Below are 144179 nucleotides of genomic sequence, written 5' to 3'. Positions count from 1 at the left end.
GGAAAGTACAAGATAAAGGCATATCTGACTATCCCCTTCTCTGCCACAATACAAGGGTGTATAGGGCCTTTTCTATTCTCCACTAACCACAGTACAGGGATTTGAGGAGTACCTAAAAATAAAGCACCTTCTCTGTGGGGTTCTTTGAAACCCACAACCATTGCATGAAATAGAATTGTGATAAGTTATAATCTTGTAATGGATCGGCAAGTCGGTGGAAATCTAGTACCCTCAACATTTTCACAGTGTCACACGTAAGATTGTGAAAGATGAATATTCTTTCTGACAGTTTCTGCTCTAAAGGAACGGAAAGGCACAAGGTGGTGATCTCTTAACATGTCACTGGCCTACTATTCATCTGCAAATTCACAGAGACAATAAATCTTCTATTCACAGCATGGGGGTTATGGCATAGCATCCTTTTGGAGTTTATAGGGTATGTGAATGTCACTGTACAGGATATATTCCCAGGAAGATATGATAGAGTAATCTACTGTTAGTAATAGCCCTGTAAATAATTTATAACTGACACTTGTTGACTAGCTAATTAACACCTTGAGTTAAAAAATAGGCATCTGTTCTCTAACCATATGTCATTAGTCTCACTGCTGTCATTGACAGAAATATTCTAAGTTTGTAAGAAACATATGTATAAATATTTAAAAGTGGAAAAACATGCACAGGAATATTTGCCTCTGATGAGATGGTGAATAAAATATCAGCCTCTTACGAGCCAAGATACAGTGCCCTTTTTGAGGAGGTGATTAGCACCCCACCCTGGCAGTAAATATGACTAAAATGGTTCTCAAAGTAGCTGTCACCATGTATTGAATGGATTTAACAAAACAATTAAGGATGGAGACCCTCACGTCACTTGAGCTGGGTGATACCTTTTCTGTTTTTTACATGTCATAGTTTGTCACTGGTTAGTGTATTTGAAACTGAACTTCATTTAACCATGAAATGGGTTGTCATATGTGTGGCTTGCTGGAAAAAAGCTTAAATATAAACACTTTTTTTTTGCCTTAAAAAATACTTGAATGCTAATGCTCTTTGCTCTAAAAAGTACGATGACAACTTCTTGCCTATAATTACAGTTTATATACATGCAAGACACAAAAATTTCTTCTTTAATACGTACCGACATCTAGACTAGGAAGTCAGCTATATTAGCCTCCCACAAATAATATTGATCAATGTTTTATCTTTAGGAATAGTTTATGTTTTGCTGTGTTGCTTTTTTTCCAGAAAGATGTAAAGATTATTTTTTTTTCTTCCATATATCACTGTCATTTAGATCAATGCAATGAATTACTTTAATTTCAGTAAGTGTATGTATTTGAATCTGTTGCAGAGTACCAGAACATGTAACTGTGTTATTTTTTAAAAGATCATCTGTACTATTGGATAATTTAAGTGCCTTACCCTACCAATTAGGAAAAACAATCTAAGAGTTCTCTTTGATTCTCTGTCTACAATACCCACACATGTATATATACAAAACTGTAGAAACAGGAATATTGAATTCCAATAAAGAGTTGGTTATTTATAATGTAGTCCTTTACTAGCAAATGTGAAATACCACATGCAGGACAGCTGAGTGATGGTTCTGTAGCCTCTTGGTAGCCTGCTGGGCTCCATTTAGACTATATAATGTTTCTGAAGCGTTTGCTGATTTAACTAATGAATGTTCATCAGCACTTATGTTATGGCACTGATTAATCTTCATCCACTTTTATATTTCACACAGGAAAGCAGCATCACCTGCTGACTTTAATGGTCTGACCATCCTGTCAGATATGAAAACCACATTAAAGTATTTTACATTGATTACCTGGTGCAGTTTCACTGCCCATAGCAGGTACAGAAACCCTATTCACAGTACACTGGGAGATCCAAAAGAAGGTTTTAAAGGAGGTTTAAAGACAAAGGAGTAAGAAAGAGGGAAGATAATGTTTACAGCAAAAGCAATTACAGGAATACTCTGGAATATTTAATCTACAGTGTGGTTTTACAGAACATAAAACCTGTATTCTTCCTTTCCCCATTTCTTTCTCCTGAGTGTTGCTGGTCGAGATATTATGCTTGTGAAGTAATTTCATTAGTAATTTCAGGTGGGATGGTGGTGGTTTTTTCCTTTTTTTTCCTTTTTCCCCTTCTTTTTCCTTCTTTCCTTTTTTTCCTTCTCCTTCCTATTTAGAAGATGAGGAGCATTGTAGCTGGCAGATGGCAGTTTAGGACTTAGATGTGTCAGACATTTGTGTTTTCCATTGTGCAGAACAAGTGCAATATGCTTTAAAAAGAGCAAATGCCAACCCAAGATTGTTTAGACACCAACTCTCCCTGCCTTCAACTCTGGTGAGGGTGCCTACTGCCTTTAATAGGGTAAGGCTTTCAGAAGTGATGATTAGTTTTCATTGACTATTGTATAGTGTTCATCTGAGTGTTCTGATAACTTCCATGGAACACAACTGATAGCTATTCCTGAGGAGCCTAATGGCTTAAATGAGTAGGAACTGACAAAATGATCTGTTCTTCAAACAGCTTTCTTGTAAATTCCTGACATTCAGCTGCAACTATTGTTTACTCATTTTAGGAAATTAAAGAGTATATTCTATGCTTCATTACATTATTGTTGCAGTTCTAATTTTCAAAGCACAGCAAATTAAGGTAGTAAATACCTGATATCACTGACTGAATACTACTGAAAGTTTTCTTAGAAAAAAATCAACTTTCTTAATGGAGTTAATAATCTTGAAAACAGAGTCTGTTAGAGACAGAGGCCTCTCTGCTGTCATGTCTTTCATATATTTTCATACATTTTGTAGACATCAGTTGCATCAAAATGACTTCTGGTGTTAGAGTGTCTTATTTTTTCTTGAATTTCTTAGGACTATATTCCCATTAAGATTATAGTTTTTATATTATTTTGCATAGCTTTTTTACTTTCTTTCCAAGGTATCATTATCTTCTGTAATTTCCTAAGGCTAATGGGAATCTGATGGAAACTTTGTGTAAATGAATTTTCTCAGGTGTGTCATGTTTGAGTTTAATAAACCCAAAGGGAAGTTTTTCTTCTGTGAGTTTGGCTAATCACTTTTTGAACCTAGATAAACTGTTGATACGTGCACCACTCTTGAGGCAGTTAACTCCAACATTTAACTACATTTAGTGTCATTAAGTTCTACCACTTCTTTATTTTAAACTTGTCATTTGAGATTTTCATTTATTTATTTCACATTGTTACCATCCCAGTTTTGGTTAAAACAGGACCAATTCTCTTTAATGAATTTTCCTTTCGGTTAAGTTTCTGCCCATTGTCCTGTCTGTGATCCTGATCTAAATTCCAGTTCCTGCATTCCTGAATCCAGTTCCCATCTACTGCTGAGTCCAGTCTGGGACTTTCTGGTGTCACTTGCAATTCCCTGCTCATCCTGTAATTCAGTATTGGTTTTGTGTGTTTTGAATTATTTCTCTTGTTATTAGTAAAGCTGGTTTAGTTTTCCAACTTGTAAGTCTTTCTTCCTTTTCCTCCTTTTGTGGTTCCCTGGTGGGGAGGATGGGGTTAACAGAGTTCATCTGTCACCCTTTTTGTTGTGTCCGGCTTTAAACAGTGATTGTTACTTGTGGAAACATCTATTGTATATCTCTGTAGTCATGTCAACTTCGTGCTAGAAAGTCCTATTCTATTCTCCCTCTCTACAGCTTTAATTGCAGGCATACTACAGGTCCATACAGAACTCTCATAAGGATTGTTTGTTTTCTGTTCCTTTCCTGCAGTGATGGTTTCATTGGGGTTTTGAGCACTACTGGGTATCTTTGGACTTACAAGTATTTCCTCTTTCCAGAGCTTATCACTGCCTATGTGCAGTTAGGACTCTCTTGCCCTTCCGTGCATTAGTTTTAATGTTTATCACCATTCAGGTCCACCTGCTATTTTCTCACCTGATTGCTCAGTAGTTTGAGGCCCTTTTGCAGTTTTCTTCAGTCAACCCTCATTTTCATGACTCTGAAAAGGCATAATCAGTGAAAGCAATTACACCTTTATTTACTTCTTTTTCTCCGTCTTTTGAGTTTGATGTTTTCTCTATTCTAAGTACAGCTTGGTTTAAATTGTTATAATTTTTAAATCTTAGGAAACAAATGTTAACACTCATGGAGATGCTGGAACAAAACCAGTCTGCTGAGGGCAAAACCCCTCCCTTTTTCAAGTACAGCCTGGTTAAATAGTGTTGGACAACCTTTCGGAAGGTTGTAACAAGTATTTAGGCTCATATTCTCAAGGCTTCCAGCTCTCAGTTCATTAACTGCACAATGAAGAAACGTGAAGCGTTTATAAATACACTACTAGTTGTTGCCAATTCTTAACTACTGCTGAGCATGGAGAATAGTTACAGATTGGTGAAAATGGGAACACTGAAGCCTGAGTGCTGGAAATTGCTTAGCTATGTACCTTCCATAAGGCTTTGCTGATTAGGTCTTATAGTTTATTCTTTCCTTCTGTATGTTACTGTGAAGCTAATGAATAACTTCAAAATTACTTGATTTCTCCTTGATACTGCAGGCAAATGTAGTTAAAGAGCTCCCAAATAAGTAGTGCTTACTTACATAAATAGAATATTTGAACTGCCATCACTGAGGGATTTTATTTCACTCTTCACTGACAAGCCTAGCAAATTTTATTTGGCACTTTTGAGAGTACGTAATGTGTAGGCAATGTGTGCTGTGTTTGTAAGACGCACTGCATCATATGAAATATTACCTGTCATTAGAGCTTCCATCAGTCACATCTGACTGGCATAAATCACATACAACCAATTCCCATTTTAGAACAGGAATTGTTTTGGCAAGTGTGCCATCACATAAACATAGTGTTGAACAAAAAAATCTAGAAGTACACCAAGCATTTGAAAGGACACCAATAAAACTGCTAATAAAACTGACAATAAATGTCAATATAACAAAGTTTATAGCCTATGTTCTTGCAGAATCCCTTAATATAAACTGATGTGATTATAGTGAAAAAATGTTACTGTTAATAACTAAGACTAGGAGAACACAAACGAAACCAATACCAAAACTTAGAGCCAATTTGTCGGCTGACATTAATATTTCTTATGCAATAGTACATGGTGCACAAGTATGAATCTTTTCTTCTTGGTACTGTGGTGATTCTCATGAGTAAGGCAAAACAGCTTTCTGTTTTCCAGGCTTTTCGGATGACACACTCTGGGTTTCGGCTTCACATATCAGACTGTGATATTATTTTGGGAAATACTATTTCAGTAGTGGTTCCAGCTAAGAAAGAATCACTATTGTTTATGTGAATTGGAAGAATATGTTGTGTTCTCAGAGAACTCTGTGACTGTTGAAGCTTGTATGCCATGTTATTTGAGCAAAAGCCTGTCAGCATCGATGAGATTTGAATGTCTGTATAACTGCAAATTTTACCTACTGATTTTTTTTTTAATTTTCCTTTTTTTTTTTAAGAGCACTGAATGGGAGACCTTACTTTTCATGGTCAACAAGTAATGGATTTTTTTCAGAGCAGAGGAGAACTGTGAGTTACTGGTATTTCTGTATTTTTTCAAAGGAGGTATCTCACTGTAGTATTTGATCAAAGAGCAAATGACGTTATTATTGAACTATTTTCAGCTGTGGCTAATTTTTTTTCCTCACAAACACTGAAGTTCACTTTCAATGATTTATGCAGAATGTAAACCATTCCAAACCACCTTAGTATCAGTACAAGTGTTTTTGTATAAAACTGCTTGGGGGAATGATTCTTTAATATAAACGGGTACAGCCATAACTGTAACCAGCCTGTGTGAAAAGTTCTTCTATAGAGCCACATCCATTTTGAGTATAGGGCTAGAGTTATGTTTACTGTAAATGTAAATAATATGGCAAGCATTTGCATGTTTATTGAACTATACATTAAAAAGTTGAAATGAAAATGTGGAAGCACTGACAGCTGACTCTTATTATTGCAATGCATTTATGCATATGGAAGTCAAAAAGTATTGTAATGGAAATTATATTTAATGGCATACGAAAGCACTTGTAGGAATAATTTTATAAAAGGAATATATGAACAGAAACTGTGCCTTGGTAACATTAAAACAAATGAGAAGCATTTAAAAATCAATGTTATTTTATACACCAACGTATTTATATTACCAACAAGACCAACTTTTTACTATCACAGTAGTGGTGCTAACTAGTGCGCACTTATTCATGAAAGACTGTTTTAAAAGACTTGTGAAATTCCAATACATCAAATCACAATAAAAGCCTAATTATATAAAACAAAACAGTGCCTTGCATACGATGTAATTGAGCCGTTAATTTCAAGATTGTAATAAAAGATTCAATGCATGGTAACTTGTGTAAGAATTACATTATAAACTGCATTGTTTTATAGTCTCTACTATGTAGAAAATAAAATATTAGTGTATATGTCAGCACCTTATTATGTCAATTTAGGATATGAGTCCAGAGTGTGACTAAATCTTCGGAAAGACCTATATTAATAGGAAAATCGAGTCTGGATTTTGAAAAGACTGCTCACTGACTAAAAACACTGAGGTTTTGGAGATTTTTAGGAAAAAAAAATATAGCAGTTTCCTTGTTGGGTTGTTGTTTTTGTTTTTTGTTCCTAAAATCTTCTATTTGTTAATGTGAGCAGGCAGCAAAATAAACTTGCAGGTCCACAATAACAGTGTTTGACTTGGATGTAATAGTGGTTTATGTGTTGATTTTTTTTTTGGAGCAAAGTTTTTTCCAGCTTAGTTCTTCTGATGCTGATATGGTCACAAGGTTAATAACTGAAAACCATTAACCCTAATAGTTGTAACAGTGGAAGAAAAAATCATTTGTGATCACAGCACACCCCTATATGGATTGACTGTCTAAAAAAGAAAAAGGATATCATTCAGAGGCAAAAGAAACATGTAGTACCTGGCGTCTATTACAAAATCAATTTACTAATCAGATAATTGAACCAAAAGATACAGAGAAGTAATAAGCTTTTAAAAAATTTGGCTTTCTTGTCAAAGTAGTGAAAGGACTTGGGGATATGCCCTTTCGGGGAGATAAATTTAGTTTGGCTTCAGGTAGATCTGTAGCTTCCTAAAATTATATAGTTCTCTTCTGGTGACTTACATGAGAGCTCTCTATTTTTGGTTGTAAAGCAGGATTGACTAGTTGGAACCCAACAGACAAATGTTTTGAAATGTTCTCTAATGCCTTGCCCTATACAAAGAGAGACGCAGGTGCACAGAAGAGCACAACATTCAGAGGAAACTTGTCAGGCCATTTAAAGTAGTTGTATCGCTAAAACATCTGTATTTTTTTATGCTGTAAGAGAATTAATTTGAAAGTGGTACCAAAGCTAGCAGGATATGTTGCTGGTTCCACAGGTTCTCTCATGCATTACTAGAAGGACAAGATGTGAAAGTGGGGGAAGATGTGAAGGAATAAATACAGAATCATTTATACGTGACATTGCAGAAAGTACCAGCACCTGTAACTGGGGTCAGAAGCAGAGAGTAATGACCTGGAATCTTTTAAGGAAATGGTTTGTTGCTACAGGTATTTTCTTTAAGTGATTTAACTAAGCACCTTGTTTAACCAGAATCACGACAAAACTGAGCTACAGAGACATTCATGATTCTTTGTATATGCAGCAAACACAAGAATCAACTCTAAGCTATTTCTTGCTATCTTTAAGGGGACTGCTGACAATGCAGGTGGGATTTACTGGTGTTTATAATCTCTTTTTAGAATCCCAATTGAAAGCTCATGTATTCTAATAAACAGAAGAAAAAAAAATTCTTAGGTCAGAGAGCAAAGTTGGAAAGAGCCAACCTGATAAATACCCCATGAAACTGCACTAGAAACATGTATCAGAGTGATAAAGAACAAGAATCAATAGTATGTTGAACACATCCATGCCCTGTATGAAGCACACATCCATCCTCTGAAGCTGAAGCTCCATGGGAACTTTTAGAGAAGGGTAGAATTTGGCTGAAAGCCTGAATCTAGATGATGCCACAAGTTCCATTCAATTTAATGAGTATTCTAATTTATTGAGCCCACCTGCACAATAAAGTAAAAGCACTATGTAATAAATTGAGTCTGAGTTCCCCTTTCACAGGGTTGAAATTAAATATGACAATACATTTTCCAGCATTTTCTTTGTGGTCAAAACAGGAAAAAACAAAGACTCAGCTATTTTAAATAGCCAACATAAGAAAAACACTCTACTTTTACATTTGTGGACTTTTTTTTTGTTTTTACATCTGTAAATTAATTTAACTGAATGAATTCTTCATGTGCAGCAGGTAGGTAATTAACTGACTCTATAATATAATACTTGCTAAAATATTCCATGCATATGTAATATCAGTGGCAGTTAAAAAAAAAAAGAGACTTATTTAAATCAATTTCAATATATTAGCATAAAATATTAAGAAGCTCGAGATTTTTTTCACAACTATTAATCTTGCTTTTGTTTCATTACCTGCCATAAATTGATGAATATGTTGAGAATTTAGCAGGATTTGGCTTCATAGCAGAGTTAAGGTTATTTTACAGTGTTGGATTTTCTGTCCTACATGACTAATAAAATTGCCTTAATGGATTTTTATGTCTTCAAGCAGCATATAGAGTGAGAACTCACTTCCCTTATAATGACAGTATAAAAGATTGCTGAAGTGGCTGCTTTTGATCTCGGACATGATCAGAGTAACTGATATTATACTATTATTATCATTTGCAGATTTTGCCAAGCTAAAGCATTTGCTATAAATCCAATGTGTTTCAACCCCATGAAATTAATATACAGAGCAGTCCTTCATGTCTGAATCCTACCTCTGGCCACATCTGATGCTTTGATTGTAAAAAAACAACCTTATCTATATCTGATAGCATTGCCTTTCATCCCAGTGTGGAATTGAGAAGCACATAGAAGTGGTCTGGTGGATTTGGCTGCTGAATGGCAGGACGAGGAAGTGGATACTCCGTAGGGTTCCGACTTTTTATGGCAAGTTAAAGCAGCAAAGCAGTTCAGAGTAAACTAAGGACATCTGTGCACTTCGGTATTCAGGAGACCTCTTGACTATGAGATGGAGAACAAACAGTTAATAGATAATACACAGCAGATCCACATTATTCAGCTCTGACAGCCAGAGAATAGGTGTGAGCTGATAGTGTGATAAGCATGATCACACAGACCTGCCCATCAGTCAACTGGAGCGCTCTGACTGGAACACAACACCCTGTTGCCACGTAGCAGGAAGCAAAGACTGCTGCCCAAATAGTGCTAGTTTTAGATCTCAGGTAGTTCTTATACATGTGCCAGGCTGATACAGCTGTAGGGTCAGATGAGGGTCAAGACCATCTAAAGAACTGTATCAGCCTAAAGTAAATTACTGTTTTGGAGTTTCCAGAACTGTAACAGATATCTGGACACATTCATTTATTTAACTAATAAATAACAGCACACAATCCCTCAGGTCTTTGGTCTGTATTAACTAAAAATAATTACAAACTATGTACATCTCAGAAATTTACTGTCTTGCTTCTAAAACAATTTAAAGATCAATGAATGTACACATGCCTCAAATGGAAATAAACAGACTCCTCAGTTCATGTTTTTTTTCTAGCGAATCTATATGCATTTGTTGTCATTTATGACAGACGAGGGTAAAGGGAATTCTGTGTCAGGTTCTTGTTAGAAGTGCTGGCAGTTCATTGATTGTTGTCATTGGGGAATCAGGGGCTGCGCCTCTTTGCTGACATCCTGTAGTCTGATTGTCAGGCCTCTGAGAAAGGATGTGCTACTTCATCTGATTTTATAACCTGAGATCCACACACACCAAAATAAGCAGAAAAAAATATTTTAATAAGGTAACGTTTGTCTCATTTTTACAAAGCTCAGGATCTATTTCCTATGCATTGTTTTCCTCTAGAATATTAATAACTTACATTCCAATTAAGGTAATCTGACAAAAATAAAAATTATCTACTTCTTCCCAGGGATTTAGGTAAGACAACACCAGACCTTTCTGGTTTTGATGTTTTTCTTACAAATGTCTGAAGCAGATGCAGCTGTGTTTCCTAGTCCATTACAATCCCCTGATTATGTCCACAATCCTGTTTTCTTCTTGCTAATGGTGCAGTTGGTTTGAGTCTGGCATATTGTCTACACTGTGCTGTTTTCATATTAAAGAGATGTGATGGTAACTCTTTTTTTTTTTTTTGCCTAGAACTGTTGTTGTTCTTGGTTAGGATTGTACCTTCCCATTAGCTCTCAAATGCAGCTTGAATTTTCTGTGTTTATTTGGCTAATGTTGACTGGCTGTCATTTGCCACACTGCTGCTTTTGTCATTTCTTGATGTTTTAACTTCTCTTCTTAAAACAGCCTCATTTCCCTAATAAATTCTCATTCACAGTGAGACATTTTCAGACTTGGTTGTGAGTTCTGTTTCCATGTACCTTTCCTAGGTGGTGAGTACAGTACACTGTAGTTGGGAATTCCAATGCAAGCAAACTTAGTGTTTCTGTAGGCACTATAATTTCACTGATTTGTTTGAAGAGATTAGGACAAATATCAGATTCTTCCATTCTTCCACTGGTACTTAACTTTAGGCACATGAATACTCCTGTTTGTCAATATAGGTAAAATACAGATTAAATGTTGTCTTTGGCATTTACTTCAAAAGCTTGTGAACATGGCAAATTTGTGAGAAGCGTGGATAAATAGGTCAAGTAGCCACAAATGCAATAAAGCAGATCACATAAAGCATATCTGTGGGGAGGACAGAATTAATTCTTCACATAATTACTCAGGAAGTCCTTAACATCTGCTCCATATTAAGATCCCAAAAGCCTTTAGGCAGCAATGAAGTTACTTATTATGGCAGATTGAGTCTGGTTTACACATTGTACTCCAGACATTAAAGTTATGTTTGAGCATCACATCTGCCTGTCTATTGACTGTTATTAAAAAGAAGGATCATGTTTAATTGCCTGAAATACTTCTGTTCTTTAATTGTAAATTCATATGGTAGAGAGAGGAAAGAAAAAAAAAATTATCTAAATATGAAATAGAGTGTAACTATATAAAGCTCTGGTCTTCAGAGATCTGGCTTTTGTTTCTGGCTCTGGGCTGTTGTCTGACTGTGGACAGCCACTTTGCCCTACTCAATCTTTCAATCAGTTAATGACCTCCTTTCTTTGCAATCCTGACTTTTGATGAGTCAGGAACCCTCTCACAAAGGAGGAGATCCAGGAACAGTTGTGTCCCAAGTCATGTTTTGAGATTTTTGCCATTAGTTTGCCTTGTAACCTCAAGAAAGTTCCCTCCTCTCTCAGTCTGGTTTTCTTTCCCAGCAGTTCATTTTCTCTAAAGAGGTCTTTGGGTAAAGGGAGGTCTTTGGCTCTAATGTTGTGCAGTAATGGGGGACAATTATATTAATGTCTTTAGCCACTATTATAAACTAAATAACATCTAGTGGAATTTTTTGAACCTTGAAATTCTGTTGAAAGGGTCCTTCAAATAGTTAATGTAAGTCTTGTGAATCTGTATCCTGCTGAGATTTTAGGCAACACTTAAACAGCAATATAGTTTTAGTTACAACATAATTATAATATACTTCTGTCTAGGAATCTCAGTCTAAACCCCTAGTTGCATAGTGAGCTCTGGATGTGCTAAGCAATCCATCCATCAAGTTTCTGTGTATATGCCATGAGGTGTTCTAAGAAACCAGTGCTAGCATGAAGGTACTTCTTCAGTTCTCTAGCAGATTTGTTATTTGCTATTCCAGTTTGCTTGTCTCTTCATTTCAAGTTTTCATTGTATTTCTATATTACCTTGTTAAAAATTAAGTAGCTTGTCTAACAAGAAAAATTAACCAACTGCTTTGAAATATAGAATGAAAGTTATATTGTCTCTTTTGCTTACAGTCCTCTGCCAGTTGCCATACTGTAGAGATTCCACTGCAAAGTATCACTGGGATATATTTTACGTAGCACAGCAGGGTCCAATCTGCTTGGTATGCCAAATACATCTTGCAGCAGTCAAGAGTTTTAAAGGATATACCCATGAGTGACTATTAAATGAATGCAACTGGAAAGTGAAGTACAGCAAAGAGCCTTTTTCTAAAGATGCAGTGTAAGCTTGAATAGGTGCTGACATTAAGACAAGCAAGGTATAGGCAGTTTTTTATAGAACAGACAATATAATGAAAAGGTGTAAGAAATGGTGTCCATCATCAACAGTGCTCAACAAGTAAAGTATTTCTTAAACTACAGGTATTCACTGACTTTGAAAAGGTTTCTGGAAAACTGGGGAAAAAAAACGAAAACAAAAACAAACAACATTAAAAAATCTGCAAAAAGTTCTGCTGGTTCTTTTAAAGAATTTTCAAAGAGATCTTTCAGCTTAATATTGGACAGAAAGGACCACAAAATGCATCTAAGTCTAGTCATTACCTGCAGAGAGAGTCACAGACGTTTGATCTGTGCAACACCTTATCTGGTTTTTAAGACTTGGCACAACACTGAACTTGGTAAATATCATTGCTGCTGTTTCCTCTGCTTTTCCTCTGTAGGTATTATCAAGATTTTCAGAGTCAGGTTAAAAAATGTCTCATGACAAGTAAATTTATGTGAGCATTCTTGTGCATGGCTTTACCACTCTATGAAAAGAAGGAAAGTTGTGTGTGTTTGCATAAAATGAAATAAAGGAGCTAATACCTGACATGAATGTCAGAGGGGAAACAGTTTGTGAAATTGTGGTGAAAATCTTTTAGAAGTTTGGGTTTTCTGGAACACAGCTTACAACATGCCTATCTATGACCAAGAAAATCACTCTTCATTGAGATGCAAAGTAGACACTGAATTAGCATTCAGTTAGGGAAATATAGTAGATATGCATGCAGTAGTTAAGAGGAAAGAGATTCTTAGACTTTTCCAGTATAGCAAGTGTTACACTTTTCTTTTTACAATTCAGTTTTCTCCTCTCCCATTAAGGATAGCTGTAGTCTACATTTTAAAAATAATCTCATTATATTTTTATTAGAAAAATCATCATAGTAAATTAGGGTGATTATTTCTAACTTGTCATACATTTATCTAAATTATGAAAGACTAAATTATGTTACCCATGTTTATTTTGTTCAAAAATGTTGTTTTTCATCAAATTTATCATACTTGTTATCTAACTACAGCATTGGTTTTAGTTGCTATCACATGGTCACAAGGAATTTTGAGTAAATGATGAAATTTATATGGTTTGTTTTCTGGAATTAAGGCAGATGGATTGCCTTGATGTATCTTATCAGCAATCTTTCTTGCACAATAGAATAAAAAAATACTACATATTTCTGGAAATTAGTTATGTGTCTAGTCATTAGATCCAAATTGAGATTACCATTCTCTAGCACACTCATTAATTGACTCCTGGGTTTCATAGGCTAAAATAAAGAGGTATTCACTCCAAAGCAATATTGCCTGCTAACCAATCAGACTCTTGTATGTCTGTACTAATTGTTTAAATCAATATTTAATATGATATAATGAGAAAATGAACAACATTACTTTAAAATTTCCAGAGTATTGAAATAATGCCTTTTTTGTCGCTTCTTGAATATAAAGAAAGAATATTGCAGTATAATGAAGTTCTTAAGTGAATTTCATGGTAAAATAAAGTAATACTTTTCTTTAAGGAAACTAACTACTGCTAATTTTCTGTGGTTCAGTTCTTTAGGGTACTTAGATATAGAAGTAACCTTCTGCTGATTTGAGCCCAAATTTGCTTAGAATTGTTATCGTCTTTTCATGTGGTGTGCAAAGTTAACCAAAGGAGGCAGCAAAACTGTTAACTAGTGCACAGCAAGAATATACAAAATCTAGATCAATCACAATAATTTAATGGTCAATTAAAAATAGCCCTTACTAGAGAGAGCTAAAACAAACCACTATATGAAAGGAGTAAAACGGTGTCATGGTAGAGCTGCCTGTTAGTAATTTGATTTTTATATTCTTTTAAGTTTGTAGTTGATGTTTTTGAAGGAAAGAAATGATCATAAGATAATTAAGTAAACATGGTTCATTGCAGAACAGCAAGAAGCCATCCTAATTTGCAGCAAACATTATTTTTTTTTTACATATTAGGAAATAATTTCCAACCAGATGAGTGAAGAACCATTGGAGCAGACCATTAGGGACCTTTTGGAAAATTTAAAGACAAATTAGACACATTTTGGGAATGGTTTAGTTATGCTTGACTCCTCCTCAGTGAAAGGAGTTAAATGTAACTGAATCTCAGGAAGTCTCAGTCTTGCATTTCTATGATTCTGCGACCAACTTCATTTTGAGTATATGTGCAGAATAGATTACAAATTTCTGTGACTAGCATGTGTTCACAGTTCTTTTACGAAGCATTAAACAATTCCAGAAAGGGTAGGAAGTCAAACACCTCATACTCCAAGGCATAAGCCAACCTCTGAAGCTAAAAAGAAGCTTTTCTTATTAGTGTTTTTTGTTTGGTTTGGTTTGGTTCTTTTTTTTGTGTTGTGCGTTTTTTTTCCATACTGATACTTTCACTCTCTAATTCCTTCTAAAGCTGATGGTAGTGCTTCTGTTGGAATGAGAAACTGGACTAGCAAATATTCTTTCCTTGTTATGTATGTTGTGTATTAGAAGCGGGGTGGTTAGTAGGTCCAGAGAGGTTCTCCTTCCTCTCTACTCTGCCCTGGTGAGACCACACCTGGAATATTGTGTCCAGTTCTGGACTCCTCAGTTCCAGAAGGACAGGGAACTGCTGGAAAGAGTCCAGCGTAGGGCAACCAAGATGATTAAGGGAGTGGAGCATCTCCCTTATGAGGAAAGACTGAGGGAGCTGGGGCTCTTTAGTTTGGAGGAGACTGAGGGGTGACCTTGTTAATGTTTACAAATATACAAAGGGTCAGTGTCACGAGGATGGAGCCAGGCTCTTGTTGGTGACAACCAATGGTAGGATAAGGGGTAGTGGGTTTAAGCTGGAACATAAGAGGTTCCACTTAAACTTGAGAAGAAACTTCTTCCCAGTGAGGGTGACAGAACACTGGACCAGGCTGCCCAGGGAGGCTGTGGAGTCTCCTACTCTGCAGACATTTAAAACCCGCCTGAACACGTTCCTGTGTAGCCTCATCTAGGTGTTCCTGCTCTGGCAGAGGGATTGGACTGGATGAGCTTTCGAGGTCCCTTCCAATCCCTAGCATTCTATGATTTTATGATGCTTCTGCATGTGTTTTCTTCAGTTAAATACAATTCAATAGGAAAAGTCTCGTGATTGACCTTACTATGGTTTGTTATAATCACGCTGCTCTATAATAAAAATTAAGATTGTGAACCAAATTATCATTCTCTCTTTTCTATTTATTACATCCTTCTTCCTCCTTTCTTTTAATGCTTCTATCTGCAACACTAGTAATACAACAGCATTTCAGTAGTGAGATGAGCTAGATATCATCTTATGTCCTCTGGGTTTCATTGCACATTTAAATCTGTTGCTTTGCAAAACAAATTTCTTGTACAAAACCAAGAGCTCTGAATCCTTAAATGACAAAATTGATGGGAAATATCACCAGGGCATCTTGTCATCGTTTTATTGCGTCCATCTCTACAAATAGCTTATATTCCTCTGGTATAAGTTCCTGTTTCTGAGGGGATGATTTCCATATGTAAGCTTTTTCTCATTTTTTCATGCTTGGCATTTACTTTTAAATTGTGGGTTCTTGGCTGACATTTTATTCTGGATAACAGAGAATTTCTTTGCATTATAATATGGATAATGCAGATGTTCTTATTAGTTTCTCAAAGACCTGCAGCTACCTCTCCAGTTCAGTTCTGTGGTTTCACTGCTTTTTGTACCCTGTTTTGGATTATAAACAGAGGATGCTAAGCTTTCTGACTAGATATTGAGGACACACAAGGGCAGCAAACCTCCCTGTTCTGTTTCTGAAGTAATTACAGAATTATTGTCTCCTCATTCCTGTGCTACTGGCTGCCAAGTTAAGGAATTTCCTCTTTTGTGAAATATAGAAGAGCAAAATTTCAAGCCAAGGAGAACCCGCCAATTCCTGAACTGATATCTTTGCATACTGAAGTCTCTAGTAGACAGAGGATGACCTAATTTGCACATCTATGTCATCTAAGTGGATTTGTAATTGGACAGGACCATTGGAGTCACTCTATCTATTGTAGATGGAATGATTCCTCTAAAATGCTGGTAGGAATAACAGTAGTTTAGATTACGAAAGATCCCTCTTGCACTGGTAAAGAATCTGTGTGCAACATACTTGCCCCTGCTGAGGTCTTTGGTCTCTGTAAGCAAAATGCTATAAATACAGGGGCAACCCTATCACCGCTTACTTTCCAAGCCAGATTCCCTGTAGAGAGTAAATATTCATTTGACATGCTGTTCTTGCCTATGAAGTATTAGTGGTTAAGATGCTGGAGATGATAACTATATAAACTTTTCTTCTGATTTCCCTTAAAATGCAGATAAGGAGTTAATTCACAAGATTACCCAAACCTTATCAAGACATACCTTAGGCAGGCTCTCCAACGATACAGTAGTCACTGTCACTTGAATATTTTTATAGTAAGCCTTACTCCAGCGGAGTATTCTCTGTTTCAAAAACTTGCTAAAGTAAATGGAAACATTCACAGTTATTTCAGTGGGAGCTGCATCATGTCCTTGCTGATCATCATGTGCAGGCCTGATGGTTTCTGACTGCTACTGAAAACTCTGTCTTGTAAATGAACCCCCCTTATGGGTGCGATGGCGCTTCAGCTCATGAATCGTATGTGTTAGCCTTTATTACTCTCTTCAATGTGGTGAAAGGTGGTAATTATGTAGCTGAGAGCACAGCTAAAAATTTTTAAAGCAATATTCAAGTCTTGTCCCTCAGCCCCTTAAAGTAAATAAGTAATGCAATGAAATGGGACTGTATGGCTTAAACACAGTGAAAAGCCTCTGCATTTCCTTCCAGAGAAATTCAGTTAATGCTCTTGGCATATCTGCAGTAACTCTGAGCTTTCTAAATGTTTAAATTCACCTTTGTTCTAATGTCAGGCAAAAGTACTGACCTGTCCTTTAGAAAATCAAGAGAAAAGACACTCCAGAAAGTGACTGAATCCAAACAAATATTTTAATTGCTTTTCAGATATGATTTTTTCTCTCCCTTGCTTAAATAAGGACAGAAGAAGATCTGTGCTCTATTTTAGGCACTGTAGTAGGTGCCAAACGTTAAGTACAATCAAACTGGACATAATTCTTCCAGGAGGAAATGGTAGAGCAACTCATCATGACCTTATGCTTCAGGCATCACAGAATACACTCATAGGAGATTTGCCTGAAAGCTTTAATTGAAATCCAAGCTACTTAAAAACCATCAACCATCCTTCTTACCCAAAGTTTATTAGGATTAATTGTTTGTTGCTGCTGTTGTGCATGCAATTCCACTGGGAACAGCACTAGATGGGAAAGTTTGTAACTGTATTAACCTTTTCTGTTGCTGAGTATTTCTTTCAAGTACTGAACTTTGTAAAGTATTGATTATCCTTCTGTTAGATCACTCCATGCCTTGAAAATTCTCAACTAGTTTAAAAAAATAAAAACCGTCAAACTTGAATTATAGATCATTTGTAAGAATAGTGAAATCTATGTCTTATTTTGTTATGTAAAATGTATTGGTTTTTGCCTTTGCGAGCTTTGATTTTTCAGTCATTCATGGTTCCTATGTTTTACATTCCTATGTTTTACATTCCTATGTTTTACATTTACATTTACATTACATGATTTTTTTAAACACTAGAATTCAAGGGACTAGTGAAAGAAACCAGCATTCTTTTGAATGGTTTCTTCTGTGTTCCAATTTTCTGCTTTTTCCAAAATCTGCACTTCAAGAAGTTTGCAAGGGAGGGGCATATTTGAGTTGGAAACTCTATAGTATTTCATTTCATGTCTTGAAAGTTTCATGCATTTTAGAAGACTAAGTTCCTTGCTGGGACTGTAAGTGTGGTTCATAAGATCATCTAGCCAACCATTAAACTAGACGTTATGAAGTTAATGTTTTCAGTCTTCGTTTAGATAAGTTAAAATCAATAAGAATGATGTGTTTACTCTAGTGGAATAGAAATGTTCACATCAATCTCTAAGGCACTGATGTATATCTGTGGAAATATCAAAGGTTCAACACATCTCTCGTTGCACAGGATAGATTTTCACAGAGCCTGGATAGATGCCCTAGATAAAGATGTCTGGAGTTAGATTTGCTTTTGGTCCAGGCTTTGGGAAACACTGTACTGTGTTACAAGTTACAAGGTGAGGAAACTTCTGCCTCTTTTGAAGAGGCTGTAAGATTAACATTGCTCTATGTATCAGGAGAGGGAAGAAAAAGGACAATATTCCCTTGTATTTTCCCATAGCACACCACAATGTGGTTTTAAGGAGACCTTTTATTTAAAGCTAATCTCTATTTAAAGATTTCTACACAAAAACTTGTTGATTCTGTGCTAATTCAGTAACATATTTACCACAAACGCTTTCTTTCTGTCTTTGATAAACACTTTGTCTCTTAAAATTGTAGAACCGTTTCATAAACCTTTTGGAAATAAAAAAGATACCTAGAAAGAGAAATTGAAAACAAATAGAATACTACAAACAAAGGAAAATAAAAAACACCTTAGTGACAGAAAATATTACACTTATATTTTCTTGACCTTTTTCTCCATTTCTCATGCAGTGCAACTTCTTATCAGTGCTCTTCCTGAACTTGAAGAGTTTATAATACATCTGTCCCATTTTGATTCACTGGTGTCCAATATAGACCAACGTATGCTGTACCATTTTCTTTAAGGGCGCACTAAGCTGGAGTTCATTGTTATACTCAGCTGTTTTAGTGATTTTTCTGGGAGTGCAAGGGGACAACTTTCTGTAATATAACATCTCTGAGACCTTTACCCTCTCTCAATTGGGTCTAATTGGGTCTAAATTGGTGGACAGATTTTCAAGTCATATGCATTAAATAGCGATACAATAAGCCGTTGCATTTTACACTGAAAAAGCCATACTGGTGTACGCATACAGATCACCAAAAGCAAATACATTATTGTTCCACAAACTCTGTCAAAAGTTCAGTCCTTTCTTCTAACCTGTAGATTTTGCTGTTATCAATCAAAAAAAGCAGCACTGGATCCCAGCCTTCATTCTCTTACTTACTCAACAGCAGGTCAGGACCTGTTCAAATATTTTTCTTAAATTGGGATTACAGAAAAAAACACAGAGTTATACTGGTTCTCAGAACAGGTGAACTGTGCTGCAGATGCTGGAGGGCAAGCCTGAGCTCTGCCTTGCTTTAATTAGCAGGCGCTTTGCAGTTAGCAGGAAATTGCAGCAAAATCAATCTGCTACATGCTAATCTGCATTATATTTCAGAGCAATACCTCATTAGTTATATTGCACTCTAAAGGACTCTAATACAAGCAAAGTAGTGCACCTTTCATTTGTATGTATTCTCCATAATTTCTCTATATTATGAAAAATGAAATTATGGGAATTATGTGAGTTCTATTAATTTAAATAGTATCTATCTAAATTGAAAGCTCAGATGACAAAGAAACTGCAGAATAATATAGAAAATGAGGAGGGGAGAGTAATAAAGCATCTTCTAACTAAGACCTGACCTGGTTTTTGATTTAGCTTATGAATGTTGCCATTTTGTTTGGAATTCTATACCTCATAGCTTGGTAGAAGACATTTGTAGCTCTTAATAATTTAAAATAAATGTGGCATTAGTTAATCACTCAAAACATATTAACCTTCCCAACACTGAATTCCAAAAATAATCTTTTTCTATATACTTAATTCCAAAATAACCTACAGCTTGCCTTTTTCATCTCCAAAGTCTGTATTCTAAATTTCTGGTTCTGATTATTAGTCTGATCTTGGGAAAAAAACAAACCTCTATACTAAATATGACCTTTTTTTCCTTGTATGCATTATGTGAATTCTTCAGACCTGACAGACGACCCTTTTGTGAATTTTATTTCTCAGGCTTAGTAGTCTGATATCACTTACTCTAATGTTGTAACAAACTTAAAGCTATGGAGATGGTAAAAATTACATTCAGATCACTTTCCTACTATCAAAGCAGTAGAAGGTGACATTAGTCTCTGTTTACACTAAATTGTTAGTCATGCCGTGTAGTAAATATGTAAGAACAAAATGCATTTGCTGCAATTACCCCAATGCACATCGAAGTAGACCAGTAATAATATACTAAGTCTTTGTGTTCTATACATTTTTTAATGCAGGCACCTGATATCAGTTATATTAATATAAATCTGTTTTACTCACTTGAAATTTCTAGTAACTAACACCTCTCTATCAGCAATTTCTTAAAATTGAAATCAATTCTCCACTCAAAAGAGAATCATTCTGTATATGAAAATTGTATTTTTAATACCGAACACTTCTGTCATACCTTTTAGTTATCTGGCCACTCTTGTTTTATTAAATGAACTAATCTTATTTCTCAGTTGATTTATCAAGCCACTGCAATCCCATGCATTCTGGCAAGAACTGGAAAGCATTCTGGTCTTTCAGGAAAAATACAGAAACCTAAGAAAGTCTGCGAGGAAAGATCTTGAAATAGCTGTTTTGACATGGTGTTTCTGGACCGGCATTTCACACTAATTCCCTGCTTTGGAAAAGCTATGCTGAGGTGCTTTTTGCCACAGTAAATGTTCTTGCATCACCAGCTAAGCCAAGTTTAATTGTTATGCTTCAAATTCATGTCATGCTCAGCTTCCTTGTGAAAACGAGGCCTAAGACTTGCCCCACACATCCCTGGCTTATAAGAAATCAAAGGAATTTGGGAAGGGGAGTACAGGTGTGCAGACTCCTAGGGATTACCATATCTCAGGTCTCTTTCTAGTGAATCCAACTCTGAAGCTTGCAGCCAGTTTGTTTTGTAAAAAGTTGCAGTGATTTTGAATCAAAAATTGGATAACCAAGCAAAAAAAGTATTTTCTACCCACTCTGTTTAAGGACCTGACTTGCACTAAAGGAAGGTGAAGCACTTCTTTTTGTTTTTGTAATAAATCTGAACAAATTGGGTCATCTTTATTGCCATGAACTGCATGCATCCAGGGCAAATCCTGTTACTTTGTTTTCTCACAAAGGATATTTTCTCGATGCTGCACTCTCTGAGAAGAGATTTGGGAATCAAGGTTTGTGCTGGTCACATAAGAAGTAATTGCAGATGCCTTTGCCTAGCATAACTGTGTCTCTTGGTAAAAGAAACACAGCCCTTCAGTGCTTTATTTTTATTTTATAGAGAATATCAGTTGCTTTAGGGTCACTTAGGTCCACAACTGTTGATTCCAGTCCTGCTTAAGACTTACACTATTTTCCCATTCCATTTGTATTCATGTGAGTATTGATCACTGATATTGGGGAGTTAGATATGGTACGTCTTGTCACTACTCACATGCAATACTTGCTTATAACTGTCCTTGGAAACCAGGGAGATTTTATCCCACTGTCCTGGTGAGCCACCAGGGTCCATTGAGCTTTTTCTCATTTCCTTATTGATTCCCAGTTGTCAGTTTTCTCAGCCACTAAAAATAGCTTTTGTCTCCTCTTCCTTCTAGCTTCTGATACTAGATAAATCATTAGTCATTTCCTCACTTAGAACAGGAAGAATAGGTTAATTGCTTAATGATCCAGAATTTTTTATTTAATAAAACTCTCATATGAGAGAAACACAGCATGGTTCACAGTTTCCCTTTAATTGTCAATTTCTCCTGTTAAACCTGTAGGTGCTTGCAAATACCACAGCATATGGATGCTCAGTTTCCATGGTACTTCATAGCAAACCTAAGTAACAGGAGAAAAAAAGAGATTTTTGAAAGGGGATTGCTTTTTACTCGCTGATGAAGAACAGATTTTACTGTCTAAATAGTCAATCTTTACTTATGGTAAACTGCATAAAATAATACTACTTAAAACTTGTAAGGAGGTCTGGATAAGACCTTCATTCTTACTCAGTATTGCGAATGTCCCAGAAAATTTTGGCACCAACTTAGGGAACACTTTTCCGATCAAGCTATTAAAACATATTTCAGAGGAGCGAGGGGGAGGGAGTGGAGGCAAAATATGAATAGTGACCATGATTGATGAAATGGCAAGCAACTAACTTAAGGTCAGATTCAGCTCTCAAGGCACCACTTTAACCCACTGTTGAATTTCTTGTGATATGTAGGTTATTGTCACAGTCCCACTCTGTGATTATGTGAAAACGTCAGCTTTTTCTTTAAAGGTCCTAGCCATGTGCTTCTTGGAAGAAAATTGAAGAAATTAATCTTTAGAGGGTCAAACAAAGAAATGAAAGTACCCTGTTCAATAGCATTTGTTAAAAATAAACCAACTCATCGTGAGGGGTGGTTTGATTCATGATTTTTTTTAATGCAGGTGTAACATTGGGGTTTACAATGGCGGATATTAACTTAGTAAGTTACTTTTCCCACAGAAGTGACGATACAATTTGTTTAATACTTTTCTTTTTTCTTTCACCAGAGTGGAAAGGCAATGGGCAGAGAAAAGAGCAAATCATTTCAGTTTCATTCCTGAATATTTAAGTTGCTGCAGAAGTAGACTTGTATTAATTTTCAAGGAACAGTAATTTACCCATAAATCTGGAAATGATCCATTTCTAGAAAGGAACATTCATCTTTATATATAAACGCATGGCTATTTGCAAGAAAGTAGTGATCAATTTTGCAGCAACATGCTGGAGCATATTTAATTACTTGATTTCAAGTTAGATGGAATTGCCATACAGGATAATACACCAGAATGTCCCTGAAATACTTGTAGTCATCTATACTGTGTTTTACAAAGGAAAACTGTTAAATCTGTTTATGTGGAACATAGAACCAAATTCTTCTTAGTGACATCTCTGTAAATTTGAACAGCTCTGTAAATACCAGTTAAGTTAGTCTGGATTTAAGTTGTTATAACTGGAAACAAGCTTTGTCCAAGAATCTTTTGAAAACTGCACAGGCTCCTAACTTTCACTGAAAATAATAGGCAGTATTGTCTGCCTGTTTCTTTAAGAGACAGATTTAGTGGGTCTGAGAGAAATGGAGAATGAATCATCAGGTAATTTTCTTACAGTGTTCAGTTCTCCTTTACTGATGTGTTTCATATTTATTTTTTGTATATACTTTTAAATATATCTTGATGAGAATCGGAAACTTTCTGTTTCTTTATAATTTTATGCTCTGAAGACCATATATTATTGGGCTTGCTGCTAGGGTAATGTGTGGGAGTTTTTTTAATGCCCCCTTGAGGTTCAAAGACTTTTCTGGAAGAACATATACTTGCATAAATCTTCTTTGAGATGCTATTTTTCTTCAAATGTATTTATCCACCGGAGGGTGGCGCGCAGTGTAGGAAGATATGTTAACCAAGTGTCAGGTCAGCATCTGAGCCTGGAATAACATGACCTTGATTGCCATTTACCTCTTGATTGCCATTTACCTCTCCTCTTTAGCACTTGGACAATTTTGATAGTAACGTAATGGAGTTGTGCATCTCTTTCTGTATAAAAATACATCACCTTTTATAATGCGGTCTGATTTCATTTGGGCTCTCCAGGTACTAATATAATTCAGATTGATAACATGAACAAACTTGAATTTCCAAAAAAAAAATCCCCTGTCCTGCAGTAAAAACTTTGCTTCAGGCTTTGACAAAAGGTTCATTGGTCCCAAAAGTGTAACAAATGTCAGTCATGAAATTTCCATATTTGGACCCAAATCTAGCATTTTTCTTTTCATAAGGATGTGTTGTAAAGAATCTGATCAACCTTGACTGACATGCTGCTGCTCACTTAGAATAATTTATATATCACTTGCAAGAATATTTATATATATTTTCACTTACTGTGAGAATTATGTTCTCCAGAAGTCCTTAATAAAACATAGTGTACTTCCTTTACAGTGAGATTGATCATATCTAGAATTAAAGTATACTATCACATACCTATAAATAAAAAGAACATCTTCTTGTGTTGCTGATGCACTGAACTTTGAGATATTCCTAGGTAATGGTGTAGAATATATAAAAAACTTTTGTTGAAATATAATATCTGAAAAGCAAATGCCCTGTCACTTGATGCTCCTGTAGACAAATAGTTTTCTTACAGGAGGCAGCAGATAAAACATATATTTGAATTTCTGTAATGACAGTTACATACTAATCATGCTTTGGTAATGCACTTTGAGAATCTGTGGCCATCTGAGCTCTGGATTTTTTATTTTAAATTGTGATAGGAAATTTTATTGGTGGAGTGTAGGTAAATTATAAAAGGACATGTATATGGGAAGTCAAATATGACTTGCAGTATCTCGCTATGCTTGCTTCCCTAAATTATCACACATCACCAGCAGTTCGTGCATGAAACAAAACATACTTTTGGAGTTCTGAAAAGTTAATGAAGATATACTTATCAGTTTCAGTGAATCACGATCATAAGTGGTTTTAACCTAGAACATTTGTTTTGCAAGTAGGTCATTTTCAGTCCCATTTGTCTTCAGGTTCAGGTCTCAATTAATCCAGTAAGTCTGGGCTACATCAGCACAGGTAGCAGTAGCAACTAATAATCTGAAAGTCTGAGAGGAGGAAAAAGAATTTTCAGAAAGTTCAAGAGGAAGAAGTTCAGTTTTACTTTCTCAGTGTTTGGAAACACTTCATATTGTTGCCAAAACATTTTTACAGTCCTGCATACAGGTACTAAAACCGAAGTGTTGCTACAAAACCAAACAAGAAAGTTATGTGCTGCTGCTCTCTGATGGAAATACTCCTCTTCCCAGCAGGGAACAGTATATTTACCTAAAGGTTGTTTTTGCTGTCTGGCAGCTGTTGAAGTTATTTTATACCACCAGAGAACCTGCCCCAGAGGGAAGAAATTAAGCCAGAGGTGTGACTGCTGAAAATCCAACCGTATTTTTGGTTGAAACTATTGGTTTTTAAGATGTAGGTTTTGTTGTTGTGGTGGTTGATTGGTTGGTTGAACTTGCTGTTTGGTTGGTTGGTTGGTTTTTAAGATCATTATGTTATTTTGGTAGCTTAGATAAGGTGTTTTTTTGGTGTGAAAACTACTTCTTCCTTTGACTGAACCTACTGAGAATTTAGTGCATCACTTCCTCTGCAGTGGTTTGGAGCTTTGTTTTTGAGGTAATGAATTGTAGCATTAACCATGGTTAGCTCCCTTGCTTTGGTTTAAGTGGGCGTGCACCTACAGATTTATCTATGGCTTTTGACCAGTGTACTAGTCTAACAAGAAGGCTGCATACTAGGGAACAAACACTTACACAAGTGAAAAGCAATGATGATGAGCATTGTGTTGTTTTCTGGCAAAATGTGAGATATTAATTTGCACATTACGTGCCAGCTTATGAAGTATTGGAATACTAATTAAAAAAAAAAAAAGGCAAAAGTGGAATTGATATCTTTCTGCAAGATAGCTTTAATTCTTAGGTATTATCATGTGAAATTGCAAAATAAGAAACATCATCAGTTAATGGGTGAATAACTTTTCCGCTCCCCAAAACATTCGCTATTATGTACCTATATGTGTCTCACTGCCCTCTAGGAATTCTGCAAGACTCTCATTTAGTTTGCTTTTACCCTTCAGAAAGGAGTGGTAAGGTTCCTTGATGCTACAGCACCTCAACAAGTTGTTCTTAAAGCCTCAGCTGTGAGACTGAGTTATCTGTTTGTAAACTCCTGTATCTGGCTCGCAAATAGGAACAGATTGATTCCAATCAGGGGCTCAGTAGCAATGGGCACAGGGTTGCACTGTGGCATTGTGAACCACTCTTTGGTTCCTTGGTCAGCCATGCCAGCAATGCAGGATCTGTAATGAGTCTATACAGAGAACAACCACTGCTGCAGGGCATAAATCTACTATTTGCCTAACATAATCTGCCCGATTTCTGCTAGTGTGTGTAGAAGGCCTTGTGGTGTCTGTGGCTGCTGTTTTGCTTTTTCATCAGCAACAGATGATTGATTGTATCAGGAGAGCCTGTAGGAGTTTCTTCACATACAGAGATTCCTTTGCTTTAGCTCTTTATAAACCTAGAGTTGATCCCTGCTCATCTGAATTTACAGTGGAGGTTTGTACTCCTCTGCACCATTGTATTGTGTACAATGTGCTCTGTAATACTAATTCTCTCACTTTATTGATTCTGTCCTTTCAAAACTAAAATTCACTTTTTTTTTTTTTTTTTTCCTTTCTGGTAGTTGATGTGAATGAACATCAACATCCATCACCGTTAGCAGTTATTTCTTCAATTAGATTTAAACATGATCTGCAGCATGGCTCAGCTCTTGGGATGGAAGCAGATATTATTGTTCCTAAAGTCTAATTTTTCATGTCTGTCTTCTTGATTTTCATGACATTGTTGGTGCAAGTACTGACACAATGCTTAAGAACAAATATAAATCTAGTAAAAAAAAGATACGTTTCTTTTTCTATTTTCCTAAGAAGGTGGCTTTTCCAATGGCCTGATACAAAGCATTTTGACATCTGTGACAACCTTTCAATTTATCTTAAGTAGCTTTTGGTTTGGGTCCCAAACCAAGAGAATGATGCATCTTGAGGAAGAACTACAGTGGTATAATTAGGAAAAGACCCTCAAAGCAGAGTATTTCCATAAGCTAGCATAAATAGATCCTGCTGATTTGAAGTGAAAGAATGGGCTATCATGAGGAATAAGGCCTAGATAATAAGACTCTGCTGTTGTATTTTATATCTTTTTACAGTTTACTTCATTTACTCATTTTGTTCTACTGTTATCTGAGTCCAGTATTCTGAGCACTCACTGAATCTAAGTGAGAAGAACTGTTTTCAGCAAGGATTAATTCTGCTCAGTAGCAGGAAGTTTGGCAGGCCAGCAAAAGGCTGCTTTACATGATTTTGCTCTGCCAGATTACCTATGGCAGAGCCAGTAACCTGTAATAAAGATACCAGTCCCTTGGGTCATGGTAATTACATACTGGAACTCTTCAAAAGAACTTTCGGAATACATACAATACAATATGCACCAGAAACTTTGCCATAAAGGATAAAACCAACAAAATAATTGCGCTAACTTTTTACTGGGTTATCTTGAATATTCTGATAAGTAATAAAATCCAGGTATGGTTTGAAGGAACAAAGGAGAGTATGGAAAAGCATATCTCTGTTTGCAGCTTTACTGTGGGGAAATCTAATTCATGTTTGTTTAGATTTACTGTAAGAAAAGACCTTGAAAATGTGATGATCTTTGTTCTAGTAGTCCTACTTAATCCATACATGACTGGATTGAGATAAGTCTTGTACCTTATTGATTTATAGACTTCCTCCTCTATCCCTGTTGCTTCTAAAGAGGAAAGACTTATCCTTTGTACAGAGAATATGTTGCTGGATAATAAGTGCAAACTTGAAAAGTCACACCAAAGTGTAGGGCCTCTCACATGTCACTGTCGGGAAGATTTTCAGTTTCATTTCATAAACTACATCCTATTTTCCACAGAGTTTGGGTAGGTGACATTCGCTGGGACATGGCACAGTCAAAATCCTTATACAAGGCAAGGATGTAATAAATGTTGATCACTATCTTGTTATAATTTATTTATATCAAGTAATATTTAGATTTTTACACCTCATTGCTCTGTATACAGCTTTCAAAAGCTGTGAGAAAAATATAAGCTAGCTTCAGTGATATCCTTTTAATTAGCTCCACTGGTCACCACTAGAATTGCAATAGACTGACTTCAAAGAAGATGCTAGGGATGGTTTTATTCCTGTTATTTTTCATTCCTAGCAGAAGTGGTTTTATACTTGGGGGAAAAGTGAGCAAGATCCCCAGAGCGCTGGGCTACGGCACGCCAAACCTCTCTTCATCTCTGCTGAGCACAGCAGGGGAACTATACCTACTATGAAGCCACCCTGTATAATGTGAAACTCCCTCAGTGGAGAATCAGGAGCAGAGACAGCAAGGTTAGTACAGCAGCCAGGATTTTTTTTCCTTCCTTTTTGTACCCTGGGCTTTCCTCATCAAGCACTTGCTTGAAAGCTGGACTTTATAAGACCTTCAATATAGCAACAAACCGTCCTGTTGGAAAGTGACTTTTGTGAGAACAAAATCTTCCAAAATCAGGAAAGCTTTACTGGGCCAGCTTTCACTAGGTCTGGTTTGGGAGACCCAACAGGTGTTTTTAAGAGAAGAATTAACAAATGCATGCTTCCTTCTAATTTTATAAAAGGGCAGAAGGACTATTATCACCTACTTTCTTTTAGGCATTAACATAAGGACAACCAAAAGAAATTGTCTCAGAAGCAAGCATGTATCTTGGTACCTAACCACATGGCACAAGGCAGGTGGAGAGCTGTATTTCTTCATTTTCATGTGTCTGTTATTGTAACTTAGCCAAAGTAAGGTGAAATCAGTAAATTGGGGTAGAAATCTTGACTTGGGTTGCTTAGCAAAATCAGTTCTGAAATAGAAAAAAGGAACAATGTCTTTCTAGTTCTGAGCCTGTGTATAGTCTTATGATAATTCTATCCACTGTTTCTGTTTATTGTAAGCTCATAATAGACTTTGAAACTGATTTAGGGAAGTTTGTTTTTTAACAGCAGTTATATTTATAGAATGAAACATTGTTGCTGAGTTCCAGTTGACCTTTGCATTTGCTCTGGTGATGCCTCTGTTTTCTCTGTTTCTTCTGCCCCCAGAATAGTCCTTTCTACTTCAGAAGTGACAACATTCAGAGATCCTTCTTTATCAGCTACATTCAGTGCCTGTGTGCTACATCCATGTGTATGAAATAGGAAACTATTAGTTGTTATTGTAGGAAATTCTTCATAATGAAGCCTTGGTTTAGTACGACAATTTTTATTACTAGGTAGCCAAAGCCTAAGGTTTTGTCAAGGAAGTCAGTGTCATGGATGTATTTTTTTAAAGTGAAGGGAATTTCATGCAGAGAATTAGAGAAACACATGAAGAAAACAACCTTCTCTTAACACTTTCCAAGCAGTAGCAGAGTAAGAATTAAGATATAGGTATCTTTATTCTCAGTTTCTCTTGAACTAGCCTCTATTTTTTTTCTACCTCAAACTTGAAATAAACTCACCTTTATATCTCTTATTTTTAAACCCTGATCTGTTTTTCCATGATGATTTTGAATGAAGTGAAAAATGTGCAGCTGCTTTGGTCTCTGTGGATACATCAAAGAATGTTCCATTGAAGTAAATTTTCTACCTGCCAGTGTCAGTAAAGAGAAAAAAATCTTATATTGTTTAGTGAGAAGGATAAAGTGATGTGTTTTATAATGCTGCATTTGTTTTAGTGTTCCAAGGTAATAGTCTGCAGCATTAGGTTATAAATGTAGACAGCAGTGAATACATTTTCTTGATTTTAAGCTTCAGTCTTAGGGGAAGGAAGCTGAGATTGTTTTCTTGTCCAACAAGAGCAACACAAATGAAATTCTGCCGTAGTATATGGTCCAGTAAACAAGAGAGGCATCAGAAAGATAGATTGTAAAAAGGAAAAGGTATCATTATCCCAAATGCAAATAACAGGTCAAATATGAGGTTTTCCTTTTCATAGAAGACTGAGACTTGAGAAGCTACTGCAGGTATATTACATCTATGTGCATAGTGAATTGTACAAGTGAGGAAGTGACCTTCATGGTGTCCAAAAGACCTTTCATGCTTTTTAGCATACTATGTATAGCAGAGTTATTGTCATGATGCTTAAGCAAGGGAGGAAACATAATTAATGGAAACAAGTTCATTTGTGACATGAACAGCAAATACTGAGCAGCTCTCCTCTAAAAGGATTAACCTGACTTTCCCCCTACACTTCATTTTGACTTAGAAATGCAAGTGGCAGTTCTGCAGTGATTTGTCATGCAGAATTTTTGACTGAATATTAGCAAGAAGAGAAAATTTATGAGGAGTTTGTATTCTCTACACCATAGGTAAGGTTAGGAACACATGTCTTTTAAAACTGGTTATCTTGATATTTTTAAAAAGGAAATGTTTAAAAACAATTGCATGTTATTTTTAAGCAAATAATATTTTATAAACTTTTAGATTATTATTTAGTTTCCTAGATTTAGAACTATGGTATTTTAAGGAGAGGAAGGAAAAAGGAGACAAGACGATAGAAGTTTTGGTTACAAACTAATTTTAGTGGAGTAATTTAGGGTATTTAAGGAAAGCAATTTAATCTCAAAATCAAATCTCATCAGTCAGAAAGACTGAGACTCCCACGATTAATGGAGATTTTTCTATCAGCAGAGCCATTGTTTACCTCCCTAAACAGATACAGGTTTTACCCTGACCTTTGCTAGAAGGTATCAAAGAAAACACTATTCCTGTCACATTGAAAAAATGAAGTCACTCAGAACACTCAGGTGTGACTAATACTATCAATAGTGACAGTAGTGCTGTGAACCCTTGAGAAGTAAAAACTTGGGGCAAGTTAACTGAATTTGATGCACTTATATCATGTAATACATCTGAATCTTATCTGAAGAATATTACAATCATCTTCTGGTTGGGAGGAAGTGTGACATTCTTCTCATTTTTCCACTTTTTCCTGTAGTCTGAAGTCTAAGAAACTACACTTTCCCTTTTTCCTGCACTCTAAATCTTGATCCTGGTTTCACTGAAATCAGTTGGGTTTAGACATTTATCAGAAGAAATGGTAATACCAATTGTCATGGTGAACGTGTGAACCTAAATTAAGTGCAGATGGAGGGAACTATACACCAGTGGCTTTTTCTACATGTGGTCAGATATTTCTGCTATTAAGAAATATGTTAAACATATAAGCATGTTAGTTGTATGAATGGCATTAGTTTATTTTCTGGAAGATCATGCCACTTTGTTCTTGTTTCACAACTAGCATCTCATTTAGTGAGATTGGGGAATAGTAAACAGAACCATTTACTAGAATTTGTCCTTGCAATCTCAGAATAGGCTTATAGAGCAATTTAAAAAATAGATTGCAATGCACAGAGTCAGATTATAACTTGGTAAATTAGCTAGTACTTACAGGAGTGCAGCCATGGCAACAAGGAGTTTAGATCCTTGAACTCCAGCAGGTTTTGTGTCCTGCATTGACTCTAATGCTGCCATAGCAACACTCCCATCTGCAGCAAAGATAGCTTGTTTAAAGCCAGCCCGGTATGTCTACATCAATTGTCATTATGACTTTATATTTCATAATAGACCCTCTTAAAGATAGTGGATGTCCAACAACCTTGAGAAGTGAGTATGGAGCCATCTCTTTCTGGTTTACTTCAACATTCAGTAGATATAACTGAGTTGACGGTCAGGATAAAGAAAGACAACTTTGCTGGCATAGGTGTGCACAGAGATAATTTTGTCCAGGCTAAACACACATTCTGTTTTTCTTCATGTATACTAGTTTTTACTTGGTGAAAAATGCTGCTTAGATTGGTTATTCTCCTTCAACAGATTGCATTGAATCTACAGACTCACTTGGCAGCATTGCCCTGTGATGATGAGGTGAATAGACCATGAATCCTCAAGCTACAGTTCTGCACTTGTGAACTCAGGTGTTCATATAGAGTTTGCAAATATCTAGGTTAAAAGGTGATTTTAGAAATGTAAAAAATTTGTCTCTCTAAGTAAAAGTGCCAAGGAGTAGCACTGGCTTAATAAATGTCCTGGAGTTTATGAAACACAATTTCATCTGAAACATGCTTGGATTTCCTAGTAACCAGTGTGCTGCTCAGAATCTTATAACCATTGCAAGAACAAATGGCGCAGTTGCCACAGATAATAGCTATAAATGGGAAGATTTAATCACATCTTTTGAGCTTGTAGGTTATAGAAATTGAAACCTGTAGTTTTCTTAGCTTCCGCTGGGATACTGAATTCACTCACAGGAGGTGGAGATGTAACAACCGCAGCCACCTCATTCCTCTTCTGAAGCCTGTGCTGTTGCATTGTGGTCTAGCTGAAAGTGATTCTCCTGGCCTCTCAGCAGTTACAGCTTGTTCAGGCTCAGAGAGTGTTATGATTTCCTTTTTCAGAGCCACTCATACATCACAGTAATGTGCTTTATCTTCCATTCTCTGCTAATGCATTCCCAGGGTCACTCCCAAGTATTTAACACTCTGAACACAACGCAAGCTGAGTCTATTTTGCCATGTTTATATTCCTCCACATCAGCTGAATTCTGAGTGTTTGAATGTTGTCATTCATCATGAGGATTCTGGGACAGAAAAGTTTTTATGATTACTACATTTCAAATCTTGACATTTGAAGAAGGAATGTTGGCTATTTTTCACTTCAAACATGGTGATATCTACTAAATTTGAAATCTGAGCGGCTTATCAGTCTGTGGCAAAGCGTATCCACAAAGAGAAAAGCTTCCATGCAAGGATCCAAACTCATACCTGGCACAGAGCAGTTGAAGTCTTGTCCTCTTTTATATGACTTTGTAATATAATACATGACATTGATTACATGACATTGAATCTAGCTGTGCTAGCTGATAACTGGCCTTTGGCACTCTAAAAGAAACTTGGTTCATACATACCATGGAAATTTGCATTTTCAATGTAAGTGAGGTCACTATATTCTTCCAGGGTAGGGACCAAAAGGAAATGAATAAAGAAAGACATGACTCTTCAGTGAGCCTATCCAGAGATTTTTGGAGAGGCAGAGAACAGTCTGTATGTGCAAATACTATTCTCTTTGGAGAGCTTTCTTTCTCTTTGCATTAGCAGGTAGTCATAGAAAGTATCTTCAGCATGAAACAAAATTTACATCAATATTTTCTGCAAGTGGAATTGAGTACAGTGATTGTAATTTTGAAAGACATTTTAGTTACTGAAGAAAATAGTAAAATAATAAAAGTTAGCAAAAATGTATCATACCTGACGGTTGTTCATTATTGAAGTATGAATGACCAGTTAGGAAAGTAAGTAGCATCTTAAGCATATTATATTCTGAGAAGTGAATGCATATGCTCTTGAATTTAATAATAATAAAAAAAAAAGTAATTTGAGACTGTGCGTTAAAAATTATTATGAATTTTAAAGTATCATGATCTTGGAGGCCTGAGGGGCAAAATGACAATTAAAAACTAAAAAAAAAAAAAAAAGACTAATTAGGGTTTTATTATGGCAAACTTATTTTATATGACAATTTCAAATTAGCATCTGCAACTCCATGCCAAGGATAGATGTTTGAACATGATCAAAACCAGGAGAGAGCTGGTTAAGAAAACTAGCTAGGGATATTAAAGGATTTTTCTGGCAGCTTTCCTTTCTACCGTAGGTAAACAATTTGTCTACATGATGGTTATACTGCACATCTTATCATCGCTATTAGCTCCAGCAGCGTCCTTGTGTTGCTTTTAATCCTGCTCTTCTGTACCGTGTAGTCTTTTCATTCATACCAAACAATTTTTTCATTTGTGTTCTTTTTGAAATGCTTTTAAAAGCTTTAAGTTTACACATCATGTATTTATTTTCAAGTGATGGCACTATGCTGTTAGCACATGTTTAAACTGAATACTGAATTTGCCTTAGGAAGTGCCCAAGAAACTTTTTAAAGCAGCTGGTTTGAAACAAGTAATTTGTCTGTTGAATTTTATATATTATTTTCTTTTGTAAATAGAATCTGTAATTTGGTGAAATTCTCAAATGATTTGTGCTTTTGAATGGTCCAGTGCTCCAACAGAAACTTTGACAAAAAAGGAGACAGGAACTTGCATTTTTGAGATGAATGAGATCACTGAATTCCGTCAGGATAGAAGACAAGAAGAAATGGGTTGAGATATCATTTTGGAGATAGTTTTTTCCAAAGTCTTTATTGACAACTAAACATTGTTACTTCTATCTGTGAAGCAGCAGTAAGTAATACAAATGAAACCAGAATATTTTACAAGCTTACAAGTCATGGATTTTTTCCAGATGATGATGTTTTGTTTCCAGGCTGTAGTGAGATGAAACACACAATTAGCACTGGAGGTTCGAATCTTAGAATTTCCACTTAAACACAAGATCAAATATTTATTTTTATAACTGCTTGTAATCTATCGATGCTTAACGCTTCCCCAGTATTTAACCACCTAAACCATAAGACAAAGTCCGTGTTCCTTTGCTGCAAACAACTGCAGAATAGCCTTATTTTTATTTGTAACAATCATGTTTTTCCTCATGAGCTTGCTACTCAGTCTTGCGACTAACATCAAAGATTAATAATGGGGTTGATAGATATCTCTAGTAATTATCACACTATTTTTCTTCTTTTCTTTTATTCTTCTCTTGTTACTTTTTAACGTGACTCTGCTCAAGTCAATTCAATTTCTCAGTAGACAAAATCCATGAAACAACACCGATTAACTTTAGATCTACTTAAAAACAAACTGGAAAACTCAATTTTCAAATCAGATTTTTCAGTCAGAATCACATGAGAAGAACAATAAATGAATTTTAAAATGCCTTTATTTACAAAGATATAAAATATACATCGAAAGGGAAAACTTTAAAGTACCAGTAATACATTTTTTCTTTAACCTGTGAGCAGGGTGGGTTTTATCTGTGCCCACAATGGTGCTAAAGAGACAGATCGAAATGCACATTGAGAAAATGAAAAATCTAAGGGGCAAATAGAGGGAAGCCACATGGAGCTCTCCTTGTCTTCTCTTGTAAATGAGAGTACATCCTTCATGACTGTCTCTGAATGCATCCTTTGAAAGATATGCTCCTTTTGTGCAGTGTTACCTGAAAACATTACTTTTACCCTGACTGCAAAATTATGAGAAGATTTGAGATAATACGGTGATTGTAGGGAGAGGAACAGTGTAAGCCTCTTCCTGCAGGCACTTCAACTTGTAGTCCATGACACTTGCAAACTATTTTGCCCTGGTAGAATGTCCTTCCCCACTCTGTGGGGTTCTCCCAAAGAGTGTGCTGAATTGGGAGGATTGCCATGAGACGTGCTGTTTGAACTGAAACCTTGTTTCTTACAGACCTGAAAGACCTATCAGCTCTGGTTCCTGGCAGCTTGTTCTCCCTTGGAGACTGTTGTCATGTTCCCTCTGGTAACAGTGCTTAGCTTCTGGTCCATGCTCACAGAGCCAAGATGTCCAAGCTGGGTGTTCCTATCTACACAGAGCAGTTTAAACTGAATGTGTCACTGAGCCTCAGCTTATTGACTAGAGAGCTTGTTGCCTCACACGTGCTTTTACTGAGTACATAGTCACTATGAACTGTACAGAAAGCAGGGGAGCAAGCTGAGGCCCTGAGATAATGTAAAAGCCAGAATCACTAATTGTCCACTTCCAATGAACTTCCAAGTCCCCAGGCTGTGGGAATTGCTGGATAAAGCAGAAGCTACCTGGAAGCATGGTTTGCAAGGAACAAGTTGTAAAATTTCCCCTGACGTTGTTTTTTTATTTTCTTTTTGAATTTTTGGGTAGTCACCTCATCTTCCTGGACTGAAATAAAGTATTTCTCTTTTGCTTTATCCCTTTTTGGGGGGATGAGGGACGGTGTTTTTCCAACTAGTAATTCTTGCGACTTGTCCAGATACTCTGTAATGAAAAAAATGAATATCTGCCAAGTGCAAGGCATGTAACACTCTCTGCTGAATTGGATTTGAGTATGTGCTCAACCTTTGCTAACCCTAGCAGCAGCCTCTAAACCTCTCCACATGCTATTTACTCAAGTCTTAAATTATACTATGGAGAAACCTAAGGAACACGAAAAACAGAGTAAAAAATCAAGTTTAGATTTATGCTTCATCAGTGCTTAATAAAGAAAAACTCCAGGGAGTGCGCTGTGCTGAGAGCTTGGGGTAGGGATTTTGCGTATGCATTCATTAATTTCACATCAAATGTTCATAGCAGTGCATTGTGGATCTTAACTACAGCATAAATTATGAGAATTGGAGCCTAATTATGCCAAATAAGAAAATATCAAACAAACTTCAGCTGCTGTTTATGTAATTTGAATGACTGGATCACGTTCTCTTTGCTTTTAAGGCCTCAACCAAAGCATATTAAATATAGTCCTGTGCCGCTCAGCTCTGCCAGCAAGCTAACTTGGTAGTTTCTGATGTGGTCTTATTGCTGAGGTCAAGCAGCCTTTAAGAAGTCATTGCTACTCCTCCCATTTACCAGAAAGAGTGGCTGCACAACCTTGCAAATTGAAAAAGATTCGTTCAGATTTCTGCAAAAGACCACAAGAGCAAAAAGAAGGCGCAAGAAAGTTTTATCACCTTAATAGCAATTAGATGAGGTGGAAAAAGCTATCTGAGTTAACTTCATGATCATGCTTGGTTCTCTGTGATTGAAGGTATTCACCCACCAAAGAGCAATGGGAAAAGTGAATCAGGTTAAACAAGCAAGCACATTCTTAGAAGCAGCACAGATGAGTTGCTGTATGTGTTTGTCCTTATGAGTATCTCACAATTATTCTAGAAAAAATAAAAGAATTTATGCTATTAGTGACAGAAATAAAAACAAACAAACCAACAAAAGCAAACAAAAAAACCCTCCCAAACATTTCCTTCACTGTATTCTTTGCTCTTCTACTCAGTTAGCAAGACACATTCTACATGAATAAAATGAGATCACTGACTTCTTTGGAACTTCAGCTTTTAGGCTGTTTAAAGTGGATCTGAAATGATAAGTATAGGCTTATTAACTTGTTTCTGTTTTTCCCAGGAGTCCAGAAAAGCTTTTTAAACAAATGTTATAAAAGAAGATGTTTTAAATCAGTCTGAAATATTTTCTGTCATCAGTTTGAGCTTTGTAAAATGAGTTTGATGTTTCTGGTGTTTCAGACTCTTAGCTAATATTCATAATCAACTTGATTAAATATCTGACAATATGTGTCATCAGTAGTATGAGTCTAATTTAATTGTAAATTGAATTTTTTAACAAAGACAGTTCTAACCAGAAAATCAGGTTCACATAAACTCTCTCAGTAGTTAAACTACTCATTTGCTTGCAATTCAAAATCCGCACAACCATTTTCATCGCTGAAAGTGAAAATTACCTTCTTAGAAATGTTAACACATTCACTTTTTGCATGTACTGAATTTGGAGGAGGCAGAAGCCTCAGACTCACTTGTGGAATTGTATTTGACCATCAGTGGTAGGATTTCAAACTTACTGAAACTGTGAATGTCAAGGTTGCAGTCAATAAAAAGTGAAAATCTGTGGAGTAAGAGAAACTGTCTGAAATACTTCACTGTCCTGGAGACTGAATGATTTACATGGCCTGAAGTTTTCTCTGTTTAACTGATAGTTTTCTCCGTATAACATAGCTTACCAGGCTAGGGATTTTTTTTTCTATGCAGAGAACTATGAAACATATGAAACTTCTAACAGAAAACAATTCTACATGAAAAATCTGAATTGATAGTAACAGCCATGACATTACTTAAGGTGATTTTGACTGAATATCCATTATTAGTGATTTAGACAACAGGAAGGAAGTACAGAATTAACAATACATGAATAAATCATGTGATTTAAATTCAAAGAAAAAAAAAGAAAAAAAATCAACCTGCCTTTAGCATTTTGGAACATTTTTTTTCTCCTCCACAGATATAATCAAGAAAATGTAATGCAATATTTCAGTAATTGTTTTCATTTGGGTTTTTTTTAAGAAAAATTTAAAAAAAACACCGTCGATTTCATAGGATTTCAGTGAGGTTCATCCTTTCTTAACTTTTCCAGGTCTTGCACAATCTGTGGGTTGATTCCTTCTCCAGTTTCATACTACCATAGTAAACAACACACTTTTATAATGTAGATACAATCAGAAATTGCTGATTGGGTATGGGATGACTGAAAAGGAGAGCAGACTTGATTGGTCTATAGGAAGTGTTTCTAAAGGAGGTTCTGAAAGAACCTGTAGAAGATTTCAACCACAATGGGGAGTGGACCAGACTTGCATCTTGTAGAAAAGGAGCAGCCTGATCCTGATGGTTTTGCTTTGTCCCTTGACACACTGGCAGAGGATGTAGGTTCCTAAAGCAGACACCCATTCAAAAGACTTTGGTGGTGGCTGCACTGAAGAAATAGAGACAGTTATTGTACCACATCAAGGATGTGTGTGTTGGTCTGCTTGGTTCATATTAATTGCTATTTAAATAGGTGTTGTAAATAAAGTCATGTACTGATGTGGATTTATTTACATTGATTTAGCAATGTACTTAGTCCAAAAAAAAAAGAAAAATATATATATGATTTTTTTATCAGAGATTTCCCATGAGATCTTCGTTAGAGGTCCAAGGCTAAAAATGGCAGCAAAGATGCCACACAGGGTCTTATTAGTTTCCCCTCTATATTTCTCTAAGAAAAATGTTTCTGACAACCGAGGAAAGTATATTGCAAAGAAATGTGTTTAAGAGATTGCGGCCAGTCACAAAGGTTAATGTCTAAGTTAAATAGTAGCAGAAAAGAGAAAAGTAGAGCAGCTTAATGGATTGGAAATTGGTTGAAGGGTAAAAACAAAATTGAGTAATCTTAAATGAAATCTTGGAGAGAAGCTGGTATTATGTGTTCAGTGAAAGCCCTCTTTCAGAGAAACCACTTTGTCATTATGAGTCTGGGTGCTGTTGTGATTCATTCAGTTCTTGGGGGAGGTATATAGACACATGCAGTTTTGTAAAGTTTAAGCTTGAAATTGATAAGGAAAAATTCTATTAACTTGCAGAGTCAGAGTAATCCTATTATTTATTTAAGCATTAATCCCATTATTTTATAAGTCCTCAAGACATTCCACCAACATTTTCACCAAACTCCATAGCATTGTTATTAGAGACCACTGATTTTCCATTTTAGCTTCCTAGGAGTGAGACAATTTGTACAGTTATGATAATGTTCTCAATGTTATACTCCACAAAACCTAAAATGCTTATTTTAGTTTGCTGTCTTTTACTATTAGTTTAATATCTGTTCTTACCTGTTCCGTCTTGTTAATCTACATGCTACAGTGACAATAGGTCAGCAGGTACCATGACAAACCACAGGTTCTCTTGGTTAACCAACTTCTCTCCAATGTTAACTTGCCACAGACTTAGCAACAATTAGAGCGATAATCAGTAGAACTGCATGGCACTACTTCTAATTGAGATATCAAAGGCACAATACTGGAGAAGGAGGGAAAAATAAGACTGAGCCTCTGAGCTGACTTTTGCTGTCAAAACTTCCAGTCAGACAGTGTGTATGCATCTGGCAACATCTGGCAGTAATTTAATTTTCAACTTGTTCCTTTCACAGACTACACAGTGTAGCGGAAACTCTTCTTGCTTTCCAGCATGACAGGTAGTTGTGGATGGCTCTTGTATTTGATGGGATTAATGCTACTTTCATCATCTCTCTATGACTAGTCCAGGTGAAGGTGTTTCTTCTTTCTGAAGTTCTGTTTCATTTTTAAATGTTTTGACTGAAATCAAGCATTGAAATTACATTCAGAGGAAGGTGGTAACTGCTTTGGTGTATGGTAGAACACAGAATACTTTCCCTAATGTTCCCAGCTTTAAAATTGAAATACATATTTAAAAAATGCTTAATAGTCCAAGATTGCTGTTACTTGTTTGGACATCTCTGTCTCTACTTATATGTGCTGTAACAGCCTTTCTCAAGATGCTGCTTCCTAAGGGTGACTCTTCTATGAGCGAACTGTCATTGTGTCCGAAAATCACGTCATTTTTTGACAAGTTGAACATGTCCGGTGGGTGTAACCATTCCTGCCCTTACAAGTGGCTTCCCTCTTCTGTTTCCACATACTGTGATACTTACCATTGCACTCTCTTTGAGGTTATTATTTATGCTTTTAATAGTCATTGGTACTCCTGAGCCATGCAAGATGTGTTCTAACTGTTGTACCTTTACTCCCAACTGTTTTGATACAGGTATCTTTTACAGTGTCAAAGATTTAAATAGGTTTGTAGCTGCCCAGAGTAAATTTTTTCTTTCCTTTGTTTCATTCTCCTTGGAAGGGTGTATAATGTGAAAGTAAGTCACAGGGTAACAATTTTTGTTCTTGGCCTGATATATCAGTATACAAATGAAGTTGAGCAGAAGGTTGCATTAACATTTAATAGCATTTATAACAGGTTACCACATGTTTCATACATTAGTAATAAGCCTTAACCAAAAAAAAAAAAAATGAATGCATGTGCCCTAAGTAGCAGCATGACATGAGGAAAAGAGCCCTCAGCAGTTAAAACTGTTACTATCAATGGGATGAAATGTCCAAACCAGCTCTTGCTGTTCATGTTTTTTTTTTCTTACTGTTCCAAACAGGAAGGGGATTTGGGCTGTTAAACTTGACTTCAGGGTCTGCTTGGGCCCATTGTAGGAAATCTGAAGCCTTGGTAAAATGAAGAATAATCACAATGAGTCTCGGTGGATTTTGAAATTCTCAGTCCAAAATAAACCTTTCTACAGACAGGGCTGGATCTGAACCCTGTTGAAGTTTACTGGAAATTTTCTACTGGCATTGCTAGGTTATGGATGGGGCCTCATTAGGGAAACCTTTTCTGTCATTCAAGAGACACACAAACTATTATGGATGAGGAGAAGAACACAGAAGATCCAATGCTGCTAATAGCAATGGGGAGAACTGATTTTCATGTTCTATTTTAGTGCACTGGGGATGGTTCTCAGACCATGATTTTTGTTGTAGCTGTGTTTCCATGTATGTATCTAAATATCCTGCCTGTATCGAGCAATTCCTCATGTACTGGCTCTTTTTTTCTAGTACTATACTCATAAATTGCCAGCAGGTCTCTAAAAGATGGTTTTAATTTCCTGTTTCCTGTGACTGTGTTGGAATACTGTCTGTTGGAATACTACTGCACTCACTGACCACATTTTTTGGCTTAAATCAACTTTAGACTTAGCATTTAATAGGCCAAAACAATTGGTATATCCGACAACCCAAGGTTTGTTCAAGATCAATTCAAATCCCACATCCCACATTTTCCACTTCTGACTGTTTTCAAATAAGATTCTGAATGAATGTAACCAAATCCTAATGTCAACCCATTAATTATAAATTATAAATGAATACGGCAGAACTCTGCAACTTCCTGTCTATATTTATGAATGTTCTGTATGTTCAGAGTGCTCTCAAAATGGTATCTGTCTTGTTATTTAAAGTAGCAAAAAGTATCATATCAATAACAACAGTGCTCTTATTTTACCTAATATATTACTTTACCTTCATTACGTTCATTTCTGTCAGTTGTCAATACAGTCTTTCATCTTCTTTCTCATTTCTAAAGACTGAAAAAGAATGTTAGTGATCCAGCTAGTGTGAAGGCACAGAGCAGCTGGTAGTAAGAAAATTATTAGAATTATTGGGCTGTCCACAACACCCATAAGACCTATTTACCAGAATTATAGCTGTTTATGAGGAAACTCTCAGTAATACTTCACCCTTTTGTCAGCCAAGTATTATCTATCTACAGGAAGGCATAAATACCTATCATGTTGGTAGCAAACCTTAAGAAGAGATTATGTTCAGAAATAAGTAGGGTGGTGGTGGTTTAGAATTGAGGTAATTCTAGGAACTCTGAATTGTCCTTTTATCTCAGTGTATTGTTAAATCTCATATTTCAATATCACATGCTGGGCACCAAATATGTAAGGCAAATATGCCAGAAACTGAAAAAAATTCTTCCCCTGACATATTTATGTGTTCTACTTGCTTGGTTTTCTTTCTGTATTTTGAATTACCTTTATGTCAGAGCAGCCAAATAAATGAGTTTCACAGAATCACCTTCTACTTGCTATAGAACAGTGATTTTCTTAAATAATTAAATATAGAATTCATTGATTTTGCATGGATTTAAGAAATTTAAATTTCCTTGTATCTTGAGAGTTTTATGAAATGCAACTAAGTATTTATTTCTCTGATGTTATTTCTATGTAAGCTATGGAGCATATATTTTATTTTGTTTCCTTGCAGCCTACATAATGTTTTTTCTTCATTTCCTAATGCTTGTGTTATTCATACATAATTTTTTTGCGGAGTTATTGCATAAAACTATGTCAGTCAGTTCTTTTAGAAGACTTCATGAAGTTCTATTGAAGAGCAAAGATTTTATTTCTGTGTGTTTCCCAAGTTTTAAAAAACCACGAAAGCTACTGATTTACTTACGATCCTCTGAGGTATTGCAAAGAAACAAGATAAAATGAAAATCTGCAGTGAGCCTTCATTCAACAAAGCACAAATTTTAAAAATAGAAATGGAGTATATTAATAAGTTTGCATTTAAAATTAAAAAGACAGTAGAGATGCAACACAGATAAACTTGTTTAATCAATTAATAACAATTTATACAGGAAACTTATTCTAAGACCTAGAAAATGGAAATTTTAAGGTCTTTGAATTGGACATCTGGAGAAATTAGACTGTGTAAAGAGATACTTGGGGTAATTTTCTGATTCTTGGTCTTACAGCATACAACTATTTGCTTAATAATCATACATACATGCAATGTAATCACATTACTTATCTTTTCCTAGAGATGAAGTAATTCAGTTGCATTTCTGTGGCTTCTCATTATACCACTGGAATTAGAATTTAGATATGAGAGCTGATAGCTGGAAAGAACATTTGTGTAGCAGCAGCAGAACAAACAGTAGGAAAAATTAAATTACTTACATTTTTCAATACTGCACTACTATGGCTATGCACTGTTTCCCAAGCTTCTTATTTTTAATTAAAAAAGATAAATCAGCATCATTACATTCCATGATTTGTCTTTTCAAGCAAAATGAATAAAACAGTTCCTGATACTACTTGTATGGTTAACTGAGGCTGAAAATGACAGGCAGTTTCAGAGGATGAAACAAGTTACAAAGCATCAGAGACAATGCTAAGAGACAGGAATACGGTGTGATGGTTGTACTAGAAAGAAGAGTTCCTGGAGGTAGAAAGGGAACCAAAATGAAAGGTAGTGCCCATTAAGTGAATTTGGGAGAGTTTACAAAACAGACATAACAATTGAATCGGTGTCATGAAGGTACCCCGAAGTGACTCCAAGCTAATTTAAGCTTAAACCAACTTTAATTTGGTACCGAAATCGAAACCAGAAGGACAGTCCAAAACCAAAAAACAAAAACCAATGCAAGTCGGGGGGGCAGAAGGCTAATCCAGAACCATCAACCAAGGTGGTACCTGAGGACACGCACAGTACAGGACAAAAGGCGCTGATGAGCCATCAACCAAAAGCTCCAGACCTCATCTGGGTGTACGCAACTGCCACAATCAGTAAAACTAATTTGTGACTGTTCATTTTATTGATTCATTCTGAAGTTTTTTTCTTCTGCTGATTTTTGTTTGTTTGTTTGAGGCAATTCCTCCTTACACTCTATAAGGAAAGGCAGTACGAGGTTCTAGAAACTCCTTCTTCTTCGTGATTATGTAGATGCTTTGATTAACCACCAAGTACACAGCAGCTGCCAGCTCTTTCTTGTCATCTTGCCAAATGTATATTCCTGGATGAGGAAGAAAAGGGAACATCATTTCTAGATTTTTTTTTCCTTCTGTGCAATGAAAGAAGGCAAGAAACCTTGACGGACCTGAAAGAACAGGTCTGAGCTTCGCTCCCGAGTGAAAAGAAGAGCTGAGGGACTGCATACAGTTTAGGATCTGGCTAAGGAGCAGGGCAAATGTACCTGGACTGCACTACATCAGGTACCACTGAGAGCCCTTGTACTGTCTTAGATGTATAAGCTAGATGGCTATATTATACATCATGTTATACTACATAGGGGAATAAGAATGTAAAATTTCCTTCAGAAATATAAATAATAGGATGATTCTAGGACATATTGCTAAAAGAAACATAAGAGTGCACCCAATTATAAGGAGAAGCATATTATTGCCACTATTGATTTAACTTTCCGGTGAACAGAAATGTCAAAAAAACCCTCCAAAACCCAAACCAAAATAAAACGGCAAAGGAGCAAACCAAAGGGTCTCTCGAGACATAGAAATTGGCATGTCATTCACTGATGTGAAAGGGACAGGTTTGCTTACAGGATTGATGCCATGTTCCTATTCCATCTGAGTTCCTTTTGCAAAAAGCAGCTGTGCTCCTTTGCTCAGGAGACTTCCTTGAATTGGCCTTTCCCTTGAAAAAAGCTGCCAAAGTCAATCATGTCAAGGAAATTACATACTTTTTTTTAAAACATAATATAGAAGCAAGTTTGCCCTGCATAATAGACACATAATGATTCCTCTAAACACTTAGCAAGGTTAGTTTAAATACCAGGTGAAATAAAAGACTGTCTGACCAAACGGACTTTTTCAAGTCTGAATGTTGGAGTTGTGTTTGTCCAGATCAATTGCTTGGGTTAAAATTACTGTGAAGTACTCATTTCCTGTCCCACATACTCCTGTCTGCTGCTTTCAAGGCAAATTTAAATGTTTTCTGTTGCATACAAAAAGCCGATCTTCTGTTTCATTAGAGAGTCATTAACCTACCATGTTTAATGATTTAGCAATAGTGAGGTAATTGATTGCTTTGAGTGCTGAGACAGTGATTTTTCAGAAGTCTTTAGGCTTTTGCTAAATGGCCATTGAGTGCATATATTGTCCACATCTGCATATGCTTCGCAGTTCCACAGTTCACTAGCTGCCTTCCTCAGGTATTTCACTTATCCATCCTTGACAGTGAAAATTCAATCTGCTTTGGTACTGAAGGCTCAGCTCAAGGCTTGTGGATCAATGCCTTTAAGTAAAAAGGTTTAAAATTCTGTTCTTGATCACAGCGTTCAAAACAAAAAGGAAAAGTAGATACCAAGGAAGCTCATGTAACTCTGTATTGTCTGTTATCTGAGGAAAGTGGACAGGCAGAAGGGTCAAGGTACCCTTTGTTTTAAAGTGGATATGTTTAGGGATCATCGTATTTATGGTGGCATCTAAAGCACTGGATAGCAATAACAGAGAATTCCTACAGTATTATGTGCAGTAGAGGTATTTTATAGATTTTTCTTGGCAATGCACTGTTCAGTATATTCTGTTGCACCAGTGCTGTACCCTGGGTTAGATATGCTGTGACAATAGAAAACAGCTCTTGTGTGGTTGAAATGCCACACATTTTAATTATCAGGGGAAGTCTGATAACAATTTTTCCTGCAGTGGTGAAATGTGTCTAGATGGAGTTTTCCGGTGTGAATAGTTTCCGTATGCAAAAGAAGTTTTGAGTTACCGGTGCATTTGAGTCTCAGAAATTACTAATGTTCCAACACTGCTTTGTTACACTCACATATTTAAAACACCTACAGTTTAGTTTCTGCTTGTACAGCTTGTGGGCAAGATACATAGTTTAATGTCTACTATTATAAAATGCATAATGAAGCCACCCTCTTACTCAATGTAGAATTAATTTGTCTTTTTAAAATTATGTAGTAATGTTTTATTATGCATAGCACAAGAATTTCTTGATTCTAATCAATTTCTGATCCACAATACTTATCTTTTCTTGTAATAAATTGAATAATCATGTATTTATAAAATTACTTCCTGTCATTGGAAGGAAGAATTGTTAGACTTTGCTATGCAGTAGTCCAAGATATATATATATATATATATATAGATATATATATATATATTAATTAGCATTATTATCTAGAAGTGCCCATTATTTTCTCACTTGACAATTATTAACCTCTATGCAGGTGTACAGATGGTTCAGAATAATAATTTTTTTTGCTTTCAAAAATAAATCTGTTCAGCTGAACAGTAGTTTTGATGGGTTTCTTTCCCATGTGTAAAAACAAAGCCAAACAAAGCCTGGGATGATGGATTAGGTTATAGTCTCCTTATCTGCAAAGGAAGGATTCTACAAATCCCTCACAGAGTACTGTTTTATGACATCTCTTGTCCCAAGTCCATTATTGGCCTTTGGGGATCCAATAATGGTAATAAAATGGAATTCCGTGTCTGCAGATTACTAAACACAAAGCCCTGTACAGTCAGTGAAGCCAAGCTGTAGAGAGCTCCAAGAGCAGTAGTGGGTCTTATTACGCAGGGGCTGAGCCCTATTGCTGTTCCCTGCACCTACCGCAGTGCGACATAGCTCTTCTTCAAAAACTTGCATTACTTCCTGTGGAAGAAGAACGCGACTTCTAGTGTTATGTTACCTGAAGAGAAGAATCTCAAGTGTTACTAGCACTGCTGCCAGGACATTCCCACTAAACATCCTATGGATGCTGAGAAGCAGTGTTGGGATATTTCGGACAAGGCTACGTGCAGAAAATGAGGAAACCATGCATGGCCTTGATGGGACATTGGGGAGATATGGAAAAAGGAGTCCAACAGCCAAGACATACTTCTTTCATTGTCTTCCTGCTGTGGACAGAAGGTAGGCAAGGTTGTGACTCAGCCAGTTAAACTATTTGTCTGAGGTGTTAGCGCATGTAGTAGAGTCTTGGTATACTACATATCTTCCTCTGAAGTCACCTAGGTTCCAGAAACCCTACTCGCTTTTGGACTCAGAACTTTCTGGAGTTCATGGCCCTATTGAGTAGTATGTACACTAAATTTGCCAGCTTCCATTTCCTTCTGCTCTTCCCTTCTTGTGACCAAAGCAACAATCCATGCTGGCGTCCTGATGTCCTCGAAACTACTGAGGGCTTTACTCCACCGTTTCCACTTAGTAATTTGTCCAATTTTGGCTGAACATCATAGTTCAGTTCACTGCCTTTATTGAGTAGTCTGATAACTATTTTTCAAGGCTTTGTTTTCCTTCCAAAGAGAAAAGCTGTTCTCATTTGATCATGACACTCAAGCTGGTGAAAATTGCTGGATTCACTTCTGTTTGTACCAGCCGAAGCTATGACTCAGTACTTGCATTTTTAAATGCTATTGAGAAATACTGTTCATTTATAGCATGACACAGAACGTCCATAAAGGATAATTATCAGAATGTAGTATTCTTTTATCCTTCAGCTACATTACTGATATGAAATGTGTGGAAAATATTATCATTTTAAATAATATTTTACATAGAGATTTATCTGATTACCACTGAAAGTCTTTGCAGCAGTTTTTAATTTAGCCTTATGCATTTTTAACATAACAGCTGGAGCACAGCATGCATATGGCATACTAATACAGAGGAGGAGGCTAGTAGTCAGTTCTGTCTATCTGTTCTTGCAAAGAAAAGGAACAGGAAACAAGCAAAAAATGCTTAAATTGCATGCTGCTGGATAAAAACAACAGACGCTGCATGGCAAACTGAAGCAGCGTTCAGAGGTTACTTCATTATTCAATCTCCAGTTTGTTTTCCAGAGACCAGCTAGCTTTTTTGTTTGTTTTCAATTAAACTACTGCAGTGTACATTGAGAGAGCTATCATTTATCTATCAAATAGAAAGTTGTGCTGGAAATGCGGCTTCCCTGTAAACTCCATTTTCAGTTGTTCGCCACTTTGCAAACAAGGAGTCCTTTTGAGTTGAGATTTCCCCTATTTGATCATGACATTTTGGTGCTTGTTTGTTTCTGCAAAACTGGGTCTTATTCAGCCTTTTTGAAGGTAGTGTTTAAAAACAAACGTGCAGTAAGTGATTAAGAACGTGAAAACAAATGTTTCATTTTATTATTCATTCATACTGGAAAAAGAAGGAAAACTATGTAGAGAGCTCACTATTTTTAGAGAAAATAAGCTCAGAAGCTTGAAAATAATATGTACTCAGCTCCCTCACTCTCTCATGATATTTTCAGTGGGATTTTTCTGGTAGGTTTCTTTTTTAAAAACTAAATTTTAAAATGTATGTGGTTTATAGGTGTTCTGCTACTTGGTATAATTTTTTCATAGCTATTCTGATGAATAGAGTGGATTCACAATGAGCTCTCAAAACTCATTTCCATCAAAGATTATTGAACTTCCAAGAAATATTAAAGACAACACTATAACTAGTCTAAAACTATGAGAAAAACATTGTTTCTCATTGTTATTCTCCTTTTAAAGGAAACCTAACCCAAAATGCAAACAGAAGGCTTAAGAAATCTCGGTCAACAAATAATTTCAATTTGGGGACTGCAAAGTTAAGTTTAATAAATATATCTTTCAATTATAGTCTAAATCGAACATTAATTTTCCCCTTTATTTTATTATATAAATAGGGAAAAAAAAGATTTGCAGAAGCTGTTTTTTTATTCAAAACTTTACACGGTTATAGCTCACAAATACTTCCTTGTCTGGTGATTTCCTCACTAATTCACTGGTTTTCTACTATGTTGCAATTATACATTTGTCACTAGTTTGGCCTTTATTAGTCTACTCGGAGTCTACTGAGTCTGCGTGACCCCATACACTGGACCTGCATTATGTTTTTGGCTTTAGTACTAGCAAACTGACCAGCTTTTGACAAGTTTCTTCTTTCTTACTAGAAATAACGATCCTGGACTATGTTTTTAAAGTGTCTTTGAAATACACAGATTAAAAATGTTATAGAGCATTAGATACGTTTTGTTTTGACTTGTAATTAGCTCCTTTCCACCACTGGGGAAAACCAGAGGAAAGTCAGATTAAATAGATCTATAGTGCAACATCCTCATTTGTTAAACAAGCCAGCCTCCTGTAACATAAATACATTAAATATCATTGTCATTAAATTCACATCATGGAACTGTTAAGGGAGATTAAAGAAGACCAATAGTTTCCATCTTACTCTGAATAGCTGCAAATGGTCAAAGTGACCTGGACTCAGATTTTCATTGAACAAGGTAAGTAAAGAGAAAATCCTCCCTTTGTGGGCTCAAGTTGCCTACCTTAAAGTTAATGACCTCTAAATCAACACTTGGTGGTTTAACACATGAGAAATTCAGGCAGAGGTGGAATGCTTTGAACACCTATCGACATTCTGAAGCAGTTTGCTTTCTGACCTTTCATGACAGAATGAGTTCAGCCAGCAAACAAGAGAATGTCAGAATCCGCTGCAGAAAGTGACTGCAATTATGAGACTAGAAAAGGAAAAAAAATGCCTTAGACAATATTTTTAGCTTGCAGAATGGTGGGCAGACTATGGGTACTGTACTTAGTAGTGAAGTGACATGCAGGTACTCTTTTAAAAGGTCATGCCTGCCTGAGTTGGAAGTGGTTCTGTTTGTAACGATGGTAGAGTCCTTTACATGAAGTGGTTTCCATGCATGATTGGAGGCATTGCCTGTGTAATATTCCTGGAATGCAGAGATCCAAAATACAGTATTTCTGGAAATTGGCTTGCTGTTTGGCATACTTGAAGAGCTGTTAAATACAGTTCATAAAATAATGGTAATTTCGATTTTGATTTCTTAATTGACTCTAGGTCACGTTTTTTGAAGTTTTTTCTCAGCTGGTCCAGTTGTTTGTTAATGTAAACCCATTCACTCTGAATAATCTTGTTTATACCTTGCAACATGTCATTTTAAATAGATATTGCCGTATTTTTCTGATGTACTTGTGCTCCTGGTAATTGAAAGAGTTTCATTAAAAAAATGCAATGAGATGAGGATTTGCTAAAAAGAATTGCACAAATATCCAGAATCTTCATTTGCTTTCTCCTTTCCATGCCCTTTGGGTCTTCTCTAAGACCTGGATCAAGCCTTTCACTGTCCTGTTTCAAAAAAGGTGATGCAGCCAGTTTTCTTGTCAATTGCTTTCTTAGGAAATCAGAAAACCAAGCAAATATTCTTTTCTAACTTAGTGTCTCTTTGAATTGTGTTCTGAAAGAAAAAAAAAAAAAAAGCCTTTTAAGAACGGTAAGAAATATATCGCATGAGTGTTGCATCCTTTACAATTTTTCAAGTGCTTTTTGTCTTGGTGGTGGTTTAGCAATGTAACAGAAAATGATAGGGCTCTGGCAGCAATTCTGTAGGAATTTTTGTATCAAACAATGGGAAATGCATTCTCTTTGATTTAACTGACTTTGCACAGTACATTTGGGTCCATCTACCACGTGATTAGAAGGGAAATTGTTTCTCTGACAAGTCTCGGCATTGTAGGACAACTGCAGTTACTCCTGACTGGGAGCTGCCCTGAAGGACAGTTCCATCGTGTGTGCAGCTGCAGTGCCACAGAAGTTCAGTTAAGCAGAATTTGTCACTAAAATAACTTGGACACACAGAAGGGATCTTGCCAGAATAAGATTCACATATCTCATTTCCTTAACTTGCATCAAGTATGCTTTGCACAGTATTCCTCGAGGATGTGGAAGGCAAACCATGGCACAGTATCTTCAGTTTCCAGACATAACTGTCAACTTCAGCAGTCACTCCACTGTAGCAACCTCAAAATTATTCACAAAAGCAGCAGACACATGCAGGCTTCTACAGTATTTTGAATTTTTTAAACAATATTGGTTTAATGTAATCAGCTAAAATAAATCCACAGCGCTAGGCTGGTGACATGAATAATATCTGAAATCCATAAATAGAATATGTTAAAAATAGCTAATATTTTACTTTTCTGATTGGCTTTGAATGATGTTATGTTTATAGAATTATTTTCTGAAAAACTTAGGGCTCTGGATTTTTTTCCTGATTCTTTTTTTTTCCTTAATTTGTGTTTCAGAATAATAAGGAGTCTCTGCAGGCAAGGTACTTCTGGAGGATTATTTCACTGATCAGGTGGTTGTATGTACTTGACCTTCAGTCCCATGTGACAGCATACCTGAATAACAGACTTAATCCTCTAAAAATGCACTATTTGTTGTGCCTAATGCTTTGAATATCACCTGCCTCCCTGCTTTTCACACCATAAGAAATTCATATGCTTGCTAGGATTAATACATTTAACTCTTATTTTGCAGAATGACAATACAGTCACTATACCAGTTATTTTTTGATTTAGCACAATAGTGAGGATAGTCATTTTATGGCAAATGGTATGAAGGTAGGATAAGGGCAGCAACAAAGTTCTTGAGGTCATAGGAAGGATCTCCTTGTCTGCTGCTTTATGGTGCCAGAGGAATCACCAGCACCTGCAGGCACTTCTCTTCTTGCTCCACATGGGTACGTCCCACTAACTTTGTGCAGATCAATCTGCCTCCTGGGCATGAGCTTTGAGTGCAGGTTCAGCCACAATGGGAAATCATGGAGCAATGTTTGGGTTGGAAGGCAAATAGCAGTGAAGTTTTTCTAACCAGAAAGTTTGCATAGTAGATTCTTATTCACAAGGTCATTTTGTCTGCCTCTGTGTGACTCAAGTGCTGTATCAAGCCAGCTCAGGGGAGAGTGGATGTCAGAGTTAAAGCTGAATTTCAGAGCCTGGAACACTAAGGCACTGTATAATATTTGCTGAGGGACACTGGTGCTTTGATTATATGTCACAGGAGGGTTATGCATACTGGCAGCCTTGAGGGTTGTGCCACACATCTTCCCCAAATGGGATCTGTGTGCTAAGATTCTGTAAAGGGAAGGATGGCTCCCCAGCTGCCTATGGACATTAGTTGATAGTTTTAAAGCATTCCTCCCCATCCAGAGTGCAGCAGTGCAGAACAACGTATCGAATCCTTTAGCACAGAAGAATCCCTCTTTGGAGGGAAATGAGGACAGAAATGTGAAACCAAGTGAGCAGTATGAACAACTGAACATTGCCTGCTACTTCTTAATATCAAAGTGTGCAAGTGTTTTTCCCCTGTGTGTTTGTGCTAAGAGAAGAGCATCTGATGCAGAACAAGAATATTTAAAAAAAAAAAAAAAACAATGCCAAAATGCTGCAGTGAACAGCTAACTCGCACAGCTTGCTAACATCTAGAACAAGCACCAAAGAACTTTACAGGATATTCATGCTTGTATTGCTGTCATTAATATGTTGGTATTGCAATCAACAGGCTTGCCATGTCCTGTTGCGACTGTGATCTGTTAAGACCAAACAGATTTCACTCAAATATGACTTATGCCAAATTACAATAGGCTAACAAAAGGTAGTGTGGTTTTAAGTTTGAAAAGATTCAAGGTTTTCTCATGTACTGACTGTGTGCAATACACAGCTTAGAAGCAAAATGAAAACAGGTTTTTCTGTCAGTTTGTCTTTGGGATGAGGCAGGAAGAAGAACAGAAGGTTGTGTTTTACAGGTTGGTTCGCCTGCTGCTGACTGATCTGGTGGATTTACACCTGATCCTTCTGTTGCTGACCAGCAAAGAGATCTTGGTGGAGGCGATTGCAGCCCTCAGTGAAAGGCCCAGGTTCACAAAGGTGTTGAGAAGCAAAACCCCCCTCTGAAGCCAATTTAGCTAAAAGGAGTGAAAAGTCAAAATGCTGCTGAAGATGTTGGCTTGTACATCTTTACAGTGAAATTACTGAACCACATTTATCTCACTATGGCCCAGGGTTCTTTTGTTAGTGGCAGTTTGTTCTCACCTTAGCCCATTAGTTAAACATCCTTGCTCACATGTCGAACAGCAGCATGATAATTAAGAGCAGAAATAAAAGTCTGTGGAGGGTTGGAAAGGGAACTTTAAACTAGGATTCCAACTTTATAAAAGATTGTCTGCACATATAGAACTTCACAGATCATTAAGATTCCTGCCCTCTGGTGCAGAAGAATCCTACAAAACGATGAGCTTGCTGCTAGTTGCTCTAAATTTTCTCAGTTTTTATCTAGCATTATTTACTTTCTTTACAACATGTACTAAAGTATTTTATGCAATACATGATTTTACAAAAAAAAACAGATCTAAAATAATAATGGCAGAGAGGTGGAGTATTGCAGCATTCTTACACCTATTACTGCTACTTTATTAATGCATTTATAAGGACAAAGATTAAATATTTACAAGGTTTACTCTGCCTTGGTGTGCTGATATTAATCACGTTGTCATGTGATAAAACTGGAGCAGAAAACACATATCTCTATACACATCACTCTCTAAAATTCTAATTTACTTAATTACTTAGTAAATATAATGTGTTACATATGAAAAGCTGAAGTTTAAAAATATGGTGACTGGAAAATTAAAAAGCAGCATTTTGTCCACCAGTCATGCCAGAACCTTCCGCAGATAAGCAGCAGCATTGATCAGTCGTGGTGTTGTTAAGCCTGGGGGACAATGCTGGAATGCCTCACTTCTGTTTTAAAACTGTGACTCACATTTATATTTTCTTATTATCACCTTTGTGTTTTTACCATATGAGTCATTTTACATATGCTGGATACCGCTTCTTTTGTCTCTCTGTTATGCACTAAAACCAGTTCTAGATAACTTTCAAGGTTACATTCCTTTAGTAATTGGCCATTTGTATTAAGATGCTGGAGGCCTTTGGCTTCATTCTGTGCTTTGTATTTTCAAGGTCTCTACTGTCATCTTGTGCGTATACTCTCGGGATCCCTGCTTTGAGCTGTCGAAAACACATCATCAGTCTTATTGAAATGCTGGTGGCTCTCTGCAAAGACTCAGTGTGCTGTTTTAGATGATATGCTAGACTGACGCTCAGCTGGTATAAACCAGTGCAGCTGCACTTACTCTGTCAGGGCTTCACTAACTTGAACCCACTGAATATATGGTCCTCTTTTTAGATATTACTCTCTCCCATCAGATGTGCAGTTTGGTTAAGTTTTTCTCAAAGAAGTGGTATAACTTTGGGTATTTATACGCACAGAATTTAACACACTTGTTGTCCTGGTTTTGTTAAAATACAAGTTTCTCTTTCAGTGAATTTTGCCTGTCGGCTAAAGCCTTCATATTAACTGCATTTTCCCGGAGAACCAGACCCATGTTTTGGTAAACCTAGCAATGGAATGCAAACTTGCTGATAAGCATGGATGGACATCTCGCGAGAGGGGTGACGAGAAACAAGTGACCAAGAAACTGACCAACTGTGTATAACATTCCATTCACGTGAATACTTCATATAAAAGTGGGAGACCACGAGGATCTCGTCCCTTTTTTCCTTATGGCTGACATTAGGAGAGGATCTTGCTACTCATCCCTGAGAACAGAGGCCAGTGAGAGACTGAATCCAGCTCTACTTGGCTGCAGAGTCTAATCCAGGACTTTGGGTGCCGGCTCTGCAGTTGCTGAGACTTTCAAGATTGGTTTTGTATATTTTGTATTATTTTCTCTATTCTTATTAGTAGCATTAGTAAAACATCTTTAATTTTTCCAACTCTCTTCTCTCTGTCCTTCTTTCCCTCCCGATCGCCTGTGCTGAGTGGAAGGGGGGAGAGGGAGGGGCAATAGGGGGAAGTGGGGGGGGGAGAGGGGGTTACCAATACATCTGCCAGGGTTTTATTGTCACCCCGCAATCTTAACCCTCGACAGGGGGCTATGGGGCTGCCAAATAGTGAGCCTTGGGGGGCAATGGGGCTGCCAAATAGTGAGTCTTGGGGGGCGATGGGGCTGCCAAATAGTGAGCCTTGGGGGGCGATGGGCCTGCCAAATAGTGAGCCTTGGGGGGCGATGGGGCTGCCAAATAGTGAACCTTGGGGGGCGATGGGGCTGCCAAATAGTGAGCCTTGGGGGGCGATGGGGCTGCCAAATAGTGAGCCTTGGGGGGCGATGGGGCTGCCAAATAGTGAGCCTTGGGGGGTGTCCTGATTTTGTTAAAAACAAGTTTCTCTTTCAGTGAATTTTGCCTGTCAGCTAAAGCCTTCATATTAACTACACTTTCCTGCAGAACCAGACCCATGTTTTGGTAAACCTAGCAATGGAATGCAAACATATTGATGAGCATGGATGGACATCTCGCGAGAGGGACGACGAGAAACAAGTGACCAAGAAACTGACCAACTGTGTATAACATTCCATTCACGTGAATACTTCATATAAAAGTGGGAGACCACGAGGATCTCGTCCCTTTTTTCCTTATGGCTGACATTAGGAGAGGATCTTGCTACTCATCCCTGAGAACTGAGGCCAGTGACAGACTGAATCCAGCTCCACTTGGCTTCAGAGTCTAATCCAGGACTTTGGGTGCCGGCTCTGCAGTTGCTGAGACTTTCAAGATTGGTTTTGTATATTTTGTATTATTTTCTCTATTCTTATTAGTAGCATTAGTAAAACATCTTTAATTTTTCCAACTCTCTTCTCTCTGTCCTTCTTTCCCTCCCAATCGCCTGTCCTTAATGGGAATGGGGGAGAGGGAGGGGGAAAAAGGGGGAAGTGGGGGGAGAGGAGGTTACCAATACATCTGCCAGGTTTTTATTGTCACCCCGCAATCTTAACCCACGACACTTGTTAAAATTAACAACCACAATTCATTCATAATCCAATCTCAATATAGAATTGTTACTGATTGTCTCCGATTTCTTCTGGGTTCCTTACGCTACCACAAGGGTGATATTCACAGTGTTGTATCTCGCCAGTGCCTTTGTGCTACTTTAATAACAATTTTTCATTTTCTAGTAATTATTTCATATTCTGTTTTGGTGGGTGTACATAGTGAGAAAAGTGATTTGTTTCATCTGTGAAGACATGGTTTGAAGAGCACTTCCTTGTTTGGACAACCAATTCATGTCAGATTGCTTTATGTAAGAAGCTACAGAATACCTAGTCAAAACTGTTGTTCTCATCCAAACTGGAAAGGTATGGTGAACATTACTGATAACCTCTTATCACTCTGACCTTAAAGATGGTATTTTGTGTTTTCCTTTGATTGGGGATATTTAATTATAGTAGAGATCCAGTTCTGCTATGGTTAGTTGAAAAACTGATGTCAAAAGATTGACTTTTCTAAACACTCTGAAATCTGCACATTAATTCTCAGATTGCCCTGTAAATTACTGTGCCACATGGAGAAACAGAGTTAAGGTTTGAATTTGTTAGAACAAGGGGCTCCTAAACACATCCCCTCCAAATCAGAGAACTTTAACATTCTTTCAAATTTATTTGTACGTCTCTAGGGATCAAACCACCTTTTCAACCTATCTTCCACCCAGTTTATTTCCCTTTCTTGATTTTAGTGCTGTTTTTCCTAAGATACTGGGCAGTTACTGGAGTAGCTGTTTTCATGGTATCCCCTGGCTGAAGCCAGGTGAGATAAAGCTTTTGCATATCGAGTTAGAAAAAGTTAACCTCTATTAGCTTAATTGTCACAACAGTTTGTGCTTAAGAATCAGCTCTGGTGCAGTTGTCCCTTTTGCCAGCTGGTGACTGCTAAATCAGAACTGTCCCCAACTCTGAACAGTGCCTAAGGGCTCCTATAAGTGAAATGTGTACAGTGGCAGGCCCTTGTACCCAATAAAGTGATCCCTTCCCATGTGCATTTGAACAGTAAATTATACCCATCTTTCATTTGGAAAGCAAGGCAAGTTTTAAAGTGCACTTTTCATCTCAGTTGCTATGTGGTTTTAAAACTAATCTGCCTCAAACTAATGCTGCTCTGTAAGTAAAGCCTTTTGAGATTTTCTCCTTAGTTTATAACTTTTCCCCTTTAGTAAGCCTGTCAGAGGTTCAGTCCAGTTTATTGCAGTCTTACACAGGCCCTGCTCCAGGCTTTGCCTCCAGTCTGCTGGGTGTACATCAGCAGGTGTACTCCAGCAACTCTCTCTCCTTCTCTTAGTGAGAGTACCAAAGCTGACACTGGAGAAAACTGAAGTTTTATTTAACAATTGAATGTTCCCTAATTTGGTGTGCTACACTCTGCAAATCAGTCTGTATTGTATCTTTCCTTCTACACTTTGATTTTGTTCGGCCGTATGCATGACACTGAATCTGAAAGGATTGCAAGAAGCTACAAGTAGCTCCTGACAGGCAGCTTATCTGGAGTCTTGGCGTGACACAAAGCTCTGGTTCTTGTATTACCTAGAAGTCAATGGACTTAAGTAGCCTCCTCCAAAAGAAAGAATCAGATACTAAAAGGTGTTATTGCCCTGGAAGCTGCTTAAATTAATGGCTTATCAAACTGACACCTTGATATTGCTTATCTCCAAAGGAGAATCTACAGCTTGTATGGTGCCTGGCTCTGCCAAAACTCTTAGGCATGATGATACGGAGACAACTTGTAACCTTAGGGCTAAGGATGTGCTCAAGTGTTGTGTTAACTCACTTCCTGAGTCCCTTGCTAGTCTTGGAATCAATTAAAGGTCACTACAGAGGGTTAGCATTTGTCCCCCAATCTTTTGTTTCTTTGTATGTTCTTGTATTTCATTACAGTACATATTCCTAGTAACTCTGCCTTCTGATGAAGTAATATTTGCTTTATGATTGTCTGAGAATACGCAAATGAGTTATGTATAATCATATTTGGGAGAATATAATTTGAGTTTAAGGGAGTTATTTTTTCCCACAGCAGATGTATAATTCAATTAACTTTAATGTTAAATCTAGGTATCATTTTACCTCTGCTGCACCACACAAGTAATTACTTTCTGGTTAACTTAAATTCCTTTGTAGTTGCAATGATGAAGTTATTCTTAATATGCCTGGAGTACTAAGTCTTGTTTGTAGGGCTAGTGAAACCTGTGTCTGATCCTGTACATCCTAACACTGGGCTGATTATGAAAATGATGTTATTATCTCTACTGCAAGTATTCTGTTTTAAAATACTGTTAAAATGACACCAGAAATCTCACAGCAGTTTTGGGGAGTTATCACACTGGAGTTAAGAACAGGTGACAGTGTCTCCATAACCAGGTTGGTATGCATGGTAATCCTTAGACATCAATTAAAATCACACATTGGATCTTTATAGTGTGAGAGACTTTCAACCAGCATACGGCTTTACATGTCTTTGTGTTATAGTACTGCGTGTTGGAGAGAAGGAAAGAAGAGGTTTCCATACATCAGTGAGCTTGATAGGATACTGGGAAGTGCTTTCCACCTGCTCTGACAGAGGGCAAAGAGGGTTCATACCTTTGTTCTCAAAGTCCAAACTTTATGTGAATTGTCATCTCCTCGTGCACTGATTTAAACAAGATCTTCCTGGGCCCCTTCTTTGCCAAGATGACTTGTTAGTTGTATCTAATTCTGCTTGTTAGTTGAATCTACTTTTTCTCAAAAGTGAATCTCTGAACTGACAAGCTTTGCTGGAATGATATATGGACAAAAAGCCAGGGACTCTTCCCCAAGGTCTGTTTTTTGTGGTTTTGGTTGTTGTTGGTTGTGGTTTTTGTTTCTTGTCTTTTTGTTTGTTTGGTTGGTTTGTTTCTGTTATTGTTTTTTTCTTCCTGGTATTCTCAGAAGTCCTTTTGGAATGGTCCTTTTTTCTTTTAAAAATCCCAATTGATATGTGAAAGCCACAAAATATATACTTCAAAGTCCAAACCCAGTTTATTCTCTGATAAATCATCCTTTGGGAAGATTTAAGTACAATGCCAGGATATAGAGTTTAATCGTGTCTTTTGAAAGGTCAAATGAAAATGAAAGGTCAAACTCAAATTTATCCCTTCTCAGATAATAAATGTTTTGTGTCTAGAACTATCTTGTCCCCAAACTTCTCTCTACCTATGTATATGTATATACATGCATACAAACACACACACGTAGCAAAAAAATGCTTTGTTCAGTGAATTCTGTCATCACAAGCTCATTATCAGCTACTCAGATTTATGATTAGTGACGTATTGAAGGACATATAGATGTGTTCCCATGAGGGCATAATAGAATGGCAGATCTGGTGGGAGCTCCTGTTTTTACCTTAAAAACACCTAAAATTCTCTTTGAGGAAGAGAAACAAGAACAAGGAGTTAAAGCAACCTTGGGGCAGCTTTTTCACAGCGATTACAAATAATGCAAAATAATTTCTTATTGTGTACATTCACAATAATTTCTTATTGTGTACCTTCATCTACACTGATTGTTAGGCAGGAATGCAGAGTGATTTAGATCCTGTTTTCTAGTGTTTTTCTTCCTCTCATATATCAATGTGCACTGAAATGGACTGGGCTAGGAAAGACCTCATAGAGGTGCCTGTCAAATTGGATCATCCTGAGAAGAAGGTATGATGCTTTGATACATTCAAGGAGGTGAAAGATATTTTCTTCACTGAAACCTCAGCAGAATAATGAATCACAGTTCGAATGTTTAAAAACTGTTTTGTTTTAGCTTCAGTAGCAACTTCACAAATCCTCTTCTCAGACTTTGGAACAGGAAAGTTGTTGGTTTTTTTAGAAGACTCAACAGACCTTTTCTTCCCAGACTCTGAGGATGAGCAGAGCTTCACAGGAGCAAAACTGGCATGGTAGAAAGTAGAGAATCTGAAGGGAATGGAAAGCTGATTTCTTTGATTGGTAGATTTGTTATTTAACATAAATATTCCCTGACTAATCAGGAGATGATTAAGGCATCCCAGATCACTAAGAAGTTCTGTCACCATTATAATTTGTAAAACCTAACTGGATATAATTTTACAGAGAAATCTTTTTCCTTTCACATAAAAGAAGCAATAAAGAACTCATAAACTAATCCGGCTAACACTTCATATTTCAATCCTAGACCGTTCTAGTAACCAGTTATCATGCCATGCTTCATCCTCATGTAACCTAACCCCTGGGCAAAGAGAAATAATTCATATCAATTTTAAAATCTTCCTGAAAATAAGTGAACTTTTGATTCAAAGCCTAGTGAAATAATTAAAAAGGCTTCATTTAACCTTGATGTGGGGTTTGGATTAGACCCTTTTTTGAAAAATAGTGTATTTAATCTGACGAATAAACTATCCATTTTTTTACAGCATAGAATGTAAGACAGAACTGAAATAACTTAATAGCAATTCCTAAAGACCATCAAAGGTCAATTTTTCAGAGGTTTTGCTGGGCCAGATTTTCCCAGGGCAATTTTCAAAACTCTGTTATTTTTTAACACCTTTGCAAATATCCATAAGTGAGCTACGTAGTGTTGCAGGTGGAGTTGCTTCCTAGCTGTGCTCTCTTCAAGTAGCAATCAGAAACACTAAGTGAAACGTAAAGGTGGGTATTAAAAAATTGGCCTGTGGCTAAGTTGAAGTAACATAGTACTTTGGGGAAATAGTGCATGTTGGGCACTTTAGATGAGCATTAACTACTGAAGAGGAAGCAGCTACAGGTGTTACAAGGTTAATTACTATGAGTTAAACAAAACAGCAAAAATGTTGTCAAATTAGCCTACCTGACCATGTCTCTTGAGCAACTGAAACACTGATACAGATTGTGGAAAATAATTAAGTTTATAATCAGTCATGGTAAATAATATGCTAATTATTTTAATTATTACATTTAACCCAATGGTATTAATTAGATACTTTTTAAAATTCAGTTTTATCACACACTGTCATATCAAGAGTCACAGTTTTGTGAATAAAAATGTTAGTTAAAATGTAAGGTCCACTCCAATACTCTGGGCAAGCCACAGACTCTCTTCCTTAGATCCAGGATGCCATGTAGGGAAATTTTCTCAAGGACTGAGACTCTCTCCTGACTTATTGGTGACTGATTATATCTTCTAGGTACCTTTGAGAGTTCTTACTTCTTATGGGTGGGTAGATACGCATTTTGAATCATCATTCCTAAGTTTTGGGGTCCCTTGAGTCTGAATTGGCCATGTAGTAATTGAACTCCTAACCAGTAATCCGCATCTGTGTTTTACAATGTTGTCAGAGCGCTGAATGATTTTGGATAAATCCTGCTCCTAGTTGGTTCTCCACTAAACAATTTTGGTTAGAATAAAGTCTGGTTTGAGCTTATCACTTGCCTAAATGGATTTTTGGGGTGATTCTGCAACACTGCTACAAACTTGTAATCTATGTGCAGTAAAACCAAGGCATTAGGAAATAGTTATGTGGCAGAGCTTCAGGACATGATGATCATGAAAGTATATTTAAATAAGATTCAGGATGCCTTAGATGTTTATGAAAAACAAAGCAGGTCAAGAAACTCCTTTCAAGATCCAATAACAAAATGGATGTGTAAGTGAAAATCAAATGTTTCTTTGCCTAAATTTTAGTTTCCCTGATAAATGCTTGGACTTCTACTAGCAGGTCCTCAACTTCAAGCCATTCCATTCCTGCTGAGATGCAGCATGTATTATCTCAGTGTTAATGGAACTGTGGGCTTTTTGAAACATGGATAGTTTTTTCTGTTATTTGCCTAAAGTATACTATGCAAACAGACTTTCCTTGTGACTCCGCCATTAAATAAAAAGCAGTTGACTCATCTGTATGGTATTTTATAACTGTTTCATTACTTTTTTGGAAATAACTCTGGAACACATTCCCCAAAGTTCTGTTTCCTGTCAGCCAGTGAAATCAACTAATTCTCTGGTAATTTGAGATATTTTACTGCATATATTTCCCCTTCATCAAGGTTTAATTCTGTCAGGCTCCACTTACACATTTCTGACTAATTGGACAGGATGTCCTAATAGTCAAATTTCTGCAGAACTCGAAGTATAATTGAGGTCTGGAAAAAAGCTATGTTATGTCAATTTGTGATTCATTAAAACACAGGAATTTTGAAATCTTGCGGAAATATCCCCTTTCAAACAGATGCCACAAAATTAAACAAAGAGTATGTTTTTTTCACATTGTTAATAAGTGTATATAGAAAGATTCAGAGAGGTACTGGTGCAACTGTATGCTAAGACAGTATGAGCCATTCTAGACTCCCACACAGAAGAGATGATGAAAGACAATAATTACACTAATTCATGTGAATGTCTCATTTCTGTGGAGTGAGGCTTTATAGTCACTGGATCTTCAGCAGTAGCTGAGTAAAGGAGATTCTCTGTATTACCTCTTCCATGTTTTCAAGTCTTGCATCTTGTACTTCCATTTGTGCTGCCAAGATTCTAACATAGAGGTACCTTGGGCTTTTTATTATGAAACTGAAAGCAATGGATAACTCCTGGAAATCTGTGAAAGAAAATGCAACACACATGAAAAACATTGCTAGGTCATGTTGCAGAAGTGTGACCCCATGTGTGGGGAGGCAAGAGAAAGAAGCTGTTAAACTTACTGTTGTAGTTTTGACTGAACCAATAAAACTAACCTGCCTACTTAAAGCAAGGTAGTCAGCACTGCAAAACTTGACGAAACGTTTGCCTCAAATGAGGCATTCCAGTATGAGGTCACCATTTGTTGTGGTGAAACTTATGAAAATGTTGAAAGTAATTTATCCCAGACTTTCAAAAGTATATAGATAGCTACTCTCGCTAACTTCAGTGGAAGTTAAGCTCTGTGGTCTTCGTATTTTGTCAGTCACATATTGCTGAAAGGACTATTGGGATACCAAGTTCTACAAGCTAGACTAATAAGCCATATATGTACAAGTTAACTCATATGTTTGTGACAATGTGAAATGGGGGCTGCCAGAATAAGAGGACCAAACAGGAGAGGTATTTCATTTGTGGAGCAGATGAGAATACAGCATTGCTGCATTTCACTGCTAAGCAGGTAAAACATCTGTTTAATTCCTTTATGTCTTGGGTATCCTTGTGGCTAAAGACTTGACATTCACAAAATTTTGTTAGCCAAGTTCACAATAGCAAAATGTTCCTTTGTAGTACTGTATATTGTAATTCAGTGTTTCCATTTGTTTAGCAGCTGGCATAATAGAATAATTTCTACTGTGATGTTCTCTGCTGAAATCTAAGCTATCATGCTGAGGGCAGAATACAAAAGGTAATTTTCAGATAGACTCACCTCAGGAAACCTTAAACAAAACTACTTTGGGTGTAGAATGTATGCTTGCCAGACTTGTAACCTCAAAACTCAGTTGTATTTGACAAGGAATAAATCAGTTATTTCTCTTTGTGATGTACTGCTGCATATAAATACATGAAAAGTAATTTTTAGAATATTGATCTTTTTCTAGGTCAAATAGAGACATCACTTCAACCTTCAGAATGCTTTGTATGTGCATCTGCTTTTGTGTGTGTTTGTATATACATACACACACACACTTTCTCTCTCTTCCCACATACAAACAATATCATTGTTCACCCTGTAAGGGAAAAAGTGCAGATCTGCCATTTTGATGCATGTGTTGGTTTAAGTTAGTTGTAACGGTCATTTGGTGCTCTGGGGTGATCTTGGAAATTAAAATGAAAAGCTCACAGCATTTTGTAAAAGAATGTGGGATTTTTAAATTTTTGTTTTAGGAACAGGATAACATTGCTGTTGTATTGTTAGAAAATGAAGACCAAGCCATGAAAAGGTGTTGAATAGATAGCTTTGGAGATAGGGAGCCTTTGCTTTTCTAGAGGTGAGATTATACTTCCCACATAACAGCCATTTCACGTTGCTGAAGTCTGTTCCATCACCACAAATCACATCAAAGTCCTTCCTCACCTTCTTCTGTAAAACCCTGCGTATGGTTCAGAGTTCAGAGATCCAAGGAAACACACTGAGATGTTCTTGCCTTATTATTCTGGGGAGAACTCCAACACCACGTTGATATGCTATTAATATAAGACCTAGAGTAGACAGAATTCCCTTTCATGCTTGTGTCTTTTTGTTTTTGGGGTTTTTTGTTTTGTTTTGTTTTACCATCACACTCTTTATTCAGGATAGCATTTTTGTCAGTATGTTGGCTACCATAGGTGTTCCAGATCAAACAAAATCGATTCAAACACACAGACTATTTCTGACAACCGTGCTAAAATGTTATTTTTTATAATATTTTGAAGGTTGTTCTTTCTTTCTGGGGCTCAAACAACTAAGATTTTGTAACACCTCTTGGCTTTAAAAGACACGGTGAATTTACACAAATGTGAAGAACTTTGAATCAGACTCCCTGGCCCTCTGTGAACAATTATGAGAATCTTCATTCCTGTGGGTTTGGTGTCAGGTTGTTTGCAAGCATCCGAGTCCTCTGCAGAGAAATAGTTATTTCTTATCCCACATACAGTATTACTATTGTGACTTGTCCACACAGCGATGACCATTTCTCTTTCAGCTCCATCTCTTCTTAACTTTACTCCTTTTATTTTATTAGTCTTTGGTTTTAATGAGATTTTTGTCAAAGTGTCTTCCCAAAAAGATGGAAGGTGGACACTTGTCATGTCTAAAATACGGTATGTCCAGGTTCATATCTCCAGATACTGCCTACAAGAGGCAGTCCAGGGAGAAGAGTACTGATGCCTAGAAATTGCTCATAGAACCATTAGAGCAAAAGCGTACTCTTCAAGTGATCAGATTAGCTCATATATTTGGGAAGTAGCTAACAAGAGTTCCAGTGCACTTCTCATGTGGTAATGTAGAGAGAAGATATTTGTATCGTACTCTGGATGCTGCAGTTAGTGCTGCTGTCAAGTAGCTTTGCTGTGTGCAGATTGCCAGTCTTCTTTTGCCAAACATCTTTTAACACACAATGTGTTTCTTTAGCATGGTACAGTCACTCACAAAAAGCATGTTGATTTATTTCCTAGAATATAGTGTTTTTTTCCAATTTCCTTTTAATGCAGATATGCAGGAGAAAAAAACAATACCAACTAAGTAGAAAGTATCAAAGATGGGGCTTATTTCAGCATATAAATGAAAACTTCATCAATAGAACAAGTCTGTTTAACAGGATTCCTGGAAGCAAGAAAACGTGGATTGTTTGGCAAAGCTACATTTCTGTTTCCTAATTGATTACACAGAGCATTTGTGTTTGGTGTGTTTTTTTTCATTTCTTTTTTACTTTCTTGAAAGATCCATGTTGAAAGAGCCATTGTTTTTTTCGATTAGCAGAATCTGAATATAGTAAATATCTTCATGTCTTTTCTTTCAGAAAATGAAATACCTTGGATACCTCAGAACTTAAATGGCACTTTGACACTGAGAGATCTCATGTAACTTCTGAATGGACCAAAATAAAAGCCAAAGCGAGGACACTCCCTGTGGTGCAACAGAAGGGAACTGCTCCTCTGTCTGACGCGTGGAAGGTACCTCAAGTACCCAACCTCAGATCCTGGTCTCTCTTCACCAAAGTCTCGGGCAAAAGTGTAATTATGCTCTACTTGGAATAGTCTCACAGCTTTCATGGCTATACAGTGGGTGCAAAAGATGTGAGGAAAGAGTGCAAAAGCTTTATTTATTCCTGGTGTAAGAAATACCTGCTTTGGCTTTTCACTAGGATTAATGTAACTAAACAGGGTCATTTTAACACCTGGTTCTCCATGTGATTTTGTGTATGGACTGTCAAAGTGCTTTTTTTTAAAAAAAAAAAAATACTTTTAGAGGTGTGCAGATTTTTTTCTTTCCATTTATTCCTTAATGTTGAGCTTTTATGATCAAATAAGAAAAAGATAGGTGCATAGAAGAGGTATTACACACAGGATCGGAAGTAGATGAAATTTGGCATAAGTAATAAGCCAGTAATTATTTCAACCAAGTTGTGCATAGCAGGTAGAGCTGAGTAAAATGAGGTTTCTTGTAAAGGGGAATGCACGTGACCCCATTTTGGGTCTAAAACTTGGCGAAGGCATGCTGGAAGAAATGCTGCCAGCCAGCCAAGAAATTGTTACTCAAATATTTTACAGAAGGGCAAATGCCAGATATTTAGAGGGAAAAGGTTTCCTAGGCACAAATGGAAGCAGAAAATAAAAACTGCAAAAAGTGTATTGAATGAAGTATTCATTGTGGAGGAATTGTCCAATGCTACTGTCACAACAGGTCTTCTTTGTTACTTCAGGCTATTTCTGCTAAGCCTGCAGATAGATACAGACAGCGTCTATAGGGTTAAGCAAGCTTGCTAACATAAAGTTTTCTATGATGTGTTTTAAATGGCAACAAGATAAGGACATTGAGTTTATTTTCAGTTTTGAAGTTTAATAAAGACAACAAAATCAATAAAGCAACCAACAGAGACTCAGACATGTAGTCTTAGCTCAAAAAAGTATGAAGTGCAAAATTCGAACGAGAGAAAGATTTGTGAACATTTATGAAGTGGTGAGGTCATGCTTATACTTTCTTGTTTTCACAACATGCACTTTGAATGTCTCCATAAATTTGATTCTGCCCTTACAAAACAGATGGCTAAAAGAGATTTGCACCAAAAGCTCTAGATTTATGCTTCCCAGTCGCTGAACCCAGAAGCACTGAATGATTTGCCGTTGTAGTTTGTCTTGAATGGTTATGTCAGTTCACATCAATACAACTAATGTTTGTGCAGTGTGAGCTTTGGCATGAACAAGGATAAAGAACATGGTTTATTGGAGCTATCTGAAAGCCATTACTACGGAGCAAGTAAGAAAGAAAGCTGTTACTTATAGAGAACTTCTGTTACTGTGCATCCATGTCATGGGACAAGGAACTCCTCTGAGTTTGTTTCCTTGAGCATAATTAACAGTACAGAGGCACAGAGGAATAGTGCAACCATTGGGAATGAATGGGCAGAGACCTTGGATCTATCTCTGCCAAACCATTGACAATCACAGTGAAATTACTACTTTCTGGGTTGCTTTTCCTTTTCCATATGGGGCACTTGGATTTGCATGAAGACAGCAAAAGGCAGAAGCATTCGTCAGGGTGTATGTCAGCTCCATGCTATGGAAAGAGACATCCAGAAGTGTTAGATGCTTATGGTATCTGATGATGTGTACATCTGGATGTGATCCTTGTTTCTGTTCCATTGTACAAAAATCTGATTAAAGTTGAAATGTAACCAGTGTGAAATAAGTACTAAATAGCAGAGTTTTCACTCTGCTAATCCAAGCTTAGTCAACTGGTTTGTTGTGTTCACCCAGCCTCTGGTAATTAAGATGGTTTATTTTAGCTTTCGGATATTCAGCATCCTTGAAGAACAGCTGTCATTTTCTCTAGTTATCTGTTATGAACCATACACCGGTGATGAAAACAGTGACTTCTAGCAAGGTGCCTTCGGACAGCAGCTGAAATGAGGCTGGTGTACATCTGTACTTGAGACCATCAGGGCCCAGACCCTGCAAAAGGCTCGGCAATTGCAGTGGGTACTAAGAGTGTTTCAGAGGATGAAGACCTCTGTGAATATGGATTAAGATTTTTAAGTATTTACCACGCTACTGTTCACTACTGAGGAAAAGGAAAAGTCTAGTGGCAAATTTAACTGATTTTAAAATGGCATGGGTAGTTTTCATCTGAATTACTTTTGCTGATTTACTAGAATAGACTTACTGATTCTTTACTGGCATTCACTCAATTAGTATGCAGAAACTATCAGTAATTAGATACAAGAGACTGACCTTGCTGCTGTTCACAGAGCAATCTCTACTCCATTTAAGCACCAAGTTACAAGAGGTGCATGTGGAGCTTAACTAGCGTATCCTGGTTGCAGTAATGTAGAAGTCAAAGGTAGCTCCCCTGAGCTGTGTACAATACCCAGCCTTTGTGAAACGTGCTTTTTAGTGGACAATCATGTTGATGAATTTCCAGGAACTGATGCAATATTTTCTGTTAAAAATGTAATAGACACTGCAAAATGTAATTTTCTGTAAAGAGTACTGAATTGGATGAGGTGGCAAACTTAGATTGAGTTCAAAGATCTGTCTCCAATATACCTGGTGAACTTAGGTAAGGGTTGTCTGACATGTCTTAGTTTGCACATGCCAACTTTTTGTTTTGAAGAGCTTAGAAAAGCACTTAACCACATAAGAGGTAGGTATGTTGTATTTGGAATATGGCAAGCACATGATGTTTTATACATTGTGAGCTACAGGCTGATTTTCTTCATTTCCAGGATTTGGGGTTTTTTTATTCTTATGACTAACAAATAAAAATGAATCAAGTTAACTTTCTTTCATTATGTACAAGTCACAGCTTAATGATTTTTTTATTTTTCTGTCTATAAGGTGGAATGATTTAGTTTAATTAGAGATGAAACTTAGAGAGAGAGCCTTTCTCAGAGCTGAGTGATTAAATGCTTTGAATTTCTCAGACATGTGGTGCCCTTTAGAAAAAGTGCATGCTGTCTTAATGAAGACCAGGATGCCAGAGCATACTATAAAGGCTTTTTCCTCCCCACAGTCTTATATGCAAAAGTCTGAAGCCAATATACAGCCAGGAAGTAAATTTTAGGTGTAATTATTTCAAGTTTCATCTATTTGTCAGAAAAACAGTATGGCATTTGCCTTTAGTACATTTAATACCTTAATGCATTTACAACTGCTTAAGAACATTGAGTTTTCCACAGTGACACCAGTTTACATCTACTGCTGCATCCCACCTGAGCAATAATAAATCAGTCCTGTGAAATGTCACTAGTGGGTAGATTAGTAGATGTTAAAGGAGAGTTCGCGTCCTTGCAGGTGTGAAGGTTTATGAAGGAAATATTATATGTGCTTGCCCTGTTCTCAGCCTCTTTCCTTGGAATCTCAGCTGCTGTTGGAGGTCAGGTGCTGAGCTAAATTACACTGTGCTGTGACCTCATGCTGCTTCTCTCAGTTGCTTTGTTATGTTCCAGGTGTCACTTCAGAGATGGTTATAGCCAGATATGTATTTGTGCTGCTTATTAACATTGATCTGGGAGCCCACTGATCGCTGTGCATAGCACAATACAGTGCTGTGCCTGAATTAATAAGCTGTACTAAATTCAGTGGGCAGAGAGCTGCACTGCTGTGGCTGCACAGTTTCAAGACTGAAGCTGGGTCATGATCCACAAGACTGAGCCCTGGCAGAGCTGCTGTGTGGTTGTCTGTACCCACTCCTCTGCACTGTTTGTCTCTTGGCAAACTCAGCCAAACTCATTGCTAGATCAGCAATGCTGGGTTTACATTTGGATGGTTCTTTTTCTCAACATGATGCGTTGGAAACACTTATTTTCTCAGTCTCCCCTCTAACAAAATTAAAATAAAAAAAATGAATGAGGTTCTGCATTATCCTGAAAACCCATGTAAATACATCGAGCTGTCTGCTGTTTATCTATAAGATGTCTGAGATGCCAGGTCTATATGAAGATGAATTATTGTAACAGGCGAGCTCTTTTTGATGATCTAAGGGTATAAATGGGGTGTAAATAAAGGTACAAATTAGCATGTAATATGATTGAAAAAGGGTGGCCATCTTTTGGCACATAAACCCATCATCAGTTTGGATAGCTGTTTCTATTTCAGACCCAGCAATAATTCATGTGCCCAAAAAATGTGTCTCTGTAAAAATATCAGCGGGTCCAAGATGAAGCTATAATATCTTTTATTATTTTCTAAGTGTACCCGGGTCAGAGGTGACTTAAAGAATAACCTCTGTCTTCTGTCTCACTATCCATATACCAACCCCTTTAAATGTTCTTCTGTTAGTATTCTAGCTCCTATTGAAATAATCCATTAGGAAGACAAGATGAATTTTACACTTCTGCTATTTTTCCTGTAACGTACAAATAACAAAATTTGTAATTAAAAGCTACAGCAGAGATTAATAGAACTTGCACTGTTTCATAAAACTTCTCATAGCCACTCTATTTAATTCTCAAGGGTAATGCAATGCCTGTATTTTAAGAATATCCAATACATGTTGTACAGAATAAGAATGTCTTCACATAACATAATATCAGTTGTTTTAATGTAAAAATACAGCTGTCTGGGGTAGTAGCCTTCTAGGGCAATTTGCGTAAGCCAAACAAATATATTTTGAATACTGGGAATGGAATTTGCTTGTTCATGCTGCAGAATGAATTGTGCATAACCCATAGATATTTTCATAGAATCATCTCGGTTGGAAAAGACCCTCAGGATCATCGAACTAAACGTGCTATCAAAAAGCGATGCCCCATAGACTTAAATGATCTGGGAGACATTACTGGAGTAAGTTCAACTCCGTTTAGTTCCACTGATTCCTATTATATTTTCAACAAGTGTGACCATTGGAAGGTCTCAACCACACTGCTTGGTTCTGGGATTTGGATCACTGAATGCTGTAGCCATAGTATTTTTTTTTCTTACATCATTTCTGTTAGAAAAGGTACATGCTTTTCTCAAGTTTTCCTTATTAAACAGAGAACATGTGGATCAAATAGTGTATTAACACAAATCACCATTAAACGAAAGGATAGAAAGAGAGACTGCTTGTTTGTCTGTAAGAAATTACTGGGAGATTTTTTTCTCAAGGAAAATTCCCCTTTTCACAGGAGTCTGACTGCTACGGAGTTGTCATGTGGAACATGATAGTGTCAAATACAGGATACCTATAATTCCAGTCTTACATAGAATAACTGGTGGTTCTGTGGTGAGGCAGAGTGATTGGCTTTGTAGTATGGCTATAATATAGAGAGACCTTTACTGCATCAAGCACACAGCAACGTTCACAAATCTACCAGTAAGGGCTACCACATGGCTCATGGAATAAACACATTGAAAAAATATTCATAAACTGTCTCACAGAAAAAAGCATGTGGTCAAATTACCCCAAGGGACCTAAGTATAATGTTCTACTAGATGGACTGCAGGAGAAACACATCTGATTAGAACAATGTAGGCTTTTCTATACAATTGTTGCTGTGCATTAACCTGTCTATGCTGGATTTTTTTTTTTGCATATTTCTCATTAGTTTGTTTAGGAAAATCCTTCCTTATGCATTGCTGTTTCTGCTCTTTGTTTCTGCAAAGCTCACTGCTTTGAAAAGCTTAGGGAGAACTACATTAAATTTCATGGAGCAGTTGCAACACAGAGGGAAAGAAAAATTAGCCACTGAAGTATGCTGTCTTGTTTTGTTGTGTTTCGCTCTTTCTTTGTGATTAGTGTCACTGTCAAATAAAATTGAATTTCACAGACATAAATATTTGCATCCTTCAGGCTTTACTCTCTTCCAAAGCCCACTGAACAAACAGCAGAGATTGATTATAGTCTTCTTCAAGGCAGTCTGAGAGTTTTCTTCATAAGAGTTCAAATCTGTGTCCAGAATCACACTGTTTAGACTACTGACAGTTATATTTGTGATGGCATTCTAGCATATATGTTTTAATTGAAATGTTTAAATTTGCAACCTACTCGTCTTTAAATGTATTCAACACTACACAGATCAAATGCAGAAAATTACATACCTATTCTTATAATTGAATTTTACTCTGCCTAAGTTATTGGACTAAATGAGCTAGATTTAATCTAATCTTTTCAAGTTCCCAGAATTTCTGCTTAAAACATGAGAGCGTTTATCATGCATAATTGTTTCTCCTTTGTAGTGCTCTTCATTACCTCTGTTTACATTCTGCTTTTTCACATGGTCTACATTCTCTTTTAAGTATCAAGGCAGGAAAGCAGCAGTAAGAAATATGTGTTTGTTTTCCTTATGCAAGTCTTAATTCTTTATAAGAATCTATCAGTGAAATCAATAGAAGCCTTTGGTGTGGGGAAAATTAGACACCCTTTTGCCTTCGAGAGCTCTCCTGTATTGTCTGGTCCAGCAATCATCCACCTCTGAACCTCCAGGTAACTGCATTTGGCTTCAGTCAGAGCAGTGCTGCCCATGCAGCATGAGATTGCTGGTACTTGCACTGGGAGAGTCCAGTCGGGTTGTGGCCACTGCAAAGCTCCCAGGGCTGCTGCTGGCACCATGTTCATAGCCACTGCCACCCTGCTAGTGGTGATGATCGCTCTGGTTTAGTTTGGTTTCTTTTAATTGAAACACTTGCACAGTGAGGAAAATTCACCCTTTGGCACTAGATTACTCTCAGAGATACCATAAAAGTAAATACGCAGTTATCTTCTCCAATGAGTTGACTTGTACAATCAACATCCTGAGAAACAGGGCTGCAGACCAGGAGACAATGGCAAGGAGTTCTACACTGGTGAAGTTCAATATATATAAATGTTTTGCAGGAAACTTTTCTTTAATTGTGAGAACTGGAGAGGATTTTGCTCAGCAGCAAGTTGTGGTGTTGGAGTGTGGGTCTAGGGGAGCAGAGGGCACTGCTAACACACTTTGTGGCAGAGGAAAATGAAACCAGTCCTAAGCCCACATATCTGCCTCCAAGTTTGTGGCTATGCCACCTGCTCTGGTTGTCATTGCCAAACTGCAGTGCTTTTTGCTTTTGGAAGAAAACATTTTTGAGTTTGATTTGGACTTTCATTTAACTATAGAACATAGATATGTGTAACCTGGATTCTTACAGAGTTATAATACACAGTTTGTAATTAATTCTTCTTGAGTAGACAGGAAGCTGCAGAATGAATCCTACTAATGCATATTGTTTTCTGATCTAGAGACATTAACAGACTAATAGAAAAACTACAAGGAAATTTATAACTGTGTGGGGTTACATGCGAGAAATAACTTTCTTGACATTAGAAGATGAAATAAAAAATCTATCCTAGAAATGTAGTTAGAAAATTTTAAATTCTGTTTTAAGATAATGAAGCACACTTGTATCTCTTTCATAGAATCAAGTATTCTTAAAATTAATTTCAAATTGAAACTATGATTATTTTCCTCACATTGGTGTATGTGGTATGACTCAAGAACTTCTACATGCATCTGTTCTTGGATTTGTGACCATCTATGGCGCAGTATTGAAACAAGACTCTTTATGAGAATGCTCTAGGAGCTTGTCTAATTTTTTTGTGTGTTTTGGTTTGGTTTGGTGTGTTTTTTTGGCAGATTTTTTGGGGTTTTTTTAATAGTGTCTTCTGTGAACTTGGATTCTGTGAAAAACTCAGTTCTAGTGCTTAGCTAAAGTAGTCTGTGCTTGATAGAGATCCTGTAGAAAGGCATCTGCTGTCAATTAGCATCTATGAAGTGAGAATCAATTTGGGGATAATTCTGCTTATATTTCCCATTTGTTATGTTGCTTCACAAAAACTATAAATACTTTTCAAAAAATTCCCTGGAGAAAATATTACTTGAATTTTGGCCAAAATTTTGCTTAGAAATATCCTCACAAGCCATGTGTATATCACATGTCTGGAAGAAGAGGAGGCCAGGACTTCATTTAATCAGGCACTGTTCAGCTATCCAACAGTTATCTACTTCTAGCTTATGACATTATTGATACAAATTAGGAATGTTTGTGTTGATCTTCAATTTCTTTTGACCTAAGTAAAATCCCAATCAGTCACCTAGGGGTGAAAGGTTCCTTACCTCGTTAGAATTGCACATTGACATCAATTAATCAGTATGAGGACCTTTAACCAGGTCACTATGAGGGTTAATATAATGAATATTCATCAGTACCAATGTAAATCTAACCTTGCAAAGCATGAGTGGGGAGACCCTTAACAAAGTTGCAATCAGCTGTATCATTTTTTAGATCAACACTACATGGATCACGGTTAAATTCATTGCTCTTCTCTGTCCTGTCACACAAAGCCTCCAGTTACAGATATCTACATATAGATTAGACACCTCCTGCAACAATTAATTTTTTCTTTTAAGGACCATGTATTACCCTTGAGGTTTAAATTTTTCAAGGAGAACTGCAATCCCTTTAATGATTTATATCAAACTCATCACAGTTGCAGTGGCATAATAAAGAGTAAGAGAAGCAAATATAAACCATGGTTATAACCAGTGAGTGTATTACAAGCTCACCTTCAAGCAATCAACAGGACACTTAGGAAAATGTATTTATTAGGCTATGCCCTAAGCTCATCTAGGTAGTCTTCCCTTAATTTTTCAGTTGTAACTTATTCTGCAGATTATGTCCTTTAACTCAGAAAAAGCGAGAAGAGGGAGGAGAGGACGTGCCTGCCACAATTCTCTTGTGAACTTCTGGGATCTGTTTGTTGGAATGACAAAGCTTAGACAAAGAATAGGCTCTTCTGCAAATGGGGAGATAAAGTATCTGTAGGATTTCCCCTGAAATAGATGTCACAAGTTGCCTGACGGAATTTAATCTGCCTGATAATTGATAATTGTGACTGTGAGGCAATTTATAAGCTCCTGTGGTCGCAGACAAGAAAGAGCTAATGGAATGACCACGTTTTCCCTCCACCTTCATTGCTTCCCTCACTGTGATTACAAAGGTAATTAGTGGCAGCTCTCCTCAAAGACAGTAGCCCATCCACAAAGGGACAGCCTGGCACTTGGCCAGAGGAATATCTCAGGCAGAAGATTATAGCTACGTATTGTATTTTTCTGTGAGAATGGGAGACAGAGAAATTAAAAAGCAGCATTTGGCTGCCTGACACAGACCCCTTAGACTTGCCCCTGCAGAGCAGCCCCAGTTTGGATTCTCTCTTTCACCCAGGTGTAGAGGTAACATTCTCAACACAAACGAAATGACCGTCACATGGGGAAAAACCTGAAAACTGTGGAAAAACCCCAAAACAACAACAACAACCCAGAAGCAGGGAGATCAAATAAAGCTGCAGAGATGACCAATTTTTTTAGCTGCTGCTATGGGAGATGTGGACACCAGGGGGTGCAATGACCACTGCCTGAAGCCCTGATGCAATTACATCCTCTCTTTATGTAGGTTAAACAGAGGAGAGATCATTCTGTGAGATGTGTTGTAATGAAACACTCTCTGTAATAATTGTGTTGCCAACAATACACTTAGAAAACTTAATTTTTTATTACACAACTTTAAGTACACTCTTCTGAGTATCTGGCAACATGAGTGGGAGTGAAAAGCCAGGAAAGCAGAGAGATGTTCTGAAACATCATAGTGGATTCCCACACTTAAATTGTTTGCAGCATCGCCTCTATAACTGTTCACAGCAGAGCTAAGCTATGCAGCAGAACTGCTGAAAATGTGCCTGATGATAGAATACAATTAATTGTAAAAGGCCCTTAAATATATGTTAATATTAAATATTACAGGATTTTTTCTCCAGTCTTATGCTAATTCTGCTGAAGTGAGAAATCCTTTCACATTATTGTCAGGATGCAGCTTTCCATGCAAAATCAATTCTGTTGATAACACTAGCACTTAGCAGATCTCAGAAGGCTGTTTCTTTGTGTTTGTGAAGTCAATCCCTTGTTACTTGTCTATAGAAATTCATATACAATGTGTTGAAATGCTTTCAGATAAATAGCTCAGTGTACATCATCGCATCTCTTATTATGAAAATCACTGTGATCATTTAGATGTAATAGATGTGGGACTTTTTAGCTAGCAACAGAGTTTCTGCAGAATATATGAAAGAAAAATATTGAGAGATAAACTTGGTTCATCATAATGAGAAGAATAGTGTAAAACATTTACAATAAAGCAAGGCTGTTCAATTAAAAAGCTAATAGTAAAGGACATATCTGTGGAGAAACAAAACAAACTGAAGAAAATTTCAACAGTAAATGCTGACAAGTAAATTAAGTAATAAATGGGTTGAAAGGATTGCTGCTACTTATCTTGATCTAAAGAATCAAGTACATAATTGTAACTGACCACAGTTTAACCCATTTGATGTTCACTGTTCAGTGAACATTTTTAAGATACGTAATTCCAGTTGTAAAAGGAAAATGAGATAAATGTGATACTGCTTGCCTTAGTGATATGTGAAGCATAAAATGTCTGTCTTCAACCTATAACCTCTTAAAAATAGAGCTAATGTAAGTGAACATGGTGCCATTCATTAGCATGTCAATGGTGGTTCTTTAACACGGTGCCATTAAATTACTGTGGTGATAATTGAGACATTAAAAAAAGACAGATGCTATGTCTGTTTCTAGGCTCTTATAACCCTTTAGCAATTAAATTTAAATGAGCTAACATAACACAGCTATAGAAAAAATTAACAATTGGGAATATTTTTCTGTAAGATTGCCTTTCTCTAACTGAATTAATATTTTTAAAGGGCCACATTTTCAACGAAGACTCTGCTTGGGTGATGTGATTTTGATATTGTTAATTGGGCCAAAGACTGCTGATCAGGATTCTCATAACAGGGATGAATGGGACATGGGTGGGGGAGGTTGTTAGATGCTGTAGATGTAGTGTATTCTTTACCTGAAAAGCATGGGAAGGGGGAGAATATGCCAAGGCTAAACTGTCAGTTAAACAGAAGGGTCAGCTAAAGCAAGCAGGAACAGCGTGAGAGGTAGAGATGGAGGCATGAGAGAGAGAACAGAGGTTTTAATTTGTGTCACCATAAGGTAAATGTGATGGAGGCCAGGTGGTATGGACCCTACCCCTGTCAGTCCCGCTCTCTGGCAGTGACGACAATCTGGCCACCCTGGTGATGTGCCAATGGCAGAGCTGGCTGAAGGTGTCCTTGCTCCATCATATTCTGCATGTGTGGGAAGGGAGCAGGACTGATGAACATATATTTCACAGCAAAAACTAAACAAGCAGATGTGAATCCTGTTGACCTTCTAGAACCTGAATGTTTTATTTGAGTAATTTCATAAATCTTTTCTTTCATGTATTTAGAGGATTAGTTTTCTTTTCCACTTCTCGCCTTCCACACTGTGACATAATCATCAAAATTTTCCATATTTAGTAGTACCAAGGACAGAGGCTACTAAGTACCAACTGAAATACCTTTTTTTCTCAGCCAGATCAGTGTCTCCCCTTTGCCTTGTAATGAACCAGTCTGATGCATTGACACAGAGCCACTGAATGCTGTAGTGAAAATATGGCATAGTTAGAAGCACTGGCTGTGACTTAAAACCACCTGCTGTCGATGCTGCTGGCCCCAGGCATTTCTGTTGGCTTCCAAATTCTTTCTCAAATGGTGCTGGGAATCTAAATGCTGGGTGTGGTGTTCAGGGAACTGAAACCCATGTAACACAGTGTGCAGTGCAACACATCATTGTGTTCCTAAGACAGCTTCTCATGTAAATCTCATGCAACTGTCAAACCTTGTGGCATATACTTCAGTTTATAGGCAAAATTGCCTGTGTCTGAATGGAAAAGAAAAATTATAGAGAATGTCCTATTTCTTTCTCAGTCATGTTCAATTGTGGAGCACCAGCTGTTTTTGCCGAAGTCTAAATCGAATAGGGATAAAACTCTTTTGCCTCCCTGTGACTTTGCGGGATCTCAGTGTTGGTAAATTCCAGGAATTTTCCAAGGAAATGGGCAGGGCAGGACTGGAGGACAAGGCAGCAGGAACACTTCCCCAGTCCCTTTTCCTCCCAGGGGTCATACTAATCCCAAATCATCTTATTCTATTGGATTCACTTGAGTGATGCCTATTTACACCGATCTGAATAGTTGGCCTTACCTATGTAACAGTGATAGCATATAGCTTTTAAAAACTTCATGCTGCTGTACTTCAAATCAGGGTGATCATTAGTATCTCAAAAAGCATCATAGCATGGATTGAATTACCTGTAATAGCTACAATATGGCAACACCTGGTCCAACAGGTGCCTGAAGTCACAGCAGGCCATCTATTAGTGGTCAATTTGGATGCTTTGTAAGTGCATCGGGCAAGAAAGCAAGGACACTGGGAATAAAGTTGGAGAGAGGGAATCCAGCAACCTGCACTCAGAATGCCAGGTACAGCAGCAAAGGAGGAATGTGTATTGTAAGTAAGGCTTTTCATTCTGTGTTTCAGTCTGCTGGGAAGATTGGAGGCACTGTGAAATTTTTAAATAAAAGCTAGATATAAACTTGAAGACATTCACCAGCTGTTCATTTCTCTTCTGCAGCATGTGGAGGAACAAAGGCACATTAAAGACCAACAAAAGGGTTGAAACAGCATAGAGCAGCATCTGTGTGGCATGATTCCCACTACCACAGGGGCCTCTGTCTTTACAGATGAATTTCACAACTGCAGTAAAAGACAACTGGGTAATGTTATTGCCCAGTGTTAAAGATCTGCCTGATATATAAGTCCTTGTGTATGTCTATAGTGAGCCACGCACTGCTCTGATCATACATGACTATCCATGGTTGGTTTGCTCTGTGCTGCAATAAGACTGTGCTGCAGGTCTGTGAGAAATGAGCCTTCAGTTGGGCAACATTGGCTGTAAATTGTCTAATGCATAAAATCTGCTGCTTGTAGTGTTAAAACTTTGTTGTCTTTGCTGCATTCTTGTGGATTAGCAGCATGGCCCCTGGCATGCAATATCTTGCCAGTCAAACACTCTGTGCTGGCAAGATCCCAGATGGAATACAAAGCACCAAAAATCTCAAGGTCCTGAACGGCTGTTAGCATTGATATAAGCAGATCTGGCAGACACCATCCATTTTGTTTGTTTCTAGTGCTAGGGGGGTATATGTTTGTTCATTTGGTTGGTTGTTTTTCAAAGCAGAAGGCAGCAGAGACAGGATTGTATGTATGTCTCACCTGAGTGTATCCAGCATGCCGGTTCAGGTGGTATCTTCAGGATGATGTCTTCCTCAAACATGCATCCCACTTAGGAAATTTTCCAGTGCATAAGCACAGCTTGGATGGGACTGATTCACTCAGCACGGACACTGTAGTAGAAGGGCAAACTAGGACAATGGTAAAAGACAGAAGCAGACATGCTGCCAGGCCCTCAAGGGTAGAAAGAAAAGAGGCTTTCTGTAGAGATCCTGTGATACCACAAAAAGCTGTTGTCTCCAGAGGTGGCACTGAAAGCTGCTTGATCTAAGAGCAGGCCCAGAGAAGGTTTGCCCAGTGAGGACATGAGCAGAAGGACTGGTTTTATCCTTTTCTCTCTGAGCTCTCAGGTCAGAGCTTTTGCTATGTTGGAAATTGTAGTTTGTGAAATATTTACTAATGAAATATTAGAGCAGAGATTCAGAGCTTTCTTCAGCCAAGCTTCTGCACCACCTGGCATTAGCCAGCAATTCAGGTCCTATATGTCATTTAGTGGGTAGGCTTCCATTTTCTAGTAAGTTCAGCTCCGGAGAGCACTAATTTGGTTTCACAGAAAGCAGAACAAAAGTGATATCCATGTCCAAGCTGGGCTTGGAGGGATGAGGCTGCTACCCTTTCTGTCCCTTCAGCGTTCCTGCTGGTTTCAGTTTCTCAAGCGATGATGGTGCAGCATGTTGGCCTGAAAGTTATTTGCTTTTTGGTGCTTTTTGCTCTGTAGTGGTTTAAGTTAATCAGTCATAGTCAGTAAGTTTTAAGAACCTGTTTTTCTGTCCTGCAATGACATAGGGAGTGGACATCATTAATTCAGAAAACCGTTTCTTATTAATGTTCTCAAATGCCCATAATATTATAGGCACAGAAAAGCCATCTTGAACATGCTGGTTTTATATATGTTTTCTTCATATAAAATAATGCCATCTTTTATCATTAGAAAAGGCTAAATTGTAAAGCTCTCTACCCACTAATGTCTGTGATCTGTATGTAAAAAGTCCCCCATACTTGTTCTTGAAAGGAGTTTCAGTCCTGGTTCTCCATGTGTGAACACTCGTGCTCAATGTTGTACATTGTCCAGGGTAGCACAGTGAAACAGGAACGTAAATGTTCTTAATGCATGAGCCCAGTTCATTTTGCCCACCTATAATTCGGATGAAAAACAATGGAAGTACTATTTAGTGTATTAAATAATGGAAAGAAAGCTCTTATATATGAACTTCCTAATTACTTTGTTGAGGAGTGCGCAGCCCCATCACCAGCACAGTATGGACTGCATGATCTGCTCAGGTATTTCTGCCAAATGTGCAACAAGCCTGAATGGGTGGAACCAAGAGCAAGCAAATTTCCTCAGTGTGCAAGTGTTGTATAATGATGATTAGCTTGACGGTTGGTTGAGGCATTAAGAGCGTAAAAGGTGAAAGCTGAACATGTACCTTACAATCAAAGGAGAATAGAAATGGGCTTTTTTTGGTTACATTTTTATTGGCATCCATGCTACTGCGATCTAACCTTCTGAGCTTTACATTTGCATTTCGTAAAAGCTTTCAGACCACATCCTCTAGCCTGAAATGTATCAATAAGATCTGTCCTGATGACATCCCTTTGTCTGGAACACAGGAAGGGCTGAGCGGCAGCTGCCTCTGCAGATAGAGCTCATCCTTCCACTGTGCAAGTGCCAAGCACCGATTACAGATGTTCTCAATTTGCCAGCCCCACTTCTTGCATTAAGTGTCTGTGAACACAGGATGTGTTCATGGGTAGAGACCTGTCATTCATTTCAGTATTTTCCCTTCTTTGCCGCAGAGATCCTAAAGGTCACATATGTTTACCGAATGAATAAAACCCTACTGTTATGCTATTGCATTGGAAACTGTTTCCTTTTGTGAGGAAGGAAATGGGAACTAGATGTGAAAAAAATGGCAGGACAGCTTAATGTTTATCTATCCCATATTGACAGGAGTTGATAAGGATTTTCATTTTTGTTTTAACGTTTCAAATTCTACCCTTGTGCCAGTCTTGTGTTTTGAATGCTAATCTTGCTACTAGAAGATTATGTTGACTGTTACCTTGGTGTGGGTATAGCAGGAACATGCCTATGTTATTTTTAATGAACATGAAAAATGTAAGTGCATCAAAGCAAAGAGTTGTTTTTTTTTTTCTTTTGGTGTCTTGTATGAGAATTTTCTGACTTCCAGAATCTAATAAAAATATTTAGGTACTAGTTGATTAAGGTTTTTCTTCATGATAAAGAGTAAACAAAAAGGAAATATTCAGTACGGGGGAACTTCAAATGTAAGTAAAACCTGTTGATTCAGTTTTGATCAAGAGTTTTCAGGAGATGTTTCCATGCAGGCTGGGGTTGTTCTGCGTGTCTCCACAAAACCCATGGAAGATAGTTTTGTTTTGAATGTGCTAGGAGCTCAGATCAAGTGATTTTCAGGCCTGAAAGTACTTTCCTTATTCCATTTCTAAGAAAGTACAGAATTTAAAGGTAGGTTAAAGCTGTCCATCTACTGGAGACATATGTAGTCTATCTTACTCAGCAACGTCAGCCCCTGTACTCAAAGCAGTCACCTTGCCATGGAAAATTATAAATATTTAGTGGACTGTGAACAAATGACACACAAGTCTCTCCAGTTTGACAAATGCAAAGGAGAACGGTTTCACGAGACAGGTCTCCTGGGTTGGTACAGACCAATCACATCTTTACTCAAGTTTTATTTTTATGGAAAGCTGTCATGGTACCATGATAACCAAGTAATGTTTTGTGAGAACACCTGCTACTTTGGCTGCTATTTGTCAAAGATTTTTTACAGGAAAAAATTACAAACATTGGTAAGATGTCAAGCACATGTATAGTCATCCTGTCAGCTTCCACGTGTGAAAATCATAAGGAAGCAAAACTGTTAGATGTGTCTTACTCCATTTGACCTGGCTCTGCATGGTCTGAGGAAAAAAAGAATACTCTACATATAAGACTATGGCTTGTTTTGATTAAGAAAATACATTTTTTCCCTTCTTGGTATTTATATATTGTAAATAAAATACAGATTTTAGATGATGTTTATAGCTGATAATTTAAACCTGTGTTTTGTATTGCCCTGAACTTCATATTAGCATTCACTTATGCTCCACTGAACATGTGCACGCTGTCATTATTCCAGTCTAACAGCAGTTCCAGTTTCTTAATGAAGCATTAATGTAGGAGGCAGTAAAAGATGCTTCTGATACTTGCTTAATTAGCTTTTTCTGTACCACCACTTCCCTGCTATTTATGGCAGCTGTAAGTTTGAAAATAGATTTATTGACATTTTTGTTACAATATTGCTGATAACTTGAGAAGAGCATCCCAATTTGCTACCTAGATGCACCTGTACTCCACAGTGTGGGAGTGATTGTCACTGCACAGGCAGTGACTGTGATAACTTCATTTCATTCCCCAGGAGTGCCAACGTTGTTGATTTGGAAACCGAGCTTGTTGCAATGAATGCCTAAGTGGGAAAGAAGTTGGATATCTAAGCTTGTCCCCTTCTACTTCAGTAATTCATGTAAAAATGAACCCAGATCCAAACCGCTTTGCTTTTTGGGGTAGGAGGGGGCAGAATCTAGAAGCTGACTGACACAGTTTTGCAGTGACTACAGATTTATTTATTTCTAGTGGAGACGAGAAGTCGGATGCAGCCAGGGGCAGAAAGGAACATGAGTAGCAGATTAATCCGTTGTGCTGAGAAACATTGCTGCTGGCTTTACCGGGGTCAAGAGAGCGGCATCAAGGATGTTCTGCCCCCCCCCCCCCCAATTGTTTGAATGACAGGAATCGTGAGTTTTAGAGTGCAACTGCTTGAGTGACAGCTGGAGATAGTGGAATTGAACTTGGCTGAGGGGAAAAGTCTGTTTTCCTGATAAAGCAAACATGACATGGCTTTGGTTATAGCAAGAGAAGTTTGAAAACACTGGAATACAATGAGTTTTATGTTTTGGAATCAGATTAAACATGCATTCATATAAAAGCCAGAGCAATATAGAGAAAAGGAACATTTGAACATTTGAGTTTTTGGAGTTTGGTGATTAGTGAGTGTTTATATTGGGATAGCCCATGGGTGGTTGCTTATTCAAATGAATCAGAAAATGCTAGTAGGAAAAGTGCACACGTGCACGCACACAAACCAACAAAACCAATTCTGTCACAAAATCACGGTATTTGAATTCCTCCTGGAAAAATACTGAGTAGCTTTTTCTCCTATTCTGGCTTGAGTTTAAATATACATGTCAAATCTCAAATGGAAAAGGGGCAGACTGGAAGGAAATCTAAGGAGGGGAATATATAAAAATAGCTATTTCAATGTCCTCTAATTTTTGTAGGTATTGTATTAGAAAAGCTTCTGTGTTGGTAAAACTGAAGGAGTCCATTGTGAGCCTGCTGGGATATATGGTCTCTACAGGTTGTTTCCTGGACAATGTTTTTTTCAAGTAGAAGTGCAGGAGGAGGAGAATGGTAAGTAGATTACATTTTCTTGCTGTAACTTTCCCTGTCGTTTATTAAAAACTGTTGTGTTCTGTGCAAAGAGAGAGGCACTGAATTGTATTCCAACTGGGAAAAACACTGGCATAAATATGTGTTGTAATTAATAGCTGTTCGCTTAGTATCCGCTGGGCAGAGCAAACACCATGGTCTCAAAACCTCAATTTTTGGCTCTGAATGGGCAGCTGGTTTTGTGTCAACCTTGGCATAATTATACATAGTTGGGGGCTTCTCAATCAGTGTTAGTAGCTTACAATATCCTGAGAGACAAATGCTACCTGATGATTGCTAGAATATTGTGCTGCCTTTCAATGACAGGCAAGAAACCCCCACATTGGAAGTATGAATTTCTGTTCCATCTGCTTTGGGTAAGGTTGAAATTGGAAAGTAACTTTAATGTTTGCTTGTTCTGTGGAGTTTTTGGCTTATGGTCCCTGTAGCATTGCTAAGATATAAGGAAAGGTTCTTCTGTGGGGTGCTCAATCTAAAATAACAATGTAGGTACAGATTTTTAATAAGTATTAGAGGATTTATGTATATCCATGTGTGTGTACTTACCTTGAAGGTTTAGTATTAAATATTTTATATATATGTTTTCTGTTGTTGTCTCTAGTGTATTCAAGTGTATACTAGAGGCATAGTAATTATGGAGAACAGAACAAAAACATATGCCAACAAAGAATAAAACTTTAGTAGGCTTTCATAGTTTGCCTGCACCAACATAAAGATAATTCTTAAATTATCTACAGAACAAAGCCAAGGCCATTACCAATATTTTATAATACAGGACCACTAATGGCTACAGTGACAATTAAAGAATATTCTTTTTTACAGAATTTCAGCACAGCTGAATGTACAGGGCACTGTTCAGTTAAAGCTTTCTTAAAGTACCTTCTTAAAATTTAGTAAGTCTGCATTTTTTAATCCAGCTTCAACATTTTTAGTGAGATATTTCATCACAATAACACCGTGTCACTCGTGCTGAAAAACAGTTATTTGATACTGTGTACTAATTGGGGGTATATTCAAATAACTGCAAGTTACTGGTTGCAAATTAAAATATAATTTGATAAATACATGTTGTGACTGTCTTTATGCATGATCTAATACTGTCAAAGAATCAGGATCTTTTCCTTCTCTCTCTACTAATTAAAAGCAAATGACAATACTGTCTAAACATGTTGCAGCTCTATGCTACTGTATATGTAAGTGTTAACATAATTCTTACTATTGCATCTTTTAAGTATAAAATGTGTGGAACGTGGGTATTTATTAACCTTGCTGGTGAAAGTAAACTATTTTTAAGATTCTTTGAATGTAAGGAATAATAATGCCCACCCCGAGTGGTTGATGTCAGTGTTCTCATGCGCGTGTTTCTGTATTTGTAAATCTCATACTGAAACAAGGTGAAATCTTCAGGAATCCTAAACTACCAGATAATCCACCACTTCACTCTCAACAGGAAATCAGGCTGGAGGCAACGTGATTCTTTACCAAAGCCTATTGAAGCCCATAGGAGATTTTCTACTTGTTTAGTGGGTTTTGGATTAGACCCAAGTAGCCTTTGAAACCAATATATACTGCATGTTTTCTGGAAAATCAAACCAGTATCCAGACAGTCTCTTTACTTATGTTGTTTTACGTTTTCAAATGCATTAAAAGCCTACACCTCATTGACAGGGGTATAGTCACCTAAATGCTTTGTGATTCTGGGTCCTATACACCAAGGACTTTATCTTGCCTTTATCTCTTTTGTATAACAGTACACCAGAACAGATAAAACCATGATTACCAACATGCGTTGGAACTGCACATTCCTTTTTGCTGTAATGCAAAAATACTTGTCTTCAAGGCCTGAATACTCACATCATGTAATTTGATGCTACTACAGTTTGACAGTAATAGGCTGCTCTTACAAAGAGCATGGCAAGCACAACTTGGAAAAACAATCCCAATATTTTAAGAATTATGACATATAAATGAATGAATATCCTGTGTGAAATTTAAGTTCCACTCTTTTCCCTTGACTTCAAGAAAGCCATTATTCCACCTGCCTTCTTCTTGTAGTTTCCCATCAAGTTTATGAAAGGCAGGAAATTAGCAAACTGAATAAAGTACTCTGCCCATTACCCACATTTTGTAAAGAGAACTGAAATGAAGGAAACACTAAGAGACTTGAAGAGCAAACCATATTTCTCATTTTATCATGCAGGTTTGTCAGCCTTTGATGGTAGAGGAGAAAATAGCTGTTCTTTTGTTGTTGTTTATTTTATTCTTTCCCTTGAGGAAAATCTGGAAATCTGGGAAGCTGCTGAGGGAGGAAAAATGACGTTTTGTGAAACATAAAATACTTTGAATGAGTACTAAAAGTGAAAATTGTATTACTGCTACACTTAAAATCTTCCAGATGCACTCTAAAATTAATTAGGATCTCAAATTATGTGATTTTATTTCAAATTTATACCAGTATACAAATGCAATGCCTTTATTCTATGTACATCTATATCCCCTGGAAGTACTTTTAAATGAATTTGTAGGAATGCCACTTTCATTTTCCTGTTTTTACCTCTACAAAACATACTTTCCTCCTGCATTTGTATTTATGTTTTTAGTATGGGGCAGGGCTCAGAAGTGGTATGTAAATACCTTTCTGCTAAAAAGTCAATAATATTAATGTTTTGTATTTCCACTGTTTTATTTTTTTTCTTATTTTACAAATGTCTACAGGCAAAGAGTAAATGTAAATACCTTAATATGCAGAACAGCTCTACCTCAAATATTGCATGTATTTGTCATTATTCTAAAGAACATACAGATATTTATTATATAAAGCTGTTCAGCAGTACTTTCTGTTTCATAAATTATGCATAATACATTTTTCACTCTTAAAAAAGTAATTAAATCTTACTTTCAAAGAGAAAAATAACTAGTATAGATACATTTATAATTCTGTTTCCTACCTTTTTCTCCTAATCTGATAGAAATGGAACTGTTGCATTTATTTTTTTTCCCAGACTTCCATACTTTTCATAAACTTTGTGTCTCGCTAGATAAATACCTTATTGCATCTATCTAAGGGATACCACACCTACATGTATTAATAATAAACATCAGTACTGCAATTTTTTAAATCAAATTACTCCTCTGATTTATTTGAATGACCTGCTTTTGGTTTGTGGTGACATCTTTCTGTGATGCTGAAAGCTCTGCTGTAGACTTCAGGACCAACTTCTCCATCTTTTCGCCCTTAACTTTTCTTAATAGCTCACTCTTGGCAAAGTAGCTAGTATAGAACTTACTGTTTCACTGCAACATATTCTTTCTTTTCTCTCTACTTTGTCTTGAGTAGTGTGAAATATCTGTTCACTTGATTCCCTCCCTCTCTCCTACCTTTGTTGCCTTATTGTTCTTCTATTGTTGATGCCTTTTATTTTTCCATCAAAGTATCAAGTCTTCAAATTTATGAATAATCCTCTAGAATGTGACCTTTTCAGCCTTCTCCAACCACAAGTAACATAAACAAGAATAGTCCAAATGTTATGAATGGGCTTACCCAATGCTTTTATTTACCAGGGGACTCGAACTGGTGACAGAACCAGTAGCTCCCACAATCCTCATCTCAAACCTTCAGACTGAAAATTAGCATTTCTTTGCTGGCTTTTTAATAACCTCACATGTCTGAACACAAATCTTCTGCGCCTCTATGTGTTCCCCTATCTTTGTGTCAAGCAACTTACTGCCACTAGAATAAATTATTGACTGAGCTAGACACCAGCAAATAATACCCTTTTGTGGCAGCATTTTACTGCAAGAGATTTCTAGGCCTGAATGTGCTTCTGTCTCGTACAATGGTGAATTAAATTTGACACAGTTAATTTTGTGTTGAAGCTGACCTAATCCACAACAAGGTTAGTGAAAGGAAAAGTGATCAAAAGGCAGGCAGTGAAAATAATGGGTCTGAACCATGAGAGAAGGCCCCAGGTTTTATTGATTTAATCTCTTAAACCAGCTAGATTCTGGCACGCCAAGGGTAGGCTCTTGCTTTACGTTAGCCTCCTAAATGTTACCTGTCAAGTCAAAGCCATCCAGTCTGTCTTTTGTGGAGGGGGATGGAGATAAAGTGTAGACACTGGTTTGCAGGAGCTGTCTGTAATCCAGGTGGCTTAGAATAAATGAGATGAACCTCACCTTGTGATGTGGTGGTGACTCATGTCCTAGAGTTCTGAGGGATAAACTCAGATTTTGGCAACATTTGCAGAGTTACCACCTTGGAGTGGAAATGGTAGGAATGGTGCTGTTTTTCTTTTCACCTGCCAAAGTTCACAGTCCAGTATGTTATGTAGACAACTTCCAGCCCTCGTTTAATTAAATATGTTGGTAATACACCATTGACAAACATGGCCTTGTTTCCAGGGTAGCAACTTTCTGCCATGGATTAGGGTAGACACCTGGGATAGTATCACTCAGACTTTGCTTAATCTTAGTGTACAGTTATGTGCAAAAGTCCTTCTACTTTGTGTAACTCCATTGAAAATACTGAAACTAATACCAAATTAAAGCACTGCTCAGTGGGAAACTATGCGAGGGAACTGGGACACTTTGAGAATCCATCCATATTAAAAAAATCTTATTGAAAAAGAAAATAATTCAGCTGAGATCAGTGATGTGTATTTTCCCTTCCTCACTAACCCATGTACAATAAAAACATCAGCATTCTTCAGTCAGCTGGAGATTAGTGCTTATTGCAACTGTTTCATCCCTGTTGCTTGTGTAGTGGATGTGTGGTGAATGAAGCTTAATTCCACAACAACAGTGTGAGAAATAGTTAAGAGTGATTTTCTTTAAGGCAAAATAAACAGTACTTAAACGTGTATGGGCCTGGATTCATTTTTGGCTCTAAGTTTGTTTTGGAAGAAGAAGGTAGAAGGAGAGGAGTGTGTGAAAGGTTATATCTGATAACATTGCTGATTTTAACCAAATATTGGGAAGTCAATGCTTTTTACCACTAGTGTGGTGCAATGAGATATGGGGAAAGGTGGATAGCACAGGCTTTACATCAGCTGGGAGTTGCATGTAGCAAGGATATTGTCTTGTACAGCAGAAGAGCAGACTGTGTTTCATAATCTGACCTTTTGGGTATTACTCAAAGCCTGCAACAATCATTGGAAATATTCCCATAGCCTTCTATGAGCTGCAGGCTGGGTCAGGTCTCAGCTAGCAAGGAGGTGTTCAGAGCAGTGGATTAGTCTTTCTCTCTGTAGCTCTCAGTCCCATATCTGTGTTTGTATGTACAGTAAAGAAGAGAAAGACGAGCAGAGTCACAGGAGGCTGCTTGAGAAGCCAGTGCCTGGCTAGTTTTGTTCAAGCATTAGTTTTTAAGGGCTTGCCCTACAGAAGTTGAGGAAAGGGACTGGGAGTAGGGAGAGAAGATTGATTTGTTTGACAAGCATTTCCAGTGTATCCATCTTTATAATTCAGCCTGATGTCTCAATCTGGACACATTTTATTGTTGGTGTTTGGCAGTAAGCTGTCACACAAAGTGCCTACTAGAAATTTCCTAATTAACATGCTAATCAAGATGTCTCAAGGTGTTGTTTAGACTCATTAGTAATACAAAGAAGTAGCTAACAGACATGTGTGGCAAGGCTCGAGGAAATGAACATATTCAGAGAATACTGCCTGCTTGTACCAAAACCATCAAGGACATGGAAATAACAAATTAATTGAAGTGAGTTACAGTGAGTCACAAGGCCACATAAAGTGTCCAGTCTTAATGGGTTAGTATTGGATTGTGCTTTGAGGAGAGAGAGCAGTAAGGTGCTACTCTAGGAGGGTGCCTCAGATAGAAGTTTTCGAAAGCAAAGTAGCTTTGAATAGCAGGACTCCGCACAATACTGAATTGCAGTGCCTTCAGAGAGAGTGAGCTTACGGGGTGCTTCGGTTGTGCAATCTTCTGATGGCATGCAAAGCCATATCATTCAAGGTCAATGTCCTCATCAGTTTCCCTGTAGCAGAATGCCACCAGCTATCTGGTCCCTCCAGGCAGGGTTGTGCACTAGGGCCTTTCACACTGGGTGTAGGTTTTGCATTTACACATAGCACTGAGGAGTTACTGTGGAGGAAAGATAATTTCCTCAGGAATAGGCCATGAGACTGGCAGCTGAACTACAATTTTGCAAAATTCAGGATCCTCAGCTGTGTCACAAGATATTACCTGAACACCAGGGCTCTGAAGTGAGCCAGTGCAACCTGGCTGGCTGTGGGGACACAGATGAGAACAAGCAGACAACCAGAAGCACTGGCACTTCCCTCTGTGGAGGTACAAAATGTTTGTAATGTTTTCCACATGTTAGGTTAAGAGGCACCTTAGAAACATGAGTGATAAATGACAGTGGCACAAATTATTTCCTTTATAGGGACAAACCTTTGTAGGCAATAATTATGGCACCTGTATCTATTAGCAGCAGATTAGTGGGAAGCCTGAAAATAAGACAGGGTGGTATAATAAGGTTAACGATCTCACCATGCACCTAAATACTTTCATCTGGGTGGAATTTATATTGCTAATTGACTTGGTAAGAAAACCTTCAGTCAATACCACTGCAGGCTCAGGGGAGTATAGCTTTCTGTTTTGTTACCTGGAAAAGAATCAAGGATTAATCTGGAATTTAGCCTGTATTTACATTATGAAAACAGAAGTCTGAAGGCCATAGGAAGACTCTTAGGCAAGGCAGTCATCTGCCATTTAAGATGTAAGGCTAAACTTACTATTTATTGTGTATATTGCGATCAAGTAATCTGACAGCACTAAAATATTGAAGTCTTACTTGTGGTAATAAACTAGGTTGCAAGGGTTTGTTATAAATGTCAATCTGTGATTCAAAAATGGTTTGGAATGAAAACTTTATGAAAAAAGTGTCTTAAAATCAAGCTTTTTGCCCTGTACTTTTTAAATTAGAAAAATCTGACTTGATCATCAACTATCATGAATGGGTAGTTTCCTGAGGTCTTGAAGGACGTTAAATTACGCATAAGATGTGTGGACGTTAACAGATGTGCATGTGTTCTCATTGTCATGGTCCATTCCAGTTTGAATAGAATATCCTAATCTATTACATAAAAACCTGTGTATAATAGCTGGTTTGCATGATTTTTTTGCCACACAGAGTCTCTTTCTCATACCAACAGGAGATGACAGGCTGCAGCAATCAGTGCGCACAAGGGGATTGTGCACAGCCTTGAGAGCACAATTGCTTTGTTGTTGGCCTGTACTTAACTGTTCTTCAGTGTAGCAGCAGGGTTTTCTATTTTGCTGGTTTGCCTAAGAAACATTAAAAGGAAGTTAGAGACTCAATGCCTATGTAACTGTGCAGTTGTTAAAGGTTTTTGGCAAATTATAACTGTTTGGAAATAAATGGTACTGGCATGAAGTCATCTTACTAGCCTGTATTTGAGTAACATTGAATCACCACAGTCATGGACATTTTGCCTTATCAGATCATTTTTGAGGGAAATAAACAATAGCAGATGTAAATTGCATGTGTGTAGATGGGGTGAGGAGGAGATGGGCAGCTATGGAAGAAATTGTATTTGTATCCTGTGGCCTGTCTTTGCTTCATAAATAGGGACATGATGATAATCAGCACACATTTACCTTACTAAGTCAAATTATATATGTGAAGTGAGATAACACTGAAAACTAAAAGCTGCAAAAGTGAGGCCACACCTTTGGATGAAAGGACTTCATAAATCTGTGGCTACAATCCAAACTCGGGGATATGGATGGATTTATAATTTCTTCTGCTTGCCTTGCTGTGCAAAGCAAGATGTAATCTTGAGAGTTTTACCTGTGAGTTTACCTGCCGTATGAGTCTAGGAGTGACACCAGATTAGGCAACACAGCCCAGGAGCGTGTTATGCTAGAAAGTAAAAATTGTAATTGCAGGTTAGAATCTACAGGGAAGCAGCAGACTTAATTGAAGATGTTAGGCATGCTAACCACGTGCCTCATATGCCTGTTTACAAGAAAGCCTCAGTTGTACTCCTCAGTGTCCTGGAATATTATGGAATGGGAGGTAAGGTCTTGCTGTATATCCAGGAAAGCAAATTAATTACTTCCAGATCACTGAGTCTTTGATTTCAGTCTTACAGATTATCAGTTCCTTCTTTGACCAGGACCTCTCATCACACTAGAGAGACCTGAGTCATTTGCTTAAAGCAGTAGTAAAGGACCAGTAGTGGCATTTCCCACATAACCTGTCTGAGTTTTAGATTAATGAAGATTTGGTGTTGAACAGCATTGTTTCCACTGTCCTCACGCAATTACATCTTCTGCAGCAGAATGTTTGTGCTCCTGGCTTTCTTATTCTAATAAAAGTACGAGTCTCAACAATTTGTTCTTTCAGTCAGAGAAGTTACTGCTTTCTTGGCTTAATCTACTTGGGGGACTGGAGGGGAAATGGTGGCGGGGGGAGGAGGGTAGGAAGAGCTGAAACAAAATTTGCTTTAAATTTACTTTAATTTTGAACCTGAAATGCAGTAAAGAAAGAGATCTGTGGAATGAGGTGATAAGGTTTTCTTCCATGACACCTTTTTTTGTCAGTAACATGTTGAAAGCTTTCTTCGTAGTTCCTCTCAATTGCTGGACAATTTCAGAATCTACATCTTAAATTCTTAGAATTGGTGTTACAGGGCAGCTTCACCACAGACCATAGCCGAAAAGTTTTCATCACATTTGAATGAAAGAGATTTGTGCTAACAGCTTCTTAACTGATTGAATCTCAGCCTTGTTTTCTGGCGTAGGTTTTTGATATTGAGTTTGTACTTGCTCATGTTTTTTCAGCTTTTTTTTTTTTTTTTTTTTTTTTTTTTCCCATTAAGTACTTTTCCTCTAACTTTCTCTTTGAGACTAAATTAAAATATTTCACATAATGGTTACATCCTTGAAGTCTCCTACTTGAGGCACTCGTTCCACTAGGTGACAAAGAGTGCTTCTGAAGAAGTATTTTCAGGTTCACTTTTAATCCCTTTGTCCCATTCTCCTGTCTCTTCCTGTTCTTTGTTTCAAGTGCTGCTTGGGTTAAGCTATTTCTGAAACAGTTGCATTAGAATAGTCATCTTCCCAATCAAATGTTGCAGATAGTATAATACAGTCTTTGAAGGCTATTTCCTACAAGATATTGAAAAACCTAAATTTTATTCAAGTATTCTAACAATCAACTGTCAGCATTGGTGTGTCTTTAATCAAAATTTTGTCATTCGTACCAGACGAACAGCTTTAGTACCTCTGACTCAGTTCTCCATATCACATTTGGAGTATGTCTGAGATCAAGTCTAGTAGAATGATCAACTATAGTTCTATAGTTGCACAAAACAGTGAAAAAGGCATTTGATGTGATTGAAATGGAATCACAGAATATGGAAATCTCTTTTGGTTAAGAGCATGAATAAATAGTTTAGAATTGCAGTGTTTTTACATATTACTTGCCAAAAAAAAATGATGGATTAACTGATATGCACTCACATACTTGGTTACAATAGCATGTTATAACTGCAAAAGACTGCATAATATGTTAAGTGCATAAACTAAAATACCAGTGTGTTATAGACACAAACCTTATCTGCAATTGTTCAAACTACATCAGTGTAACTATGAGCTGTGAAATTTTAAGCTCAGTTGCTGCCAGTTCATCTTTATCTCCCAGTCATGACTCATGGGATATTATACCTTCTGCATTTAAGTGGAGGGTCCAGAATCACATGGAAGGCATGAGGGGGTGTGAGGGGCAGGGAAAGACTAATATTTCTGTATTTTGCAGTCTTGGTTGACACCAAAGATTCATTGCACTTTATAAAAGTATTAAAAAATTCATCATACTTTACCTATTTGGATCACTCATTGTCTTGGTTCTTTTTGAATCTGCAGTTCTAGCAAGTGTCAAGTAAGGGTATTGAATCTGCAGTTAATATGATTAATTACTGAACTGACAAGAGTGGTCTTGGAATCTCTTTGAATGAGCTACAACAGTTGATAAACCTCTTCTGTTTTAAAATAATCTGCTAGTCTCTTCAACTGTTTTCAAAGTCAAAAACCAGCAGGGTTTAATTTCAGTTAAATCTAAAAATATAAAAAGAAAAACTGAAAAGAACTCTTGATTTACAGTATTTAACATTTGCCTACAAACTCAAAGTTTAATTTAAATAAACTATGTGGCCGTAAAACATAGTTTGTAGCTTAATTGCTTAGTAACTCACTTCCTTTGGGACATCTATTGTGTTTTAGGGTGACTGTCGAGAGACTTGTGTTGCCCAGTGTCTGTCTCTCCCCCCACAGGGCCATTGCCTGATAGAGCTCTTTTTGTTGTTCGTTTCTGTTCATCTTGAAATTAGTCTGTTGAAGCTGCTGCATTGTTAATGAAAACACGCTGCGTAGTGCCCAAGATACTCTCCTTTGAAAAAGGAAATTAAATTTTAAAAGCTTAATTAAGATAATGCTGAAGATCCAGTTTACCTACAAACAAATGGTATTAGAGCTAAGGGAGTGAATGCTGCTACATCAATGAGATGCCAAGACAGACATATTTAAGCTGATCTTGTGCTGTTTTAGTTGCAAGCAATTGTGTTGCTTTCTTATTTATTGTTCATCATGAGCGAGGTAGCAGATAATTCAATTTGTGATATCACAGACAGAGAGGCTTCCTCGCTATCATCAAGTTAATTTGTGCTATTAAATGTGTCTGTTACCTTCCCACTCATGAGCCATTGTAGGATGTGTCCTATTGCAGAGCAGCACATTCCATGAACACTCGCTAATTAGAGAACTGCGGTGCAGCCTGTGATTACAGCACTTAAATTTCAGCGTGTTCTGAGGACCTGATATTAATTAAGAAAACGCTGAGTGAGTTTCATTTTGGGGAATTTTGATTAGTATCCACAGTTCCACTGAGGACTTCTGTTGAGATTTGGTCTGATATTTACATACTGATATGATATTAGTGGTTTGTTTATGAAGTGAATGATGCTTAGTGTCACATCAATAGACATTTCATTTTAGACTTGTAAAAAGAAACTCAGGCCTTGCTCCAGGCTTTTAACTTCTCTACAGATGAGTGTCTTAGTCCAAGAAGTCAATTAAGCTTCCTGACAGTTCCACTGCTTCTTCACCTGTTGATTACACAATTAAGTGGTACAACAGCTACCTGATAAACCTCCTGTATTCTGAATCATTTAAGAATGTAAACTTCTTTTACCATTAAAATAACATGGGTAGTACATAGATTATTCTTTTTGAGATCATGTTCAAATACAAACTATTTTTTTAAGTATTTTGGCTCATAATGAAAGTGCTGCTTACTCTGTTCTTACAGGGCATCTGAATGCTTGTTAGCAGTGTTAAGAGGTGGGACAGAAGAAATTTTTGGTATTTGATACCACTTACCAAGATCCAAAAATAAAGGTAGGATGCACATCATTATATTGAAGGATGTAAAGTTTGTGTGAATGATCAAGATATGTAAACTGCCAGGCTGGAGCAGTGTTCATAATTATCACCCCTTTTTCTATCCAGAATTAAAACTTCACTAGGAGGAAGACTGTCACGGGTAACTTCATAGAACAGAAAGAAACACAAGTGGATTGGGGAAGAAGGAGGACAGCAAGGAGAAGGGGAAACAATGGATATGTTCTGCCATTCATCTCTGCACTCTAAACTGGATTTAGGCATAGAAATGTTTAGGGCTCCATTCTCTGCTTGCCAAGGCTCGTGGTCCTTAAGTCTCTTACCATCTGATCTCTATTATAACGTACTCTTTAAGTGGAGTTAGTCATAAAACAGCTCCCTGAAATAGAAGTAGTAGTGGGTGGGGATAGTGGAGCCTGCCACATTAAAAATATGAAAGATGCAAATAATTTTGCATGACACTTGTATCAAAAGACTTGTATCTGTGGAAGCAGATGCAAAACTGGGAAGCTGAGTGGGGAAGACTTCTTAAGACTCCTGAACACATTATTATGAATCTTGCCTGTGCTTGTGTCAGGGAATGAGGGTTCTTCAGGGAATCTGTTAGAGTGACATTTCAGTGACAACACCTGGAAATACCACAGTGTTAGTGGCAGGCAATTCTCACAGGCTGCTCTCAGCCAAGCAATACAGGAATCCTCTCTGACAGTGGTCACAAATAGGAGTCTAAATCTTCTTATATTGAAAAATGTTCCATGTCAATGTGTCTTAGCCAGATAAACAGTATCAAACAGAATTAACTTTAACATGAGGGAATGCTGCAGTCTCTTGCTGTAGAAAATCGATGCAGGCTCTTGGGTTTCTACTCAGGGGCCTCGTGTTCACGAAGCACAACTCTCCTCCATTGGACATATTCCTTTCTGTGGGACAAGCCAAGGTTCCAGACCCTATTAAGCCTTAAGTCTCTAGTGAAATTAGATTTTCTACCAAAAAGAAACATTTCCCCTTGCTTTCTTTTTTATTCAGGCTAAATTTAAAGTCACAATTCATTTCTCTGTCTCTCAATACACTCTTCAGGGTCAAAACAATCTCTCAGTTGTAAATGCCTGGCTCTAACAGGTTATAGCAGATGTGTTTCTTGATTAAAATATTTCAAAATTTGGCCCTTTAGTAGCACAAAGAGCGACATGAAAAATCAAACACTAGTGCTTAAGGGAAAAAAGAAAAACAAACTTAGACATGAGTCACAGTTTACGACTGAGACTGTATATTGATAGCAGTCAGTAGATACATGAAGAATGAAATCTGCGTGTACCAGCAATGACCCAAGCAGGGAAGCTTTATTTACATGTGCACACGCACACAATTTCCTCCAAGGTTCATTGTAGAAACCTGGCTTCCAGATGTTCTTAGTTTCCAACACAGCCTATAATTCAAGGGTACTTAAGATCAGAACTCTGTCTTGGGCACCCTGAGCCCTCTTCTTCTACTCCACCCTCCCCTGGACTTCTTCCAGTCGCTACTCTACAGATGTGAACCCCATTCCTGGACAGCTGCACATGACAGCTGAGTATGGTGGGTCCCACACAGATGTTCTTTCAGAAACCACTCTTGATCTTCCCTTGCTGTAGCTTTGGCCTGGACATGCTTACAGTGATAGTCACCTTCATTCTTGTACTCAAGCATGGAATTTGAGCACAAAGTCTGATTTTTGCTAGCATAAGCTTTGTGAGTGATGGCTCTTGATGGCTTTCCACATACCCTCTGTAGGGAAATCTCTTATGGTAAACAGTAATTATTTTTTTTATAGTCATGGAACAGCATACACTCTTGAACTTGTGCTTATGAAATACTATTGATGTTTTGCTTTGTTCGCAATTTTGGAGGCTAGGCAAGAATTTCTCATGCAAGTTAGGCTGACAAGAGGCTCTGTGGACATTTTCACTTTAGGTTAATTAATTGGGGACTATGGGTAGGGTTAAAGCACAGTGTGCCTGGCTATGATTTATTGGTAGCTTTTGGCTGGTGTACAATCAAGCTGAGGGTCAGAAAACAACCACTTCCCTCAAGTGTAAGACCTTTGTCCTATTTAGTATCTCGGAAGAGAAGGAAACCTGAGTTTCTCACACACACAGACTTCAGGACACACATATGTCCCTTTGCAAGAAAGTCAAAGGAAGGTTTCAATGGTATAGGGCTGAGGGTGGCCAACCTAGGCAGTTTGTTCACTGGTAGTTGCTAAACATCATGCAAAATAAGTGAAGCAGGGTTTTACCTGTCTTACTCAAAAACATGGTTGTGTTTTTCAGTTTGAAGTGTAACCATTTGTCTAATCTCTTCAGTCCACTGTTCTCCCATTTATATATTACTCGATTATTTGCAGGCATTCTAATTTATCTTTTAAAGTCAGTAATTCTCAGTCATTCACAAATGCTCAATTATGAATATTCATTTAAAGAAGGCATGTGGCAACTTTCCTGTCCTCTCTTGAAATGACTTATAACTAAAAGCAATGTGAACCACGTATTTGAGTGTACCGTTCCTCATTTGCAATTTGAGCCTATGATACTAAATCTTTGTAAATACTTGTACGAGGAAAGTTTTTTCACTGGAGTATTTGGGAAATGCAAACAAAAAGGAATATGAACAAAGCAAATTTATATTCATAAATCATTTTTTATGTGTTCTGCAGACTGTCTGTGGAGATTTTTTCTGTTTCATCAATCTTTTATATATATATATATATATATATATATATATATAAAATATAAGCAACTAAAGTAATGCTTGACACCAGATCAGATTTTTTTGTGTGTAGCCACTCTTGCTTGTGGTGGATTTTTCCACTTTTGCTAGTTCCAATTAAGGACTCTCTCAAAGTGAAGAAATCCCAGGTGAGCAGGAGCAGAAAAGATTATTCTTTATGTCTTTTCTCCTGGAAATTCTAGTACAAGCAATGCCACAAGAAATGACAGTTAATACAATTTAGAGTACCTCAATATACTTCCAGGCTGGCCTGGAATTGAAGGCAAGGATACAGGGACTTTTCATTTGGCTTTCTTTAGGTACATTCTGGGAAGAATACTCAAAGGAAATAAGTTTAAAAGCCCCAGTATTTGTTGTCTTGCAAGCAGATTAACAAAATGGTCATAGAGTGTTAGACAACAAGAACATGGATCAGATTTACATTCTTTAACCATGAAAAAGACTTTGAGTCATGTGGAAAAGTTAACCAAATCTTATAGGTAAGGACATTTTTAATTCATTTGTCAGGTAATAAAAATTAATAGTAGAAAACTCGCATGTAGATTTTCCATTGATTTCTACAGGGAGACTGTAGAAGTTGTGAAGAACGAGGAACGTACTTCAAAAAGTTAGATGGTGAGGTGCAGTGGGAATTACGCTCGCAGCTCTATGAGTTGCTGACTGGATATGAGAAACTGTCACAATGAGGACAGTGAATGGGTTGATGAATTAGGTTGTGCAGATCTCCATTCTTTGCAATTTTCATGATCAGACTGGATAAAGCTCTGGGTAACCTGATCTGACCTGTTAGCTCATCTTGATTGAGCAGGAGGTTGGATTAAAGATCAGATGAGGGCCCATTAACCAGCCTTGTGCTATGTCCTTCTACTCTAGTGCAATATGTTGGTGAAGCCACAGGGAGGCAGCAACAGGGAGGATGTCAAAAGTCAAAGACATCCCAAGAAACAAGAGTAGTTCACCTAAAACAGAAAAGCTGGATGATGCCTTGCACCCTGTGGAAATTCGAACCACTTCATAGCAGTTCTTAATGTGGACCTTACTGAAATATAAGTATAGAGAATGCAGGTCTTGGGAACATGGCAGAGCATGGGCAGAATGGGAACCAACATTATTAAGTACTTTTCTCCACCTCTTGTTGAGCTATAGGAGATCCAGGTTTAAAATAAATTTGACTCATTTACATCTTGATCCTGACTTGTGCTTAAGAACGTCTGGGTGAATGTTGAGGAAAACAGGAAGGAGATGTGGCTGAGCAGATGATTGATGTATATATGGACACGGTCGTGGACCACTGTGTCAGAACTGAACTATTTAGTAGCTCTTTTCTGTTTCATACTGTCTGCAGCCATGACATCTGATGACAGAAGTCTCACAGGTGGAAATTAACTCCCTTGAATTGGAAGGCTGTAGAAACAGTTTTGATCTAGGGGATTATCAGTTATACAATTACAATTACTACTGTGTTTTATACAAACAAAAATGTTGTAGAAGAAGATGTTGCCATGCATGTTTATAGTTGGCCAATGGAAAAAACATGTAACATTACTGATCATTTGATGAATGTCAGCTACAATGTCTACAAATGGGTTTTATTTCCTCCGTATTTATCCCTTTTGTAAGTTGAAGCTCAAATATGAAGTATCCGTTGACGTTTGTTGAAAGTAAGAGCAATGTCCATTTGCGCTTTGACCTTGACTTTATCTGTCTCTGCAAGTGTCCTCTTCTATCAGGCAGAAACATCACAGTGGAGGAATCCAGGATACTAGTGATGACACTAATGTTGATATCCTTTTAGTTCCTGCTGTCAAGTGAAACCAAATTACCTTGATTTTTTTTTTTTAATGGAAATTTCACTTATCCAGAAGTGGGTCAGAAGAGAAATGACATGTTATTTTCACTTGCATGTTGTTTTTTGTCATTTTAAAATCCACAGTCAGATGACAGCTGGGACCCTGTGAGCCAAGAGCTTACACCGCTTTTGTAGTGTTTTTCCACTGCTTTCTTCTTGTGGCTTTTTAATAAAAGACAAATTTAAGGCAAAAAGAAAGCAAACAAGTAAACAAACATATAAACCTTTAATGCCCTTACCTGGAAAGAAAATGTGTCCATATAGCCTTAGTAAACCCAGGGTTAATAGCAAACTCTGAAAGAAGCTATCTAGCTCTGCCTAGATGAAAAGAAAGTAAAACAAGTCTATAAATACACCGATGATGATGACTATTGTACTTACTATTGCTCTAATAAATAATGTAGTAAACTTTATCTGGGTAGCTTGAGTTATCTTGGCAGAACTATTTGACTGAGACCACTCAAGAAAAGCAAATATTTAATTGGAGATCTGTTGCCAAGAGTTCCACTGACAGCTTATAAAGTATAAGCAAGAGAATGTTTGTGTTGTTTCACGATCATCACAGTCCTGCAGAATACATAATCCAAGCCCTGCTGGGAGTGTGCAAAGTAGATTTGTAAAGGAATTTTTACTTTTCAACAATCAATTTTTAGGACCCTACTGGAATTAATGGGAGAGTTCAGAGCCTAGAAATCTGTGTACAAGGAGAGTTAGGGGTGAGGAACAGAAGCAGATGAGGCACCATGGAAGGCAGAAAGAAGATGAAGAAAAGGCAGGTTCATTCAAGGGAATTTTGGAATACTTTGTGAAATCCCTTTCTTGGAGCCAAGCTGTTCCTGTCAAGACAAAAAAGGTAGCAAGTAAGAGAACCTGATAAGTCTTTAGAAGATCCTCTAAGAGCTGTCTAAGAGTTTCATCCTGGATAATCTTAAACAGTATGAATGTTTGGCATTCCCACACATCAGTGTTGAGTCCAAATCACAGAGGTTTGAAACAAGTAGGGAATTAACTGCAGGATATTCTAGTTGCAGTGTGGTCTGTGCCAGCTAGCAGTGACATGAGAATCCAGATTCTCTTGCAGGGGTCCTTAAGGGAAGCTCTGCTGCAAAGGGGGAGAAGAGACAGAACAGCTTCAGGAGTTATATCGTTATTGTGTTGCTCCTCATACAATGCGCGAATAAAATTACACTTTCCCTGCTACTTGTATGACAATTAAGAAAAGCTATTCTGCTCTGTTACACTCAAGTATTGCCTAGAAAACTCAGCTAGCTGCAGGGGTGCAACATTATTTATGTAGAAGTGGACCGTCAATGTTGAGGGATTTAGAAGACCCTAATGCTAGGAATTAAAATGACAGCTGATGACCTGCAAGTGAAAAGAATGTGGCATTAGCCCCCAAGATATAAGCTACATTTACGCATCGGTTTATTATTTATGATGAATCTGTCATGTGCATTTGAGAAATTACACGTCAGGATCTATAATAATCTTACAGACTGTTTTGTAACCTGTGGCTGCTAAATCAATAACCTCAGGTTCTTTACTGTCTCAGCTTTGCTTGCATAGCCCATCCCTTCACCGATTTACCTATTCACCAGTTCTTTTTTGGAAATAAAGAAATGTTTGTCTCTTAAAATTACCTCTTTTGAAAGATGGTGCATTCTCTGATTCATCTAATCAAAGCATAGCACGTGTTTGTTGTTGTTGTTGGGGTTTTTGTTTGGTTGGTTTTGTGTGTGTGCGTTTGTTTTTCCCCTCATTTGGGCATTCCTTCTCAAACACCAAATCCAAGCCTAAGTGACTGCTTGCCTGGGAGCTCTGTTTCCTTTCTGCACTCTGCCAAACTCTGGCATACAGCCCAGAAGGAGCTTAAAGCAAACTTATCTCATTTCCACTGAGGTCTAATAGGTGTGGGAATTCCCCTGAGGTAATACAGAAGTAATTTTCTCATCAGCTGTCAATTGTCCCAATCCACATGGCACAGATAATTTAAGCATCTCAAAAGGGTAACTTTAATTTAACAGCAGCTCAGCCTGGGTCTGTGACCTTGAACAAGAACATGTGTTTTCTCCCCGGTTTGTGGAACTTTTTGCAATAATGTTATTAGAGGCCAATTTTACGTGTATAGAACAGCTCTGTCATCGCATGGAGTTTGGCTGAGGGGAGAGCATCCTGCAGACACTTGTGTCATCACCTAATAGGAAAAAAAAACCACAACATTTTTCTAGTTTTGTCTTCAGCTTTGCCTGTCAATGAGAAATCCAGTCATTAGAGACTGCTGAGTGAAGGGTTTTTACAGAAAATGATGTCTGCCATATGTTTGTAGGTGATATCCCTGGGATAATATGTAGAACCATGTGAAAAATGTGCACTGTACTTTGCCTCTGGCCAGGGTTAGTTGCAATATTCAGCTTAGTAACTAAACAAAGGACCAGGGAAAGGAAAACCAAAAGCATCCAAGTCGGCTGGATCTGAATTCTTCTTCTTTTGTTGGTTTTTGCTTTTCTTGGGAAGGGGGGTAGAAGACACTCTTAAAACTACTTTTTGTTTTGATACATTTTAAACTATTTCATAAGTGAAGCATAGGAAGCAAAATAATTTGAACAGCGATTTTAAGCATTATTCACAAAACAGTACAATCATGAACATGATTTGGTACTTTGAGAGTGGGAGTACAATACTGAGTTTCAATGAAGATTACACCAAAAGAATAATGCGGGAGCACTAAGCAAAATGCACATATTGGAACTAGAAGAGCACCATTCTTACTGAACCAATTCTAGTGTAAGATCAGGTAGGACTAAATGTGTGGAAGGAATATCTTATGACTGGATCAAGTCCTCTCCTATTTTAAGCAAAGAAATGGTTGGGTAACACACAGAAAACACTGAGAGGGCAACATGGTGTGTTTATTCAATGTTTTATTATTCTATGTCCTAAATATATTCCTCATCACATTCTTTTCCTTCTCTCTTTGACTTGTTATAGCTAGAGATTTTTGCTTCACAAAAGAAAGGCAAAAAAAATTAGATCTTTTAAAAACATTCTAAAATGTAATTTTCAAAAAGATAAAGTATATACAGAACACACAACCATGTTGAAGGATGTGAAAGATTTTATTGGAATTTAGTTCTCCTTGCCTGAGCAACGCAGTGATCCCAAACTTGGAAAAGCCTTCCTGCCTCACAGCACTGCCATGTATCTCCCCTCTGTGTAGTCACAAATGTTGACTTTCTACATTCATATTTTGGCAAATATGTATTATTAAACTCAGGTGTTTTGTTGGTTCTGCTCTGACTTTTGTATTTCAAGATTCACAGGCAAGTATTTTCAAGTAGGAGTACTTGAATGTCTTGGGGGCTAAGGAGGAATAGAAGAAATCATACTGGTTTTATGACAGAGCTTGTTTGGTATCTAGTAGGTGTCAATAGAGTTACCTGTGAGAGGAGGAGAACAAATACCCAAAGTCTGTTCTGGTCAGGTTGTTGTAGCACGTGGATTTGATATGTAGCACACTCACTCCAGAAAAGCCCATTTTTGCTGGAAAATGGAAACGTCCTTGCTTCCCTTCAAGGTAGGAGTTTAGGTCCAATAAATCTCAAATGTTTCTGGTGTTCGGGATGTTAACTTTTTGAATGGGAAATTCAGATTTCCGAAACATGTATAACTTTTATTAAAAGACTCAAAAAATCAAATTTGCCTTTCCTTACTTAATTCCTACCAAAATGCTGTCCATTAAAAAAAAATAATAATAATAATAAAAGAAATTGGTTAATTTTTGGGTTTGGAGTCAGTGTCTCAGTGTCACTAAAGTAGGATTTAACACTTTAAAGTCTTTTTTCACTTTCTTGACTCAGTCTGATTTGTTCCTAAAGAAATCAATCTCTGCAGAAGTGAACAACTTACTTTCTAGACAGGATCTTTCAGGAAAGAAAAACAACCACCTAGAAACAGAGTTTTACATTCATTTCAGGACTTTCACTTGTATTTTCTCCAAATTTTAAATTATGCTGCTTTTGGTTTGGAAATGATCTGTCTAAGCTTTCAGCTTCCAAAAAGTCACTCCTCTGACTCAATTATTTTCCTGCTCCTTATTTCAGAGTGGGGTATTGTTTTTCTAAACTACGTCCTATGTCATGCAGGTGAAAGGTAGTCATACTGATTTCTTATTGTTGGTTGCTGTTGTTGTTTTAAATTAGATGTAACTAAGTTTCCAGTTCATGGAACTCATGAGACGACTCAGAATGACTATGGATAACAGGGTCAAAGGTATGTGTCTATTGCTAGCTAGCAGCTCTCGATAAGCAGCCTATATTCCCTAAAAGTGTGATGATGGTTGTGGTAGCTCACAACCAAGCCTGACAGTTGCTGGGATGTGCAATTCTGCTCATTGGGGTCAGGGAGCCAGGAGAGAACCAGTCTGAGGCATTGGCATTGAGCCACAGCTATATCTGGACAGACAGCACCTTACACAGTGGTTTTCCTCTCTTGCCAAGTTAATCTTAGTACTGCTATTGTACAAACAACCATGTTGAGAACTTTTATTTATTGCTGGAGGTAGGAAACTGGTGTGTTGTGTCAGATCTGATTTTTGTGTCCCAGATCCAGATTTGATTCCTACATGCGCCTTGATGCAGCTGAACTCAAATATGAGGGGACAGGGACACAAACTGAACAGGGTAGGACATTTAAGGGCACATTTCTGTAACTGACTGCTGTGGTTTGGATTGATGAAGGGCTAGTACAAGGAAGTCAGCCCACAACTTTCTTAAAGTGATTATATGCCAGAATAATTTACTTAGATGTTTTATGGCAATTTGTTTATAAGATATTTGCATGTTACAGGTAATTGTTCTCCTTTAAACTAAGTTTTCATTAGGCTTTTAACTAAGTTTCACAAATGATGTATTGAGTGAGCTAAGCTTCCGTAAGTTCCCGTATTCTGCTTCATGAATAAAACTGCCAGAGTAAAGCAACCAATAACTCTCTGTCTTGACATTATGTTCAGTATAACAAATAAATCTTTAGAATCTCAACAGACCTGGCAACTTCATTAACAGTTATGCCTGCAGCACGGAGTGATAGAAAATCAATTCATGAAGTCTGATATTTTAGGGTTTACAGCAGAGAGGGGTTAGTGGATTGCTGATGAACCTCCTGTGTTTTAGCTCAATCTTCCTCTTACAGAGGGGAACAGAAATTGGAAGAAGAGAATACTTCCATCCAAGAAAGGAACAGAGTATGAAACAAAGGGAAGGGTGTAAATTATATGGAAATAGAAGCAAAACCAGTATATCTGGACTCTCAGGACTGTGAGTTCTAATTCCCCCTTATAAGAAATATCTATTTCCTATAAAGTTTCTCAAGTGTTGCTATGGCACTTAGAATTCACCGCTGCAGAAGACAATAATTAGGAGTTTAATTTAATTTCAGATTGAAATCTATTAAGAAGTAGTGCATTTGCTCTGTCTCCCTTGGTTCTTACTGCAGTCAGTAGCTCTTAAATACTTGATGTTTAATGATGGTTCAATCCTGCTTCCAATTAAGGCAATAAGAAAACCTCCCTTTCTCCAAAGTAGTAAGGATTATCTCTTTCATAAGAGACTAACCACTGAAAATCTTGAGCCTGCAACACCATCCTGAAATAGTTGAGTTGTTCCCACCGACATAATTCTTCCTTAGAATACAGACATATCAAACTGGCTCCTGAGTATTATGAACTCTTAAAGCTCTAGCTTTACAGAAGCAGTAAATTATATATGGATAATTTGTGTCACAATTTCATCACTTTGAAATAATTAAGTCATAAACCCTTGGATATAGCCAAGTAAGGTTTTGGTGTCTGCTATTATGCCATGGTTTTAGTTGCACATCACCCATTTTTATTTCAGTAGTCAATATAAATGCTGCCTTCATAGTAGAGAATAATGGTTTTGTTTACCATATTGTTAAACTGTAAGTTAGTACAACTGTGCTAACTATCGATAGAGTTTGGGATTTACCCTTTTTAGGAAAATCTGTAGTGTGAAAGAAAATAAGGACATAAAGATTAGTGGACAAGCTGTACTACAAAGTAATGAATTGACTTATTCTTTTTTCAAACTCATCATGCAGTTAAGAAATCTTATTTCATATTTTTAAATATTTGTAAAATGGATCAGGTTTGCTTTCTCAGCTTCCTTATCAGTGAAGGTCTTCAGGAGCACATGCTGTAAAGAAAAAAAAAATGAAAAGAAAGAAAGAAGAGGAGTTTTAAAAACTAATCCATTTTTTCCCTAGCCTTCCACCAGAATAGGAATATTTCAGGCCTTAGTTTTGCAAGAAGCAACTCAGTATGGTTTTTGTTCTGTTGTTTCTTAACAGAGGGTATGTGTGTGTGGGGGGGTGAAACACCAAAAAAACCTCAACAACACATAATCTTAAAATTTTGCCTGGCTACATAAAGTCTAATCTAAAAGGGAACTATAGCAGCCATAGAGACAGAAGTTAATGGCTGCTGACCAACTGTGAATTATTAGTGTGAGGCTGCTGCTGAGAGTGATTATTTGTTTAATTTCTGCTTCATAGTAAACGTAACAGATATATATTTATTCTGAAAGATTTGGTTCTTTGAGCAATGCAGCTCTGGAGGTCCATTGATTTTCTTGCCATGTACACCTTTTGGTTGGATTCTCTAGCATCTGATGATGCTGGTCACTGACATTCATGAAACCTGAATTAAATTCTCTGAAATAACCATCTTTAATCAAATTTGGTTAAAGTCAAGCAGTAGACTTCTAAGTTACTAAGGGAAAACAGAGAGACTGAGGAGGAAAAAAATGCATATTTTTGTCTCCTAAAATACCTGGAAAAAGCCCTCTGATAGCAATTTAACAGTATACACTGAAGAACTTAAAATACAAATGATTTCTCAACACAGGGAAATTTGTGATAAATCCTCAAAAGCACTCCAGATACTTGCCCCTATTCCTGTCTATGTTCTCATTTTCTTTAATGGAAAATAAGATTAATGAGAAGTCAGCAGCACTGTCAGGTCACTAGTGATGCCATTGCCTTGTCTTTATTTCTGCTGTCTGTGTGGCTCCAGTCCCTGCACTGCCTCTGATTTCATTTGCATACATGCTGATAAAAGTTTTGTCCAGCCTCAGCTGAATGATAAAACATTCACTCAGTGTCACGGAAATAAGTATTGCCATTGAATCATAGAATCATTTTCAATTGGAAGAGACCCTCAGGATCATCAAGTCCAACCATAACCTTACCTAACTCTAGTGCTAACCCATGTCCCTAAGAACCTTGTCTAAACACCTTTTAAACCCCTCCAGGGATGGTGACTTCACCACTGCCCCGGACAGCCTGTTCCAGTGCCTGACAAGCCTTTCCATGAAGAATTTTTTTCCCAGTATCCAATCTGAACCTCCCCTGGTGCAATTTGAGGCCATTTCCTAGCATCCTATCACTTGCTACTTGGGAGAAGAGACCAACATGGTTCATACTACAACCTCCTTTCAGGTAGATGTATGTCCTTCCTTATTCTCCACCCCATGCACCATTAAAGCAGCAGAAGTGTTAACATTGACTTCAGTAGACAGCAGGACAGTGTTGGACAGTTTTAATCTTGCTGGAAGATAGTAAAGTGCAACAAGATGAAGCAAGACAGGTTTTAAGCACAGGTTGCCCACCCAGGAGAAGCCACCAGGAGCTGTGTCCCAGTTGGACAGGCTGGCAGCACAGGTGCCAGTTGCTGAAGTCCTAGTGGGCTGTAAGACATGGCGGTTGCTTCTACCCCTCACAGTGGTACTGTCTCCCTCACCGTCCCATACTCACAGAAAGACAACAGGGACAGCAAGCTGGGGTCCGCAAAATAAGCTCCAGCTACTGCATCTCCTCATCGTTTTTCCTTTCCATTCTCCTCCTGTGGCAGAATGACTGGCCCTTCACTGCTAGAACATCTAATTTAAGTTTTTGTCTAACTTCCTGAGGAGACTTGGGGCAGCTCAGATGCACAGAGAAAATGCAATGCAGTATTTTCCTATGAAAAGTTACTGCTGTTCAAACACTTCTGCTCTCTCTCTGCCTTAACTGCTGCAATTCTTTTAGTTTAACACATCCTTCCCTGTATACATGGCACTTAGGAAATGATTCCTTTCTTCCCCACCAATAAACCATGCTGAGATTTCTTCAGATTGCTGCTACATAAATGAGAACAAGTTGTGTGTAAGTCAGGAAATAACAAATACCAATCTATTGTCACTTTTTATATGACTACTTTCATCTGAGGATATTAAATCACCTTAGAACTATCAGTTAGCTGAGAACAGGTTTTACTCAGGTTTTACTGCATCTCTGAATTTTTAAAGTGCTAAAATAAGGAGACATTTCAAAATTGTGGGTTTGGTTTTGTTGGTTGGTTGGCTGTGGGTTTTTTTTTTTGTGGGTTTGGTTTGGTTTGGTTTTTTTTGAGGGGGAGTTTTGCATTGGAATTGCAAAGTTCAATGTACTCTCCCAGAGTTCAGAGCTGTATGTAGTCTGATCATCATAGATATGAAGGAGCATTTCAAGGCAGGATTGTGTCCATCCTCCCATGGAACTGGTAATCTGCAGCTTTGTAATGGTATCACCAGGTTGGGCGACACTGGCATATGCTCTTCTGCTTACAATAAGAGCATGTTCCAGTGAACCAGATGTTTGCATGAAGTTTTGTGTATTCTAGAGAGCTCAAAAGGGATTCATGTTTCTTAAACATGAATGCAACTCTTCACTCTGCCAGAAATGCAGATTTGTGGTGGGAAGCGGGGAAAGGACTAAGATGACTTATTTTAAATCCTGTTGTTACCATTTAGGTAAACTAGAGCAAAGCAATATTTTGAGCCTGAATGAAAAGTTCTTAGACATGCCTGTGATACTTTGGTTATACCCTCATATATTCCAGGCACTTTGCTGTCAGGCAGAAAAGTTAGATAGAAATGATATTAAGATTTCAAGTTCATCGTTAGCAGAATCTGCACAGGCACAATTGTCCACTGTCTAGCAAATCAAACAGTACCTTCTCATCCTTAAGAATGTGCTTAAAATCATTGTTCCATGTATTTTATGAGCTTTGTTGGATTAAGACAAAGTACTCAGCGCTGCTAAGTGCTCAGTGCTGCTCTAGGGAATTTCTTCATGAAGAATGTCAAATAGTTGTATGTCATGATCTTGCTAAAAATCATCATCATGATGTTGTGGGTGCCTTCCTTATGGGTAGGTTTATCTCAATGAATGTCTCTGTACTGTCATTTTGATACCTTTCTCATTACCATCACTCACTTGTTCAATGCAAAAAAAAAACCAGCCTGATTTTTTTTTCCTGCTGTCTGAGTGATAGGGTTATCTAAATTGTTCTTCTCCTTGGTTTAGCACTGCAATTCATAATGTTATGAGGAAAACAATTTGTTTCTCATTTCACCATAAATTGAGGCTCTATATTTGTTCTAATGGATTTATTTGAAACAGATAAAAAAGCCTTTAATGAGAGAGTTCTTATTTGTGTTTCTGTGTCTTTGAAAAATCTTTCCCTTATATAATTTACCTTTGTAATGCCCTCAGAAGAATATGGATAAAATTTTCAGCAGCAGTGGGTGATTTTCAGCTTCCATTCATTTTTTCCTTCTTAATTACTTTTATGCTTTAAAAACCATAACTTATGTTCATGGTTGTTTTTATAGCAGTATTGACCAACCATCCCACGGTGTTAAGGGTTTCCACACCTTCCCAAGCTTTCCTCTGCTGTAGCATTTTTCACCTTGAGGTAATTTAGCTCTTTGGAAATTTAATTTAGCAATGGAAATAGTGGCATTCATTATCAAGCTCATTATCACCGGAATCCCTTTGAAAAATCTTAAACTGAGTTTCATAGTTATCAGCAGCATAGAAAAACACAAATATTCAGCAATAATTCTTCCATTTTTAAAATGGCACTTAATTTGTATTTGATAAGCTCTGAATTGCTAGCTATGTTAAATTCGTATCTTAAATTCTTATGAGCCGCATGTGATGACCCAAGAAATCTGATCAAGTCTCCTTGACCTATGAAATGTTTTGGCTCAGCTACAAGGAATACATCAAAATAATTACTGAAGGAGAGAAAAAGCCAAACTACTTTCAGTCATTGAATAGCCATGAATCCTTTTAAAAATAAGGTCTAATTGACTAAAGCATTATTTATTTTCAAGTCTTGTAGTTGTTCCATTGTCATGGAAGCTTATCAGAAATACCAAAGCTGGGTATTGCTATAAAATGAACCTGGCTTATGTTAAATCCCTAGTGAGTCAGTCTGTTCATGACAGATATCATTACCAGCTAAATGGCTATCCAAAAACCCTAAGCCTTGTAAAATAGAAACAAAACAACAAAAAAAGGCTTGTTTAATTTTCGGTCAGAGACCTCATTATATACATTGGCAAGAGATTCTTCCTGTTTAAATGACAAGTAAGCTGGGATTTTTCAGAACTCTTGGTTTAACTTAACTTCATATCATCAAAGTCAACAAGTCTGACTGAAATAGCAAGCTGAGACAGGCTGAAACTCTTGGGAGAATCCGTCTCATTCTCCAGATATTGCTTTTTTTTCTTATATGGCTTCTGTGGAACATGTATCCAATGTAGGATCCTGTAATTCCTGCTTTCTTCAGGTAAAAATGTTTTAGATTATAGGAAACTTCTAGAACTGGGTCGCTGCCTTTGGATTTGTTTTTGGTATGCCCACTGGATTTTTAAATGTACTTCAAAATCTAGTCTATAAAATGTTCCTAGGAGGTGTGCCAGTGATGAACTAAAGTAAGGAGGCTTGAAAGACACTAGAAAAATATAGTTAGGCTAAAAATGTTAAATGAGAAGAGAAGAAAAAAAGCAAAGCACTTGTTTCATAATTAACTTTGACTACATTTTGGCTAAAGTTTCAGAGAGGCTACAGACAAGTCTGAGACATATTGGCTGTAGAGCTGTTGTATTTCAAACAGCCCACCCACTTCCCCTGCCAGCCCCTTTCACAGAAGATCTTGTACTTGGACGTTGTTAATGCCACTATAGTGTAATGCTGTGTCCTCTTCTTTTTTAGCTACAGTTGCCAATTGTGGCAAGCTGTTTGATGCTTTCAACATGTGAAATAAACAGGCCTTAGAGATACAGCTGATGACATCAAGTTCTATTAGGCAGTAACTTATGCCAAATTTGAAGCGTAGCCTTCAAAGCTGAAATGCTGCATAAGGACTATGCAGTTATGGGAGTATATAAATGCCCAGTTGCTTTTCTTGTAAGGGTAAAATGGTTTTTATCGGTCTTTGTAAATTTGGTGGTGAGAGCAAAAGTTGCCTAATGTCTTTCTCCCTGTGTTTTTTTTCTCCTATTGATCCCATAAAATGGCTCTGCAGGAAGGAACACAACTCTGGCTTTTGAACTTTGTGCAAATAGTTGTGTTCACCTCTTTTGCTCCACAGAAGACATTTGGAGAAGATGGAAATTTGAGGTTTGAGAAAGGGAAGGCTCATGATGTACATACAAAATTAAATTAAAGATGAGACCATTACACAACATAGCAGCTAGCCTGGAGATGGTGACAGTCCATTAAAGTATCCTTAGTCACTGTAGTCTATAATTATGGTGGTGGTGGTAGTAGCAAATTTTACCCCCAAAAATGCTCTAATTTTTACCTTTAGTTTCACTTTACCTTCTTTTTTAGGATTAACCTAAAAACTGTTCTGGTTCTGCAAACATGGCAAACACTGTCCCAACTCCCATGTGTATAAGACAGACCCAACTATGCTCAGTTTTGCCAGGAGAGCCAGCTGAGAGCCCACAGCTATGAGAACACGACATTGCATGTACATGGTAGCACAGAAGCCGGAGAGAGAGATGTTGACTTGTTCACTCAAATAGGTAGGAATCAGGCATAATCTCATCAATAGTCCCTTCCTCTAGACACTACTTGAGAAATCCCAGAGGCTGCAAAACCACCTGGGTCTAACTCTGCTCCAAAATCCTCTGTGATTTAACTGGAAAGCCCATTTCTCTGTCCAGTTCATCTGATTCTCACCAAGAGTTGCAGAGGTGCAGCCATGTCAGAGACGTACAGAAGAGCACCAAGGGCCTTCACAAGCAAATTGTTCTTACCAACAGCTTTACTGAAAGCCCAGATTTGTTAACTGTCCTTCTGGATGAGCTTCCAGCCATGATAACATTGTTGGAGGCCAGGTAATTGTGGAAGATGTGGCCATTTCTGCTCTGCTCAGCATAGCTGTTCATCAGCTTTCCTCTCTAGCCCTCAACACGTTCTTCCTTTCCTCTAAGATTCAACATGCAACTGTAGAAACTGATTAATGAAAAGAAAGTTGCTGGGGTTATTTAAAACAGGAATGTTTTGTAGTGACAGGCAATTAAAGAGATGGCGCTTTCTGAACAAGACATATCGCCTAGTAATGTCATTGCATATAATGGAGGCACCGTGCTGTGGGACATGTGATGACTTGTGATATGTCATGAGGCAATTTAGTCAGAAATTAACTTGTGTCTAGTCTGATCATTAGGCTGTTTCAGGTGATGCAGAAGTGCGGATGGAGGGATGCTTTTTTGCAGGCAGGTGAGGGAAGGTGACTAATTTGTATTTTTAAAGCTAGAGACAGCAAATTTATTGTCTTTGTCTTGAAACTACCTTCACATAAGACTTCTAAATGTTGAACTTTTCCTTGAAGGGGAGAAAAATAGATCAGAAAGAAATACTTGAACAGTTTTGTACATCCAATTATCACATAGGGGACATTAAGGCCATTCCTTGAATAACATAAATCAGCACAGTTGTACTATTTTTAGTGCTGTCCCACAGCTTTGTTGCTCTGAGTGTTTAAATTTCAGGTTCTTACATATATATTTCATAATCATTTTGAATGAAAATAATGTTTCAGTGTTCAAATGTATTCACTAGACAATCTTGATCAGGTGAAACGGGTAAATACCAGGTTTTAATTTCTACTGCTTATTTGGAAAATGTATGTATAACATTGACAGAGTTGTTTCTGTGTATTCATTTGGCCTTGTCCCAGGCTGCATGACATGTTCCAGTGTTCTACATTGCTTTTGTTTGGTTGTTGTTGGAGGTTTTTGTTTGTTTATTTGTTTGTTTTATCTATTACACTTTCAAATTTGCTATTTAACATCTTCTCAAGTAGACCTATAAATGTTTTTCAGTTTAAAAAGTGGAAAAAATATTTTTGTTTTAATCTGTAGATACGGATTTTGTAAAAATTATGTTTTAATGAACTATATAACGAATTCAACTGGTTTTGGGCGCTTTTACAATTCTAAAGAAAGGAGTTAATGGTGTGGAATTTAACATGCTACATTGTTTTTTGTAACCTGGAAACTGCAACATTTCTTAGTGGCTGATGCCCGCAGATCCAAATACTTAAGCAGTTACATGCTTGTTGAAAGCTACTGAGGTTTTTTTCCCATTACAAAATGAGAAGGGGAGGACAAAACCTAAATAGGGAAATATCTAGAAAACAGAAAATGAGAATAGAATTAGATTTTTAAAATGAAGCAACTTCAAGTTTTAATACATAAAATAACCATGTATGAAATAATTTGCATGTTAAGTGTTATCAGTTTTAATTTGGCAGTATTCCTAGCATTGACTTGAGAGCATGTAACAGAAAAATATGATGGTCTCGATACTTCAGATCAAGTGCATGTTCTGTAGACTGCTAATGAAATAATTTAGTGTATAAGAGTCTAAGCTAATATTTGTATTGAATATTATCTTTCTCCACAAGTGGCCTTATATAATTCAATGGGACCTTTACTGGAGCAAGATGTTCCCACAGCTGAAGGGTAATCACACAATTAACAGTTCCTTCCTCTAAAATTAAGGTCTAATTATGTGTTTCCTTTACTTGAACAGTCTTGTTTACAGATTTCACTTCTTGATTTTTAACATGCAAAAGGGAAAGGGGTTGGAATTTTATACTGGACTGAAGAAGTTGCTTTCAGTAACAAAATTACATTTTTCAAAGCCTAGGTATTAATGTGCATCGAGAAACTTCCCTGCTTTTGCACCTGTAACTTATCATTGAGTGTGTATAGCACTATCAGAATGATAGTGTCAATTACGGTTAATTGCTGCAATGGAGAAACAACCATTTTCCTTGTTATGCCAAGGAGAAGAGAGAGACCACTCTGCTTCTGCCTAACACTGAAGGTTATTAATGGCTGATGGTTTCAATACCCACCGTGGTTATTAACTGTGTCAAATAACTGTCAGCTGCAGGAGACAAAGAAGCTGCCAGAAAAAAATTATTCTGACTGTTTTGGAGAAATGAATGCAGAGAGGTGGAGGAGTCTCAGATCCATTGAGGTTCTGCTGAGATTTCAAGCCATACTGAGTTTGCAAACCTTGCTGCTCCTCTTTGAAGCCTAACATTTTCTCACTGTGCCCTTCTGAAAGAAATGTTCCCTCCATTAACAGCAGTCCACAGTAAATCTAAAGAGACCCATAGAGAAGGTTTGGACTTTTCTCCATACCATCTTGTTCCCATGTCTCCTGTAAGGTTCTGTATTTTAGAAGCAGACATGTCTAGTTTCTGCCAGCGGCCAGTTAAGATTTTCTCCTCCGGAAGGAAGCACCATGGACAGTACTTGTTGATATATCTGTAAAGTGCCATGAACTTTATAGAACTATAACAATCTATTTTTAATTGATTAAACATGTTTGTCAAAGAGACAGAAATGCTAGAGATACAAAGAGAGAAGGAAGTGGGAGAAATGGGAACCGATTTATGAATTAAATAACTTTTTCATTGAGCTCACATAAATAAAAGTCCATTGATCCAGCCAGTCCAGATCCCTCTGTAGAGCCTTCTTAATCCTCCAGCAAATAAACATGCCTGCCCAGCTTGGTGTCCTCTGCAAACTTACTCAATCCCCTCATCCAGATCATTGATAAAGAGATTAAACAGAACTGGCCCCAATACTGATCCCTGGGGAACACCACTTGTGACCAGTCACCAACTGGATTTCACTCCATTCGCCACAGCTCTTTGGGCCTGACTATACAGAAGCAGAATAACTGTGCTGTCAAATATCAAATACCTGTGACAGCTCAGTGTGGCCTCTTCGCTGCTTCAGAAGACCTCAGGCAATTATTAAACTTTTATCATCTTGCTGGACTTGTAGCTGCACTCTATAAGACGTGCTGTTGCTAGAAGGTAAACACAAGGCTCTCTGTCAGTCATTTCTCTTTGATAATTTGCCTGCTTGCTTCTGTTCACAGCTCTCAGCACCCATACTGTTTGGAGTTTACATACTGTATTTTTTCTCTCCCAGGGTAACTCATGGTGCTGATTGATCTTCATCATCCAGTTTGTTTCCGTCCACTTTTGTCCACATGATGATGTTTGTCTGAGGAGCTTTTTCTCCCCTGTTGTTTTTTTGAGTTGATTCACACGATGAATTTCACTAAAATTTTACATCTGTTTCCGTTTCTTGCTCTGTTGCAACATAAAACTATCATTCTTCCTTCTATAAATTCTGTAGCAATAGCTCTGCTGAGTTCCATTTGATTGGTGAGATAAATCATTTCACACCTGCATTTCCTAAAAATTCTTTGTGTCAGTTTCAAATCGGCATGAATTGGTACACGATAGTCGTAAGAGCCAAGAATCTGGCCAATAAAGTCATTTTCTCTTTTGCAAATCAGTAAATTCCTGTTATTTAGGATGTATTTTGGCTTGCAAATCCACCTACATTTTATCATTTTATTATATTTGGACTAAGTAGCAATTTCCTCCTGCTGCTTGTCAAGGTGTATATATTCCTGTTCATATTTAATAATGCAACTTCCTAAGGTGACCTCTTTTCTGCATGAATGTTGGCTCTAACCTTCATTTTGTTGAGCTCAGTTCATTACATATTCTCTCTTGCTTGCTTCTGCACTCTCTAGAGAATACTCTCATTTCAGTGCACAAGGGGTTTCACTGCTAATGAAAATCCCTAAGCATCACAATTAAAATTTACTCTGCTGTGCTCAGTCTATGAAAAAGAACAATGTATACTGCAGTTAATTATCTAGATCTTGAGTTATTTATTTCTACGTCAAGTCAAGGTCATTTACGTGCACATAATAAACTTACATCTAAAGGGTTAAACAGAATGAGCCAGGTTCTGGCATTAGTCTCACTGGAACCACGGACATCTGTTCCAATGTAACTTAGTAAAGATACTGCTCCAAAATAGGAAGCTCTAGTGTTTCTTTCTTCAGATAGTCAGAACAAGCTAGTGTCACCAATACAGAAAAGGAAGACTTCATCGTTGTGTACCTCAATTTCCTTATGCTGTTTAACTACTTCCCATGCTAAGAATACTGTCTGGAAATGTTTTAGAGTAAATGCCTTTCCTCAGAAGATCTATTATGGCTATTTCTTGCATTGCTCTGACTAGAATTGAATGAGTTCCTAAACCAAGTTTAATTAGAATGAGTAGATAAATGCTTCACGTATGATGGAGAGAAACGGTACAGAGGGATTTTCCAAGTCCATTTGGGTAAATCATTTGTGACAGAGTTGTCTCTGATGTAAATAATTCTGTATTTCATATCTCTGTGCATACCTCTCTGTCTTTCATTCCTCCTCTCTGTTGAAAACGGTTCTCTGAATTATGACAGTTTAGTAATGGTAGAGGCCCAACTGATCTCAATTTATGTCTTGTCAACCTGACATAAAGTCCACAAAAGCTGTAGAGAAAGTAGCTGTCCCTGTCTTCTGAGTCATGTATGTGGAACACTTATACAAGGCCTCTCTGATGCTGGAGGGAAAGTCAAATTGTGCCCTTTCAGCCAATATTCCCCCATTTCTTTCCTGTCCCAAGAAAGAAGCCTAAGCTGCTTCTCACTCACAGAATTTCAGGCAAGGATCTACCTCACTGACATTTCCTGAGGCAACCCACTGGGAGTTGCTACAGCAGCGATGGCTGTGACGTTCAATGTAGTATTTATTCTTCCCTTAGGAACATTTCCATGAGTCAAATCTCAATCTCTGCCAAACACTAATTCTTGGCATCAGTGCTGATGCCTCATCCATTTGGCTTCAAGCCTCTGTATGGGCAACAGTCGCAATACCAGTAGAATTTGTCAACAGTGCTTCACCATCATCTCTGTTACAACTATGCTGTAATTTCAAACAACTGGAAATTCCATATATTTCAAAGGAAGATCATTACCTGATCACAGTGCATGAGATTATTCTGTGAGGGGTTTTTTTTGTTTAACATAAGTAAAAAATAAAATTTTTCCAATTAGAATTAAAATGGGAATTGAGTTAATCAAGTTAAGTCTTAAATAAATTTAATAGTCACAGTAAACTATAATAAAAGTGAGGTGTGTGTCTCATGAGTCTTTATTCAGAACAGTGTTAACTCATTTTAGTTTTTCATTATAACTTCAGTTCTTCATTATAACTTCAGTTCTTCATTATAATTTTACATTTAAGTGATATTTTCTCTTACAAACATCCAAGTCACATTATGTTTGTGCTTAATTTCTTAGCATTTGATACCAATAAATATTGTTCCCTTAGGAGGATTTTCAGAGATTTTTGAGTCAGACTTTAAGCCAGGATTCTGAATCTCCCAGAATATACAAAGATAGTAAGGCTCAATGTTGGTGTAAGTACCAGGAAGCACAATATTTGACTTCCCAATTTCCAGTTAGGATTTCCTTTCAGGAACAATGAAAGTACTAAAAGTCTTCAAAATAAATATATCTAGTGAAGAAATTCCAAACTGTGACTTTTACAAGAAAATGTTTTTGAAATCTTAGCAAAATATTATGAAATCTGCAAGTTGAATCTCTATTTCCTTAAATTCATATGAGAATTACATTGGGTGTTTTCACTGTAATATTTCACATGCAGGTAATGTATTTGCTATTTTATTAATAGAATTTGAAGTTTAAAAATCTTTTTATTTAAGATTAATCATCAGCAATTAATTTTTTTATCTGAGAGCTTTTTCTTCAATGTTAAAAATAGAGTAAGATGTAAATCTCAGTGCTGTAAATTTTTTAAACTACAGTAAAACTGATTCTTGAAATTTTTAAGAGGCAAAGACTGTTATTGTAGGAAGGAATTTTATATTACTGTTGATGTTTTCCTATTTCTAGATTCCAACTAGGAAAATTTGAAACTGATATAATAACACTGTGTTTTCTCCAGTGGTTTTCTGCTAAAGACCTATTGTATGACTAAAAGAAAATGTTTTGGCATATAATCCATATGCAATATCTTACAAGTCAGAGACATTCTGCTGGAGCAAATGATGAAATCTCATTTGTGAAACAAATGGTGTGGTGCAGCTTACTCATATATGGAAAACACAGGAGATTAAATAGGGCATTTTGCATAGATTTAGGAAGGAAGAGTATTCTGTATGTACAAGCCAAAAAAAAATCAATTTGGTGGTTAAATAATTGCCATAGGCTTGACTGTGTGAATGCAACAGAATGCAGCTTTGCTTTGGTTTTAGGCACACATTTTTAGGCCCATTTCTGAGAAGGTACATCTGCCTTTAAAAACTGATCAGTGTTTTGTCATCAAGTGGTAAAGTGATGGCCTCAAAGACACTAACAGCGTGGTGTATGTTCCTAGCAGATGTAGTAGCTTTGTCACGGAAAGCAGCAAATAATTCAGATTAAAAAGTAGGATGTTTATAGTAATTTTTCAGAAATAAGGGAGACGGGAATTTTCTACATTAACATGCAAAAGGCAGATCTTTTGACATGAATTCATGACTACATCTCCTCTGGTCAGCTTTTCTCATTCTTCTCTCCAGTGAAAAGGATTCAAGGCGTGCTGAGTTTAGGCAGAATCTTTTATGTGCGCATTTGTGATTTAGAATAAACTTGGGCCACTGGGGAAGTGTTAGAGCAAAGGAAAATTTTAAAGAAGATACAATCTGAAAGCTTTTAAAGTAATTTTATTTTTCAAATCTTGCTGTGAGTATAAATGACTAAAAGGACCATGATGCTCAACTGCTAATTTCCTATTCCTGTGCAGTGTCAGATCTTCTAGATAAAATGCATTACATTAGCGAAAAAGCAAACACCTATTTCATTAAAAGATACTGCATCATGAAAGGCAGGAAACAGCCTCCTGAAAGTGCTCTGCAATGCACACAAAGCACTTTTACTTATTTCAATTCAATTTGAAACTTGAGCATTGTAAAATCACCAAGCTGCGTTTTCCTTATCAGCATAATTTATGAAGTAGAATTTCTGGAACTGCAGTTGTTTGCTTAGTTTCCATTTTCTCCCCTATTCTCAGTAAAATAATCATGTTCATCACTTGCAGCAGGAAAAAAAAAGAACTCTTCTTCCACAGCAGCTTAAGAAGTGTATTCCACCCAGATTTCCTACGTATTATTACCCCTTATTTACTCCAAACACTTTCTGTTTGTGGTTTAAAGTGTTCATACTGAAATTTTCTCACCTTTGAGTAATTGAGTGCAATATCTTCTAATGCTATTAGAACCACAATGCAATAAAATATAAAAAGTTACTGTCACTAGCTGATTCAGTTACATTTTTCATACCAAATTTTAACCCCAGAGACTGTGAAATATGTCATACTATGTCCTCTAATTCTTATAAATTGGCCAGCATGAGTCAGACCTAGCAGGAGCCTCATAGCCATCTGGTTGTAGCTTGGGGTCACTCTCCAGAGAGCAAATCAAGTGTCAGAGTACATCTTTATGTTAGAGTGGAGTAACTATAACTTATTGTTTCAAAACTTGTAGTTTTGAAATGACCACTGGGAACCCACAGGTAACTACATGATTTGAAACTCAGACTACAACCACACTGACATTGATGAGATCCATGGGCAGAACTAAGCCTTTAACTCTGGGATGTTTAACCATCACCAGCTGCATTTTTGCAGAGCATCATCTGAGCGTGTTATGAAGGTGTGTAGAGTGGTAAGAGAACCATCACAGAATTGAAGAGTTACTCTGACAGTTGGTAGCAACAACTTAAAAGTCTGTGACAACCTTTACTCAAGAAAAGCCTCTTTGCAATGATCGGAAGATTTTTGTCAGTGGGAAGCTGAGTACTGGCTATGGAACATTTCTTGGCTGCAGAGATAATGAAATACCTTTGAGGATACAGGCCTACAAGATGCAGAGCTGCAGAAGAGTGTAATTAATAGAACAGATTTCATTCTTTGTAGAACATAGATTGCCATCTTAGGAAAGGATATCACAACCTTGCTTTCTCTGGTATTCCCAAAATAGCCTGAGCTCTTATGGTAAAATTCCTACTGTGGTTAAAGCAACGCAAGCTTAGATTTGTGTTTTACTATTTCTAGGAAAGTGTGGTGTCTAACCACTAAGGCAACAGCCAAGCTAGAATGAAACAGAAGAATGTCACTGATGTATAAGAGCAGATAATTGGTATACAAGTCCTATATAATCTCCATAATCCATTTCTCCTTCTAAGAAATCATTAGTAATAACAGTAGTTAATAAAGAGACAGAAGCATCTCTTTAGAGAGAGGGTTGCTCAAGCCTTTTACAGCTGAATGGTGGGGCGGTCAGTCAGAGTCTGGGAGGAGGGTCTTTCCCCACTTTGTTGGATTTGGGGTGGTGTACAGGCTGGCAGAGCCTTTTACAAGACTTTTAGAAAAGTTAGCAAAGTAATTAAGTGCGAATGATTGTGTTTTTCTTTCCATTCTTACCAGCTATGGTTTTCAGAAAGGATGTCTCAGAGGAGTCTCAATAAACCATGGTGTCAATTCCTTCCGCTTGTCACGTACAGCTCAGTGCTCTGTTGCTTTGCCAGTGAATAAAGCTTCACTTACTGGGACTCCCTGAGTGGATTAAGGTAATTTCTTTGAAGAAGGGGTGAAATACTAAGCACACAGGTTGCACAAAAGAGGTGAATTCTGTCATTTCTTTTAGCCTTCAAAGTAAATTAAAATGCATAAACAGCTGGTGCACATCTGTTCCTGGATTCAGGTCTTGCCTCATATCTTCAGCTCAGAAATTTTCTCTTTTCTCTATTTGCTAAATGTTACTTTTCAGTGTTTTTCTGGATCAATTTTGTTTTCATGCTTTTGGTGTTATACTTGGGCTACATAAGCATTTTAAAAATGGTTTGTTTACCATTAAAAAAAAAAAAGAGGCTGAAGAGGAAAAAGATAAGAAGTTTAATATATTCTGTATGCTTTATTTATACAAATTGGAAGCATATGGATATTAGATGTAAATAATCTAGAGTTGCTGAGAAAGTGAAGTTTCTGTCCCAGGAGGAGTTTCGGTACTTTGATGTTGGTTTTGTCTTTGAAGAAAATGATGATCAAAATATTGTTATGGATTTCAGAACAAAACCTTTAAAAACCTCCATAAATCAAGAAACATTTCTATGAAAATATTTGGTAAAAATTATATGGAGTATGAGCATACTGTTTTTATACAAAATATTTTAAAATTGCACATGAGAAATTAACTGGAGTGGGTATCATTCTAAGACTGTTTTTGTTAGTTCCTTTTAGATCAAGCTTCATATTGCGTTACTATTCTTTAAATAAAACAAAAATAAATTATAAATGGCTGGGGGTTTTCTGCTCTCCTGGAAGAAATCTGAAATGTAATATATAAAATCACTTACTGTATAAATTGTGGTGGATTCCTTATATAGTTAGTGTAAAATTACTTAATTATTTGAAATAGCATAAAACCTTCCAGTCTCTCAATACAAGCTGGGACTTCGATTCTTCTGTTTTCTGCTTCTGGTCCTAGAAACTGGGTCCCAGGTTTTCAAGACTGTCCAAGAGCCAAAAGCCTACCTAAAGCATTAAGCTTACAATCCGGCTTTGGTGAGATTAGAATAAAGTAGAATATTGTGCAAGGTCTTCATTACATTCCAAATGAGAACAAAAGGATCAGTGGCTAGCTGAAAAATGTTGGCGTTGAGTACAACATCCACAGAGAGTATGCCACAAGCAACCAGTAATTACTTCTAAAATACTCACATAAACAGGTTTTCTTTTTAGAGATGAGACACACAGCTCAACAGACCCAAGGTACAGCTGTAGGCATATTTAACTTGTTTACACATTATGAGCTCTTATGACAAATAAATAAGGCCATAGAGAATTGTTAGAACAGAGACAAGTTGAAGCACAAATGCCAAAATTTGTGTACTTCTCTGTTCAGACTGAGACTAATTCATCTACAATCTGGTATATTCCATGACTGATTTTCAGATGTTAAGAGCTGTCATTGTCTTTGAGCAGAGGCAAAGATCCATATTCTTCTTCTGGAGATCAGATTAAATGCTATTAAAGTTCATACTTTAAATGATTTCTGTCCACTAGTGTATGCAAACATATGACTGATTAAAATATTTCACCATATACATGTTCTTGCTTAGATGTGGTCTTTGTGTTTTAACTTCAGGAATTAAGTTTATTTTTAATTAACTGAGTTGTCTTAAACATGAATAAGTGATTTTAGCTATTATGTGTGATGACAGCAGAAGCCCAGAATATGATAAACTAGGAGCATACATCTGCCTTTCATATCAGAAGGAAACTTTTCACTGATTTTTTTTTCTTAGTTTTTCTGAGTTGTTTCATGGTGATTTTATTTCAAAAAACTACCATGAATTTGTTTGTTTGTTTGGGTAGAGAACCTCAACACTTACTCATAAGTCTGGGTCAGTTTCTTTAAAGTTTGCCAACTTCTCTGAATTAGAATTAGGAGGTTATTTTCTGTCTGCAAAACCAACAATAAAATACTCTAAGTGCAGGTGTCAAGAGGCATTTTCAATCTGTTTTGGAGCTGTGTTTTTCCTGCAAGTTCTATGACTAAGTTCAGACTCTCCATATATGAGTAAATTTAGTAAATTACAGGAGTTTAGCCAGTTTCTGTGTCATTGCTTTCTCCCTCACTGGGAAGCCAACCTCTAATGCTCTGAACATCTGCTGCCATGTAGCAGAATGGCAATGCCAGTGTCAGTGTTACAGCCATGCTGAAATTAGGGACAACTATATCCTCGTTTAGCATATGGCAACATGTGTTCTCATAAGTCATTTATCTGCTAATATGCGCCTACATTTGAATCTTCATGTGGGAGAGGGAGTGATGAGTGAAAACCTGCCTTTGGATACATGTAATTCTCTAGAATCAACACACACAAGGTTAAACAAAGATCAGTTTAAATGAGTTGCTCCCAAAAGTCCACATCATGTACTTGGTACTAATTTCTACAGGTAACTGGAAATTTTCTAACATTTTCAGCTGTCAGATTATATGGACAATTCTTACAGGATCTGTAAATGTAAGGGGCATGTTCATGTTACTGGCAGCAATCAGGATTATGTCCATAAAACACTGACTAGAAGCTGTCTGAATTGAATTAAGTGTGTATTGGAAAAAAACACTAGACTTCACTTTAATAATGGAAGTGGAATAGAGTTATTTCTCTAGTAAGTACTTAAATCTGTGTAGAAAATGATAAAAGGATTCACTTTACTGATAATTTTTCCACAAGTAAGATGATGGAAAAAAACCAGATCAGCTTCAAATAGTTTGGCTGAGATGTTATGACTGAAAAATAAATAGGAGATAGTCATAAAGTCAAATCAATTCAAGGTTATATGACAACATTAAAGGCTTTTCACATTGCTTTTTTTTTTTCTCTTTCAAGACTGAACAGCATGTACAGTTTTGGGTATTCCAATAAATCTATGTGGTTGAAGTTGTTATATAAAGATTATCCATAATTTAATTCACTGCATCTCAGTGGAACTCGTGTTTGGTACTCTGAATGCTAGGTGCAAAATTGCAAGAAACTTAAAAAGAGCTGCAATCTCTATTTGATTACAATGATTTTTTTTTTAATAATCAGGATACAGGGTTGAATATATATCAACAGACCTTATACAATATCTACCACAGTTGTGGCAAGAGCTAGTCCTAAGAGAACAATCCAGCTCCTGTTAGAATGGATAGCAAGCTTTCCATCATCAGCAATTATTTCTGGATTGAATCCCAAACTGTCTCCAAGAGTGTGTATGTTAAGTTCTACAGAGACCCTTTTTCTTAGAAAAATCCATACTCGCACAGGTGATGTCTGGTAGTTTGGAAAATGCAGTTCAACCTTTGTGTGAAAGATAAGCCCAGTGGGAATTAAAAAATATGTGTATATATATATATATATTTATATAGCTTGTTGCAAGATTGTTTTCAGCTACTGCTTGACTGAAGAATACACCAAGTTACCTGCTTTACTTTTGATTATGGACACCATTCCCGCATTAAATCAATTACTGTTCCTTTGTACATACCCCATGATACTGAAGTTTGCTACTCAGGCTGTTCTAATATTTAATGCTTAAATTACTCTGCCCTGTTCAAATCACACTTTTGGCTTTTGTATTCAGGAAATGCTTTTGCAGTAAAAATGAAGGACAGTGGAACAACAAAGGTCTCTCAACTCCAGGAGATTCCTGAGACTATCCTGATACCTTCATGCAGTGCTAGTACCATTTTGTGTTCAAAAATTATTTCCATTTCCCCGAAACAAACTTTTTATACAATTATATAAGGATTTTTTGACCTTTCTAATGGGGATTCTGGTATTTCAGAAGATTTCCCAAAGAAGAGCAAGTCTTTCAGTATTGAGCGATATCCAAATAACTAGATTGAATAGACTTAGAACAGCAAAGATCTATACAGGAAAGTTCACAGAAAGGTGATAGCTTGGCAAATGAAGTACCCACACGTTTTCTTGGTAGCAGCTCTAGTTAAGAACCTCCTCTGTCTTGAGCATGTTTCCAGTGACCCCTCCTGAATCATCCCAGAGGTGATCTGAGTTAGTAATGACCGATCAATTTGTTTTTAATTTCCCTCATCCCTCAAACTCTTCTAACTAAGCCAAATGAGAGGTAGAATAGAAGTAAGAACAGGTATTTAGGGATGTAGGGTGGAGGGAAGAGGAGCTGCATTTGTTGAAACGAAAGTCCTTAGCATAAATCAACACCTTCCATTCAAAAGCATTTCAGGCGGTCTTCTGTCAGTTGTACAAGAGAAAGAGTGGTTGCAATTACTAGCTGGAGCAAACATGCTACAAGTAAAAGTGGTTGGTGTGTCAGGAGTGCCTTTTTCTAATTTGTGCACTGCTGTGCTCTGTAGGCAAAGGGTAAGTTGAAGCTGTGTAGGAAGCAGGTTCTGGAAACTGTCTTTAATTCAGGAGCACATTTTAAGTTAACCAAGTCTTTCAGTGATGCCAAAGGAGGAAATCTTATCCACCATTAGTTCATTCCAGCCTCTACCTTTTGTTTAAACAAGTGCCATCCATGTAGTAATGCAAAAAAAACCCACCCCAAGTTTGGGAACCAGTGTTTGTTTATTTTACCAGGTGAGCTGTAACTGGGATCGGTTCCCAGAGCAGCCACATGAACACAGTTTTGTTGGTTGACTTACAACAACGTTCAGCGCTCAAGGAACAATGAGTGCATTTCTCAAGGTAAAACTGACAGCTTGCTTTAAAACTAGGAGACAAATGGAGAAATGGCAACTTTAACCTTGATGCTGTTCTCACTATTTCTCTTGCATTAGTAAATCTATACCGTATAGCATAGTGCATACGTCGCTAAGCCCACAAAGAAGATACAGGAGTGCATTCTCTCTGCAAAGCACTGAGCTTTGTGCAACTTCCATTAACACTGAGTTAAAAATATAGCCCAAAGCATGAATCCAGGATAAAAACTAGATGCGGACAATAAAAGATATGCTTTAGTCTATTCTTTATCTGGACACCTGCAGTTTCATGACTCTTTCCCAGCTTATTTCTGTTAACCTGACTTTATATCACACTCAGCTTCTTTTCTCGCTTATCCATTGGTGCTCCCTGTGGGGCAGATCGTTCCTGACTGTGTTGTGAGCACACACAGTCTGTGCAACATCGGGATATGGCTGCATTTCCCTGTAACTGTTTTCTGTGTTCACTCCTTGAAATCAAGGATGCATGAAAAGAATGGGAACTATATGGGGTCATGTCTTTGGTTCGTATCCCTGTATCAGGCACAATGAAGACAGTGAAGACAGAACAGATTACCTGTTTTCCTGGTCCTCACATATATTACTTAATCATCTGCAATTAAAGAATGCCAATCTGATGGGACAAGTGGTCAGTTCCAGTGGTACATTTCCAGCTTCTCCCACTTCATTATATTCCTGCATGGGGAAAACAGTAAAATTGTTTTTATACTATTATTTGTTTCAAAGAATAACACTCTTGCCTGGGCTTAGACTTCACTTGACAAATTCCAGTGCCATGCGAGTCCTTTATGTTTGAGCTATAAACCAAAGCAGGGAAGAAAGGATTTTCATAATAGAAATGCTCACACATCACATTAATCGTATCAGCATGAACTGTGGCACTACAGTAAAGGTTCTTCTAATTTGACTAAAAATGAATACATTGCTGCGAATCAATTGCAATCTAATAAGGGTCTTATTGTAAAACCTTCTGATAAGACAGAGGGGCATTGTTCTGAACTGTGCTTCCTGGGAATGAGAGTTCAAAAGAACTTAATGCTGAATTTTATATATCTTTGATCAGTGATACTAATGGAAATATAGAAACACCTACCTCCTAGATTTTCCACTTTTCAATAAGCTGTTGCCAGATTATTATTAAAAGAGAATTCTGTTCCTTAAAGCTTTATTCTGAGAGGGACTGAGCTGCTCCTGGGTACAGTCATGTGCTCTTAACTCCTACAGTCTGCACAGGAATCTTGAGGGTACTTAGCAGGTTACAAAATTTGGCTCATTAACACAGGAAAAGATGCAAGTAGGTTGTATAAGATATCTAAGATGGATGCCTGAGACAGGAGTGATTCATTCCAGTTTTCAACTGTTATTTTCAGGTGGACTCTAAAATAAGCCCATCTCTCTGCATTGTCCCAAGCTGTAGCCTAGATAACTGTGTTTTGACCAAATGCCTAATTTTTTGCATGGCTAAAAGTAGGAGGGAATAAGAATCACAGTACATCTTAATGGAAATGCTTTTACTCATATTATTAGGAACGTAAGACCAAGACCCTTTCAAGATTTCTATGGTAAAAGACCACATGCTGAAAGATAAGCAACATGTAATCAAACCTGGTCTCTGTGTTAATTATTTCCCAGAAACAATCCACTATAAACTCAGACCTGCTCATAAGAAAACATTTTTGTTGTTCCTAAAAACAACAACAACAGCAACAACCCCAAACCTCCTTAGTTTCTGAGGATTTCTTCTATTATCCAAGAGGCTTTTTTATTCATACTGTTGCTGTTAGTTAAGAGTCAAAAAATTCTGTTTCATGACTAGAAATACCAAATCTATTTTCCTAGTACTTTTAGACACACGTAGTCATTTTGATGGCTTTTCTGTGTTGCTGAATGTATTGATTCTGAACGTTTTGTAAGTGACTGTTTGACTAAGCATTTGTGCCACAAAAAGTTGTATTTGTTACCTGTTATTTGGAAACAAAAAATTCAAATTGAAAACAAATTGACATGTGCAAAAGTATCAGGAATATCCACAGACAGAATTAATAATGATGACAGCGACAGAAAGCATTTTGATTTCTACTTGAAGACGTTCATCAGTCTCTAACTGGCAGAGTTCACAGAAAGATCTATGTGAGTCATCTGATTATGTTCCCTCTGCTGTTACAGATTTCTTCTGCCTTCTTTTGAAGAATCCAGTACTGACAACTCTCAGATGCAAAGTATTGGACTATATGCCAGATAGCTTATTCCAGGATGGCAGATTCTATGATCCCAGAGGCTTTTTCTCACTTGTAATTCTCATATATTTCTTTTATCTTCCATCCCCTCCCACCCCTGAAAACCTTAGTCACGCTGTCAAAAAGAAGAAATAACTCTATGTGATTTAGATGACCCAATATGTCAGAAATCATGAAAAATCACTAGTCCCATAGTAAATGGTCAAAGACAAGGAAAGCATAGAAAGAAAATTATATACCCAGGCTACCTGGCAAATAGTTATTGATAATAAATGCATTTGTGTAACTTAGGAATGGCTTATGAATGATTCATAAACAAAACGGTGAGAGATTTGGCAGAAAATAGAGTCAGCAGCAAATAATTTGAAAAACCTTGGAAATAGAACGTGTGATATTCTCAGATTCATCACTTGACTGAGGCTCTATGGTTTACATAAGTAATCACTAAATTCAGAAAATCACATTTATCTGAAATGCCTTGACCTAATTGTAGATTTATTATCTGCACAACAAGGCAGGGTGCTAAGGAATAGGAGTTTCTCCTCTTCTCTTTGGCTTCTGAAATATTCAGTTATGTTTTGCTCAAATATTTTGTCATTTCTCATTCTGATACTAATCAGATCCAGAAGAGTAAAAGGTGTAAGAAAATACAATCAAATTTAAATTTGGTTACAACTTAGATGATTAAAGATAGGATTATATTTTATTTAAAATTAACATGCTTGCTTACAGCCTATTTATAACCTCCTTCAATGACAGATTAAAAGACTGATAGTCTATGACACCATTATCTTAAAACTTGACATGGACAACTGGTAAAAAGCGCATATGGGTTTTAGCCTTCTCAAGGAGAAATATCTATTCACACTATCAGCTCCTTCATACATTGAAGTATGATAGAAATTTCTTCCTCCTATATTTCTTCATTAGTGACCACTGAAGCAGAGGGACATTAGATAAGATCAACATCACTAGTTGCCTTCAGTATATGTAGCAGGACATACTTATACTGTCATTCCTCTTAAAGTCAATTTTGTGGCAACTTAAAACACATTGAGAAGCTTGGCAGATGTGATCCATCTAGGGCAGGCACACAACACAGCTGTGTTCACAGAGAACCCTTCTAGGCTGTGCAACCTCTGCAAAGTCTACCTCAACCTTGAGTGAAGGAACTCTTTTGGTCTGTTCCTATGAATTCTCCAGTCATGTTCAGAAGAAAAATCCATTTGGAGTTGAATTTCTTCACTTATGTTCAAGAGTTCAGGGGCCGAATTACTCATGTGAAATATAGAAGATGTTGATTGGATGGATATTGTCCAGCTGACAAAGAGCAAGGGTTTAAGTCTAAGATTCCCAGCTTTAAGGAGAATGTCTGAACACTTCATTATGGGATTTGAAGGGATGGAGTTACTTCAGCCTTTACTGTACAAGCTGCTGTTCTGCTTTGAATACAACGCATAAATATTCATTGGATAAAAATGAGTAAGAGCAATTCTTTGGCCTGCTGGTTTGGTAGGCTAAAATTCTAATTCATAATGCAAAAATATACTGTTTTATGCTGAAAGACCAACTTCAACAGGAGAGAGATTGAGAAATATGCATTTCAGGAAGTTTAGTGGCTCAAAAAGAAGGAAGAAGATACAGTATTGCCCTCACCAGATGCTGTGGTACTCCAGCTACTGGACCAATTGACTTATGGGGAAAATACGTCTCTCCTACTTGTTTGCATCTGTAGTTAAGAAGCATGAAACATGTCAAGAGGCTCAGGCCCTGCAAAGAACACTGGAGGAGGAAGTAGCTTTTTTTGGGAGTCCCATTGGTGCTTACAAGTAAGGTAGAATGAGAACTTTTCAGCGTCATTATGACTTAAGAAATTCTAGGCTTTCTCAAATGCTGAAATGTATACCTTGTGGGATTTTACAAACAAAGCCAGAGGTACCAAGAGATTTACTGCACTAAACAATAGCTGAATGGAAATAACACATATTCTGATTGAGATGGTTTCAGGTGCTCAAATAGCAGTTGGATGGCTGACTTATTCCATGAACCAAATATTAAGTCCTGAGAAGATTCTAAAAATCAGAATATTACCCCTGCTGTCTTTACGTTGTATCTTTCTTTTGCATAAAATTTATATTTTTTTAAATCTGTCATTTTTCATCTCTATCATGCTTTTGACAAATTTAAAACAGAAGAATATAGAGAAGAGCAGGACGACCAAAGGTCTTACAAACAAAGCAAAGAGAGTTGTGTTTTAGAGTAAATATTGCTTTGGACATCTCTTTTCCTCATCACCTTTTTATGAATTAAAGGAAATTCCTGGTGTTGTATTGGTCTCTCTACACTGGAAAAGAGGACTGGAGAGAAAAATTAACTCCATAGTATGTGTATTGTTCAATAATCTACCGTTTTGGGGATGTCACTGAGGTGATTGTATCATTGCATATTTGGTATTATCACATGAAGGGTTTGGGTTTTTTTGATAGATACCGTGTTATACCTTCAGCACTGAGTATAATGCTCCAGCATCCCTTGCTGTGGAAACGTACTTGTCATTCCAGATCTCTGCTGACTGCTGCAAGTACCAAGTTGTTTAAGAAGATAGTCATGAAGTGATAGCTCTTTCTTCGTAATTAACTTATTTATTCTTTATCCATAACAGCAGCTCATTTCAAACACATCTCATTCATTGAGAAAGCTACATTGCTCGTGGATGCTGTATAGATTTTTAATTTTCTGCTGTAAATGTTATGTGATGCCTATCAATTACAACTTTGGATTAGGGCTGTAGGAATTAGATCAGCCACATTAAAGTAGGACAAAGTAATTTCAAAGTAAGCTGTGAATATTATGTGCTGAGCAACTAAAAAAAGATACGATAATCTAAAATTGCTCTTCTCATATTGATGGAATCAGCCAGGCTTTCTTTCCTTGAAAAGCTACATAATGCGTTTCCATTCAAATTTGGTACGGATATAACCACTGTGCTTGAGAGTAAAAACCAGCACTTCGCAATGCTAATGGATAAGACAGTTTTATGTCAGAGTCTGACCTTGACACCTGCATCGAGCTTTGCATTCTAGCTCCCAAGTAATCCTACATTTCAGGTTATGTACGGGTTGGTCTCTTTCAGGGGCCTCTTTCATATTTATAGTAAGAATTTAAATAAATGTACTTCTGAGCATACGTGAAAGCCCATAGATGCAAAAAAAAATATTTTGTTTTAAATGTGAATACTATTAAAGTTAAGCACATATTAAAGTTTTGCTGAATAAAGATAGATTTAACTGTTGCTTAAATATTTCCCTGAGTCAGTGATTTGGTTTGGTCCATTACAGTGCAAGGCCATCTGTGAGTTTTAAATGTGAGTCTGAAGTCTGGGAATCTTTGGAACAGAAGAGGTACGTGTTGTGGATTTTAAGATTCAATGTGAAAACTTTAGGAGAATGTTGTTAACATTGTTTGCAAAATAACCACAGTAGCTATATATTCTATCTAGTCCAGATGGATAAAGTCTCCAAGGGACATTTGTTTTTATGGCCTTTAGCTTATTATTTTAACGCCTAACTTTTATGAGGTAAACTCATTATTTTTAGCAGTCTTTTACTGTCTCTTAAATGTAGTGAAAGGCAAAAGAGAACCACAAATCTGTTATATTTAAAGCTGCTGAACTACATTTCAACAATCACCATAGACCTTGTGTATTTCTTAAATAAAAGTAAGGGTAACTATCTTTTGATCACAGTTTTTTCCCTCTCTGAATAAAACCCAGACATTACATTCAGGGATTTGTCTGTATTATTGACTCAGTGGTGTTTGGTGATAACATTCCATCAGGCTGTGTTAAAATCAGTGTAATTTGGCTCAGTGTTCAGCTCAATACATGCGATCTATAATAAGTAGTCTGTGTCTTAGAGTTGTTAAGAAAATCTGAAGGAGGATGCGAAACCATAAGAGTAGGAACGATGTGACCTTAGGAGATCACTGATTTCCTTTGCTAATCCTAGACAGATTCAGCTTTATCTATATAATGTTTGACAGCCATTTGCCTAACCTGTTTTTAAATTAGCTCAGTGATGCAGAATCCCCAGCTTCTCTCGACAGTTGTGTTTTAGCACTTAAACTCTCTTGCCATTCAGCATGTTCTTAATGCACAGGTTAAATCTCCCCTGTGGCAACTTAAATCCATTACTTATTGTACCGGAGAATACATTAGTGCTTTGCTCTCTTTGCTAACCTTTTGATGACATCAGTTGTCATCTGAAGTCCTTACTCATTTCTCCCCTTCATATTCTCTCAGCTAAATACATTCAGTACTTTCCAGCTTTCTTCACAGGTTTTGTTGGAAAAGTCTCATTGTTTCTTGCTCTTTCCTGGATGTCCTTCAGTTGATCCAGCTATAATGTAGTGCCCAAATCTGTTGTAATACTCCAGCGGAGCCACACCACTAGTACAGGGACTTCAGGTATCTTACGCACAGTGCACCTACACACACCTCCCAGTACATTATGGCCCTGTGGACGTGTGTGCCATTTTTGGTCCATTAACTCTCAGACCATCTTCTGTATAATTATTTCTGTTATTCTGTCTGTCTTGTAGCTGTGTGTCACTTTGTATTTAATGCCATTGAATTACTTATTATTTTTCTGATTTCATCACATCACTTCAAATTTCATTCCTGGCCTCTAAAGTGCTTGCCATCCCTCCCAGCTTGTTAGCATCATCAAATTAAAAGTGCTTTTTTCTGTCATCTAAAACATCAATAATGAATCTAACACCTAGAGTACATGATGGATTTAGGATGGCAGAGTTCTGCTAATAGCAAACTTGAACAAGTTCTTCATGGGAACCTGTTCCACTTTTACCTTTATTATGTATTTGTGGAGTGGTGTGTTCAGTGTTCTGAGAACTGGCACATCCTGAGAAGTCTCCTGTCACTCTGCAGACAAGAAGGAAACATTTTGAGCTGACTAGACCATAAAGTTTGCTATTACTAATGAATATGGAACAGGCCCTGGAGGTTTGGCAGGGTTGATATTGAGTGGAGAAACAGGTGGTACTGACCATGAGTGACTGGGTTTCTTAGATCTGTTACTATTAGAAAGACACATGCATCATTTGTGAACCAATCCTGTTGTGGTTTAACCAATCCACAGTTTCACTGCCTATTTATATGTGCTACTCAGGCATTATTATGTCTTCTCAATACTTTTAAAATGTATTTGTAATTCTTTCACATTTTCTCTTTTACATCTTGATACTGCAATCATAAGCACAGATGTAACCCTGAGTGTGCATAGAATTTTAAAGAGCTATTTTCATGTCAACCAAAACTTTGTCCCAAAATAATTTCATCTTCTGTTTGCCAAAAGTTTAAAAATATACCTTTTTGGAGATTCGAATCTGTACGGCCACATTAAATTTCTCATATTTGCCTCCCATAAAAATGTTCCTGTAAGTGTACAACACAAATGAAAACTAACAAAACTTGATCAGATTTTTATTTGCTATAGAGAAAGAAAATATTCACAATTTTAAATCATCTTATTTATCGTTGTACAAAAATGTTTCAAGACTACAAATATTCAATAGTCTTATGGAAATTATGCAAACCAGAGCATTTACATCCTTCTAAATAATCTAGACCATCATAATATCAATGAAGAGCATTGAGAATATTTACAAATATATGTTTCTGGGAAGTTTTATTCAAACTGAAAAAGAAGCCATTTAGTAATTTCCTCAGAAATGTTCAGTACCGAGTACTACTGGAGCTGTATGAGCAATTTGTTGTGAAACAGCATTAAATGTGAAGGCAAACCAATATAAACCTAATAAATCCTCACAGGCAAATTTCTGTTTGGGTGGCATAAAAGGTTTTGAAAAATTTACTTTATCATTCTGAACAACTTACCTAGTTTTACATAATTTGCAGTCCAATATGATTAGGTCTTGAGTAATGTGTTACCAATTCTATTTGAAGAGCAAACAAAACACAGCTGTGACTATGTTGGTTAGAATATTGATGATCTCAGGTAGAAAACGAGGTTAGAGGCACACATGGCTTAAGAGACCTTGCTCACACTACACCTCTCTGAACCTCCACAGCACGCTAGGGGTACAACCCTGCGATTCTGTAAGTATGGAAAGGTGATCAGTCTGTGACACCAGGTTTCTGTTAATTATGGGAAAATACAACGGTATCCATAAACCAGACAGCCTGTAGCTTATGTAGACAACAGAAAAAGTCCGAGCAAACAGGTCAGCTTTTTTGTTGCTTGACATCAGCACCGCGCTCACTTTTTGCTGAGGACAGAACTGTGCAAAATGCTGCTTTTGATTCTATAACAGCTCTGAGCCGTTTAATCCTTAATCTCTGGGTTGATGACTTTTGTCATAAACTCTCAAAACCCAGAATAAATGTCAGAATATTTTTATATTCACATTCTTGTGAAAATGTTTTCTCTGCATGCTCATCTTAGATTTTGACATTAAATGTGCCTTGAGCATTCAGACGCACATCTAGACCGAATTCATTTGACAGCTGGATCATAAATTAAAGAGAATCTTGATGTTTTGCTACAGAAACATGCTGATTGACCTTTGCTGGTCACTATCAACTTAATTCAGTGTACCAGTGCACCTTTGCGGACCATGCTGTGCAAGTCCTCTATAAGAAAACGTAACAGGGAAGAGGAAAGATTCTTTTAGAAGGCATTTACAGGTTCACATTCAAACATTACTGAATGAAGTGTAACCAATCAATAACGTGAATACATTAAAGAATATCTGTGATCATGTTTCCTTAAGTACGTATCACTCACTGCTATGACGCATTGTGAATTTATGAGGCAGTTAAGGAAGAGGTTAAAGATGCGATGGATTTTTATTTCAGGAAGAGATAAAGGAAACAAATACAGTGGGAATTTAATTAAGTGAACGGGGTGATGCATTTTAAAAATGACTTTGGCAAAGTGCAGTGGAATGGGAAATGAACCCACTTATGCAAGCACAAAATTGATGGACCTACTCTGAGATTATATTAAGAAAGTGTTCTTTGGAGGCATGTGTAGCTCTTTAGGGAATGAAAAAGACAATTAGAAAATATTTGAAGATGTAGAGCAGGATAGCCCTGGTGATGGTTTGGACTCATTGAGGAATCTCAAGAATGAGCTTTGTGTAAAGTAGAAAAGATTACTCATCATCAATAGTTATTTAACTGTAAGACTGGAAGGCTTTAGAAGAGATGAAATGCTTCAAAGAACTAAGTGAAATATGAGTTCATTTGGTATAGGCAGCTTTTTAGCAAATGTTTAATGAATCCACCATATTAAATGATTAATATTTTCACAAATAGATGATTCTTTAATCTATTTGATGAAAGCATAGAGGGATCTGATGTCTGGGATTGGAGCTAGCAAAACTGAAATAAAGAAATTCAAACAAAGAGAACATACTTAAGTGGATATAATTAATTATTGAAATTATTTGCATTATGTGCTGATTCTATCACATATTAACTTCCAGAGGAAGGCTACCATTAATAAAATAAACTGATGTCCAAAGCTTCTATATACAACAGGAAAAAATGAAGATGTCCTGCTGTTTATTCTTGGTCCTCCTGTCTTAGAAAGCTAGGACCTATGCCATATGTTCTGAAAGATCATCTCTGCTTGCACAATACTCTGATGTAATAAACACCTCGAACTGAACACATTTCTCTTGGCTCTTTGAATCAGATGTTCAGAGCTGCCAGATTCTGGAAATTCTGAACACAAATAAAAAAGTCTTCCCAGTCAATATAACCGTTTTTAAAGTAAGCTTCTATAAAGCAGGTTCTAAAAAGATTATCTGTTTTAGTTTCATTATTTTTTAATGTAAACCAGACTAATTGATCTCAAGAACTACGATTTCAAAGGATGTTCCTAGCAGGGGAATAAGGCCCAATTCACTCAGCTGATGCTTGCCATTTCAGATGTTGAGCTGAACAAGAACTTACTAAGTGATGCATTTTTGTTGTTGTCGTTCGGACTTCAACAACTTGTTCTAATAACTCTATAGAATTTTTTTAAATTCTGGGAATGTGAAATCCAAGCTTCCTAGTGTCATGTTTCTGCAGAGGACCCTCCCCACTTCTGTAATAAAGGACACTACTCAAAGACATCTTTTCAAACAGAGCCAAATGAGTCTTGTATTTTGCTGCCCAACTCCTCCTTTGCAGTTCAAACCAAGTCCTTAATTTCTTGTAATTTTTTCTGTCAGGCTGGTGATACCTGCCATCTGGGTTAGCACTGCAAGAAATCAATGTTTTCAGATCAGATTAAGGTCACCTGTAGTGCTGCAGCACCCCAAGAGGCTTGAGGATCTGTCATAACAGCATCATAGCATCATTGCTCTTCCATTAGAGCAGGTTACTGAAAAGGACTTGGCGATTACTTGCCTTCTTCACTGCTCTTTTTTCTTTCCTCTTCCTGATAGATTACTTGCCCCAGCACTTAATACAATTCTCAGTCTTAATGCTGTCCAGCTGAAATGTTCCCATATTCCACTGACTCAGGTGTAAAGTAATTTATACATCTTTGCTAAATGAGAAAACTGCAAATATGTCCTCTCATAAAAATGCTTCTGCCAACAAGACATTCCCCAGGAATGGCACTAGACTTCAGTTTTCCTTTAAAGTACAGGATTTTGTCGAAAGCATTTAAGGAACCACAATGAACTTCCTAATCTTTTAACTGTTTATGAATTAGTTCCTTATTTTACCTTGCTTGCACATGCAGCTTTTGCTTTGCCTGTTAAACTCTCTTTATCTCAACCCACGAGTTTTCTGACTTTTGCACTTCCAGTACCTCTCCGTCTCACTGTGGGGGAATGAATGAGCGGCTATGTGGGGCTTAGCTGCCTCCAGCGGTTGATGCACAATAACATGTCCCTAGGGGCTCTCTAAAAAACAGTTGTTTTATTTATCTGCTTCTGTTAAACAGACTGAAGAAAGCTAGTACTCTAACCATGTATTTTTCTTTTAGAACACTATAGATGGCATAATTCAGTGTCAAAAAAATCTATAAGCATTTGACCTTACATTATACCATATTATAAAAATATAAAACATACTTAATTGAATAGTATTTCATTCTCTTGCCTTTCCAACCAATACTCATTAAAAGCTGGGTCATGCATACAGATTCTTAAAGGTGCATTTCTAGTTTTCAAGGTATTTTAGAATAACACCGTGTGTCCCACTGGACCAAAATTCTTCACTGGTTGAGCTCCAGAAATCAACCTTTCCATTTGCCAGGAACTAGAAAATCACACTCAACATGAAAGTTGAGTTTATTTTTCATTTATCTTTCATTTTGAAGTTGACCAAAGCGTCAGACTAACATTCAGAGAAAAAAAATCTTGATAGAGGTCTAGTATGAAACTTGTTATTCACTTTGAAGACATGATTCAGAGTTCAGATACGAAGGCTTATCTGCAGGTCAAGTCAAGTCCAAAGAACACATAATTTCAACTGAAAATATGGATTCAGAAATGCTGCTCAGCCTCACTTTAAGTAGTTGCATGCCAAGTATTTTACAGGACTCTGTGAAATGATCAAATTACTTTCATCTGCTTCTTTTCTTGTGAGAGGGAGTGAAGAGGAGCAACCCCTTTTAATAGTGGTGGGAGATACAGGGGACAAGATGTAAATACACCTCACCTAAGACTTTTTAAAGAGTTTCTGTGCTCTCTTCATACCAGCAGGATGGGGTCATGTATGCACTAAAACTTGCTCTGAAGTTGGGCGTGGGGACAAGGGCCTAAACATGTGACAATTCTTGGGAATAAAATAAGATGCAATATGAATGCAAATGAATGAAATTATAAAACTTGATCTAATTTTCCTGGTGGCCTTTCATTTTTGAATATGCTATGAGAATACGGAATATGCCCGGTTATTGATCTGTTCATTAGCTGGCCTTAAGGCAGCTGTACATGCATTATTTATTAATTTATGCTTTCTTTTATGTTTCCAGGAATATGGATCTTTGGAAGAAAATGTTGCTCTCCATCTTCATAGTAAAGTGATAAGTGATCAACATTATTTTGGGGAATGGAATTATTTTGGGGCAACTTAATTTAAGCAAATTGCATCATTAAATCTTTATTTGCTTGCTTCCTACAAGGAAGAACAGTGCTGAAATAAACAGGTAGAGAGGCTGTCCAGGAAAAGTAAGAAAGAGTGTGCAAAAAATAGCTTGATCCACATGAAGCCATTGTGCCCCAATGTGTCATAAACCATCGGAGAAGCACAAAGAATACAAGAAAAAAAAAAAAAAAAGCAGAGTTTTTCTGTGAATAGTTCAAGGGGTGCAAAAGATTTCATGAGTAGTGAAAGACAAAATATTACCTTTAAATCCCAGGAAGAAACAATACCTTTATTTTTACATAAAGTCAACTTTAAACCTGGCTGGTTATGTTTATCTCCACTCTGTCTCAGCATTAAAGCCTGACCTCTAGCCACAGTGACATTAATGCCCCCCACCACATCTGATTTGAAAAATACACAAAAAGCTGCTTCTACAATGTACGTGAGGAAACCAGGATAATTCATGTGCACCTACCCCTTTTTCTTCCCTTCTTTACCATGGAAATGCAGCCATGTAGCTGTGAAATTTAGTAAGTTCAGTTTCCTCAGGCAATCGTGCTAATGTTATCAGGAAGGACTGTCCTTGCCTATCTGCAGAATACATTTCTGAAGTTTATCAACACCAGTTCCTCACTGGTTCTCAGCATCACCACATCTCTGCTGCATTTCATTTCACTGGTCAGATTAGATTTCCTCAAAATGCTTTAGAATGAAAAGTGGTATTTTTCACAACTTTCTTACTGGTGTTTTGGAGGATCACCACACCAGTTGCTCTACTGTCCAGACCATCTCTGAAGGTCTTTCTCTCAGCCCTTCCTGTATTGCATTTTCCTAGTTTTTGGGATGAAGCTTGCTGTATTGCTTGACAGCCTGGAGGCTTCCAGTAAGGTTATTCTTCATATTCCCAAAGATTCCTACTACAGGTGAATTGAGGAAAGCTGCCGACAAATACCTGCAGTTAGTAACATCAGTTAGTTTGCAAAGCTGCAGAAGGGCCATACAGCAATGTATCAGACGTGTCCACACAGGCTGCTGCCTATGTCCTACTACCAGCATTACAGCACTGAAAGATGTTTCCTTCAAAATGATCTATTAGAAACTTGGAGCCAGCTACATGGTGAGAGCTGTGGCTACTGTTCTTATATGCAAGTTTACAATCCAATCTCATCAGAGAGTTTCACTTTGAAATACTTCTTTTTGCTTAAAAAAGCCCTGCTATTATTTAGGCTAGTCCGTTTCCAAAGTGAGTAAGATAAGACAAAATCAATCCTGAACTGCAGGAAGGCTATTCACATGGAGAGATATTTCCTGGTGCAGGAAATCTCTGTGATCCATAATTTTGGTAATGTTCTTATATAAACTATTGTTCACCTGCTTTTGGTCAGTGCTGCAATTCTTTGGAGCTTTGTCAACTGCGGATGTTGCACAGCACTTCTGAAATTAAGACATCCTCAGAGTAAACTGCTGGAAGACAGTTCAAAGAGTACCGTATAGGGTGACATTCCCTGTGTTATATCTCATTTAATCAATGCCTGCAAATGCAGTCAGAAAGACCTTTGAAATTAAATTTCATAATTGGGCCTAGAACCTGAAATCAACTTACCTCCACAGCAATCAACAATTCTGTAGCCACAGTAGTACAGAGCCTCGGAGTGGGTGAAAATGTGTGGGTGGAAACAGAACATAATTTTATTCTGCCTTCTTGGTGCTGGTAATGTCATAAACATCCTGCCATTCCGATATTATTGTGTTAATGTTAAATATTTGGTTGATGCAAATAGGAGTTGAGATGTAATATTCTTTATATGGCATTGCCCAGAGCGAAGTAAGAACACCATGACAACAAGGAGCTTGCAAGCTGTCATGTTATTTGTGTTCAACTTGCAGAACAGCTTATAAAAAGCTATCAGCTGACAGGCATCCTGAACATCAATAGTAATTGAGAAAGAAAGAATAGAAGAATAGCAAATGGTGAACAAGAACGAAAAAAAAGTACAATAATACACCCTAGGAACAATACTTTAATACTTTTCCATACACTTTGAGCTTTCTTAAATGACAGTCATTTATTAAAAACCACAACTTCTCAAACAAAACCATTGAATGCAACCACTTTAGCCTTCAGACATCACCACCCTCTCCCATAGAGAACTTTACTAATCAAAAGTGGCAGCATGCAAGAAACGTTTCTAACATTCTACGGAACGAAACTATCAAGCAATTATAAAGATGACTACAGGGGTAAGAAATTTCTTTTAAAAGTACAAATATTACATAGAAAAACATATATATGAAGAACAACAAACTACGCGCATGGTAACACAGCATTTAAGAATATTGCCCATGGTGCTGTCGCTATCCTCACAGATATACCTCTTAAGATTAAGCATCACAGCAGTTATTGATCTATATTCTTTTATTCTAAAGTCCTCTTTCATTGTTATTTTGGACTAGTTTATTACTGGTTTGCTACATGCAGAAGTACTAAATGACTACGAAGCAAGGCACCTTTTTTTGTATTGGTGAACTGGATCCCACAGGTCACTGCCCTGGGGAAATTCAGTTCTAGGAAACAAACAAGAAGCAATAGACCACATGTTACATAGCTGGCTTAGTTACAAAGGGACTATTTGTGAGAGTAAAGTGAGTGAGATTTGATCCTTTAACTCTTATTGTTTCATTTGGAATTTAAACTATAGCCAGGTGTTTTGAAATCTGAATTTTTACACACAACACTCCACCAACTCACTGCAATTTCATGTTGTCCCCCAATGAAGAGATTTTTCTAGATGCAGCAAAAATAAAAAAGGTGATGCAAAGCTAAAAAGACCTACTGATTGGTATTTCTAGCTGTCCCAGGTTTTTCTGTATCCCTTGATGTCTAACATTGGCATATGTCCAGATATGCAGAGATACACTACTACTGGAGATACAAAGCAGTCTTTTAGCACGCACTTACCTGTGGAAAAATAAAATTTGCTAGACAGAAGAAAGGGCACCATTAACATACATTGCTGGAGAAGTTTGATTTTTTTTCTCCTTGTCATAGATTCAGCATAACTGGTTTCTTTGAATGACACATGGGATCTAATAAACTACAGTATACTGCATCACTTTTTTAATACCGGGGAGCTGAAAAGCTCATGTTTGGCTTCATTAATGATGTACCCTACTAAAAGTATGAATAATTCTGCTGACAGGCCATCTGTTTGCTGTCAGCCAGGAATCGATAGCGTGGCCCTCAACTGCATCAGCTGCATAGGAATGTCTTGAAGAATTCAGTGAATAAGCCCTAGAAAGTAAACTGCTTAATTGTGCTTGTCTTAGCTGCCACTGTAAAAAATTAACATCTCCATTTTTCTCTAAGTGTTAGGAGAATAAAAACAAAACAGACAAACAAACCAACCCAAAGCACTGATACATTATTTGTGCCAGGGAAAGAAGGGGGGGTAGTGGTGGAGAAAGTAAATAAACAGACCATCAAGGGTAAGTTACCTGGCTTTGAACCTAATAAACATACTTCTAAAGTTTGTCACGCTGCTTCTCAGTAGTTTTCCAAAATACAAATTGTAGGTCATCTTGGGAAACATTGCTTTAAATGCATGTAGCCATTGATGTAATTATGATTCACTGAGGAAAAGCAAAATTGTATTACTTCAGTAGGTAGTTTTTGTCATGCGTGAGTTTAGATGAGGGTTAACAGAAGTTAATGACCCAATCAAGGCATTTCAAAAAATGAAGGCTGAGTATGTTCAGAGGAAGAATCTGAACTCATATTGCATGCTTTTGGATAAGTGCTCTAAACCTAAGGTTACTACATAAGGGGATTGTCTTCCTGCCATAAGGTTGGTGCCTCAATTTAGAAAGAAGCCAAGACCTCTCCTTCTGGGAGAACCTTGCAGGTGATGATTTCCTGAGACTCTGATTAACTTCTCACACCAGAGAGGAGTAGCAGGATTTCTTTGTTATCTAGGTAAGCCAGACGTGAGGGGATCATGTCTTCATTGTACAGGTACACACTGCACCTAACACTGGGAATTAGATGCCACTCCAAGACTCAGACAGTTCAAGTCCATGTCCCTGTTTGGATTTTGCGCTCGTGAGTTGCACAGTGCCTATAGCAGAACAGGGGCCAGAAACGGGGATTTCATCACCCTGGGTGAGTCATTGCACTGCAGTGCTGAACTACTTCTTCGTGCCACAGCCATGAGCTGCAATTGTCACTCTCTGCCTCGTGCCAGCAGCACTGGCATCTCCCACATCTGCAAAGGACAGGCTGGCCTTTCTCCCATCTCCCAAAAATCTCACCTGAAATAAAATCAGTTTCACAGAATTTAATTTCTCTGCTACAGAACTATAAACAGCTGAGTCAACCCTGCTGGCATTTGCAATATGAATGTTGAACCAATTCTTGAAATTGTCAGCTGCTAGCGCCTTGCTGTAATAATAAAATAATTATTTACCCAGGGATTTTTGAGAGCACCTTTCATTCCAGGCCATCCTCAAGTGAGCTATGAAGCCATGCGCAAGCTATATATAGAAAGCGCTTCACCCATCTGTGACAGGCAGCCACCTACGGGATGAATCACTGAGCTCCTCGCAGCTTCCATCAGCAGGACCCAGCAGATCAGAACATGGCGCAAACAAGGATGGTACAGTGCTGATCCTCAGCTCCTTCTTGCTTGTTTTTCTGCACACTTATTCAGGCCCTATACCAAAGGAAAGCCATTTGTAATTTTTTTTTCTTTTAATATTTATTATCCTGATCACATTTGGCCAGGTTAGAAAGTGTCATCAACACAGCTGTAAGATTACATGTATGACCTCATCATTAATATATCTCATAGCTATTAATGAAATGTTTTCTGTCACAGACAAAAAAAGAATGACACTAGTACCATCTCCAGAACTGTTCTTTTGATTTCTCCCATCTCACTCCACATGGCCTGCAAAATGTTAACACTGCTGCGCTGTGGGATTTGTCACCCAAATAAAGTACTTTTCCATTGCAATTACATTTGTGTATCAAAGAAATAACCTCAACATCCAAGCCATCATCAGCTGTAAGAGTGAAGAAAAGCCCTGCCTGTGCTGTCCTGACACTAGCTGGGTACTAGATGATATTATTGAGTTTGCTGAGCCCCAGCACATCCCAAATACCTCCTGAGTGTCTTCACTCAGCAGGGGCCAGCAACACATAAGTTGCCATCCTGAAATAACCATGAAGGAGTCCTACTGGAAGTCAGAGGCATCACTGTCAAGAGATTTGTATTTTTTTAAACCTGAAACAAGATTGTATTCCATGTGGGAGCTGTGAAAAACCTTGTGGAAGCAGCAGAGCCTTAACTTTCAAAATCAAATGTTTTACTAAAGCGATCTTTTAAACCTTGCAGAATAAGATTTTTACAGGCTACTGCATTTTTCCCAGCTTTTTTAGCACAGAGGAAGAGTCTCCTACATTTTTAATAGAAAAGGAAACCGAGAACAGGTTGAAAGTATATGCTGAGCTCTGGAAACAGCTGCAATTCAACCCTTCTTTTGGTATATGCTAACTCAAAGCTCCTAATTTTCAAAGTGTTTTCTCAGAGGAAACAGTATTGCTGTTTAATTCGAAGACAGTATTATTCAAAACTTATGTGTTTGGGGAATCTTTCCCTCGTTCTGAAATTCAGCCTAATTTTCTGTCACTGAAAATGCTACATTTGGAAAAAGAAAAGCGGATCAGCTGCTGAACATTTTCTGCTCGTTTCATCTAGCACTGTCTCAACTTTCAAACTATTCTTATGTCATTATTTGCACTGTGTTGCATGCATGTAGTTGGAGTGAATCAAGGAAGTACACTGAGTGCAGTGTCTGCTGGATTAGCAACACCGAAATTTAGACCTGGTTTAGAGTTTTAGACTCAGGTTTTATTGGAATGCCTCTCCAGTTCACAGTACTGAGTTTTTTATGTCAAAACTCTGTCACATTGCTGAACCTCCAGGAAGAGCTTTCATGAATGCACGCATAGAGAACCTGAGAGATCTTCTGGTCACAAGACGTAGGATGTAGATGTTTCCTGCCCGTCACCTAAAATTTAGGAACACAAAATTTGCATGCATCCACCCATGCCTCCATAACGCACTACAGTCATAAATCTACTTTAACTAGTGATTTTCCTATGTGGATTTTTATTTTGAGGAAATGGCACAAATTACTTCTAATTGAGATTCATTAACTTGGGGACATGTGCTGATAGACTGTTTTCCTACATGATGAGTCCCATGCCAAACCTTGCTCACAATTACATCTATGAGATAGCCCAGGCACTCACTTAAGAAAAATGACAGCTGATGTTGTGTAGGATGCCTCAGTTGGAAACCATGTCAAAATTGCAGATTTAACATGATAAGGTGCAAATTCACAGGCCATGGCTTTATGTCTCACTCCCAGCTTTTTTTGTTCTACTTTAATTTCTTCCATGGCTTGCTGTAAAATATTGTAGTTTATTTCAGGTACAATCATTCCTAAGTTGACAATCACTGCTGCAATCATATAAGACACCATTAATTCTCACAACAATTGCCATAATGATTTGGAATAAAATAGAGGGTTTTCACATTTTCATGATTACTTAAACTTTTTATGATGCTGTACACTAATTTCATTCTTTCTTACTTCTGTTTTGGCAAAATTAAAGTATATGCATTTTCAAAGAGCTATTAATACACAGTGGAATAGAAGATTCATTTTGAGTTTAATATTCTGTCAATAGCCATATTAGGATTTAGTCAAGATTTGTGACTTACACTTAATGCTTGTTCACTGCCTATATTTTAATAGCTCCTTTGGGTCCTGCTAGAGAAATAGTGAAACCAGAGTGTATTCCAAATTACAGATCTTTAATAGAGTAGAAATTGTTCATAGAATTATATAGAATATGTCATCATTATTTCCCTAGAAAAATATATTTCACACTAAACTACGCTTTTAAATTTTACAGATCTCAGATATACATTTGTTATTATTGTCATAGCAATTATTATTTAATTACAGAATTTCGCAAATGTATTTTGCAGTTTTATGTTCCAACCCAAGAAAAACTAGTAGAGACGATGCCTTTTGACAATAAAGTGACTATTGAGCATTGACAGTACAAGAATTTTTTCTGAGAGATTTAAGCTGCTGGTTCAACTACAGGTTTCTTTTTGAGCCTTTGGACAGATAAATACATGGTCTTGGACCCACAAAGGACCTTAGAGTAGCTAAAACTAAAACATAGACCTTCAAACTGGCAGTGGTCATCTCACTCTGGAGCCATATAATTTCTCCTGGCACAAGGGACATGCAAAGGTGCATCCAAACCACTCTTTTGCAAAGTCATTCTCTCAGGCCCTGTGATCAAATAATTATTTTGGTATAGAGAGTGGAACAGTTTTGAAAGTAAGGAGAAGCTCATTGAAAATACCTTGTGTCTCGATGCACTGGCACATTCAGTTAGGACTACTTTCCCGAATTTTCTATTAGAAGATACCTTCAAA

This window comes from Streptopelia decaocto, assembly GCF_964273445.1.
Source record: "Streptopelia decaocto genome assembly, chromosome: 10".
Lineage (NCBI taxonomy): Eukaryota > Metazoa > Chordata > Aves > Columbiformes > Columbidae > Streptopelia > Streptopelia decaocto.
The sequence above is the reverse complement of the archived record's forward strand: the minus strand, read 5'-3'. Positions refer to the sequence as shown.